Source organism: Magnolia sinica, chromosome 4 (genome assembly GCF_029962835.1).
Source record: "Magnolia sinica isolate HGM2019 chromosome 4, MsV1, whole genome shotgun sequence".
Taxonomy (NCBI): Eukaryota; Viridiplantae; Streptophyta; class Magnoliopsida; order Magnoliales; family Magnoliaceae; genus Magnolia; species Magnolia sinica.
The window spans coordinates 14,074,453-14,218,631 of NC_080576.1; the positions used below are offsets into that span (position 1 = coordinate 14,074,453).

The 144,179-nt window shown below is 39.7% G+C and overlaps 5 protein-coding genes across 10 annotated transcripts; 4 read left to right on the forward strand and 1 right to left on the reverse strand.

Moving 5' to 3' along the window:
- The first annotated feature begins 22,258 nt into the window (after nucleotides 1-22,258).
- On the forward strand, nucleotides 22,259-22,958 carry LOC131242515 (uncharacterized). Its single transcript, XM_058241208.1, has one exon. It carries the CDS (start codon nucleotides 22,290-22,292, stop codon nucleotides 22,737-22,739), a length of 450 nt encoding a protein of 149 aa, XP_058097191.1. The 5' UTR covers nucleotides 22,259-22,289; the 3' UTR covers nucleotides 22,740-22,958.
- A 6,310-nt stretch (nucleotides 22,959-29,268) lies between these two features.
- Nucleotides 29,269-49,756, forward strand: LOC131242520 (gamma-glutamylcyclotransferase 2-3). Its single transcript, XM_058241213.1, has 8 exons — nucleotides 29,269-29,473; nucleotides 30,433-30,509; nucleotides 32,532-32,585; nucleotides 48,163-48,219; nucleotides 48,306-48,346; nucleotides 48,421-48,492; nucleotides 48,585-48,664; nucleotides 49,449-49,756. The coding sequence occupies exons 1-8, from the start codon at nucleotides 29,365-29,367 to the stop codon at nucleotides 49,523-49,525; spliced, it is 567 nt and encodes a 188-aa protein (XP_058097196.1). The 5' UTR covers nucleotides 29,269-29,364; the 3' UTR covers nucleotides 49,526-49,756.
- A 2,135-nt stretch (nucleotides 49,757-51,891) lies between these two features.
- Nucleotides 51,892-58,561, forward strand: LOC131242519 (uncharacterized). 2 transcript variants are annotated; one of them, XM_058241211.1, is made up of 6 exons: nucleotides 51,892-52,288; nucleotides 54,707-54,824; nucleotides 54,930-55,135; nucleotides 55,216-55,243; nucleotides 56,866-56,974; nucleotides 58,360-58,561. In XM_058241211.1, exons 1-6 carry the CDS (start codon nucleotides 52,013-52,015, stop codon nucleotides 58,439-58,441), a joined length of 819 nt encoding a protein of 272 aa, XP_058097194.1. In that variant the 5' UTR covers nucleotides 51,892-52,012; the 3' UTR covers nucleotides 58,442-58,561. The 2 variants fall into 2 exon arrangements, with proteins under 2 accessions (XP_058097194.1, XP_058097193.1); XM_058241210.1 differs by having other exon boundaries at nucleotides 51,893-52,288; nucleotides 54,924-55,135.
- Nucleotides 58,562-61,608: 3,047 nt separating this feature from the next.
- Nucleotides 61,609-81,065, reverse strand: LOC131242518 (uncharacterized). The gene is made up of 9 exons (XM_058241209.1): nucleotides 80,827-81,065; nucleotides 80,534-80,639; nucleotides 71,419-71,723; nucleotides 71,051-71,156; nucleotides 70,555-70,959; nucleotides 70,376-70,455; nucleotides 70,154-70,278; nucleotides 63,194-63,427; nucleotides 61,609-62,009 (listed from the first exon to the last, which is right to left on the reverse strand). The coding sequence occupies exons 1-9, from the start codon at nucleotides 80,907-80,909 to the stop codon at nucleotides 61,987-61,989; spliced, it is 1,467 nt and encodes a 488-aa protein (XP_058097192.1). The 5' UTR covers nucleotides 80,910-81,065; the 3' UTR covers nucleotides 61,609-61,986.
- A 30,738-nt stretch (nucleotides 81,066-111,803) lies between these two features.
- Nucleotides 111,804-119,072, forward strand: LOC131242521 (pentatricopeptide repeat-containing protein At1g18900-like). 5 transcript variants are annotated; one of them, XM_058241215.1, is made up of 3 exons: nucleotides 111,804-111,942; nucleotides 115,020-115,267; nucleotides 116,345-119,072. In XM_058241215.1, the coding sequence occupies exon 3, from the start codon at nucleotides 116,348-116,350 to the stop codon at nucleotides 119,060-119,062; it is 2,715 nt and encodes a 904-aa protein (XP_058097198.1). In that variant the 5' UTR covers nucleotides 111,804-111,942; nucleotides 115,020-115,267; nucleotides 116,345-116,347; the 3' UTR covers nucleotides 119,063-119,072. The 5 variants fall into 5 exon arrangements, with proteins under 5 accessions (XP_058097198.1, XP_058097197.1, XP_058097201.1 ...); XM_058241214.1 differs by having other exon boundaries at nucleotides 115,020-115,082; XM_058241217.1 differs by lacking the exon at nucleotides 111,804-111,942 and adding an exon at nucleotides 113,225-113,377.
- Nucleotides 119,073-144,179: the final 25,107 nt, after the last annotated feature.

Sequence of the window (144,179 nt, forward strand, 5' to 3'; positions counted from 1 at the left end):
TTTTATAAAAATAAACTTATTAATATACGATTTAGATTTTGAATCACCTCGATTGGAGTTGTACTTAATTAGTTATGAATTTTTGAAGTCAGTCAAATCACCTGATCTTGCTCCATGGGACCTAAAACCAATCCCACTTCCCAATTTTCTCTCTCCTCTCCGTCTTCTCCTTAACACAACTACAAACCCAAACCCATCTTTGGCCATCAACCCACCATTAGCTCCAGCATCAGACTTCAACCGAAAATAATGCCGACTCTTCTTCACACTTGACGAGAGATGTGCGACATCTGTAAGCTTCCAACCACAATACCCACTAACCAAGTTTATTGAAGCTTCAAAATCTACCTTCCTTCAGCCCCGTGGGATCCATCTAAGCCATCTAGAACAAAGGGCACGTTGAGATCTATCTTATACAAGAATCCGCCATTGAAGATCACACATCTCCTTTATCAAGTAGCCACCACATGATCTATATGAAGCACTATTTCAGATTCAAATCAGAAGTCATTTGGGCCGAATGGACCGCATTTGTATCGATCTTAGATCTTATCACCTAATCCAGCCATACATGGGATATGTCACACTAAATCAGGTAGGTGATCTTCCCTATTGGAAATTTTAAGTGAATATATAGATTGATTTAATTATTTGTTGTGTTCAATTTATTTGATTATTATCATTAGTTGTAGATTATTGTATTTGATTCTTAATTATATAGTATAAATGTAATTTATTTGAGTTATTAATTGATTTCAATTAATTATCGTTATGTGCTCAAATTACAATTAATTTCTTATTATTACATGATGAATAATGTATTTGAATTTATGGGTGCTCTGCCCTAAAAGGATCATTATTTTTTATGGGTGCTCTGCCCAGGGTCATTCCCGAAAGGATCAGCCTGGTACGGATGCTCTGCCCAGCGTCATACTCGAAAGGATCAACATGCGTGCTCTGCCCGGGGCGATTCCCTAAAACGATCAACACACACGGGTGATCTGCCCTTGGTATTTATCCCAAAAGTTTATTCACCAGGTGCTTTGTCGAGGGTCATTCCCTAAAAGGATCAACACCGGTGCTTTGCCGAGGGTCATTCCCTAAGAGGATCAACACACAGGGGTGATTTGCCTTGGATTGAACCAAAAAGGATTTTAGATGACTGTATTATCTTATTTTGTTATTATGAAATACAAATTGTTATTATTATCATGTAAAATGCCGATTTAATACTCATAATTGATCCTAATTATTTTATTGAGTTGTATTGGTCTTAACATAGAGTTTTTAATTTTGAGAAGGATGTGACCCTACAAGCCGTCGTACTCATACCCGTATAGATTATTTTGGAGGATTTGTATATGAAGAATCAGTTGGACAACATTGAAGACTTTTATCCTTATTAATTAAAATTCAATGCATGTTGTTATTATTTTTTTTATGTCAATGTAATTAAAGATTCAAGGATTAATTAGTAGACAATATTTAATGACAATGATTAGTATCATTTTAGTTGCTCTGATTGCCTTGAAAATGCATGAACAATGTGGGTTGCGATGTATATTTATTTAAATAATACAACTCACAGTCCTGAAATTCGAGTTCGGGCCTGGCCAACTCGGGTTCCGATTTTCGGGGCATGACACCATGCGTCCCATGCTCTTCTTATATGTTTTATACAAACCATCCATATATTATGAAAGATCATTTTAAGTCTCTCTACCAAAAATAAGGTAGATGAAAGGATATAGTGAACCACTACACTGGAGGCAGTGGGGAATTGAATTTCTACTATTTAAAACTTCATAGGCCCCATTCATATGTTTTTCTAGTCATCCAATGTAACACCCCGAACTTTTTAATACCCGAGTATTGAAAGTCCTCAAGTGTTACCATAAATTTAGCCTATTATGTACATGTGTACGGTACCAATCTAGTCAACCTAACCCTACATCCATCCTCCAATATGAATCTGACCGATTATGAATGGTATTCATCCATAAATCAAGTCATCCGACCATTGATCATGTGGTCTGATACATGTGCCTTCCCTTAACTAAATCGGTGAATAACTCTTTAACCATAATGATTTAGATGCAAGTTCTTTTGTAAGATTTTTTTAGAAATGGACATAAAAAGAAGTAGAGTCATTAGATTTCACAAAACTCTTAGATCAGTTATAATTACGAAAATGCCACTAACCTAGACCCCTGAATCCTATATCATATGGTTCCCATTATCCGTTTAGTGTAAAAATTTGTACCATACATAAGTATCATAAATTAACCATACACATTGAATTTTAGCCCTTAGATCATTGTAAAGGTGACCTAATCGATAGATCAGCCCCTTAACCATTGATTTTGGTAGCCATCGAGTGAAGAAACCTCGTGGGTAGTAGTAGTAGGATATTTTCCTTTATATGAACGACTTAGATTGTCTATCATATGGACCAAGTATGAAATATAAAGATCTCACCTTGGTAGACTTTTTCTTAGTCGAGAAGTTATCCTTTCGAGCTTATCAACTCCTTATAAATCTAGATCTTCAGATCTAGCCACTTCCTGCCATCCATCGTAATTCAAACTTAGACCACACCTTGGCCTCACATGATTACCATGTTATACAAAGTTTAGACCCCGATCTATAATCCTATACCATTGAATGCTGAAGTTAGTTCCTTTCTTTTGACGCAAAAGGTGATATTTCAGATCTAGCCTTTTCCCACCATTGATCAACCACCAAGTTTCGTCCAACAATTCACTTATCTTGACTACACATTTTTCCCAAAATTGGGCCCCGATCATTGAACATGGACTATCAATTAAGATCAAGTGCATATTGGTGTCCGTTAGGAGAACTTTCAAGATGAGCTTCCGATCATCTCTATATTCGCAACTATGCCCTAACGTGACCCTATATGAAACCGATGGAGGAAATGGATTTCCCAATAGCTCATCACATACAGTAAGTCACAATTCTCCAAGCTAGCAACCCTTCGGTAATAAGTCCGTGTTCAAATTCAAAACAAACTACCTCCGTTTATTCCTCCTAAAACAAGCACGGCCCAACTAGGATTAGCATCTACAGATCTCACCACTCATATGGGATGATCCCTACCATCAGTGGACCCCGTTAACTCAAGAACCGATTTGGAAAAGAAACTCTCTCGCATGCTATAGCAATGCCCGTGAAAACCATAAGTGTAACGATCATTATTTTAGATTTGGGGTGTACCCCATTAGCATGGGCCACTTGAGTTTTGATCTTACACCACCCATAGTCAGATAGCCTAAATAGGTCCCATAAAGCATGACAGATGATATAGATCTCACTAATCCTCACCGAAGGCCCCACACTTGTGGTGTGTGTACTCCCACAACCCACCGGAACAACATAATACTCAAAGCGGGCGTATCCTGATACAATTCAGGAAAAAAAAAACCAGGAAGTCTCCTTCCTTTCTTTAACTCTCCCATCCGACGAAGTTTAAAGGGGCAGATTCGCTTAAGACGTGTGGCGGCCCACCATAGCCATCCATTTGAACAATCACGACCGTCCAACATGTGTGGACCCCACCTCTGACCAAAACCACATAGGTTTCACCACCAATCAAAACCCGATGAACGACGGATAGAGAATCACACAAAGATCAACTAGATGGGTCGTCCAAAACTCGGGCCTGCCTCATGTTTGAGCTTTGGAGCCAACATCCTAAAATGAATTTGATTAAGGGACTCGATCCTTTAGACACCCATGGTAGTGGACCCCACTTGATCACCGAGTGAAGGGTTGAAAAATGAATTCTGTTGCGCTATAGCAGCGGACGAGAAAACCGGATCGCAAATAAGAGGGGAATCTCCACCGCAATCTATCCACCGATTTACACCATCCAAATTTCGAAAGAATGGATTCTATCCCTCTCAAGATGTTTGGGATGGAAGGAAGGAAGGATAGAAGGTTTTGTATATCCGCCGTTTTCCACGGACAAGGACAGTAACTTGTGGAAGGACTTCTCCTCGCTGTGGGTTCATGAATCTCACCTTCATCACGGATCGGGTGGCTAGGAAGATTCAGACAGCCAATCCGATCCAACCGGAGGTGTCCAAACGGGGCATTAGTGCACCGGGATTAATCTACCATTGAAACTGGCACCAACCAGCCATCCACACAGAGCTGTCCGATCAAGAAATTCAACGAGGATCTATTGAGGGTCATCGGACGATCAGTGGCTGGGCAAGATGGAAAAAAAGGAAGATGAGAAGAGGTCGGGATTCCGACCAGTCCTTGTTACACGCTACGCATCTAGAATTTCACAAGAAGCTTCCAGATCCAGGCTGCGTAGGAAATCTTGGGATCAGACCGCTATAAAAAGCCTTGTCCCTGCCACCAAAAAGAAAAGTAAGAAATACGGAGAGAAAGAAGAGAGAGAGAGAGAGAGCTCCCTGCAAAATATTAAATATTTTCAATTAATAACATATATATTTATTATAATTATAATCTTTAATTTTATTTCATTTATCATTATTACAAATTATTCTATAATTTTAATACTTTTATATTATTTAATTTGTTGTAATTTTTAAATCATATTATTAAATATTTGAATATATAATATTACTACTTTTTAGAAATCATATATAAATTAATATCATTAAGTAATAACACACATATATATAAATAATAAAATATTAATTTTTATTATATTTGAATAATATATATTAATTTTCTATTGTTATAATAATTCATATATGTAATATAATATTAATATTAAATTATAATATTGATAATTTAATAATATATAATTAATTATTATATCTTTATATACTAACATATTATTTGTATATCATATAATATTATTCATGATTACTCCACTTTTAATTATATGTATTTATATTACTTTTATTTAAATTTATTTATATGACATTAATAATAATGGGCCACCCTTTGGACCACCTGCCTGGGCCGAACCAAGCCCAGTTGGGGCCTCGAATGTTGGGCCAATTCAGGCCTAAATTTGGAGCAAAATCCTAGGCCCAATCTGGAACATTTGAGGAATAAAAATCTGGTAGGCTCAGTTGTTCTAAAGTAAGCCCAACTGATTCTATTCATGGGCCTTTCAAACATTCAATATGTTTAGAAGTTATTATCTAATGCAAACTAATCCTTTAGAAACCTACTTACGTAACTTGGGGCAGGGATTCAGATCAAGTGCAGGACTACGACGACTCAGGTGATGACTTTCCCCTTGGTTTTTTCCATTTCTAAGTTAACCAAATATAGTACACATCAAATTGCTACTACTAGTTTAAGGTCCTAATACTTGAATTTCTAAGTTCTATTAACTGCCTTATCTCAAATTCATGATTAATGTATTATGTTCATATTATATTTTAGGCTCATATGCTAGTTAATGAGTACCATTCATGAATAATGATCATTGTTCTTATGTTTAGTATTGTATCGATTGATAGTTGGTACTATAGTCTCATGATGACACATTAAAATTTTTACCTTCAATATATAATTCTATACACCTTCATATAAGAACTTATGGTCATGAGTCGCCTTAATAACTAACTTACAATACTATGCGTAGAGAACTCCACTATTGTATATGAGCCACCCTTGGGGTGTAACTAGATAGATTTTATGTGGAAAATAGGACCCTTAACCTAGTGTTATTTTGATTAAAGGGTTTTATTTAACATCCCAAGGTGGAAAACCTCATGAGCCGGGGATGGTGGTCATGGGACATTATGTCCGACCTGTCGGCCTACACTAGGTGACGAGCCCCCCGTAATGACAATTGTGTTACTTAAGATGGCTGATTATAATTGGAATAATAACAGTTTGACTGATCATGCAGCCATAGCATATTGACGATGACAGTGGCTAATTCTGGATGTTGTAGCATGTGCCCTTAGGAGGTATTATTTTGCTAGCTCTCAAATCACCGACTATCGACCTATTTGTCCGACTGGAAGAGCATTTTCAAGTCGATGATTGCATGAGTGACGAGCCCAAGTCCTACTGGATGAGTATCCACAAGTTAATGTGCATTCATACACCCATGTATTTTAATAAGACTGCATCTTGCCTGTTTTAGATTATTTTCTTATTTTTCTTTAAACTATGTCTGCTAAGGCGGCGGTGCATAATCTTAAGGGGAATTTATACTGAGTTGCTCATTCATTCATCGAATATCCAACCGTACCAGTTGATGCAGGTGTAGAGCGAGTCGATGCTGTTCACTGGATTGCTAGAGCAGATTAGGTGGCTGAGGAGCTAGACGGGGGCCCTTCGGCTCATATTGAGCTTCGCCACTAGTTGATACATTCATGTTTTTGCTTATATGAACTATGTTATTTGGGATTGTATAAGTCTTATATGAGCGCTACATTTAGATTTTATTTATGATGTTTGAAGTGCTTTTATACAATGCATGGTTTTTTCTAACTTCGTTGCTATTAACTCTGATTAATAATAAGCGGTTTAAATTTACACTAAATTTTATAGGCTAACACTCGGGTTTTTGGAGGATGAGTCATATACTCGGGTTCCCAAAACCAGGGCGTTACATCCAAACCATTCATAAGTTCATGTAGACCTGGATGAGTGGACAAACATGAATATAGTATTGATCCAAAAATTTAGTGGTCGCCTAAGAGGTTATGGAAGTCAACTGTTCAAGTCACTTTGCTTTTTTTTTTTTTTGGGCATGATCCATTTCACCCAAACATAAAACAAAATTATATATCCACCTCATTAAAATCTATTTCAAGATGGTTGAATGGCGTGGATTAAATATGTGCATGACGGTGGGCCCCACAACTCATCACTGGATTGTCCTTCCGCTATAATGTCCATGTGGAGGGAGTACACATTATGTGCTTGCATGTGACTAACTACCAAGGTTCAAGATCCAAAGGTGTTGTTTCAGTTACACTTTGCAAACAAACAACAAGAAATGGGAATGATTCCCATTTATTGTTATTGGAGTAAAACATTCTCACACAGAGTGCAGTTCATGGCATGAATTGCTTTATCACTTGTGTAAATAATCATTGCTATTTACCAGTCAATACATATGTAATTTAAAAAACAAACACCCCCTTAGTGAAATTGAATAAGGTCAACTTATTGATAATTCATCTACACAAACTTATGGCCTTGCTTAACTAACAATTATGTACTTGAGACTATAGACTGTATAAATTATAAATTATGGTTTGTTAATATATATTATTTTAAAGCCTTACCAATATCTCATCTGCACACCTACTATTAACTAAAATGAAATGAAATCATTTTTAAGTAGCAATTAAACAGGGCCTTGATAAATGATAAAGGCACTTTTATTTATAGGTTTTGCTTCTCATATATATATATAGAAGATTTTGTTGATTATCTTCTACTTTCTTCTCATGCCATTGACAATTAAGTGGTTTGATAACTTTTTGGGCATCTTCATATCCAATAAGTGTGTCAACTTGGCAAATGTCTCAAACATATGAGAAATGAATAAGGTAGCCCATCACATCATGGGTATGTTTTTGCATAAGAATTGAACTAGTCTACTCGTAGGCAACACGTCTATACTGAAAGCCAATTTGGAATGCTCATAGCATGAGAAAGTAATAAACTAATTTATTGTGGTCTAATATGTTATATGTTAAAAGACAATGTTTGGAACACTTGTTAAATTTATAATCTTAAAAGGTCCATCCAGGGTTGAATATATGGCTGTACATGAACTGAGTTAGCTCGATTAGTTTGCTCAACTCAACTCAAAAAAGCTCGATTTAACTTGGTTCAAAACTGAGTTTGAGCTAATTTTTTGAGCTCGAAAATTTTCGAACCGAGTTCAAGTTTGCCCGAGCTCGACTTGACTCGGATCGAATCCAACTCGAATTGAACTTGGATTGAACCAGTTCAGTGACTCGGTTACTTTGATATTGATGTTGCTCACCAAGTGTTTAAATAAATGACTCAACGAAGCGTCGGCGGGTGGCAAGGAAGGTATGTTTCATCAAACAAATACCATTTTTTCTTGATTTTGATGTTGGCTACAAGGTGTTTGATGAAATACCTATAAAACCGATACTGGTGTTTTACATATAGTGAGAATTTGAAGGTGTAGTCCATGTGTTTGTGAAAAAGTTGCACAAGTGAACTCGACTCGAACTCGCCTGAGCTGCTGACCGAACCGAGCTGAGTTGGCCAGTCAGGGTTGAGGACCGAGCCGAGCCGAGTTCGAGCTAAGGTCAGCTGGTGGCCAAGCCGAGCCGAGTTCGAGCTAAGGTCAGCTGGTGGCTAAGCCGAGTCGAACTATGCCAAGCTCGACTCGGATCGACTCATGTCCACCTCTAGTTGAATACCAACGTCATCATTTCTCATCACCTCAAGTTAATTTCTGTTAGGTCTTCCTTTTAGCTATGTTAGAGTAGAGGATACTTATGTAAGCTATATAGATAATTGTACCCATAGATATCTATCCTAAGTGCCTCTCAAACTCAAGATAATCCAAGAGCACATCTTAAGTTTGAGAGACATTGACAACATTTATTTAAGAATATAATACTTCTTAGGATCTATTTGGATTGCTATTTACCATGGAATATAAAGAAGAAGAAGAAAAAAAAAATTGTTACAATTTTACAACGTTTGTACAATTTTATAATGTTTGTTTAAACGCATAAATTAACACATAATTTAGTAGTCAATTGCAAATTTAAGGGCCTGTTGGCCGGACTGGTCCCACGGTATTAGGAGGGATGGGATCACGATATCCCGGGATATGCATGACGAGCCAAACAGACCCGGTGAACTTGTCCCGGGATATAAGCAATCCCATGGATCCTAAAACAATCCACTGACATCACCATCATTACCTTAAAATTGATCCCATCCCTGGGTTGGACGGATTGGAAGGTAAAATCCCGGGATATATCCCGGGATATGCATGACATGCCAAACAGACCACTGAACTTGCCGCGGGATATAACAATCCCATGGATTTTAAACCAATCCACTGACACCACCATCATTACCTTAAAATCCATCCCATCCCTCCTAATCCCATGGGATTTCCCCTGCCAAACAGGCCCTAAAAGGGGAGATGTAAAGAAATGAGCAATCATTACAACTTTTATATAGTATGTCATTAGAAATTTCCCATTCAAATAGGAGAATCAATGTATTTTTTGAATTAATATAACATTTCAGTAATATAAAAGTATAATCATTATGCTTGTATTATTCACATCCATACACGGGAAGAGTCGGTCAAAATCCCATCCAAACACGCCATTAGCAATAAGTTTGTGCAGTGATGAGTCACAACGAGTAGCGTAAGTGACAAGTAGGGATAGTTGCAGCATGGGCCCTTTGGATAAATGGTCAAAGACAATGATGACAAGTTTGAGCACGGGAAGTGATGTAGCATCAAAAGACAAAAGCTAGCAATAATACCTTTTGATAGGCAACAACAACAAATGTCACGATTAAGAACCCATAAGCGGGTGATGTACAACCATAAATAGAAAATCTAACATAGAGACAAATGATTAAGCGCAAATTCAGATGCTAGGAACTAGCAATTCATTGTGCTGAAATAGATTTACATATAGCAGTTCGCAACTGCTCCGTATGCACAAGTTTGCAAGTGCATAATGATTTCAACAAATCCGTCCTAATGATGACGGATGAGAAATGGATCCAGCCTAACGATAACCATATATCAAATCCAGTCAGAATTGGATGACAACAAAGAAACATGAGATCAAAACTCAAGAACTATTAATAAAAATATGAAGAACAAGTCTAGACAACAACGAGTTAATATTGTATACAGATCCTAGTATAATAGAAGCCATGTCAAGATAGAAAAGGCATGACATGAAAAAACAGGTCTGATCAGAAGGCTTGACACAATAACAAGTCTAGCAAAAAAGACTCAAAGCAAAAACAAGTTTGGTTAGGAAGATCTAGCAAAAGAAAGAACAAGCAGAAGATAACAAAGAGTTGAAAACAAAGAACAGATGTTGGTGATATCAAAGAATCTAGAGATTTGCTTAAAGTACACTGAATTGGATGCACCGGTGAAGTAAAAACCCATAAAAATGGTAAGATGGGGAGTTGGGTGCTATGATCTTGGCCTTAGTTTGTAGATGTAAGGATGTTAGGGACAATGATGGTGAGTTTGGAACGTTGGAAATAAAAAAGATAGGATCTGCATGTCACATGCACCACGTTATGAAGAGGCTAGATTGTTGTTGGAGATTTGGGTGGTCTACCATGTAACAAGAAGATTCAACAAATGATGAAAGCTCAATCTACCAATAAGCGATACTTGAAGATATTGCATCCAAATATGTTATGTATGACGGGAGTGGTGGCACATGATGATTGTAATTGGCTTCTTTATATATATTTCAAGCTGGGCATAATTAATATTTATGCTCCAATTTGAAAGGAAATGTTAGAATATTAAGTACATATGTACTGTTATATATCCATATGCAACTTGCATATTATAAATAACTATATAAATAGATTCATGTATATTTGTTAAGATCAACAACAAATTTGAACCCTATTCTAACGAGGCCTTAGTGTAAATCAAAGTCCTCTGCCTAGTTAAATTGTTTCCAGCTTCATGCTATGTGGACAATCCGCTACAATCAGCTTTAATTTCATCATTTTATCTCCTATTAAAATTATTAATTATTATGACTATCAAATGAGTGGTTAAATTAGGCAAAATACATCGTAATCCAAATATGGAATTAGATTGTAATTGTCATCTTCTCAGTGTAATTCTTGGCTTATTGTAATTGTCATCTTCTCAGTGTAATTCTTGGCTTATTGTCCATACATAGTTGGCTGAGCCATTTAGATGGTACAACTATGCTACATATATTGAGATGAAATGTCATGTGTTTAGCCATGTAAATGATATATATTATTAGCCTACTTGGGTCCCACATAACCACCAACTTCTGACAAAAATAAAAGAGGGCACTTGCGATAGACGAATTAATGACACATGATTTTACTCTTTGATAAATCTTAAATTCACGAAGAACCTTGGATCCATAGGGCAAAAGAAAATCTCTAAGATAAAAAATATTAATTTAATTAATAAATAAAGTCTGCTAACAAAGCCTTTTTATATAATTTAAGCCTTAAACCCTTAATTAGTATAATATTCTCAAAATAATAAACTTTTCAAAAACAATAAATCTTATATAAAAAAAATAGTAAATAATTTCTTGACTTCAAATTCTTTTCTATAAATCTAAATAAAGACTTCAAATCATTCAACAACTCCTTGAACTTTAAAATATTCGTAAATAATAAAAATCAAAACTTACTAAAAATAATAAATTTGAATTTCTAATTCAAAATTAATTCCTAAAATAATCTAATTTTGTTAAACCATTCAAGGGCCAAGTGCCTTTGGCCAACACAATCCACGAAAAACCTTGGATTCATAGGGCAAAAAAATCTGTAAAATAAAAAATATTATTTTAATTAATAAATAAAGTTGGCTAACAAAGCCCTTTCATATAACTTAAGCCTAACCTTTTAGGAATAGTGAACTTTTCAAAAATAATAAATCTTATAAAAATAGTAAATAATTTCTTGATTTATTCAAAAACTTTTCTATAATTCTAAATAAAAACTTCAAATCATTTAACAATTCCACGAATGCTAAAATATTCTCAAATAGTAAAAATCAAAATTTACCAAAAAAAAAAGAAGTAAATTTAAATTTAATAATTCAAAATTAATTCCTAAAATAATTCAATTTTGTAAAACCATTCTGGGGCCAAGTGCCTTTGACATTGACCAACATAGTGTGCTTGCCAAAAGTTACAATGCACGCAGAATTAGATCTTTCCAAGGTTACAATGCGCTGACATTAAGTTGAACTTTCTATCTTTCAGTTCTAACAGTCCACGTGATTGTTCCTGACTTTATCTTACATCAACATCGCCGAGATGCTTCGAGCCAAAATAATTTTGGTCCAGTAATAATGAGGCACGTCAAGCTTTTATGACATAAGTACTGTAAGAAAAATGTCGTGTTCATGTGCTGGAACAATAGCACCACTGATGTTTTGTACATGGTGTATTAGTAGTTTAGCCCACCTTGAAAGCGGATTAAGTGTGACCAGAATCCAGCCAGATGGGTGCAGACAGTGGGACCCACCTTGATGTATGTGATGTATATCCATGCCATTCATCAATTTTGCTAGTTTTTTAATTTAATTTTATTTTTTTACACACATTCAAACCCCACACACTCGCACACCTACTCACACTACATGGGCACTTGATCTCTGGTCTCAGTGTTGAAACTTAAGAGAGTCTACCAGTGAGCCATGGATGGAGACGCGGGGCACCCTACCACTGGTCTCAGTTTTACAGGTTCATTTTAGGACATGGTCTCATAAGTAAATAGTTATAAATCTCCGGTGGACTCATAGAGATTGAATTAAAGATTGAATTCCTGCTATTAAGAGCTTCTTATTGTCTATAGAGTTGATCAAGCTGCTATATGTGTTTTCCCTTTGTCCATGTTTTTGTGACCTTATCCTCATGCTAGGTAGCAAATTAACATTAGAGTAGACCCTAGAAAGTTTTAATGGTCCGTGTTCAACTACCTGATATTTTTGTATCTACTCTTTTTTTTTTTGGGACCATGTCATAAGTTGACAAAACGGATGGAATACGTGCATAAACACCACATACTTGAGATGGGTCCCACCGCGATGGCCAGAGCCAACTGGCTGGAACGACGTTGCACCCAACCCACTTTCCCCTACTTTATGCTACTGTGCAGGATCATTACCGTGGCATAAAAATCGGCCAGGTTTGCTTGTCAAGTGGGAAGCGGATTGGCTAGTGTACCACACACCAGTGATCCAGGTGGTATGTTGACGTTAACAAGTTCTGTGAATCCCATCACGAGATATGTGTTATATCCAAACTATCCATCCATTTTGTGAGATACTTATAAGACTTGAGCCGGAAATTAAAATAGATCTAAAGATTAAGTGACCACACTGCAAAAAGCAGTGGGGGATTGAATGTCTACCATTGAAATCCTTTTGTGTCATAGAAGTTTTGAATCAATATGATATTTGGTTTTCTTCTTCGTCTAATATTTTTGACCTTATGAATAAATTGGATGGAAAATAAATATTATGTGGGCTCTACGAATATTTTAACAGTGAAAATTATTGTCCGGATGTGTAACGTTGATCTCCTTTGAAACATTACTACAGTTTAAAGCTAAAGAGAGTCAGCGCTCGTCTTCCTGCGACACGTACCACAGCAGCTATATAGATGGTTTGGGCGCGGATTGGATACCGCCAAGGTCACTAGCCAAATCGGTACCGAAGTGAAGCTGGTTTGGGCGCGGATTGGCTCTGTGGACCTCACCATGATGCATGTGTTCCATGCATACCGTCCAACTATTTTTAGAGATCGTTTTATGGCATTACAAAGAAAATGAGATAGATCTAAAGTTCAAGTGGACCCCACCATGGAAAATCGTGGAGACAATAACATCCACCGTTCAAAACTTCTTAGTGGCCACAGTAGTGATGAAGCTGATATTTTTGTTTTCACTTCAATCTATCTCTATGTTAACTTATGAATAGGATGGATCTCAAAAATACATCACCATGGGCCCTATAAATGTTTCAAGACGGTGGGTCAACTTGAAATTTAGATCTATCTCATTCTCTTTGTAATGCCATAAAATGATCTCTAAAAATGGTTGAACGGCATGAATACAATACATGCATCATGGTGGGGTCCACAGAGCTTGTGACGTCACTTCAGTAGCAATTTGGCTACTAACTTTGTTAGTATCCAATCCGCTCCCCACTGCTTCGTGGTACACCAGCCAATCGGCTTCCGTCGGGTCAGCCTCATTGTTGGAGTTAGTGTATAACTGACAGTCAAACTAAGCAAACACGTATGGCCTACCTAATGAGATGATCATGTTGATTTTGAGAAATCTGATCTCTGTGGTGGGACTATCGTTTTCACGGCGCTGTAAGCGTCCGGTACATGGCAGGAAAGATATTACTCCATGTAAGTGTATGCATTGTAGGGCTGGTTGGTGATTCCAGTTGTAACCTATCTTTGACGGTTTCAGGTATATTAATTAATTTTATAATTGCACACAAAAACTGTTTACCTTGCAAAAGATTTTTAGAAATATTTAGAGTACTTTTTATAAAAGTGCATTTAGCACAGCCGAGAAGCTCAAAAGATAAAAAATAGTTGAGTAGAAAAATAAATAATTAAAGAAACACAAAAAAAACAAATGAGGAAATAGAAAACTGATGTGGTAATGATTCAGCTACTATAACCATTAAAATAAATAAGAAAAACACCTAGAAAAAAAATTGTAACAGAGATTTATAAATAGTAAGAAGTTCAACAAAATAAATCGTTTCATACCAATTTAACAAACAAATCAAATTATCGTTCCTTATCATATCTTAGTTCTATTCATGGAGTAACGGTAATCTTTAGTTATAATATGGTAATGGTAATCTTTACATGTAATCCAAGTCCATACTTTCACATTGGACTATTTTCGGTTTCAATATAATCACTTCATCTTCAAAAATGCATCTTGTTATTATTCCTTGTAATCGACTGTAACTATTTTCTTTTTATTCTATTGGTTCCATTTATAAAAATCATTTCATATGGAAGGTAAGGGCAACCCATCTTTGGAAGAAGAATCTCACCATCCGACAATCGCCTGATCATCTTACAACCATATTCCAAGTGGCTGAATAGGTGACCTATCTTCTCATGCCTGGATCATATACATCACGTTTGACATATCTGCCTATCTTAGCGCTTGGGGTCAAGTGTGTTCCGTTTGACATATCTGCCTCTCTTAGTTGCCATAAATATTCATTGTGCATTAGCTGTACAACAAAATTTGGGGCATATGAGTTTGAGTATATATACCAGTTCAGTAAGCCTGTGAAAGCATGAGCCGAAGAGGTACTCATAATGCTTATATAGTCAGTAAACCTACTGCACCAGATGAGGAAATGCAGGTGTAACCAACGCTTGAGTTGTTAAATCTATAGCCAAAGCCTAATCCGCCAAACCCATATAGGGTATCTTCATCTCGGATAAATCCTCTTAAAATCATGGTGGATGGGTTACACGATATGCAAATAGGGATTCAACATATCGCAGAGCACTCATGAATATAAGTTGAAACCTTCAATAGATGGATGGCTAGTCAGATTGAGAGCTTAAATCAGATGAGAGTGATTTTTGTTAAAAGAGTGCCCACCATGCCTCAAGAAACAATGTATTAGCAAATAATGTCCCAACAAATTATTAAGACTAGTTTTGTCATAAATCTGGCACTAGTATAGCCAGCATCGACAATACTTCTTTCACAAAAGAACACACATCTTGCTCCAGTTATGAGAAGTACCGGCGGACTTCAAACGATTCAAACGGGAAAATAAGAATTTCATTTTTGAGGTTTGAAATCAAGTAATGCCTGAGGACAGCCTTTCCCTGGGAATATCTCTCACAATGGGAAATAATATCTGGTAACTTCCGATCAACCTCTTATGGCCAAACCTCGCAATTTGGACCGCGACCAAGTTTTACAATTTTTCAAAGAGGATTGACGACAAGTTCTTAGTCAAACTAGCACTACCTAAGTCTATCATAAACCTTATTTGGGATGGATTGACGATAATCTCCATTCTCGCAGTCGAATTTGATGTTTTTCGATCAAGATGACTGACTTAGGTATTTTTCGACCAATATAGCCGAGTTCGACCAATATGACCGACATTGATATTTTTCGATCAAAATGGGCGAGTTCGTCCAAGATGGTTGACTTTGATGTTTTTCGACCAAGATGTTTGACCAATATAGTTGAATTTGATGTTTTTCGACTGAGATGGTTGAATCTGATGTTTTTACTCGACCGATTGTATTTATTGCAATGAACAACGAGCCATTGACGCTTTCACCTTTATGCCCAAAAGCGAAGCAACATGTGGGACAATGTTGTACACTATTTCTAAACATTTCTGAAACAACCAATTATAAAAGGATACATGTCATTACATGGGAAATGTATAGCGTAGAAAAGATTTTCTGAGATATTTGGAGCGCTTTTCATGGAAGTATAGTCGGTTCTGAGTTGGATGATACAAGTCAATTAATGACGGCACAATCGAAAAACTCAAGAGATAGAAAGCGATCGAGCAAAAAAGAATAGTTAGAGGAATACAAAAAGAATGATTTGTAAGACTCATATGCCAACGGTTCAACTGTCACAACCGTTGAAATAAAGAAGAAAAGCTACAAAAGAGATTTATAAATAACAAGAAGTTTAACAAATTAAATCGTCTCATACCAATCCAATAAATAAATTAAAATATCTTTCCTTATCATATCTTAGTTCTATCTTATAGTAGTAATAATCTTTAGTTATAATTAAATGACAGTAATATTTAGCTGTAACTTAGCCTATACTTTTGCATAGGACTATTGCTTATACCAATATAATTATTTTATCTTTTACAAAGGTATTTTGTTGTTGTTTTTTGTGATTGACCGTAAATGTTTTCCTTTTGCTTGTCTAGTTTCATTCATAAAATCCCTATGGTATGAAAGGCATAGCGAAACTCATTTTTAAAGGAAAAATTCCACTCTCCAATAATTACCATTGCAAGTGGCGAGTAGGTGACGAATCTTCTCAAGTTACGGTGAAGTTACGAGGTATGAATCCAGCCGCACAATGGACACATGTGATGGAACCAAACCGAATGCCAACAATACCTTCTCGGATGGAGAAGGGTGCATGAAGAGTCTACATCAGGCAAAAGCAGGGGTCCCGCAATTCCACTATTTTTAGATTCTCGGCCTGGGTATCCAAAGCTGCAGTTCAGAGGACGTGGCTTTGGTGGATAAAGTCGGTGTATCCCCTGAATGTGGGGCTCACATTGGCACATGTGTCTTATATCCATGCCGCTCGTATGTTTCTCCATATCATTTTATACTATGAGACCAAAATGAAGCAGATCCAAATCTCAGGTGGACCACACAACAGGAAACAATGTTGATTAACAATTAAAACTTCTCAGGGGTGTAAAAGTTTTGGATCAAGCTGATATTTGTGTGATCCATTCATCCAAGTCTCTGTGACCTTATCAACAGGTTAGATGCAAAATAAACATTCTCGTGTACACTAATTTTTTAATGGTGGCCTTTAAATTAACATTATTTCCCATCGTGTGGTTCACTTGAGATTTTGATCTGATGTATTTTGGGGCCTATACTCTAAATTGATTTGGAGAAATAGATGTACGGTGCAGATATAATACAGATTCATCATGGTGGGCCTCTCGGTAAGGAATATACTGACTTTGGTGGATCGACGGATCACCAAAGCAGCGCCGCAGAAAAAAGGCTTCAGCCGTATGCGGATTTCCTCGCTAAAGCCTTTTTCACGAAGTTGCGCTGGAAACCTACGCGTGGAAACAGGGATCACCAAAGCAGCGCCGCATGAAGAAGGCTTCAGCCGTATGCGGATTTTCCGCTAAAGCCTTTCCTACAAGGTTGCGCTGGAAACCAATGCGAGGCCAGTTTGATATTTGCAAGGAATTCACTCCCATCTCTCCGTTTTGTGAACTCATTTGGGGATAAAGGATGTTTTGTGAACTCATTTCAAGATAAAAGATGAAAAGTGAGCCGCATCAAGAAGTGAGACGTACTAAAGTAAGAGGTGGCAAGGAAAATTATTATATTTGAAACCTATTAGGGTTTACAGTGATGTTTAAATGACAATCATACCATTTATGAGGTCTTTATTATTGTGAGGTCTTTATTATTGGGATGAACTTAAAACACAAATATTAACATGATTCAAAACTTATGTGGCCCCACTAATATTTCAATTGTGGACATTCAATTCTCACGTTTTCAGCCCACTTGAGAATTGGATCCAGCTCATTTTTACCCTCAAGTAATAAAATGAACTCAAAAATTGGGTGAATTTGTCACAAACATAACAGTGGGCCCACCTTGGTTCTAGCACATGAACTTCTTGGGAAAGGCTTTGGCAGGAAATCCTCGTCCGCTTTACCCATATCAATGACATCTGATCCGCGCTGCTGCACCTATTTCAGTTTTGATAAGTGGGGTCCACCTTTGGTAATCCGGACCACTGGTCTGTCGAGACTCACTGAGATGTGTTTATCAGGTCTTGGTCAACTTGGTTCAGAAACCTGGCGCATTAAAGTAAACGGTCAGAAGCAGGCTTAAACTGGCCCGATCCTACCCGACCCGCCCTTACATAGAGGTAGGGTCGTGTGGATGGATGCAGTAGATCCAGATTAGTGTCCAATCCGAAGTTAACAGTCACAAACAGATGGTTAAAATCATTAGATTGATTTCAGGTTATTGTCAATCTCTAATGGGCCCAGAATTTTGGACAGCCTAAATTTGATATGCATGTATGTTCCAAGGGCGGTGGATCCAGGCCATTCTATAGGTGGGCACCGTCATCTATATGACATGATCCCAAAAGTCAGATCAGAGATGGTCATCCTCATCAAGGGAAAGATTACCGTGGCTAGGAGAAGTAGAAAGAAAAGTAAAGAAAAGACCAATGATCAGCATTTTCCGTACTCTTGTTAGCCACTAGGTACAGTAGTTACAACTTGATGAACGGACAGGAATCGGGAAGATGCGTAGGACCCACGTGCAGAGTTGGCCCAGCGATTGGAGCCGTCCATGTCCTGCGAGCTATATCGTACACGAGACAAAACAAGAAACCTATGATTAACGAATGCTTCTGATCATCAACTTGTAAGGATGAATGGGGCCCTATGAAATGAACATTTTCAATGTCTCTCAACTTCACCACCACGTTGGATGAGGATCGTCCTTTCATCCCTATCAGATCATTAAAAGTCAGTCTTAGAGGATGGACGGTTCGGATGATCAGATCACTTTTCGTGTGACCCATGTTGCTGTGGTCACATCAATTACCGGTAGCGGATTGTGTACTCAATAATCAGTGCCACTGATTTAAGGTGGGGATTATACTTGCAGGAAACAGTGCTACAATTGAACACTTCTTGAGGCCTATAAAAGTTTTGGATGAAAATTATATTTTTGTTTTCCATTCCTTAGTATTTTTTGACCTTATGAATATGTTGAATGAAAGGATGTTTTCAATGATGGATGGTGGATGTTGTTTCCTATGGTGTGGTCCACTTAAACTTTAGTTATGCTTGAATTTTAAGTTTATACCTTAAAATGATATGGAAAAATGGATGGACAGTGTGGATATGACACATACATCAACAGTGGGCCCTAAGCATACTGACTTACTCAGTAGGCAATCCGCTTCCTCTATAAACTCGCGCATCAATTCATTACCGTCCAAATCACCACGATTTTGGTGATGCGTGGTCCCACTAGCGTACGGATCATATGTTTGGCCTATGTCTCACCACCTGACTATCTAGATTGGACCAGATGGCAATTCCTGCCGACGAATAGTTTTTGCCTTTTGTCACGACTCCAGATTCCACTGTCTGCTTGTTGGTGTGGACTCTATGCTGAATCACCCACCTTAAATTATCTTACACAGGACGAATGATTGTGATCACGACTAACTGTAAATGAGTTTAGAACAATCAAATAACATTGCTTGTATTCAACTCAAAAAATTATAAGTTAGAATCATCACCCAAGCTTGGTTATTGCACGATTTTTTATTTTCTTTTTCTTTTTTTCTTTTTTTTTTTTGTTAGCTTGTTAGTACACTCATTGTCAGTTCACACTTCACTATTAGCCACCCCCAAGGGAATCGGTACCAAAACCTTAGTGTTGAAACAAGGTATCTTTCACTCAGCCTACCACTTGAGGATGGATCAAGGTGTGGTTATTGCACAATTGCTTACTTACGTAGCATAGATAACATAGATACGAGCCCAAATGATCAAGCTAAGTATGCATATAAGCCTTAATGGCCAATGACATATCAATGCAGGGATGAACGTGATGAGGTCAATCACCATCTTCCTCAAGGATAACCACTTCGAGTGATGAGGTCAATCACCGTCTTCCTCAAGGATAACTACTTCGAATCCACGGAACTTCCTTGGACTCCTTAGACAGACTTCTCGAATACACATGGAAAAAATCAAGAAAAATGGAAAAAAATTCTATAAAATTTATAATTTGATTAATGAATGAAATAAACGAGTTTGCAACCCTTTAAATAGGGATACTAAGCATTGAGAGAAATTTCAGAATCAAACTACAATTAAAACTCTTAGAATTCACAACTTATTATAAATAGTAAACTTATTATTTATAAACGATCTTGATGTCTACTAGTGTGCAAGGTTCTCAGCCAAAAATAATGAGTGTCCTATTTGGCTTCACCACACTGTTCTCCTAATTATTTTAAACACTTTTCACATTGGGTACAACTCCTAAAGCCCAATGATGAAGAGTTATGATCAAATTAAAACTTATTATTTACAATAAAAACGGAATTAAAATAGGGAAACGACTATCAATTTAATGGTATTTCACAAATTTGGCTTTTGCAACCCAACGTAGTAGGGTTAGGTGGCTAAAGTAGCTTGTCCTACTCCAAAATTATATTTTACATCCAATAACTCATTCTGGATTGTAAGATACACCCGATTTAAGGTCTGATGGTCCAAATTACTTATGTTGTTGACCGGGCCTTTTTTTATCTATCTTGGCCATGAAATTGTCCACGATCCACTCTACATCATATATTGCTGGATCTTAGGCGATATCTATCCTCTATACTTTGGTGCCCTCTGATAAACTGAAAATTAAGCTTTAAAAATTAAGTTAATTATGGAAAACTTAGTGGTAAACTATAGTTTTGAAGTAATTCTAAAAATATTTTAATCAAAATTGAAAAAAAAGAAAAAGAAAAAAAGATTTAATACACCACACTTTCAGCATTTCAGCCTTCAAGATTAAGTGAAGGAAAATAAACTGAAAAAAGACTCATATTTTCAATTAAAATTAATTTAAATATTTATAAGTTAAATTTACAAAATAATCTAAATTGTATAAGCATTGAAAATAAGTAATAAGTGCTTAACAAACAATCTGAATCATGTAAGTATTGAAAATAATTAATAAGTGCTAAAAATAAGTTTGTTATATTAGGTTGAAAGATAATAAGCTTTGATACTTTGATGGCTTGTTTGGTTTTTTTACTACAATACTTACTCTGATTTACTCTAATGATTGTGCTGTCACATTACTTACATTTGACTGTAACAATGATTTTACTACATTGTTTGAGGGCATACAAAGTTATCAATTACTGTGAAAATGATAAGTTTATAATATAAAAATATTATGATTATAATTTACATTATTTTTTTTATAAGTATATTTGACTTTTCATTTATATGTCATAAATCCTTGTTAAACAAAGACTTGAAAATAATACGCAAGCATAATAGGCCTATTCCTACAAACATGAGCAGATAATTACACTATGGTCCTGTTTCCACTAAGGAATGAAAGTTAATGATTATTCAACCCATCTAAGACTCCATGCAATAGTGGGTTCTGCAATTTAACATCCATTGCTTACTAAGTAAACTCTCTGGGCCCACAGAGACGTATACCTCTTATTCATTAGCTCCATTATTTTTATCAGCTTATTTTAAAACGTTAGTATCCATAACTCAAGTGACCAACCACATGAAACAGTGTGAACTGAATACCTACCATTAAAAACGTCTCAAGAGCTACAAAAGCTTTAGATCAAGGTAAGATTTGCATTTGCCCTTCATTCATTCATGTCTACGCAACCTTATGTCATGATAGGTTGGATGACAAATAAATATCACTGTAGGCCTACGAAGGTTTCTAGGGTGGACGTTATTATATCTACTGATTTCCTGAGGTGTGGTCTACTTTAGTATTGGATATTCTTCAATTTTGAAAGCATGAACTAAAATAATCTGGTAAAACAGATGGACGGCGTGGAGAAGACACATACATCCACGGTGGTCCCCACAGAGTACGCAATCCGTTCTCGAGCTGGCATGAGCAACTGTGTATGATTTATGAATGCCTGCATACCAAGCTACCTAAATTGCCCGAGTATCATCCAACTCCAAAAATGACATATATGCCCTTTCCTTTTAAAAGGGCCACAAACGATCCTGTTCATGTGAACCGCAGAAAATGGAAGCTCTACTCTCCCAGTTCTCCCTTCTGGCCAGGCAAGCATTGGAAGACAAGTCCTTCGACCCCACCAGGATCGAAGAGCTCATGGAGCTCTTCGAGAGTGAGGCCTACCAATCATGGGCCGCCATGGAAGCCGAGGGCCAGAAGGAGGTCCAAGAGGCGGAGATATCGATGAGAGAAGCCGAGGATTATCTCAATTCGCTGATGGACACTGCAATGGACGACTTCGAGAGGTTCAGCAAGGAACTCGACCGATCTTCCAAGGCCGAGCTGTCAGGCCTGACTCGGGCTGCAGACGCTGTGAAGAAATCCGGGGATCTGCTTGGGAATTCGATGACCGTTGCTTCGAAGAAGTACATGGACGCAGCGCTCCTAGCGGCCACTGCTTCGATGAAAACGGCGTGGAATGGATTCTCTAACACTTCTTCTAAGGTTCATCCTTCTTAGATTTCCTCCTTTCCATTTCATAAATAAGAGGATGTTGCTGTACATCACTGCTCATGTGCTGGACTATTTCCTTTTTCTCTCTTTCCTTGTTGTTTTTAGTTTATGTAATGCTAGCGTTTCGATCTCTATATGCAGTGAATTTTAAATCTTATGGGTGTGTTTGGCTCACTGCAATAAATGTATTTTGTGATTTGGGAAATGGAAATCTAGATTTAGAAATCCCCTTTTTCCAGGAACACCGTGAAAATGACAATTGACTTCAACAGATAAATAGGCGAAAGCATTGCATGTGTGGAAATCAATTTCATTTCAATGGTTTTCCAGAGGATTCCACCAATTACTCTAGTAGAATTTTCTGGAAATACTCATGTGTACATGAAAGAGCTTCTGATAATTCAACTGAAAAAATCACAATATATTTTCTCTCACTTCGGAATGAGTACAAGCAGTACACAGCTCAAGAGTTCGTTTGGCAGCATGGATTTTGGGCTACTAGGAATTGAAATCGAAGATTTTCAATCGAAATCATGTTTGGCACTCCCAAATATCTTGAATTGAAAATCCTCTTTGAAAAAAAAAATTTAATAAATTAAAAAAAAATTTAAATAGTCCTTTTAAAATTCAAGACAAAAGGTAAAGTGCCAAATACTGTTTTCAACTCCCCTCTTTTTAAGGTCCAAAAGGCGCCGAATATAACTTTTGGACTCCCATGGAATTAAAAATCTAAACTGCCAAACACAACAAAGAATGCAAAATTCAGGAGTGCCAAACAACCCCCAAGTGCATTTTATTTTTCATTCTCTGGAAGGTGAAGATTAACTATTGAGGAAATCATGCTTATCAAAGAAGGAAGATCACACTGCAGCGACCCTAGAAGGGTCCTGTAGAGTGATCTCCTCACTGTACAAGTGGCAGGGAAACGTATTGGTTGGACCGTCCATCTAATGGGTTGTAGCCTGGATGACTCATGTTTCAAAATAATGGCTCCAATTAGATAATCATGTCCACCAAATGTCTCGAATTTCCTCGATGAGTGTTTGGCCATTGACTATTTTCATCTATACGACCATGGACATCTAATTATCAATTGTTGAGTTTTAATTGCTAATTTACATTTGATTTCCACCCAGGGAATGGTTAGTGTTGATGCTCAGATCTAGTTGTCCCTGCTAGCCTGCCTTGTACCTGCAAAACCAATTGACAATGGGGTCCTGATTGTAGTCGAGGACCTTCCGATGCTTAAGTTAGAATAGGCACATAATGGGTTTAGTCGAGTTAGGATAATATTGCATACATATTTTCGTAGTTTGGATCCTTATTTATAATCCTTTGCTATCTCTTATGTGTATGGCAATGCATCTTTTAAGCAAATGCATATCATAGAATGGATCTTCTTCCAGATATGTCATGCTAATTTTGGCGAGGTTTTCGATGAAGATCTCAGGGAGGTAATCCTTTCCGCATATGAATGAAATATCTCCTAGTGGTCAGCATCCGAGGAGATCGATGTTGATAGCCGAGGCCGACCTTTAAGTCGTTGGCCGAGGTCTTACTGATTGAGGCTGATAACTGAAGTCAATGACCGAGGTCGGAATTGAGTCTTGAGGTCTGGACCCCCTTGGTGGTCATCTCTTGAGGTCGACTTCTATAGCTGCCATTTGGTTGAAACGATGTGGTGTCAGCTAGACGACCGAGATTACCACCCATGGTTGATGCTTGAATTAGTCGTGGGGGTTGTGCTTGGTATCGGAAGCCGAGCTCATTCACGACTTCTCATCCGGGCTGTTGTCCTTGTGTTGCTTCCATCTTATTCCGGTGGTCAATTGAGTTTTAGCCATAACGATTAGGATAATCTAGAATACGATTGCTAGGGCATGTGCCACTGGCAATTGGGCCACACTCCTTGAATAGTTTGGATTAATGTACATGCATTCGGTGGATGATCACAACTATTTAAGAAATGGGGGAGAAGCACATAGTATATAATCTAGCCCAAGAAAACATAAGGGTAAAATGGGAATGTTATTTATAACTCAATTATTGAGTTCGTGAATATGTACTAAAAGAGTCAAAAGGAAATGCACCTTCTGTATGCACTTTTTATATAAAGGAAATGATTCGATGCAAAACACCCATAATAAAAGCTCGCTATCTGATCAATGTGGACCACTTTATATTCTTGGGGAGTTATTGGATACTCTGGCGGAGTATGATACTTGATACTCAGGTACTCGGAAATGGTACACTAAGAACCCACTCTGCCTAAGTCACAGTCCCAAAATCAGATGGATTGACCAATCCTTACCTCTGATTAGTGGACAATTGTTTGCTGAAAAATGACCATTGGATATTGTTCATTTTTAACCGTCCAATATATGTCTACAATCCGACTATCAGATGATCCAATAAATATGATTTTAGGTTGTTGATACTTCTAAACTGGATCCCGTAATTTTGATGGTTTAATTTCAATGATCCCAGGATTCCTGATACTATAGGGTAATGGGTTCTGGGTTGGGTTGGATCAGCTCTGCTGGACCTTGACCTGACTCGAACCCAACCCATTGCCACCCCTATATTGAATTGGTTGTGGTTTTGTTCGGCTAGGAAATGAATCCCAATTGGTATGGTTCGGGCCAAGCTAATATAGGTCAGGGCTTTTGTTTAACCCGCCCTAATCGGGCACATATAGCTTATCAGTGGGTTGGGTTATATGACCTGGCCAGGCTGGGCTAAGTTGTGCATAGCCCTAGTGTTATGTTTCATTCTTAAACTTGAGTTAGATGATGACAGGTATTAGGTGTATCAACAAACTTATGAGTCATTTTAAAGAGCTAAAATGTTGGTTAGTTTTTTATCCTTTTGTGGTTTTCTTTGGTCCCATATTAAATGGAACGTGAAAAGAAACAAAGTTTATATATCTTTGCTCAACATAAATTCTTGTCAAGTGTGTTGAACTATGCTCAAATATGTACGCGCATGCAGAAAGGGGTGCAACTGGTGGGAATTTTGGTCCATAAGCCTTTAATCGGAGGTGTGCGCAGATGCATACCTACATATACTCATGCACAATGAGAGGATGCAATCGGACCCTGGGTAGGGAGGGGGGTACAATTGGACCCTGGGTGGCTTCCTTGATTAGAGTGTCGCCCAATTTTGTTGGCCCACTTTATAAGGCAGAATAAGGCAAAACGTGCATCCGTGGCAAAACGGGCATCCATTATTTGGACATGTAAAATGTCGCAGCCGTTTCTCTCTTAACGTGGTTTTGAAGTTTTAAAAAATGGATTAGGATTAAGCTTTTTGTATCGCCAAAATGCAAGAACTCTCATTTTTCCAAGATATCTTGGGAGAAAGCAACCATCCTCCTTTCTCCAAGATATCTTGGGAGAAAGCAGCGTTGGTGGTCTTTTGCACCGAGGGCCGCGAGTATCTCAAAGATAGCGACATGTACGCACCTCGACCCAGCGCTAATCCGATCGTGCTACCTACAAAGATATGCAAATCAGGTGTCGGATTCTTAAGCATAAACTCATTTCCATTGAATATTTTAAGTTTACATTGGCAGTACTCCTAACAACAAGCTGGATCCACTCAAAGGGTAATGGATCGGGTCAAGTTCGGGTAAGAATTATTAGCCGCCTATGTGCGCTGACACTAACCCCGCCCGGACCCAACCACGCATACTCAGAACTCTTTAAGCAGTACAAACGGGACCTTTAATCAAACAAGGGGGTTCATCCAAATGGGGTGGTCTGGTTTTTTAATTCTAGGCCCCTGGACTTGGATCCGACCAGGACACAAACCCATTGCCATCCCTTTTCCCTACTGGGTGAGATGGTGGTGATAGACCCTTCAGTGGTAGTTTTGCTAACCTGAGTCGATCACTCTTTGCACGTGCTAATATTGCACACACGCGACAAGGCATCCACATGTGCCAAACAGGTCATCCACAGTTCGTTTATAACGTGGGGGCCTTATGGTGAATTTCCGTAGCCGCAAAAATCAGATGGTCCAGTCATCAAACAGGTCACACGGGTACGAAAATGGACAGTTAGGCAAAGGCTACTCAACGGTCTACATTCAAAATACATGTACAGCTCACCTGACGAGCGGGATTGCATGATCTCTAGCCTAGGACAAAATATCCATGTGGACCACCAGTCAACGTCTTGCATGAGCTTCTGTTTGGCACGTGCGAATCCTTAGGATCACAACATGTCTTTACCCGTGGGATGTAGATACTCAGATGTCTGGATAATCAGAGCAGTCCATCATATGGGGAGGGCACTATTTGAAACTGGATATGGTCCAATAATTACACGAAAGATGACCAGGACCATTGATTTGTAAAGTTGAATGTTGTGAGTCATTAAAACTCTCCTTTCTAATGGTCCACATTCACTCTACATATCTATGGTCAATCGTCCCTTCAGCGTAACTTTCTTACGGACTGGGTTTCGGTATTGACCCCTACAACACTTTCGGTGCTGGAAAAAGCTTTGTGGGTCCTACCATATGCCCAATTTGACTTCCTTTTGGATTCACAGAGCAAAAATGTTGGGCCACTTGCTTAACGGTTCCATTATTGGACAGAACCCAGAACAGGGGGTGACTCGTACAAGTCGCTCCAAACTCGGCCGAGTTGAGCCCAAATCAGGCATATTTCCATCGACCTGACTCGACCGAGTTCAAATCGACTCCGAGAAATCACGTTGGACATGGACGATTTGTCAATCCATGATCCACGGTCGGACTCAACAAACTATATGGTTTGGATTACCAAACCGTGTCCTCTATTTTTCACAACTCGTGTATATTGAGTTCACTGTGCTAGTGAACACTGGCTCCACAGGTGGTAAACTCCGACATGTTTTATGCGATTTGAGTCGCTCATTAGGCAAATTCTGCGCAGGTTGATAAGTTTTTAAAAACCAGGATATTTGATTTGTCAGGTGAGCTACTAGTGTACGTTGAATCTGAAAAGTTGTGTGAGACTGGCCAATTTCTCGTAAGGGATCATTTGAATGGTCCTGAATGGTTAAACATATAAATGGTTTATATCTTGTAATTATATGTTCACGCCTAAGGTAGTTTAAAGAAATAATTCATTAAAAAATATTCAAATAATGTACAAAAGTGGATTTTAAAGTGGATCATTGGATTAAGCCCATCTTAATAAGGTTTAGGATTAATCCTCACATAAAATCAAGCAGTAGATGAGTTATATAAGTGGGCCCACTACTTCAAATGGTCTTTTATAAGATTAATAGCTAGATATTCCGCTGTGAGGGAGTTGAAAAAGGTGATAAATCATTTATAACCAATAAATGATTTACAAATATTTTAAGGTATGCACCTGCATGTTTTTTTTTCCTTTTTTGGAAAGATATATTTTAATTAAAGGAGGACCAGAAAACAACAAAAAAACGAAAGAAATCAACAACAATAAAAATATATAAAAATACAAAAGAATTCTTCCACCTTACATCATTTCCATCCTTATATTGTTAAATTATTTGCCACTAAAAATGGACCGTTGTCTTTTCTCCTTTATAGCACGCCCATCCAATTAACCATTTAGATCATCAAACTAACAGTCCTCGTGTAGTCTGCTGATGTGTGCCACCCTATAGTTCCTATCTCTTGAGAAATGACACCAACAAAGTAAGGCCCATCCGATAAACGGCTTGGATCATATGGCTATGATGCTGCCATACATGCAAGGGCGGGTGCCACTTCTCTAGAAAACAATGGTGATTGAACGTTCCCCCGTTAAAAACTTCCTATGAACCATCGTAGTGTTTTCGTAATGTTTATTTTCCCTCAAATAAACGTGAATGAAGAAAAGAAAAAATCGTCTTGATTCAAAACTTTTGCGGCCCATCAATGATCAATCACCACTTTTTCCTACATCAACTGAGAATTGGATCTACTTTACTCCCGAGATTATGCCCTAAAATAATCTGAAAAATGGATGGACGGTGTGAATGTAGAATACTTACATCAAGGTAGGCCTTACGGTAGGGGCCTAACTCTCTTGGTTGAGGCTGGGCCGCACCTAATCCGCTACCCTCGCGAAGCCAGGGACCACCATACGATCAATTAGGACCCTACCAGATGAGGAGTTATTTGATACTATGGTAGAGAGTGATACTCCATACATGTGCACACAGAAAGTGTCCATGTACTGTAAATATAACTCAAATCCGAACGATCCAATCAGTGGAACCCAGTGTTGATGGAGAGCATCCCAAAGGTCAGATTGATCAGACCTCAGATCAATGGAAATGTGTTTGCTGAATTCGAACTATATGTTATTTGTTGTTTTACCTGTTCATTAGACGTATGCCAATCAAGAAGGTAAGTTCATAGGTTCAGATCAAGTTTTGGGTTACTCTACATATATTGTGGGGCCCACTATTTTGAGGGCTCAATTTAAGCTCGATTTATGCCTTGTGTAAAATTTGTGCGCACGCGAGTATGGAGCATCGCAATCTGCCGGAGCATTTATTTAGCTATTCCTTCTTCCAAGAGCCTCTCTTCCTTTCTCTCGTTGGCAGTGTGCGGCGAGGGTCTCTCTCATTGGCAGAGAGAGAGAGAGAAAGAGAGAGAGAGGAAGAAGATGGTATTGTGGGTATTCGGGTATGGATCTCTCATTTGGAAAGCAGGCTTTCGCTACGACGAGCGACTTGTTGGATTCATCAACGGATTTCGCCGTGTCTTCTACCAGGGCCTCTCTCTCTCTCTCTCCCCTCCTCCTCCTCCTCTCTTTGAATTTCTTGCATGCCACGTGTATAATGCTTAATGCTCATCATCACACTCTGTCTGAGTATCAAAGTGTTCCTCATATATCTATCCCAGTGATCGGATACACTTTCAGCGGACGGGAAAGTTACTGTCCACCTTGTACAAACAGCTAAGGTGTGAGGTCTATATACGATATCCGAACCGTCGGATATGTTGGCCGCACGTTGAATATCAATTGGTAGCAAAATCAGGCCGACCCAATCATCAAGTGAGCCACTCGTGTGTATTGAGTGAATTGAGTGGCTGGCTGTCCATTGTTTTCTATGGCGTGGCCCCCTTGATTAATGATCAAGGTGGGGGCCGGCCTTTTTGACGCCTTGGATGTCGTTCACATGTTAGGTGGACGGTAATTTTACCCTCCGGTGAGGTGAATGTGATAATTCCTCATATCTGTGTAAGTTACAGTGCTCCTAGTTGCATTGGGACACTTTGACAGTTGATCAATTGATCTGGACAGACCATTGGGTTCACCCCAAATTTCACGGGCTACTATGTGAAGATCACCCCGATCGGACTACTGTAAAATCCGATCAATGGTGTATACAATTAACAGTCAGGATCAGTTATAACAAAATAGGTCCAATCAACAATTCAAGCCATCTATTTGTTGGGGCCCATCATGAGTTGCTTATGGTTCTAAAGAATTGCTTCTATCAGACAATCTGATCCATCTTATCCATTGTTCAGAAGGTGGATGGCCAACTTATGGATGGATAGGATGATCCAATCGGTGTGATTTTTGAGTGGTAGCCCATGAACTCTGTTGCTGGATTGAGTCTACGGTTGGGATCGATCGATTGGACCTTCCAAGTGCCTGTGTACAACTTGGAGAACTCAATCATTTATCCTGTGTAAATGTGTATGTTTTCATTCCTTTCTACAGGTAGCACTGATCACAGGGGCACTCCTGCTTATCCAGGCAGAACAGTCACCTTGGAGGCTTCTCCCGGGGATGTCTGTGTAAGTCCTCTCAATCTTTTTTTCTTGAGATAGTGGTTGGTGATTCATGTAGAAATGTGTTTGGATGTACTGTCAAATTGAATTGAAACTACCCAATTGTGATTATCAGCCTACCTCTGCATTCATATCAGAAAATTCAAACTGAAAGAAATGTAACTGCAATTTGAGGGCTACTTGTGAATCTTTGCTCAATTCACTTGCACATCCAAATACAAACGTAAGAGTTAGAAATAATCAGATGATATCTTCACCTTGTCGAATGTTGCGAGAAGATAACCTACCACACTTTACCGCATGATGGAAATCTTCCCACAAAAAAACACCCATGAAATCCCAGCTGTTCATTCTTATGAATTATGATGCATATCAAACAATGTGCTAGAATGACGTGACTTTATTCTGTACCAATTTCAATGTGTCCATGCATCACAGAGTAATATTGGGTTTAGGTCCATTAGATGTAGAAAAAAAAATGGTACTTTTTGTCTTATATGACCAACAAACACATTACATTTGTTAAAAAAGGGGGCTGTTACATGACTTGTATGATTAAAAGATAAATATTATTGGCAACAATGTCACTTGAGAGTCTAAAGTTCTAAACAAAGATTCACGTGAGTCCATTCCCATTTTCCACCAATGCATGTTTTTACTGAAGTAATGTTGTGTGGATCTATTAAAAAACTTCTTTTTGGATATTATGCTTAGTCATCATCAATTCATCATAGCCTGTCCCGGGTATTTGCAGATGGATTGGATACTTATTGAAAGAGGGTCAATTAAAGAGCTGGCTTTATAGTTTACCATGTAACAAGTATGCTTCATTTTCAAATGCTGAGTCTGCCACACATGTTGGATACACATCGAAACTCCTAGTAGGAAAAGCCTTAATTTATCTTTTCTTCATGTATTTTGGAAATGTATATATGCTTCTTTTGTAATTCTTGGTGTGTGTTTTTTAGATGGACTTTTCTAATCTTATGCATACATGAAGTAATATTTGATAAGAATGCATTTTTCAAATCATCATTATCTATGCCTTATCCCAACTAGTTGGGCTCAGCAAGAATGCATTTTCCAAATATCATTATGTATATATGTATGGACATGCGAGTTTGTCAGGTTTTCCAGGGTCCCAAGTCCAACACATTTGCATCCATGAGTACCTATTCTATACTGACACACTTGGCCACATCCAAGTTACATAGTTTAGAAATATGTTGATGTGGAAAGTACTTTGCAATTTGACCATGATCCTAGTCCAGTGGGTTATGGGATGTAGTTCATAACATCAGGTTTGCGGATCTGACAGATTATAAGATGAAGCTCTAGATTCTATTATAAGTTTTGGATGCACCTCATTGGTTGGTTCTTCTTAATATATTTTTGGAGATTCTTGACTGTTTCATTGAGATCTCAATCTTTCTTACCTGCTAGCCGCTAGGAATCCAAATAGTCAACATTGTTGCAGAGTAATGGCAAGGGGTTCAAGTGGCCGTTAAGAACTTTAGGCCTTCTTTTCCTTCTATTCCAGAACCAGACATAGATATACATTTCTGCCTTGTAGGAAAACAGTAAAATTTTATGACAAAAAGAAGAAGAAGAAGCACACTGTTAGTGCCACTTGAGGACCAGGTTGCTGATGTCCCGGGTCAAGCAATGCAGCTCGAGGATGAGGATTACAAGAATTCTGGATGTAATTTTTTTACCTGATGAACCTAAATAGCGCCTTTCTGTTCTTGATGTTAGGGAGGAGAGCAAAGATAAATAGTCTTTATTGTCGCTTTGAAGCTTGAGAATAGGATTACGGAATAGGTAGAATGGAGTTGGCTTATGGGATCAGGAGAGCCTGTTTTGTCATGAACTCAGTGCCCATATTGTAAATTTATTGCACTTCGCAAGTTTTTCCTTTCAGTTGGTCCTTATTCACTAGACCATTGGATTTGGGCTCTATATTATATTTTAAATCTGTCATGAGAACTGGATTATAAAAGATAACTCTTTTATTTTGCAAGGTTACAGTGGGGAGTTGCGTATAAAGTTTCGGGAGAGGAGGATGAACAAATTGCATTATCAGTAAGACAGCTAATGCTCTATTTTATTTTTATATAATTATTCTATATATGCAGTAATATTGTGTGTTTCCACATTTTGTTCTGTTATTTAAAATGGATTAGGCTGCTTAAGACTGTGACTCTCCTTAGGTAGCAATGCTTCTACTTTTACGTCTCAGACATTTTGCTTCTGATTGTGATAGGAATCGATTTTCATCTACTTAAGGAAGTAATTCCCATAGCTATTTTGCTATGAATTTCCATCTTTTATTTATTTTTTGACTGAAAGGCAAGGACTGGTTGGCTCAGGGAAGCATAGTGACAAATCTCATTCTTAGCAATTTCTCGGGAGATTTTCAGATTTTGACCTTTTTCTCACAATAACATGGGGAAAATCTCACTGAAAATGAAATATTAAAATATATTTATTATAATTTTGGGGTAAAAATGAATTTATTTAAAGTTTTGGATTTATTTCATAAAAATTGTGGTAATTTGGTGATAAAATCGTGAGAAATTTAAAACTGCTGAGATTTTGAAAATCTTACAATATTCTCGCAATAATATCATTTAATGAATTTCCCACGAGAATATTGTGAGATTCTCAAAATTTTGTTGATGTTTGTCCCATGCAGGGGAGAGCAAACTTTAAGAGTTGTTTAGTGCATGGTATTAGATGGGATTGGGTGGTATGGAATTCTATTTGTTCCCATGCAAATTCCATCCGATGTTTGGAAACAACAGGAATGATCGGATTAATCCCGGTATTATATATTCCAGAGCCAGTGGTGGATATTGCAGGATTTCGAAATCCACTACATATGTGGGCCCCACGTTGATGCTTGTGTTTTATCCACACCATCCATCCATGTGCGCCATTTACATGTGACATTCAAGTTGCATATGCATACAGGTGACCAGCATTAGTTGTGAAATGTGGTCTATTGATTACAAATCTATGGTCCACCAAATGTAGGCTTCACTAAATACAATGTATTTCCCAGGAGAAGAATTTGATCCAAAACGTGGGATTGGAAGGTGAAAATACCATGTTATTTCTAGACATGTAATCATTGTGCAATAATGTTTTTAATTCCTTCTAATGCAATTCCATACCATTTAATACTGCTGTCCAAACAGGCCGTGGGATTAAATGGTATGGAATTGCATTAGATAGAATTTGAGGTGTACACGAGTCGAACCGAGTCGAGCTTGGCACAACTCGACTCGGCTCAGCCACTTGCTAACCCCAGCTCGAACTCGACTCGGCTCAGTCCTCGAGCCTGACTAGCTAGCTTGACTCGGTTTAGTCAGCAGATTGGCCAGTTCGGGCTGAGTTCGAGCCGAGTTCACCTATGCAGTAATTTCACAAACACATGGACTGCACCTTCAAAATCTCACTGTATGTAAAACAACAGCAGTGGTTTTACAGGTATTTCATCAAACACCTTGTAATCAACATAAAAATTAAGAAAAAAAAGGGTATTTGTTTCATATACATACCTTCCTTGCCACCAGCCACACTTCGTATAGTCATTTCATCAAACACTTGGTGAGCAACATCAATATCAAAGTAACCGAGTCACCAAACTGGTTCGATCCGAGTTCGATTCAAGTTGGGTTCGATCTGAGTCGAGTCGAGCTCGGGCAAGCTCAAACTCGGTTCGAAATTTTTTCGAGCTCAAAAAATCAGCTCGACTTGGCTTGAACTCAGTTTCGAACCGAGTTGAATCGAGCTTTTTCGAGTCGAGTCGAGCGAGCTAACCAAGCTAACTCAATTCGTGTACAACCCCAGATAAAATTAACACCATTATTCCACAATGATTGCATGTCTGGAAATACCATGGTATTTTGACCATCCAATCCCCACGTTTAGTATAAATTCTTCCTCTGGGAAAAACACTATTAAGTGAAACCCGTGTTTGGTGGACCATGGAATTGTAATCAAATGGACTAGTTTCACAATTGATGTTGGTCACTTGCACACGCATGCAACTTGAATGTCACTTGTAAAGGGCACATATGGATGGACGGCATGGATAAAACAGATGCATCAATGCAACTCAAATGTCACTTGTAAAGGGCGCATATGGATGGACGGCATGGATAAAATGCATGCATCAATGTGGGGCCCACAGATGCAATGGATTTCCCCACCAGAAATCTTGCATGTGACCAAATGTAATTCCATCGCACCTAATCCTAATCCGTCCCATCGTCTCCAAACGGCAGATGGAATTTGCACATCACCAAATGCAATTCCATCCCACCTAATCCCCCCCAAGCCCACGTACCAAACAGGCCCATCTTTAGATAGTGGCTTCTGTTTCGCCTTCAGCCTTCAAGAATTCCATTTTCATGAATAAAGGACTGATAGAAAAGTAATATGCTAGATGCAAAATTTTGGGTCTATTTTATGCATTTTGACATATAGGATTCTAGTAAGTTCTTTGATTGCATGAAAAAATTTGCGCCTTTTGTATATGGTTAGTCTAACGTGTCCTAGATGTATACCTTAAAACTAAAAAAGATAAGTGCTTATTGTTCGTAAGAATTTTCTTATAATTATACCGACTGATTTGGTAAAGTTCTTACAGTCTTACAATGCGGCCATTTCACCTTAATACAGTTTCATACATATCTTTTAGACCAGGCATAGTTCATTTTTTTGCATGTCCACTTTTGAGGGCTTGTTTGCGTGAGAAAACCCTAATGAACTGATGACATAGAGTGTGGATCTACCACATCTTTCTTTATGTTTTGCAGCAAAGAAGCCCCAGAAATTAGATGTATTTTGTTTTTTATCAGGGGAGCTTAGAAATAATTCATCTCATCTGTGAGATTTTTTCACAAAAAAATGACAAAGGAACAAGAAGTGTCGGGTACCAAAATGAACTGGCATTCATTTGGGTTTCTAGTTGGTTTCTTGGGTGCAAACAAACACTAAACAAAATGAAATAACAAATCGAAAGCTCTTTCTTTGGCTTTAGACATGGCAGGTGACTGAACAAGGGTTGGGATCAAAGTGGCCTAACTCACCAACCCTGTGATCTGGATTATGGGTCAGTTGTGATCCAGATCTCTATTCCTACAGATCTGAAATTATGGTCCTATTCTCCTAGTGCATATTAAATTGTAATGTAAATCTATATTAAAAAAAGAAAAGAAAAGTAAATCTATATTCAAAACGCAATGATTTTTACTATGATTTATACAACATCATGAAGATATTAGTATTATGCATGAGGGACCCCTATAAAAATAATATTCATCATCTGATATATGCATGGCAATATTATTTTTATATAAAATTATACTGTATTATAATATTCATCATCTCATATATACATAGTGATATCATTTTGTTTATAAAACTATACTGTATATACCTAGTGTGATAATTCGATTGACCACATGATCCTACCTCTAGCATACCATACTCAAAAGTAGCATACTGTGTAGCTGGTCTTATACCACGTATCAGATGGATCCATGATCCAGGTGACCTTGGTTGTGATTAAAGTGGCTATACCTATGATTTTTTTAAAGGCAATCATTTATTAATCTGTTGAAAACGTATACAAAGATTTACAAAGCAGGTCAGAGATCTGAAAAGGAAAAAGTCAGATCTACAACATTTACAGAGATAGCCCACCACTGAACTAACTGCTTAGCCCTATTGAAACAAACCGAAGCCCGACTACTTCAATTTCTGAAGCAATGCTTGTTCCTTTCCTCCCAAAGTGACCAGATTCCTGCGAGTAAAACCAGCCTCCAAAAGGCTCTACCTTTTTTGCTTATCCCTCCCCCGTGCCAAGCTAGGAGGAAGAGCTTCATTGACCTGGGAACCACCCATGATACGTTGAATAGGGAGAGAAAGCTGCCCCACAACTCTTTTGCGAATGAGCAGTGAATAGATGATCCACTGTTTCCTCGGCTTGCATACACATGATCATTTGTAAGTGGCAAGTTCCTTCGAGTGGCTTTCATACACATGATGCAGACATTTGTAAGTGGTTACACCTATGATGGACTCCCAGATGAGACAATGTGCTGAGACTGATTGGTAGAGGCTACTTCCAAAATGAGAAGAAACAGTAAAGAAGAGATTGCACACTGGAGGCTGCATCACAAACTAATTCATCCATGCATCTCTATATTATCTTCCTCTGCTGATAAAAATGTAGGGTTTTACCTGAGGTTGGAGGTCATGGAATGGACTTGGAGGTTTCTTTGACCATCTCTAATCTTTCATTATGCATTTCCCTTCTACCTGTGTAGTGGCTAACGCTGATGGGGGGAGAATGAATCAGTTGCAGACACGAGACTAATGTATCTGTAGTTTTAGGGCCTGTTTGGGTGGTGCCAAGAACTCAGCCCTGCTCATTTCTGCACAAATGGCTGACAATGTCTGGATTTGGAAAAGAAATTACCCTTTCCGAAAGCGAGTTCCCGGGAGAATAGCCATTTCCCTTTTTGTGTGTAAATGAGTTGGTGAGGCAGGGTTTATCCATCAACCTGCACATGTGCTGCCATTAGAGGTGGATTGTAACCATATCTTGGCTAAAAATCAGGCCAGTCTGCTCTTCAGGTGGGACACAAAAGTACAAAAAATCTGAACCATTCAGCAATTGTTACTGTGAAGTAGTAAAATGTCCAGACAGACGCTGATATGCCCTTGGTTATTGTTGTTATAATTCTCTAGAATGAGTTGGGATGAGTTTTGGGCATCCTCCAAATGAGGGCTTAGGTGTGGAGACTGAATTGCAACACTAGTTAACAGGGCTGAAAGTCGGGCGGGTCGGGTCGGGTCGGGTCGGTGCTCAACACTAACCCAACCCAACCCAACCCAACCTCGGGTTGGGAGTTCTCAATCCAAGCAGGCTCGGTCGGGTGGATACATGCTAATATTTTCGTTATTACATTAGTCTATTATATTTCAATACACATCTTATTTTTTGTACCTATGATTTGATTAATTATATATATAGTTATTTATCGTAAAGAGCTTCACTTTTTCGAAACAAACAAGCTAAAATATAGGACAATTACGCATTTAACACTCAAGCATATCAAATTTGAAGCATTATCAAATATCAATAGCATATCAATTTTCAAATAATATCATATATAAGAAACAAAACACGGTAGAAACTAGAAAGACAAGAACATACCTCAAGTCTTCTGTGTTTTTGTCATAGTGTTAAAGAAGAACATATCTTTAATTGTTGCTCCTACTTCTTTCCAAAAAAATGCATATTCAAAGCCTTAATAACCTGCATAGTAGATACATAAATTACACTTTTATATTCAAAATCAAATACTACTTAAGAATAGCATTACTCAACTTCCTTCAAATTTGTTTTGTTATGTTATCTCTTTAAGTCATTTAAAGGAATGAACTTCTATATAAAATCAATCCAAACTATATGACTATTAATAAATAAAGTACTAGATGTCATAAAAAAAGAAACAAGAGTTGCATCCAACAAAGTTACATCTAATAGCCTATAAACGTAATTACTATTCTGATACAAAAAACTTAGTCAAGTGCCATCCTAAATTTCATAATTTTAAAAGTCACTCATTGCTCTTCAAACTTCCATGTATTCCATATTCCTCAACCTATGAAATCAAGTAAGAGTCTAGATTAATCATAACAGTAGGTTTAATTTATATATATATATATATATATATATAACAATTTGAAGACTCAATTTATTAATTAGTTACTCCAAAAAATACAAGATTCAAGTTGCACATATATGATTACTTTTGGGATGCAACAGTGGATGACTCATAAGATACTGAAACATAATAAATAAATATTATATTAAGTCATCAACAAAGATACAAAAATTATACAAATATCACTAAAGTGAAAGTTTAGTTAGTAGTTACTTGATTCATCATCTTCTAACTCTTCCAATTTTTCTTCATTATTGATTGGAATTGATGAAACCTGTAACCAATATTGTGTACATATCAAACACTCCACAATATTGGGTATCAATGAACTTTGAAACTAATCAAGAATTCGACCCTAGATACTAAAAGCTGACTCTTAAGCAATGGTTGATATAGGAGTCATAAGTATGTCACGAGCCATGTGTGAGAGTACGTGATACTTTAAAGAACTTGCCTTTCACTAATCTAAAATGTTGAAAGTGGACAAATTTACTTCAACATCTTCTTCAAGATATCAATCAATCTTAGATTTAGTTGCAAACTTGTTTTTCCGGCAGAAATCTGAGATACTCTTGCTAACATCTACAATATGCTCAACAATTCCATCAGAAAGAGTATCCATGCTCTTTTAGGTTAATGCATTATCTTCGGTTGAATCTAGAGTTGCTGCAAAAGAATGATATTGCTCAAAGAAACGATTCATAGTATCCCCGACTTTCTCAATCATCTCCTTAACGTTTTCCATTAAATACAACTTGGAATAACAAAACTTCACATACTTGTAATAAGGATCTAAAACAACAACAATCACTAACAATATATTAACACAATCAAAGTTCCCCTCATACTTTGCAAACTTCATCTTCATTTTTAATCCCATGTCACGAAAGCTCAAATCTTCGCTTATAAACCACGAAATTTAGAGTCTTTCAATTGCATAAATCTCATGAAAGTATGCATTTGCAGTAACATACTTCAAACTAGATAGATGTGTGGTGACATTATAAAAAGTTTCTAGAAACTTGCATAATACACTTGCTTTGACCCAATCTGCATTTATAGGCATCAACTCACCAATGCCTTTTTGATATTGCTAGTCATTTTCTTCCATTCACTCAAAAGCCTTTTGGAAAACTAAAGCGGATTCCAAAAAAAAAAAGCAGAGTTCCATCTAGTGGTAACATCTAAGCAAACAACTTTTCTACTGGTTATTCCTTCTACCACATAACATTTGAAATCTTGAAGTCAAGAAGGTGGACTTCTAACATACCGCACACAATGACGGATACGAATGATTGCTTCTTTAGTTTCGTTGATACCATCTCTTATAATCAAGTTCAGAACATGAGCAAAACAACGCATATTAAGGAACTAATTGTCTAACAACAACTCATTCCGTTTAGCTAGTTTTATTTTCAATGAACAAACCGCCAAATCATTTGAACTTGCATTGTCTACTATGATAATTTGTATCTTCTATAAGCCCCTTGTTATCAAACAAAGCTCAACTACATTAGCGATGTATTCACCATTATGAAGCGTTGGAAACACGCAAAAGTTAATAATTTTTTTTTTTGTAACTTCCAATCCATATATACAATGTGCAGTGAGGCACATATATCTAAGATTTTGGATGGATGTCCACGTATCAATGGTTAGATAAACTATTTCAACCGACTTCTCAAATTCACCTTTCAACTTAACCCTCTCGCACTTTTATCTTAAGGTGATGTGTAACAAAATCTAAAACTTGGACTGCATTACTTGACAAAAGTTTTTAAAACCCTGATGCTTGACAAAATTGAACGGCAACTCATCAACTATTATCATGCGTGCAAGGGCTTTTCTACAAGCTTCTGGATTAAAACTCTAATTTACAACCCCATGGCTCTCACCATCTTTCCCTACTAAGACTTTCAATTTCCGTTGTTTTAGATATTTATTATTCGGATATTTCTTGCATTTATCCAGATGTATCCAAAGTAGTGTCTTGCTTACTATTAGCTTAATATTCTTGATTATAATAATAGCAAAATGCTCTCTTTTCTTTTGTTTCTTGCTTCTCAACTTTTTTAAAGTGTTCCCATACTCCTAAGACATTACTGCGTGTCGTTGTCGTCTTCTTTTTCTTTTTTAATGTCACTTGTTCACTAACTATATAAGTACCTGTAACATCAACATGAGTATTACTATCACCCATTTCAGACATCCACTTATATATCCTGACATCAAAAGAATAAATAAAAACTCTATGCATAAGAGACATGTTGAAAATAAGTTATCAATAAGATTGTTTTAAATATTTAAAATTTCAATAAGGATCTATGAAGACATCTATGATCCAACAATGGAAATAATTTTCCATAGAAATTCAAAGTTTAAAGCATCTAACATGTCCAGAAGCATCTACCGGGTATGAAAGCGGGACACTTACAAAATCAGGTCGATCCAACCATGAGATGGGCTAGTTATTTTCCTCGTTGGATCATAAATGTATTCATAGATCGCTATTGAAATTTTAAATATTTAAAACACCCTTATTGATGACCTATTTTCAACATATCTTTTATGTATAAAGTTTTTATTATTATTTTAAATTCTTTTGATGTCAGGATATATAAGTGGATGTCCGAAATGGGTGATAGTAATGCTCATGTTAATGTTACAGGTACTTATATAGTTAGTGAACAAGTGACATTAAAAAAGAAAATAAATATGATAATGACGCACAATAATGTCTTAGGAGTATAGGAACACTTTAAAAAAGTTGAGAAGCCAGAAACAAAAGAGAAGAGAGCCTTTTGCAATTAATATAATCAAGAATATCAAGCTAATAATAAGGAAGACATTACTGCACTTTAGAGACATTTGGATAAATGCAAGAAATATCCAAAAAATAAGGATCCAAAACAACGAATATTGGCAGTCTTAGTAGGGAAAGATGGTGAGAGCAGTGGGGTTGTAAATTGGAGTTTTAATCAAGAAGATTGTAGAAAAGCCCTTGCACACATGATAATAATTAATGAGTTGTAGTTCAATTTTATCAAGCATGAGGGTTTCAGGAACTTTTGTCAAGTAATGCAGCCCAATTTTCAAATTTTGTTACACATCACCTTAAAGAAATATTGTCGCGAGTTATACAAGTACGAGGGGGTTAAAGATGAAGGGTGAGTTTGATAAGTCAGTTGAAAAAGTTTGTATAACCACTAATATGTGGACATCCATCCAAAATCTTGAATATATGTGTCTCACTGCACATTATACAGATCATGATTGGAAGTTACAGAAAAAAATTATTCACTTTTGCATGTTTTCAATGCCTCACAGTGGTGAATACATCGCTAATGTAGTTGATCTTTGTTTGATAACATAGGGCTTACAGAAGACAAACTATCACAGTGAACAATGCAAGTTCAAATGATGTGGCGGCTCATTCATTGAAAAGAAAACTAGCTAAACGGAATGGGTTGTTGTTAGGTGGTGAGTTCCTTAATATGCGTTCTTGTGCTCATGTGCTAAACTTAATTGTAAGAGATGGTGTCGACGAAGCTAAAGAAGCAATCTTTCGTATCCGTCATTGTGTACGGTATGTTAGAAGTCCACCTTCTCGACTTCAAGATTTCAAACGTTATGTGGCAGAAGAAGAAATAACCAATAGAAAGGTTTTTTCTTGGATGTTACCAATAGATGGAACTCCACTTTTTTATATTGGAATCCGCTTTAGTGTTCTAAAAGGCTTTTGAGTGAATGAAAGAAAATGACTAGCAATATAAAAAAAGACATTGGTGAGTGGATGCCTACAAATGCAGATTGAGTCATAGCAAATGTATTATGCAAGTTTGTAGAAACTTTTTATAATGTCACCAGACGTCTATCTAGTTCGAAGTATGTTACTGCAAATGCATACCTTCATGAGATGTATGCGATTGAAAGACTCTTTACTTTCGTGGTCTATAAGCGAATATTTGAACTTTCGTGACATGAGATTAAAAATGAAAATAAAGTTTGCAGAGTATGGGGGGAACTTTAATTGTGTTAATATATTGTCAATGATCATTGTTGTTTTGGATCCTTATTACAAGTTAAAGTATGTGAAGTTCTGTTATTCCAAGTTGTATACAATGGAAAAGGTTAAGGAGATGATTGTGAAAGTCATGAATACTATGAATCGTTTCTTTGAGCAATACCATTCTTTTACGGCAACTTTAGATTCAGCTAAAGATAATGCATTAACTTAAAAGAGCATGGATACTCCTTCTAATGAAGTTGGGCATATTGTAGATATTAGGCAAGAGTATCTCGGATTTCTACTTGAAGAACAAGTTTGCCACTAAATCTGAGATTGATCGATATCTTGAAGAAGACGTTGAAGTAAATTTGTCCACTTTCAACATTTTAGATTGGTGGAAGGTAAGTTCTTCAAAGTATCATGTACTCTCACACATGGCTCATAACATACTTGTGATTTCGATATCCACAGTTGCTTAAGGGGTTGTTTGGCACCATAGATTTTGGGGGATTTCAAATCCCCTAATTGTTTGGCACCAAAAACTACCTGGGGGTTTCAAATCCCCTCAAAGAAGGGGTTTGAAATCCATGGTGAAAGCATAGATTACATCTAAAATCCTTCCAAGAGTTGCATGTGTAACATGTGTGTCACTAGACTATTAATCTATTGGACACATGGCCCACTAATGATATCCCAAAATAATTAGATTATCAATTGCATCACTATAATTACTTTAATATGATGATCAGCGCTGTCCAAACATTGTCCATGTAAGTCAACGATTAAAAATCGTTGGTTAGTCAGTTAGACGTGATCTTGTGCTCATGGCCCATCCGAGACTTGGAATTTCATCATTTTCCGATAAAGTATGTATTTCAGTGGGCTTATTACAACCATTGTGTCAAAAATTGCATACGTTCACTAATTAGAGATATTAAAGTTGATTTGGTAATTAAATTCAAACTCATGTAAATATATTATGCATAGCTACTTTTGGATTGAAGTTGATATTGAATCTAGGGTGCCAAACACAATAAGAGGGTTTCAAATCCAAGGGGTTTCAAATCCACTCCCAAACAGGCCCTAAGAGTTAGCTTTTAGTACTGGGGGTCGAATTCTTGATCAGTTTTGGAGTTAATTAACACATGATATTGTAGAGTCTTTGATATGTACACAAGATTGTTTACTTGTTTCATCAACTCCAATCGATATTGAAGAAAAATTGGAAGAGTTAGAAGTTGATGATTCAAGTAACTACTAACTAAACTTTTACTTTAGTGGTATTTCTATAATTTTTTATCTTTGTTGATGACTTAATATAATATTTATTTATTATGTTTCAGTCTCTTGTGAGCCATCCACTGTTGGATCCCAAAAGTAATCATATATGTGCAACTTGAATCTTCTATTTTTTGGAGTAACTAATTAATAAATTGAGTCTTCAAATTGTTATATTTTATATATATATATATATATATATATGATTAATTAAACCTATTGCTATGATTGATCTAGACTCCTACTTGATTTCATAGGTTGAGGAATATGGAGTACATGGAAGTTCAAAGAGCAACGAGTGACTTTTAGAATTATGAAATTTGGGATGACACTTGAATAAGTTTTATATATATATTAGAATAGTAATTATGTTTACAAGCTATTGGATGTAACTTTGTTGGATGCAACTCTTGTTTCTTTCTTTATGACGTATAATACTTTATTTATTAATGGTCATATAGTTTGGATTGATTTTATATAGAATTTCATTCCTTTAAATGACTTGAAGAGATGACATAACAAAACAAAATTGAAGTTGAGGAGTAATGCTACTCTTAAGTAGTATTTGATTTTGAATATAAAAGTGTAATTTATGTATGTACTATGCAGGTTATTAAAGCTTTTAATACGCATTTTTTGGAAAGAAGTAGAGCTAATTATGAAAGAGATGTTCTTCTTTAACACTTTGACAAAAATATAGAAGACTCGAGGTATGTTCTTGTCTTTCTAGTTTTTACTGTGTTTTCTTTCTTATATATGATATTATTTGAAAATTGATATGCTATTGATATTTGATAATGCTTGAAATTTAATATGTTTGAATGTTAAAGGAGTAGTTATCCTACCATTTAGCGTTTTTGTTTAGAAAAAGTGAAGTTCTTTATGATAAATAACTGCATATATAATTAATAAAATCATAGGTACAAAAAATAAGACGTGTATTAAAATATAATAGACTAATGTAATAACGAAAATATTAGCATGTATCCACCCGACCGAGCCCGCTTGGGTTGAGAATTCCCAACCCGAGGTTGGGTTGGATTGAGTTAGGGTTGAGGTATAGGAACCTTCGGTTGGGTTAGGGTTGAGCACCAACCCACCCGACTTTTAGCCCCATTGCTTACTATCAGCTTGATGTTCTTGATTACAATAATTGCAAAAGGCTCTCTTCTCTTTTGTTTCTGTCTCAACTTTTTTTAAGTGTTCCCATATTCCTGAGACATTATTGTGCCGCACTGCCATCTTACTTTCTTCTTCTTCTTTTTTTCACTTGTCCACTAACTATAAAAGCACTTGTAACATCAACAAGTGCATTACTTTCACCCATTTCAGACATTCACTCATATATCCTGACATCAACAAGAGCATTACTATCACCCATTTTAGACATCCACTTATATATCCTGTCATCAACAAGAACATTACTATCACCCATTTCAGACATCCACTTATATATCTTGACATCAAAAGAATTTAATAATAATAAAAAATAAAAATAAAAATAAAAATAAACTCTTTGCATAAGAGACATGCTAAAAATAGGTAATCAATAAGAGTGTTTTAAATATTTAAAAATTCAATAAAGATCTATGAAGACATCGATGATCCAACAACGAAAATAATTTTCAATAGAAATTCAAAGTTTAAAGCATCTAACCCGTCTGGAAGCATCTCCCAGGTATAAAAGCGGGATACTTACAAAATCAGGTCAATTCAACCATTGAATAGGCTAGTAATTGAATTTAGAGGTTTTATACACTGTTTTTGTCTATGATTGCCCACCTGATGATTGGATGGACATGATCGTTGAACCATCCCATCATCATCGGAGGAAAAATTGATTAGACATTGGATGTGATACACGAAAGATGGTGGGCCCTAGAAAACAATGGACAATAGATGTCCACTGTGAATACTACTAATGTGCATTTCATATTTCATGATATGCTTACCAAAAAATATAAATCTTTACATGTGTTGTGCACATATGATGATCATGACCATGAAATTTGTGTCCACCGAGTAGATGGGCCATATCCAGAACTCAATGGGATTGGATCATTGGACTGCAGTAACCACCCTATCAATGCTAGAAAAGTGGGTGGTAGTAGTCCACATTTAACAGGCAAAGCTCATACAAAATGGATGGCCACACTTGTTCAATTCATAACCCATCTACAAAGTAGTCCACCAGATCAACAATCCCGACAACGAAATGAATGGGCTGTTCGGACCAAACTGCCCACCCTTCCACCTGATATGATACTGAAAATAATCAGAAATGCTGGGGAAAAAATGGAAACGATGAGAGAGAGAGAGAGAGAGAGAGAGAGAGAGAGAGAGAGCATCTAGGGTGAGGCCCTGCATGTCAATGGTTTGGGCTTAGGAACATTGAAACATGACCCCGCTTGGACAACTGAAAACCCAAAAAGTTGGACCATTGAAGCCATCAAACCAACCTTTGTATGATGCAGAGGGAGAAAGAGAGAATAATAAATTGATGGTGATACCCTCCTGAGATGCTCTCTCTCTCTCTCTCTCTCTCTCTCTCTCTCTCTCTCTCTCTCTCTCTCTCTCTCTCTCCAAGCGCGAACGAGGGCTCTCCGACTCCCTCTATCACTCGGACGCAAATTAGCTACTGACTTGAAGTGACGTCACCAAGTTCTGTGGGGCCCACCATGATGTATGTGTTGTATCCACACTCTCCATCCATTTGGAGAGATCATTTTAGGGCGTCAGCCAAAGAATGAGTCAGATCCAAAGCTCAAGTGGACCCCACCATAGAAAGCAGTGGGGACAGTACCATTGAAACCTTCCCAAGCCCACCATGATGTTTATTTGAGAACCAACCTGTTCAGTTAACACAGACATGGAAGAAAGGAAAAAAACAAATATCAGCTTGATCGAAAACTTTTGTGGCCCCTAAGAAGTTTTTAATGGTAGGAGTTCAATCCCTATTGTTTTCTGTGGTGGGGTCTACTTGAGCTTTGGATCTGCCTCATTCTTTGGCTCATGCTCTAAAATGATCTCTCCAAACAGATGGACAATGCGGATACAACACATACATCAAGGTGGGGCCCACAGAACTTGGTGACGTCACTTCGTAGGAGTAAGTTTTATATAACGTTCTCTCTGGAAGCAGAATTGATAGACGACTGGATGCAGATTTCCTGCAAAAAATTAAGCAAATCCAAGCAGGTTTGGTGGGCCCACCTTGATAAATGTGTTTCATATCCACAATGCCCATTTGTTTTTTTCAGATCATTTAATGACGTTATCCCAAAAATTAAGTAGATCCAAATCTCTGGTGTACCAGAACTAAAGTATACTAAAATTATAATTTACAAGTAACTTATATATTGATCCGGTTCGGGTTGGGTTGGGCAACCCGAGCCCGACCTAAATTTTATCATGTTGGTGTTTGTATAGCCCAAGCCCGACACACAACCGAAACATTCTGCCCGAGCCCAACCCACTGTCGGGTTGAACCCGCCCGACTTTCAGCCCTACTAGTGAAATGATATAAACCATTCCTCTACCTTTTGGACAATGATGTTTGGACTCTAAAGCTTCTCGTGAATTTCTTTGTGTGTGCGCGTGCGGGCACACATGCCTGTGAAAAGGTGACAATTTTATTGAAGAAAAAGAAGCTGAACAATACAAAAGTTGACAGGTCGAGTGACCCTATCGTCACTCAACCCCAACTGGACAAGAAATCAACAAAACTAACAAGGCTAAAAATACTGAAAACAACACCAACCCCTCTTTACAATGGATCAAAACAGTAACGTAGTATACAAATGCCTTGCTGATATGAATGAAGTGGAGTGGAGCACTGGAGCTACTGTTTGAATGGAATAAGACAAACATTCAACTCAACATGAGCCATTGGTTATAGAATATCATGCAGTGACTTTCCATGCTAACAACTTGGGTATGCTTGAGTTGGGTTTGGATTGCGTGTACAGTGGTATTTACTAAGATGAATAGAATCTTGCCAAAGCATTATTCCAAGAATCAAAAGGCTGAATGGTATTTATCTGTGCCTCTTTTTCAGCAACTCAGGCACAATTATTAAATTATAGATCAGAGATGGTGGTACTCTTTTCAATCAACAACTAATCTATCATGACAGATGTGGGTCAGATCATGATCTAGTTACAAACTTACAATATTGGAGTGAGGAGAGGTTCCCAGATGGACCTTGTGCATTCACCGTTGTTTTTATTTATATTTTAACTGGATTTTTTTTCCATATAGTTCTGCATCAAATTCAGATCACACATTATTTCTATATCGCAATTGACTTATGTGCCCTCTACTCAAGTGGGCTTGATATCCAGCTCTATAATGGTCATCATAGTCATCAATTGGAGGTCCATGTTTATGCTCCACTTTAAGCATAGATCTCACCCATCATTCCATGACCTTTATGCAATGTGCATTTATCTGTTCTTCAACTGACAGGAGCCTATGTCCATTTCCAGCAGAAATCTAACTAGCTGGAACCTTCACATTCATCGTCATCTTTCTGTTGTGGTGTCCATTCATACCGTCACTATATTGGCCAAAATATATATCTGATCGCAGTCATGTAACATCTTTTATGTGGTTTGCATTGCAGTATCTGGAAGTAAGGGAGAAGCAGTATGATGAGAAGGCTTATCTTGATTTTTTTACTGTAAGTTCCTAATAATCTCCATTAGAATGTAAGATGTAGGATCATTGTAACAGAACTCACTGAGTGCCTATGTAAAATGATTTCAGGACCCGATGTCTACGACTCCAGCAGTCTCTGGAGTCCTGGTGTAAGTGGCAGAATGACTGAATTTTGCATCGTTACTTTTAATATCGTTGATATTCATAACACTTGTGCATTTAGATACATAGCTTCACCGGACAAGAACCTCAATAGGAATTACTTGGGCCCCGCATCACTTGAAGAAATGGCAAAGTATGTTTCTCATTTCCATTTTTTTAAACTATATTCTCCAGTTTAAGATCATCTTATGCATTTTTTCTCATGCTTTATTTCTTGGTGGACAGTCAAATTGTCAATGCCGAAGGCCCGTCAGGACCCAACAGGGACTACCTTTTCCAGCTTGAAAAAGCTCTTCTTCATTTGGGTAATTTTCTTTCAGGCCTTTCAGATTTCATGCTCAAAATTCCTGATATGAGAATTATTAGGAGGCCCTGCATTCTTCCACACTTTCTGGTCGTCTTGGTCATTCATATTGCAGGTCTCGCTATGGATGGCCTAAATAGCCAAATCCACCGATTAGCAATCTTTTCTAACTCACCTTTGTATGAATGGTGATAATCTTTGAGAAGTGGCATCTTTTCTTTGTGGCCCATCAATTGCGGGACCTTCAAAATGAACAATCTGGCCTGTCACATGTTGGGGTAGGAGGAGCAAGCCGAGCCTCATGTGTGAGCACATTAGTATTAGTTGTGGCAATGGGCCGGGTGGTTCCACCCTGTAAGGCCCAGGCCGCTAAAGTTGGTCCGAGGGTTGGGCCCAGGCCAATAATGAGTGGCCCCGCCTGACCCATTGGCCTGGTCCAAGTGGTCTACCATTATATAGAAAGAATGGACGGTTTAAAGACAGTGGTTCCCATTCACACTATATGTTTAGTTTGAAGACAATCGGGTTTAAAGACAGTTCCTATATGTATCTCTTAAAGACAATTGTTGTTTCTGGCACCATCTTTCAATATCCAAACTGTATATATGTAGGATTTATTGTGGATGGAGGATACTGGACAAAATTTTGTTAATTGGACTTATTTCCAATCTTCAATCACTTTTCCTTGCAGAGCCAGCCTCGGCCCAGCCCTACCGCTGCCATTGTCACCCCTAGTTAATCTCTCTGTTCTAATATAGATTCTTTTGTTGTTTTGATTCATGTAGGATGTGAAGACAAGCATGTCATGGATTTAGCCAATGCTGTCAGGAGCATCATTGCAGAGATGAACATGAGTTTGTGATAATGGGCACTAGTACACTCTTGTGAAAGCAGCAATTTTTCAAGAACGATGTTGTAACAATATCATTCTTACCATAGAACAAGTGACTACTTGTTAGCTTCAGGAAGGTAAAAACCTAAATGCCTCATTCTTCATTTCACATTCCTCATCATGAATAAATGTAGGAAAGTGAGAAGACTACTGGAAATAGCAATCCCCAAACATGATTTCTCTATAAACTTGCTGTTTGCTTCCTTGCCGTATGTGAGTTTGCTTCCCTACGTACAAGAAATCGGGGAAACTCCAGTGCGTCAAACATTTACAGAATTGGTGTTGGTTCTACAGCAGTCGTGGAAAACAGAAATTTCACCAGTTGGAATTCCGATTTTGACTCTGTTCTGAAATTGCAGTTGGATAAAAATGGGATGCTTGTGATTTTGGGCAACGCAGCCCATCTTTCCAAATCAAGCTCTTTTTCTTTCTAGGAACCACTCCCTGGAAAGGGATTCATTGCGACCAAACTAATGAAGATGGGTGTGTATATCAGTTTCTTTCTTGCTTGTTTAGTGCCAGCTACATTTATTGCATGACTTGATTTTGAAGTTTGTCCAAACAGTATTGGTGGAATCATGATCGCCTATTTCCCTTTTAGGTCTTCATTAATTTGCAACCAAAGTTGTGTCAGCAATGGGCTGTTTAGGTCATTCTGTCTTAAATAGGCTATCCATGTCATGTTGTCTTGGATGTGTTATTTTATTTGTTGTCATTCAAGCACCCTAGAACAGGAGGAAAGATGGACCGTGGCACATCTGGTGAGCTTAATGTAGATGGGGGCATAGCATGTGTACACATTGACATATGTGCCACTTGTTGGACCCTTAAGATGGATGGTGTCATATGCATACAAGTGGGGTGCTTGAACTTAGTTGCATGTGTGACCTGCACTGAACTAGGGATAAGCCTTTCCCATGGTTCAAACTCTTTTTTTAAAACATTGCAGACTTGTCAACTGTTATGTTTTGAAAATTCATTATTTTTATTTATGTGAGTTGTGTATAAATGAGTTTGACAAATTACAAATGAGTCTGTCATGGGTAACTTATTCCGAATGATCTTTTGCTTGAATCGAAACATCAAAGAGATCAAAATAAAAGAGTAATCATTGATTTCTTTCACTCTAAATGATCAATTCAATCAAGTATGTAATATTGTTCTCATGGATTCCAAAATGGCTGATGTTGTGACGGCTAGTCCCACGTTACCAAATTAGACAGTCATTTGATGGTTGTCTTATCATCATGCTCTTAAAGATCATTGCTTTTCATTTCCAATAAACAATTGGAAATCCCACTAGAAAAGGGGCCATGTGGAGATGTGGGGTCCTTCAGCCGGTGGTCCTGATTGGTGATCTGGTCCCTTGGTGGGATAAATCAAGTTATCCGAATCTCCAAGATCTGCAGATCCTGGCTATCCAACCGTTGATCTTTTCCATAAAACGTGAACAGTTGCTGTTTCTTTTCCTTCATTCTGCTTGTAGGCCATTGATCAACGGTCAATTTTCTCCACACTGAGAGACAGTTTGTATATGGTGCATCCATGGTGGGCCATGGATAATCATGAATCAAATAATTCCTTTTATACTATAAACTTACCTAGATTTGCTTTGATCCTACTGGAAATTAGTGCAACACATGGTTCCACCAAACCACCGTAGAATAACTACAAGCATGATAAACATGTTCGGTGCCACAAGTGTCAATCTGTTAGATCCAAGCCACTCATCAGGTGAGACCCACCATTAATCTAGCTAGGAATCCCCAGCAGTTGGCTCATCTAGACAGCCACGTCTGTCCAAGAAAATGGACAGCTTTAGGAAATTGACAAACAGTCCAGAATCCACATTAGGAATATTTTGTGTGGCCAAAGGATACATTTTAGCCTAGAAGATCCACATGCTAAGGCCCAGCTGATGACTGACTTGGATCTCGTACACGTGTGCCCGCGAGTGCACGTTGCATTTCTTGAAAAGGTTCTTCATGCAGCTACACGTGTCAACCTGGAACGTTAGTATGACATCCGATCCTTGTATAAAGTGGGCCTCATCTTGTAGATCATCTGGAACAAAAATTCACCCAGATCAACTATCAGCTGAGCCACACGTGGATAAAACAAAAGAAAGAAAAGAGAGATTGCAAGTTGTTTTCTGGAACGTTCATTGCATTCGTTCATACACGGTCTAACTGATATTTGGCCTCCTACGGGCTTGTCAGATGATCTAACGGCTCGGATGTCGTACACGAGTTCCAGGTTGCTATGCATAGCCACGTGTAAAGTTCGCTTGGATGACTTACGTATGTGTCGTCTTAAGAAATTTTCCGACGATAACGCCTGTTATAACGAGCCGTCTGAAAGGTGAGAAATTCCTTCGTATACGCCTCTCTGTCTTTGTCGCCCAGACAGGAGATTCAGGGCCTAGGGTTTCTCCCTCAAATTCCCAGAGAAAGAGAGATGGTGGGCCACGTTCATGGCATCGGCCATTCCCTGGAGATGGTAGAGACGGTGCTGGAAGTCGCTGACGTTGCGTGGAATGCTATCGAGCACCATCGCCACGCCGCTAAGGACCATCGCCAAGCCGCTAAGGAGCACCAGTGCACATCCTTAGACGAAGAGATCGATGCCCTCCAATCCGAGAACCAACGGCTCCGATCGCAATTGAGGGAGAATATCAACCTTCTCAAAAATCTCACCCAAACCCCAGCCCTATCCAAAGACTGCCCTCCCGACGTATGTATCCACTTCTGCTTTCTCTGAATTCTCTTTTGATGCAACCAATTGGCCACAAAAGCTGGTTGATCTAAAGATCTAATCAATCTTACCATTCAGATTGTCTCAATTGATGATCTGGACCAAATCAATGGCTTGATGATCAATTAGATGGGACCAACGGTCAACTTAAATTTTGGGGCTCATGATATCAATCATATGGTCATTACTGCAATTGCCCCACCTGCCACATGTGCATGCTCCACACGTATGCACAAGAATCCTTGTTTAGCCCGTCTATAATTTCCTTTTCTTTTGGGTCTCTATATTAGGAAATTAGTAATCTTAGGGGTCGTTTGGATGGTGGTAAATGGTTTGCGTTGTAGTAAATCACTTAGGCCTGTTTGGTTTTCGAATTACAACTGTAAATGACTGTAAATGGATAATGATTATTTACTCCTGAAATTGTATGGTGACATCACTTATATTTAACTGCAATGATTATTTTGCTACATTGTTTGTTTCACTCAAAAAGCACAGTAAAAATGATAGTTTTATTATAACATGAAATTGTAATTATTACAATTTACTTTACATAGTTTACTATTTGATTATCGATTTACTGGTCATAATTCTTCTTTAAACAAACACCCGGAAATGATAATGATGGTTCATTTACTTTGTATTGCATAGGAATTGGGAAAACCAAACTGACCCCTGTAAATGATTTACAGCCTGTTTGTTTAGCTTTAAGTTGTAAATGATTTACTAGTAAATCATTTACATTGTTTGGATAGCCTGTAAATGGTAAATGAAATCTCCTTTATAGGCTTTCATTCAAAAAAATAGAGCCGTTGCCATGTCCTCATTTACTAGTAAATGAAAACTCACTTTTTTGCTGGTAAATGAGAACAGGGCTTTGTTACTTAATCATTTACAAGTAGTAAATGATTTAGAAGCAAATCAGAGCATCCAAACACTAGTAAATCATTTGCTAGTAAATCATTTACCACTTGCCCCATTTACCACCGTTCAAACGAACCCTTAGATTTTTCTTTGTTAAGTGCATTCTATTATAGACACTCCATGTTGGGAAATTTTGGAGATCTTAGCTAGCTAGGAATCCTATTTTTAGATTCTATAGATGATGTTAAATGTTGTAAGCACCCTTAACGAATAAAGCTTAGGCCTATAGAATAAGACAGTTGAATGTTATTCTCTTTGAGCGAGATCTCTTTTTTCTCTACGGTAGTTGTTGAAGGGGAGGGGGTTGAGTGATTTGTAGTATAATTCTAGAGGGGAGGGGGGTGAGTGATTTCTAGTATAAGTCTAGAGGGTTGTTGATCTTGCTCACAATCATTGCATTCTTTCTCTCTCGTGATTCAAACTTCAATCCGGTACCTTATTGCACGTATTAGATTGAAGTTCAAATGACAAAATAAAAAAAGAATGCAATGTTTGTGCGCAAGCTCAAACAGCTCTCTAGTTCCCAACAACTACTGTAGAGAAACAAGAGATTTTGCTCAAAGAGAAATAACATTCAACTATCTTGTTCCATAAGCTTAACCCTTATAATGAGTACTTACAATCTTCAACATGATCTATGAAATCTAAAAATGAGATTCCTAGCTAGCTAAGATCTCCAAATTAGAATTAATAATACTTATTTCCTGACATACAATCTATAAAATAAGAAAGTACTTAAGTGAGAAAAATCTATGATAACTTATTTCGTAATATAGAGAAATGAAAGAAAAAGAAATTATAGATAGGCTAAAAAATGAAAGTAGACACACGTGTGGGATATGGGACGATTGCATTGATGACCATATGATTGATCCCATAGGCTTCACAATTTAAGTTGATCGTCGGTCCCATTTAATTGATCATCAAACCACCAATTTGGTCTAGATCATCAAACAAGACAATCTCAACGGTGAAATTGATCATATCTTTAGATCAACCAGCTTTTGTAGCCATTTGGTCACATCTTTGGTTATTGATCCCCGCTACGTAATTTGAGTTCTCTTCCCCCCTTTTTTCTTGAATTTCACATCTTCGCTCTCATTTTGAATGCAAATCCGATTGATCTTATTGAAAATTAGAATGGCAAAGATTGGAATTTTTTTTTCCCTTCAGATGCCTACTGATCTCTTGAATAGCAGACTTGTCCCTTTTGACATAATGAATTCAATATATTAAACAGTATCAACATCGCTTGTTTTGTGCTGATGGACCGAGCATGGGATGATGGTCCATTCCATCAATGGTAGTAGTTATTGAGCTTCATAGTAGCTTTTGTTGAGAACCTAACCAATATGCCAAAAGCCCCAGAACTGATCCCTCAAGCCATGCAATCACACCCATATATTTTCCACTCGTGAATTGAATTGAAGATTTTGGTTGAACTCCATCCAATCAGCTGTTGTAATTTTGCAGCTGTATTCACGTCTCGTAGCTACTGTGGATTCTTCAAACTTCTTGACCCAACTTGAATCACTCCAAAAGGCATCCACGGTCATGCCAGGCCATGATTTTCCTTTCAAAGAAGCCACAGGTTCTCTCAATTATTCTGAAAAATTGCAGCTGATAAAGCCAAATTTTCAATTTGCTAGTGTTAATGTTTCTTTCTCTTGGTCTTTTGTTGTTGGAATAGGAGCAGATTTGCATTCAGTGGAAACTTTGGTCAATGTTGATATTGAAGAACCCAGTTGGTGGGTATGGGTCACACATGACATGGTTCCTAGTAATACAGAAGAGCGTAGTGGAATTGATGATGAGAGTTATGTGATTATTACCGAGGAGCTTGTGGTTGATGGGGTTGCCAACTTCATGGCTAGGTGTATTCTTGCAAACCCAAAATCTAAGGTATGGGAATTCTAGATTCTTTTATTTTATCTTTTATTTGTTTGAGTATCTATCATTAATTGGTTATCATTAAATTGCAGAGCTTAACACCAGAGGAACTGCAGAAAAGTAAGTCTACACATACATCTCTTGTTGTAACCATTCCAACGTCCCTTCTGATGAGATGGACGGTAACATATGGTCCAACCATTCGCAATTGAGACGTTCTCTTATTTTTATATATCCTTAAAAAAAGACGTATAAATAACATTATTATTCCAAGTTGTCACAAAAAAAAAAAAAAAAAAAGCCTAAAGTGCCGCAAATGTGGATCTAAATCTCTACCTTTCTTTGTTTTTCTTATGCTTATCTGTTCTTATGTGATATATCCTATTAAAAATCCCCCAAGGCACGGATCTCCCAAAATAGAAGACTACTAATGACTTGCACATGACTAATTGCAGCATATCTTGTCAAAAAGCTTTTGTGACCAATCATTTACGGGATTAATATCGGGAATCCTAGGCATTTAATGGTAGGTAATATAGATTAATATAGGCTTGACGACCAATGGTTTAACTGAGGATATGCTCCTTGATAGAGTGAAATGGCGTGAACGGGATTCATGTAGTAGACCCCAGTTTGTCGGGATAAGGCTTAAGATGATGAAGATGATTATGCTGATAGATTATGTTGGAGATTTTGTTTGAGTTTCAGTACATTTGAGGATGGGAAAGTTTCAAGTTCTTATATCGGTAGTTCCACATATTGTATATCAGTTGGGTTAGTTTAAAACAAAGAGACATGGTGATAACCCTCCTGCCTATGAGTTGATAGTTTTGGAACTCAAAAGAGTTGTATGCATTTGGGTTCTAGTTAAAATTGCCAAGGCCACAGTACAATTATCAGTCACCTTTGTTTCATGAACCTAGTCTCCAACATGCTTTACATGCGTCAACTCGCAGATACATCTTGATTTTTAAGTTGGTATTGCAAAGGGTGAGCTAATGCAATACTACGGGTTCCAAATACCTTAACTAAAGTTCTTTAAAAAAAAAAAAAAAAAAAAACCCTAGTTTGAGTTCCTGATAAAATTACAATGGTCAGGCTAAAATGGTCAATCCACCTTACTCTTATGAACCAACTCTCCTACATGTGTGACATTTGTCAACCTACAAGTGCATTTTGATTCTCAAGTTAGGTCCTGAGGCTGAGAAGGAGACAATGTTGTGGCTATCACATGCCTTTAACCATTTGTGTGTCAATGATCGGATTCTTATATATTCATGCGATGGATTTATGTGGATTATGTATTTTTTGGCCTCTCATTTGGTTTTTCTTTAAAAGAATCTGTTTTTTCCTTATGCTTAGTATTTGTTTTGTGCCATAAATTTTCCATGGTAAGGTTTGGCATTTAACATACATGAAAAGTAGACACATATTTGCAATCATGCTCGAAGATGGGGATTTCTTTAATATTTTGATTTTTTATCAATTTTATTTTGGTGGATATAGCTGGAACTTTTCTCACATGGTCATGATTACCTTGTTCCACTTAATTTTGTGTGTGGTATGCCTTCCGTAATTGAACCAACAGTCATCAGTTTGGCTAGTTTATCTGACTATCATAATTGTTTGAGACTCCTAGCTTTATCCAGTGGAGAGGAATTTGGATTGTGGTTATGTTCAAAGTTTGGTTTATGTGTTTATAAGATTGGCAGTAATGGTTTTTAAACTTTGAGAACTTGCAGCTGTGACAAAAGCCTTGGGCGACATGAGCAACTGGAGTAAAATGAGGAAAGTATGGCATGCCAGCCAGCTCATTTATGCCCTCGCAACGTGGGGAATTACTTTGGCAGCGTGAGATTCTACTGCTTTTCTTACCAATCATTTTTTTTTTTTTGGAAAAAATTTAAAAATAATGCTAATATGTATTCTTCTCCCTTGGTTTCTCCAAAACGCACACAAATATGATATGTGCCCCGTAGAGGTATGATGCCAACAGCAATCAGTGAACATGCATGCTTATCAATCAATTGATCCAGTCCTGCTAGCAATCAGCGAACATGCATGCGCATCAATCAATTGACCCCCCCCCTCTTTTTGTGAGGATCCCCCTCATGCACCTGATGACTTCTTTTACTTTTATATAAGCGACTTCAGCTTATTAAAAATTGAACGGTGGTTCATATGGACTTTGAGGAAAACTAACAGTAATTTAATAAAAAAACAGGACTTTTTGAAAGGGGGAAAAAAAAAAAAAAAAAATCTTGGTTGTCCTTGAGTCAACCAGCACTAGGGGTGCACATCGAACCGGTAGAACCGTGGAACCGGACCGGAACCAACCAAACGGTCCGGTTTGGTCTAGTTCTAGAGTGCACCGGTTCCGGTTCCAAAAATCAAAGAACTGATTGCATTGGTTCGGTTCTCGGTTTGGGGGTACGTAGAACCGAACCGAACAGTGAACCGATCCGTAGAACTGAACCGTGGATCCAAACCGCGGAACCGAGCCATGGAACCGAATCAAGAACCCTTTGATTGTTTCTATATTTGGCCCATGATTTATGGTTTACAATACACCATTTGATTGTTTTCATATATGTATTTTTGCACACTTTATACAATATCTAAACCATTCATTAAATGGATCACAATACGAATGGACATGGGCTAAATTATAAAATAAAACATGCAATTGAGCTGGATTATAAAAAGCCCAGAATTATGGAACCGAACCCGTTTTAACGGTCCGGTTCCAGTTCGGTTCTAGGGTGTTAACGGTCCGGTTCCGGTTCCGAATATCCTAGAACCATTAGGAACGGTTCGTTTCCGGTTTCATCCTAGAACCGGACCGAACCGACCTGTGTGCACCCCTAACTAGCACACATTCATCTCCAAGCTTCATTCATTCTGGACTAAATTCAAATGAAGGAGAAACAATGGTATTAAATCAACTCTATAGTTAATACAGAGATCAGTCTTGTATTTGCTTTTTTAAATAGAAATATGATTGCTAGGAGTAGAAAAGAGAATTTGGTTTTAAAGATGTATTTGGGAGGCAGACGGTCATGTGAACAGACTTTCAGCGGGTGACTGGATTGGAGCTAGTCATCTCCGATGCAATGCCTTAGTCTGTGTATCTGAACCCCTGTCAGCCCTCTCTGTATTTATGTTTCTCTTTTCTTTAAAATAAAATCATCACTGATGTTTGGGAGAATGTCCCTTCATCTGCTATTGGAATGCAGGTTGTATAGGCACCCAACTATTGTGAAAGCCGCAGTTAAGGGGATTGGAGCATCCGGCAAAGTTATCATGAAGGCTATCTGATTGTTTCCAGGGTATAAAAATTGTAAATACTATTGTTTCCGTGTGCAATCATCATGTACAGCAAACCATATTCTCAGTGTGTCTATACGCCCCAAGGATTTATCCGTTTGTTATTCTTCATCCTCCATTGCCAGTGCTAATTCCACGTTTTCCAAATGCATGGGAGCATGGGTGAGTAGGGGTGTACACGAACCAAGTTAGCTCAATTAGTTCGCTCAACTCGACTCGTAAAAGCTCTATTTGACTCGGTTCGAAGCTGAGTTCGAGCTGCTTTTTTGAGCTCGAAAAAATTTCAAAGCGAGTTCAAGCTTGACTTGACTCGGATTGAACCCCAAGTTGAATCGAACTTGGATCGAACTAGTTCGGTGACTCGGTTACTTTGATATTGATGTTGCTCACCAAGTGTTTGATGAAATGACTCAGCGAAGTGTCGGCTAGTGGCAAGGAAGGCATGTATATGAAGCAAATATCATTTTTTCTTGATTTTGATGTTGCCTATAAGGTGTTTGATAAAATACTTGTAAACAGCTACTGCTGTTTTAGAAAATGCGGCAGAGGCTCGATTTTGGCTTGAACTTGGCCCGAACTGGCCAGTCAGGCTCGAGGACGTGGCTGAGCTGAGTCGAGCTGAGGCCAGCTCAACTCGGTGTACAGCCCTATGGGTGAGAATGTGTGGTCATGATTAATATTAGTGTCATCCATCTGCTCCTACCAACCATGGGTGTTCCTCACCGAATCATTCATACCTGCTGAGAAGGGCTGTTTGGCAGCCGCAAAAGTTCAGCCTCTCAACTGGCCAGGATGTCAATGGTTTGTGAACTCCAACTTGTCTTCTCACAACTCAAAAGACCTTGGTGGTCTTTTTGTGTTACTGAAAAGACCTTTAGACCGTGTTTCCTCACAATACGTGAGACTATTTTTTCTTGTGGTGCACATGGCACTAGTGGCACCTTACATCTTCAAGCCTTGCAAATGTGCCACGTTAAACTTTTCCCTTTATGCATCTTATCTGCCAGAGAAGCCAAGTTGTACACGTAAAACATGTATTGCACTGTGCATAATCACCCCACATGTGGCACTGTGCATCTTCAAGCATTCCACGTGCCACATGCCACCACATGTTTCGAAGCACCACAAATATGCGCTACATGTACCTAAATAATCTCTGGTCTAGGTGCTAGGTGCTTGACAAATAACATGGAAGTAATTAGTTCATGACCTGGATAGAATAAACTAAAATTGACTGATAACCTTTTAGATAACCATCTCATACGTCTTTTACAATGCTTCTTATGAATCATAAAATAAGGGAATATGACATGACACTACAACTATGAATCAGATAATCAAAAGGCTTTGACCTTCCATGATTAACTTCTTTATTGAGCTTTTAGGAATTGCATCATTAGTTTTTAAGTATTCATGCATTAATTGACTGGCCTGGTTGTTTGCTGCTAGGCATCAAGGAGAGTTGGAATGTGTGGGACTATAGCATCCACCATTGGCCCTCATTGCATGGCATGCATCCCATCTACCCTTTCATGAGAAAAATATTCAAGGTTTGAAGAAAATAAATAGCCTGACTTGTTATCTTGATGGATCAATAAAATCACTGAATGTGCATATTCAATAGACACGCTGGGCAATGCTAAGCGTGACCTACCCATGAACAGTCCGGATCCAACGTGTCATGGAATGTGCTGTGAAGCCCAATCTCCTCCCATCTGCCACGGCACGTCCAACCACAATGTGGTCAAGACAGTACATGCCCATCAAACTTCCAGTCAGACATCTGAGCATATGAGTCGGCCATTTCTGCCAGACCCAATATGATTTCACTGGGTTTTCAAATCTGGATGCAGCACACGGTCTGGCTCTTGCACTGTTCAGGAGGGCCCTGTCAGTTACACCAAGCAGCACCATCAGGTCATGTCACAAAACAGGCCAGATTGCACCTTACACAGGATCGCATTGCTTTTTTATGTTCCATCAATGCATCCGTTCAATCAACCTCTGTCAGTCTAGAGAGCGTGATAAAATTGGAGTGCCACGACTCCAATTGGCAGAAATAACGAGACCCCACCAAATCTTTTCAGTAGGATACAAAAGCAGGTAGGCCTCACTATGATAATAGAACCAAAGCGACATAGCAGATTTTGTTGTCCATGGGCCACCAAACTTGATTCCAAACCATCCCCAGCCCTCTGTATTTGTGACTCTTTAAATCACCCTTGATTTTCACTTTTGGATGTTCCAAGAACAGTCGGGCGAGGCAGATGGTTTTCAAAACAAATCTGAAGCAGCATCATTTCAATTCCAACCTGAAACTATCCTGCTTTCAGCACAAAGAATTCCCAATCAAGGTCCTTCCTGATCGGAGTGTGGCCAAAAACATCCTAGGCCCTGTTTGGTTGCCACTTGAAAAACATCTCATTTTAGTTAACAATAATTGTGTTATAGATTTGGGTAAGGATTAAAAATATTCTTCATAGCCCAATATTTATATAAACTATGATCGCTAATACATTATTATGAGCCTTGATAAGCGCACGCATGAGCAATAAGGCTCATGTACATGCCACAAATGCCACCATGGCAAGGTAGGTCCAAGATCCAATCCATCTATCAGAACGGCATCAATGTGTTGATGCCCTATCCCAATAATCATGTTGGTCCACCATTCAGGTGGGCCACAGTTTGCAAACAAATGTACAGCTCTGAAAAATTGGCTGAAGTTTTCCAATCCATCCACCTGTTTCCGAATTGGGAAGGACTTGCTGAGTGGACGAGAATTCTGAAAAGTACGAAGTTGGACCAAGCTGATGTATGGACTGAATTTCACACCTGTGTGCCATGCTAGCAAATGTGTCACATGTACATGAAATTTATTGCACAAGTGTCTGCACTTAGCAAAGCTTCATAATTATTACTAACTAAAATTAGATGAAAATCATTTTTAAGTGGCAACTAAACAGGCTTAGGTTTCAGTACAATACCCAAGCCAGTCAGGATTTTGCAGGCATGGGTCCTCTAAGCTTATGCTCAAAGTCACTCGCGGCCAGAGTCTGTGCCTGCACAACTAATAACATTTTCCACCCTTAGTACAAACCCTGATTAACGTTATCATATTGTTCAACTATGCAGAGGCCATCGACAGGTAACAGATCTCCTAAAACACTGCATGGAATGCCTGCACACCCACATATTCCATACATAAATGGCCATACAAAAACAACCCTAACATGATCTTTTACATTTTGATAATCAAGTCATATCACCTAAAATGTATACTAATCTAAGCGACCACTGTCATTTGAGTAACATTCAGCTTAGAAAGATTAAACATTTGGGAGTTGTTATAACATGAATTGCACCTTGGTGTGTGCTTTCTGTACATACTCCAGATCAGCCGGTCAAATAGTTACTTCTTGGCCTACTAGTTACTTCTTACCAAATAAGACAGTACCTCCACAGATCGACGGTTAAGATGGAGGGCTGGTCAAAGTAGTGGTCCTGCTGCCTTGTCGACTCCAGTAGTGTGTGACTCAGTCGCTTTCATCTTCAGCATCTGCTTTGAGGAAAACAAGACAGAATACGATCGATCAACACGCTATCATTACAAGCATTGAGAATCTCGTAAGGGATCTTCCAAATCTCCATTCAAACAAAACACTGTGACTTGGCAACCATGCGGCTTGAGAATCTTCCAAGGCAAAAGATGAAAACAGCAAGCAGCAGAAGTATCATGTGACAAAACTAAAAGAGGTGTGGACAAACACATCTTTGCCTTGACATAATGAGAAAAATAAGAGATCAAGACATGTCAAGTGAATGAGCAAAATCAGGAATTCGTTTGCCCAATATAACATGGCAATGGATGAGTAGTAAAAACCCTAATATCAGATCCATAGCTAAAGCACGCATCTTGAGAAGAACCACTTCCAAAGTGACAGTAACTTCACACTCAATGATTTTGAGAAAATGAGGCTACATATCCTCATTTGATTGATGCTACGTCAATAGGTGTCAATATGGCCAAGAGCCAAAACCAACAAACGACAGGGTCCATGTTCAGATCAACTCCAATAATGCGCAGGATGCTCTGAAACCATTTGGATATTCATTATAGACGACAAATATTGAGAAGTGCCAAAGTGTCCCTTTTTTTGCAAGTGACCAAAATACCCTTGAGTGCGTAAAATACCTCAAATGCATTTACCGATGACAAAATCCTAAGCTATTGATTTAGAATGGTGAACAAACCAGCTCATACTAACAGGGGGTGTTGTAAACTTAAACAACCATGTAACGATTTTAAAAAATGTGAATGGTAGTATGCCATCTAAACACAGCAAACAGAAGATGGGACATTTTTTATTTTTTTTGATCCACAAATAAATTTTATTAAGGACAGCCATTTTTATCATATTGTGGTGTTTCTAGAGCTCTTAAGGATGGCAATTACCAAATTTACGTGTCCCATCACTATATTGCAACTGAATACCACGTGAAGACATCACCACAATCATTACAGATGTGGAGGATTACATAAGATTATAAGATCCAATTTGTTGAGAATTCTTTGGAATTAAGACTCCCAAGTGCCCATGAAATACTCGAGGAAGCGGATTGATTTGACATCGTCAACACACAAGCTTAAGAAGGAAAAATAATAATGGAAAGGACCGACAAATGTATCATTACTCGTGAAAACAAATAATAAAAGCAACCTTACAAACCCGATAAAGTTACCTTCACTAGCGCCTTCGCTTTCACTCTCTTCATCATCAGTATCTTCCTCATCATCATCATCATCACCACCACCACCACCACCATCATTTTTTTCAACTGCCAACTTGGGCTTTGGGGGAGGAGGAATAATGAAATTGGATGAGGACCTTCGACGAGAACTTGAGACAATGTTACTCATGTCAATGCCCTCTAGCTCTTTTGCTCTTTCCTTCAGCTTCTTGACCTCTTTGATTTCTGAAGATGGAAAACACAAGGCATCGATTTATATCACATTAATGTGAAAAAATAAATAAATCTACGCTAGCTTCATTACTAATGCTTAATGTTGAGAGCCAAGCCCACATCAAATTATCATCATCATCATCTAAGCCTTGTCCCAATTAATTGCGGTCGGCTACATGAATCATGTTCCCCCATTCCACTATCAAGGGCCAGACCTTCAGTTAGACCATAGGTCATCAAGTATTTTCTTACTACCTCCATCCACGTTCTTTGGGCCTTCTTCTCACCCTTTTTAGAGCCTTCAACTTGTACCAAACCACTCCTCCTAACTGGCACAGTTCTTGGTATCCATTGCACTTGTCGATTGTAATCAACCTCAGTACTAGACTATCAGATAGTACTTGATTGTAATCAACTTAGGTAACAGTCTATCACACCACACCTGTGAGAATTGTGTGCTCTCATTGCCGGTCCCAATCCCGGATAAAGGAGGGTTGCATTAGGTTGGCAGCCGGCATCAAACTTATGCCATAACTTCCTTCATGAATCCAAACCCACATCAAAATATGACAAAATGGACCAAAACGAATGGAAAAAATTGGAATCAGGTGTCATTGAAGTTTGATGAACAAGTTTTCAACTGAAACATTTAAAAGCAAGAACAGCTAAACTATGTCTGTTCTGAAAACCCAATTTGCTTGCTTAGACTAGCAGCATCTAACTATCATTAGTTATCAGTCAACAATATCAAGCCAAAAAATGTGTTGTTCATCACATATAAATTTAACAATTGAAGCTTCCATGATATGGTCTCCAACACGCAGTATTTACCATGGAAACAGCAAAAATCATTCAAATGGACTTCCATAGTCCAGAATAATTAGTCACTTACTAGGTGCCACTAGATGCAAGAAACATATCCAGCACAAAATGCAGAACTCGATGAATAAAACCACAAGCTATTGTAGAAAGAAACCAGTTCTATGCTCCCAAACATGGTTTGCATAATCAGGAAGAGCAATCAACTAGGGGAAAAAAGGTTGACAGATTGAAGCAAGTAATTGAATGGTTCAATGATGTGGGATTGGTAGATTAAACAATGCAACATAATTAAAAATGTTCTTAAATTACAGAAAATTGAAAAACAAGGAAAAGTAGGTAGTAGGAAAAAGAAAGACATTTTCTTTTTTATTTTTTTTATTTTTTTTAAAGGAAAAGGAGAGACAATGAAAGAAGGGTAGTGAGACAGCACACCTGTGTAAAGAGCATTATCCTTATGTCAGAATTACGGGTATGCAAATTACAAAACCCTGGAATGGTGGAGATGGTCAGCCCCCCATTTTCTCACTTTCCCCTTCAGCTAGGGGCACCCAGATTCCCCATATCCATAAGTTTCCAATAGCAACAAACCATACCTACAGAGTTTCACTTTCAGTAAACAGCTTTGGGACTCCCATGAAATAACAGATCCATAAACATCGGGTCACCCTTTTTCCTTCTAGATATTTTTCTTCAGTCAGGGATAACCAGAATCCCAGATTCTATACATTTGCAACTGCAAGACACCATGCTTAACAGTGGCTCTTTTTTAGAAATCTGCAGAAGTAATGTGGCTGGAGGTGGAAGGCTTTTCGGACTTGATTAAAGACTACTATGCTTGGAGTAGTGGGGGTCCTTTGAGGTAGAGGAATTTGTGGGCTTCATATTAAGCCAGAAATTGAAGTGTCTGAAAAGTAAAATCTTAGCTTGGAGGAGGGAAGTGTTTGGGAGGAGACATGGAAAATGAAAATATCCTAGCAAGATTTAGGAGCTCGACATCATGGCAGAAGAGAGAGAGGGTGGTCAGAAAAAGAAAAATCAACTCCCTAGAAGCTAGGGCAAGATTACTCAAGATGCCCGAGCGAGGAAGAGAACAAGTGGAAGCAACACACATGGGGCACGTGGTTCAAGGAAAGTAATAAAAACACAAGCTTCAGCCACAAATTAGAAAGTGGATCGGCTAGATGCAATGAGATTTCCAGCATTACAGTTGAGGGTGAGAGGATCGAAGAAAAAGATAAGTGTAGCATAGTGGTCCAGTTCTACAAAAAGTTACTGATCGAAGAAGGTTGGACAAGGCCAAAACTAGAGAATCTGACCTTTAGCAGCCTTTCTGGGGAAGAAGCAGGGCTGCTTGAGAAGCTGTTCTCAGAAGAAGAAGCCAAAAAGTCTATGGATTCATTGGGGAGGGATAGAGTTCCTGGTCCGGACGGTTTCCCCTTGGCTTTTTTTCCAGGGGTTCTGGGAAGTCATGAAATGGGATGTAATGAACTTCATGAATGAATTTCTTGAGCAGGGGCGGACATCAAAGTAGTTTGGCGCATCATTTATAGCTATAATCCAGAACGTAACCAGTGTGGAGAGTTTGAGAGACCATAGGGCACAATCAGACTCATCAATAGCCCGTATAAGATTCTGGCTAAAGTGTTGGCATCCAAGTTCCGGGGTTTTCTAACCGGGGTGGTATCTAAATTCTAATGAGCTTTTGTTGAGGATCGTCAAATATTGGATAGCGCTCTTATAACTCATGTGTATTGATTCAAGATATAATGAGCGTATGAAAGGCGTTGCTTATAAGCTGGACATTAAAAAAGCATACGACCATGTGGACTAGGGCCTTCTGGATTGCATGCTAGGCCATATCGGATGTGGGAAAAAATGGAGAGGGTGGGTTAAGGAATGCATTACTTCAGCCTAGTTTTCGGTTTCTGATTATCTCAACGGTTAACGGAAACACCAAGATGACGACCATAAACCCTAAACCACTTCTCTTTATGGTGGTAGCCAAAGCATTAGGCAAAATGCATGGTGTGCTGTAGAGATCGTTACGTAAACATAACGGTGGCAACCATTACACGTTACAAGGTCATAAATGCCATAACAGCCGTTGCGGAAAAAAAGCCTTGTAAAGGCCATTATAGCCCCCCGTAATGGCCTGTTACACCCCCCGTAACGGCTGCGTAACGGTCCATTACGGGCCTGATAAAGGTTTTTGGGTTTTTTCTTCAATTAAAAGAAAAGGCCATAACAACTGTTATGGCCCCCTTGGCGACTATCACACCCTGTATCGTAAAGGTAATGGTGGTGGCCGTTATGGCCACCATTACCATTACAAAATACCTTGGCATAATGGTGGAGTGTGGGCAGGCGGTTGGGTTGCTTCATGGCCTTTTTGTTGAGAGGGCGAATCTACCAATATCACACCTTTAGTTTGCTGATGATCCGCCACTTTTTTGTGATACTGAGGGATCCATGGTGGAAAGATAAGGATGATGACTATAAGCTTCGAAGCTATGTCAGGGTTGAAGAGAAATATTTGAAAGAGTGTGATGTTAGGAGTTGTCTTGTCTAGAGAGGAGACCGAGCATTTGACCGACATCTTTGGGTGTAAGGAGTACTCTTTCACTTCCACCAACCTCGGGTTGCCTCTTTGTATTGGGAAGACAACTAAATATCTATGGGATGTTGTCATAGAAAGATTTAAAAGAAGTTAGCTAGGTGGAAGTGTTGATACCTTTCTTTTGGAGACCAAATAACTCTCATAGAAATAGCTTTATCAAATTTGCCACTATATTTCATGTCTCTTTTTGGGTGCTCGAAGTCAATGTTGGCTAGATTGGAAATATTGAGGAGAATTTTTTTATGGCAGGGTTAGGAAGAGAAAATGTTACATTCACTAAGTTGAGGGGAAGTACACGAGACTAATGAAGAGGGAGAGTAGGCATTAGAGATTTGGGTTTGATGAAGTCCTTTGTTGGGTAAGTGGCTACGGAGGTTCAGAATGGAGGAGGGTGCCTTGTGGAGAGAAACTATTGCTAACAAGTATGGGTGTTCTGAGGGAGGATGGTGTACTAAGGAATATTCCATGTATATAAAGCTTCGACGATTTGGAAAGGGATTGCCTTAGTGAAATTGAAATCTTTTAAGGGATTGGTTTTGCCCTTGGAAATGGGGAGAAGATTCACTCTTGGGAGGACGCCAAGTTGATGAAGCGTCATTGCAATCTACATTTCCAAGAATGGCCCAACTATCCACAGCTCGTAATATTCCAGTGATGCGATGCTTCTCCATTTGTGGAGATATCGTCATGTGGTCTCCCCCATGACACAATTTCATGAGTGAAGAATAGATTGAGTTAGCGCGGTTGCTTGATCACATCCATTTGTGTTACCTAGTGATTGGGGAATAGGATCGGATGGTATGGCATAGGGAGCAATCAGGGTTCTTTTTTGTCCAATCCTTCTACCATGTGCTCCTGGAGCAAGAGAGGGGTGGCATGTCCAAGCAAACACAATATGTGTGGTCCCATGGGGCCCCTCCGAAGATCGCGGCTTCCGGGTGGCTAGTAAGGAGGGAAACGGTCTTGACCATGGATTATCTTCAGAAACAAGCTATGATGATTCCCAATATTTACCTTAAGTGTATGGCAAATGCCGACTCAGTCGACCATCTTTTTGTTCATTACCTGCTTGCACATCAGGTATGAAGTAGATTTCTAAGGAGCTTTAACATTTCCTAGGCTATCCCAAAGCCAGCCAATAGTCTTCTTTTGGCTTAGCATGGCACATAGGAATTGGGAAGCAAGACAAGGCTATATGAAGGCTTGCATATTGGCAGTCCTATGGGTGATATAGGAATAAGGGAATGGGAGGTGTTTCAGAAATGCAGGCAATCGTGTGGAGCGGGTCATGTTGAGGGCAATGGATCTTGCTGTTGAATGGGCTTCGAGCATTGAAAGGCTTAAAGATTGCTCTTTTCCTTTTTAGCTTGTAAATAATAATTCGGGGAACTTAATACAGGTCACAAAATAATAATAATTATTCAAGGAACAAGACATTTTCCATTTGCGAGCCTTGCTGCTGAAAATATACCAGTGGGGATTTTCTAGCAGCTCCTACTTGAAACCTGAGGAAACAACACAAGAGTAACATTAATGCAGGGGCATTTTTACACTGGGCTCGAGTGGGGTAGCCTGTGGGATGCGGGGGCACACTCGAGGTGGGCGGCCCATGTGAGACGGGTGGCTTGTGTGAGGCGGTACCCATGTGATTTGGGGCCCACGAGGGGGATTCAGCCAAGGTCCTAACACATGAGATGTGGGGCCTGGGCTATGAGATAAAGGGATTAATTTGCCATGCTCTATCAATTCGAGCTTTTAGAGCAAGTGATTAATTGTCCTGCATCAAACATACAATTGTTAGAATGTGGAAACAATATTGTTTAATTCCTCTGGAACTTCAAATTTGTTAGATTATTTGGTTAACAAAAATTAGCCATTGTAGACCTAAAAGACAAAATTCCAAACACCAAGATATATGGAGATAAATAAGAATATCATCATTGTCATTTCAGCCTTGTCCTAAAAAATTCCAGACACCAAGATGTATGGAGATAAATAAGAATATCATCATCGTCATTTCAGCCTTGTCCCAACTAATTGGGGTCGACTACGTGAATTCTATTTCATCATTCCACTCTATCAAGGACAAATAAATAAGAAAATATCTTCAACATTATGAACTTAGAAAACCCAATATGCAAAAAGATCAACAATCTAAATACATCACATTGTACCAAACAAGGGAAAACAGAAACTGAATTGGTTAAAATACCTCTCTAGACAAGTACACGAGAGAAAAGGAAACTGTGACAGTGAAGGTGGAAAACTTCCTAAATCACATAGACAAAACCCTTCTTTTTACATTTGGGGTACTTCCATCAGTTATAGGAGATCATCCAGGCAACGGTTATCAACTAAGATCAACTGGGGAAAAAAAAAAGATTCACAAACAACTAAATGCTTGTACTTCCTTTGATAAAATCATCAGGGGAACCAGAGGGATGTATTCGAAGATAACCTCCTCTCAATCAACTGCTCTCCAATAAGGATACAGTACTCTAGGCCAACTATTGAAAGAAACCAATTCCTGGTGCTAATTTACTGAAGCTTGCTACCAACCCCGTCCACAAGACCTCTACAACCCCTGACAGTAGTCCGCAGGAAACATCCAACGAACGAGTCCCCAAACAATTCATGTGTTGTATCCTTCATGGCCCTTTGTAGAATAAAAACAATGAAACTTGGTAAGTTTCATGCCACACCTATTTCCCAACTCTCTTGAAAGAACACCTTTGGAAGTGGAGACTGCATTCATTTGAAAGGAAAGAAAAGGGGGTAACCATACGCGCAACAATTAGCATAGGGAGGAGGTCCAAGGTTGCCACTATCCAAAATAGATTAAGAGAACAGGGTGAGGCCAACCCCATCCAATGACAAGGACAAATAGCTGAATGACACAGGAGTTTCCCTCGCCCAGCTCTAGGGTTTGGAAATGTGTCATTTCAACCGATTACATGAATTTTATAGCATTTTTAACTAAAGGATAAAGACAATAAATGCTGTGAAAGTAGGGTTATAAACTATCCCACTGACGATATTTCCACACCAAAGATAATCTGGAAAACACCTTCGTTAGAAGTCCAAACACTGAAACTTCTTAGCAGTTACATCATCTGCAATGCTTTCACACACCACCTATTTTTTTGTGAATCAAAATAATCAAATTGGATATTGCTCAAACCATTATTCAGAGAGTTTATGACTACACAAACAACTATCAATATAGCACAGAACAGAGCATGTTCTCAATCTTTAAAATATTAAACCATGGTAATTGAGGTTTTTTGTTCAATGTTCACCTTTTTCGGAAGGATTTGAAGACAACCCCTCCTTCCCAAGAATCTCCTCCAACTCCTTTATCAAATGTGCCTCACGTTTATTCTCAGGAGCCTGCTTGGCCCTCTTGTAAACTGATGGGGGGATACTTCGATACATAGGGAACAAATAAGCTAAAATTTCATGACCATTAAAATTAAGTATTTTCAATATCATAAATAGAAGGTTGCAGGAGGATGGAGTACCTCATTCCGCAGGCTTTGATTATTGACTTTAGGTGTTCTACACGTTTTCCATAAACCTGAGTGGAAGTTTCTCTCTTCTTCTGCAATTAAACAAGATGATTACATGATGAACTTACATTTAGTCCAGGTTCACAGTGAGGCTCCTGAGAGAAAATAATCAGAAAAAGGTATGGTGTGACCTTGACAGGCTCTTCAGCAGATGATTGAGATTTACCATCTTCAGAGGAATTTCCACCTTCATCAGTATCGCTGCCTTTCTCTGATGCCAACTTCACTGGCTTGTTCTTCTCATTGGTAGATGGCTTTCTTTCTTCTGTAGACCTTTTGCGCTTTTTCTGTCCTTCAGGTTTCCTTGCTGCTACTTTTTTCACAGCATGCTTTTTTGGTCTGACCTGCTGTTTCTCAACATCCTCCTCACCACTGGAACTTACATTAGAATGTGAGGAATCTGAACTGCCGTCTCCTCTACTGACTTTTCTAGAGCCCTTGCTACTTCCACCTCTAATTTTGCTATCAGAGGCTCTCTTTGGAACTTTTTTCTTAAACCCATTAGTAGATTCAACAACCTCGGGAGATTGCAGTACCTGAAGAATGGCAAAATGAGTGCCAAGAAAATTAGATTCTGCGCGCTTGATCAAGAATTGAACACATAAGTGCTGGAGAATATGCACTTACCTCATCAAGCTGCTTGCTTATGAAACTTTTATAGGCATCAAGAGCATTTTTCTCAAGCTTGAGATCTTCCTCCAACAGTCGACGAGCTCCTGACAAAGTAATTGTCCTGAAATTTTGGAGTGTTACAAAATAGTTACACAATGAAACCTATGAAATTGCCAAAAAGTGCATAAAAGGATATTTTAAAAAAGAAAAACGAAGAGGCATCAAACGGTGTACGACAAAAGGGCATTTCTGATTCTTTTCTCTATCATGATTCTAGAGGAGTTTCTATCCTATTGAAAAATGAGTCGAGCAGTAATAGTTGGTGACACACAAGATTGATACACGAAACACTAATTTCAAAAGTATCTAAAGATGAAACATACTCAGAATTATCTCTAAAATAAGAAGCTCTCTTATTAATAGCCTTCTTAATTATGTCTTCACTTAGAATTTTTCCAGATTTGTCCCCTTCAGTTTCCTCTGTTTCATGTTCAGTCATTTCACTCCCCGACGGAACTGGGGATCCTTCCTTCTTCTCTTCATCTTCAGAGCCAGGTTCTGTGGCTTCTGAATGTGGGCAAAGCTCTTTGTCTGGATTTGTTGTTTCTTCTTTTTCTGAATGAATGACTTGCTCTGAATTCTTCCCCATGCTCTTCAAGACATTCTCATCATCAAGTTCACTGAAGCACTGATGTTCAATTGAAAAACATGAAAAATAATCAGATCTTTATAACCTAATAAGACCATTTCTTATCTGCACAAAAAGGAGGAATTTGCTAGGACACCAATATATTTGAATGAGAAAACAAATAGTAAGTTTCCAGTTCATCAAATAATAAAACAAAAAAGAGGAAAATTATACATACATGCCTCCAATGAAGCAATCAAGTAAAAAGTGTCAGTGAAAAATAAAAGAAAAAACAAAGCAATAACAATAGCAAATATAAAATAATATCAAATTTTTGATACATGATATGCCAACTATAAAATGACTTACTTTAATTGTTAAAAAAATAAAATAAAATAAACCTCCATGGTGTTAGTGAAAAAAGAAAGGAGTACCAGACTTATAGGACTGTTTATGAACAAAGTAATGAATGTTTCATAGAATGAACAACCACTAGATTTTGCATTATTCACTAACACATTAGGCCTAGACTAAAATTTGATTAAAAAATTGTACATACACTATTGAGTAGAAGATCAAGTTTCAGCATTTCTTAGAAGTTTTAGTTCAACTCTTGGTGATCAAAGTGACAACTTGCTGCACTTGGTGATCCCATGTGCTCATAAGACATAGCCAAATCAAAAAAGGAAATCTGAATTTAGCTCCTTGCCTTTTTTGCGAAGATCAAATCAACAAAAAACCTCCCTTCGAGATTGATAATGGAGCCCAAAACAAAGATAACGTAACGCATACAATAAAAACCCTGCAACTAATGCAATAGGAAGAGCAACACATACTCGAGAGAGAAGCAACTCGCTATCAACCAAGAAAACTTTTATTCAAATATCATTCCTAATATATTTTCATATGAATGGCCTGCATGTCTATTTATAGGCCTAAGTACATAGAAATCCCTATAGATATAGAAAAGACTTGAGATCTGTGGTCTAAGTACACAATCCTCGGTAGAGTGGAATGGGGGAACAAGATTCATGTAGCCAGCCCCTACTGAGTGGGTTAAGGCTTGGATGATGATGATGACAACGCAACTTAGAAATCCCTATGGAGCATAAACCAATTCCTATTTGTTCAAACATAATCAATCCTAATTTCATTCCACTGCTAATTAGAGAACATAACACCTTCGATAACTTGCACAACAAACCAAACCATCTAGGACACTTATCTAATTACGGAACTTCCTAACCAAACTTAGGTTACGAATAGTGTTACTTTAGCATGCTACTGTAAATGTGAGGAATTATCCCTGTAGGAGCTGATTCCACCACCATGTCAATAGCCTAACTTGTTTTTCTTCAAATATATTAAGCTCAGTCAAAAAAATCAAGTGTCCTGATGTAAATCGCTTAGAGGTTCGATGTCAATAAAGATCTTGATATTCTTCTTCTTCTTGGAAAGGTAACGGCCATTTTATTAAAGAAACCGCCAAGATAGTGCAAAGGCTGAGAACACAAAAGCAAACTGAAACCGTATTCTCATCTCTTCCATCTGCCACAGAACCGTCGTGCGTGGGAGCTAGGCGGGAAAGAACGTTGGATTTCCACATGCGGGTCCTAGTTCCCCGTGTGTATAAGGATCCATTTTCAATGCATGAACAATATGGTTGAACATAAGAAGAGCCGTCACTACTACAGATAAAGACTAGGACCCAGCACGCAACAGCTTCAAAGCCATTGTGTGCGTTGGCGCTCATACATTTTGAAGCTGACAAACATATGCGTGCACTAGCACGTTTTACCTTAGTAATAAGCTTTGAAGCCAGCTGAAGAACGTATGAGTACGCTAAACCCTGAATTTATAGTTGTTTTGAAGCTTCAAAATGTATGAGCGTGCTAGTGCACCTTACTTTATAGTCGTTTTGAAACAGCCATTTTATTAAAGAAAGCGCCAAATAGCGCAAAAGCTACAAACACAAAAGCAAATTACATGCCAAGAATAAAAGCAAAATAACAATTTTCCGTTGTCATAACAGATGTTGAGTTGGAAGAATTTACTCTTTTATTAAATCACCTCGAAGGAGTGATGCCAAGCCCGGAGAATCAGGATGCTATCCGGTGGTTACACGATAAAAGAGTATGCACGGTGAAGTCCATTCACAATCTTGTTCGTCGGAGATCCCCCAACAGGAGATTTAATTTTTGTAGCAAGTTCGATTTTTCCCCATTCAATCTTGTTCTCCCAAACCTAGTGAGCAAACTCTAAAGTAAGCCCTAGAGCTTCACAAAATCCTCACGTGAAAGGTTCCTTTTACATGCTACTCAAACAACAACTAGAACTCATAATGCCCTTCATTGCCACCACACCGCTTGAATTTAGGTTTGATAGCTTTGACAATCATTTGTCGCTTTTGCAAGGCATGTCATGTGTGAGGTCCCAAGACGAACTCCCTTGGAGACCACACTCATTATAAAAATTGATACCAATAAGTAGTGTTCAAAGTACCGTTATTGTTAAATGTATTGGTGACTGGGGATACTAAAACATGTATCGATATTTGTTAGCGTTGTGCCCTACAAAACCAATGCTTATGTTATGGACCTCGTTATTGTTAAATGTATTGATGACTAGGGATACTAAAACATGTATCGATATATGTGTTTTTTTTTTTTAAGGCAACGATATATTATATTAAAGAAAAGAAAAGATAATACAAAGGAGAAGAATCTGCTGAGAGGGCAGAAATCTCCTAAAAACAAGGACCATTACATGCCAATAAAACACAAATCCTGACCCTTTAGCCTATCTGATTGGGGCGCCCATTCCACCAGCAAGCGCTTCGCTCTAGAGATAACAACATGAGCTGAGCTAGATTCATCAGAGAAACATCTCAGGTTTCTTTCCTCCCATACTGCCCACCAGACCGCGAGGATGCCCATCCTCCATAGGATGGTTCTGAGATTACCGAAGCTAACCCCATACCATGCTTGAAAAAATTGCGCTGCCGATTTGGGAGCACACCAGCTGACGTTAAAACTGCGGCACAACACTAACATATATGTATTGATATATGTTATTGTTGTGCCCTGCGAAACCAATGCTTATGTTCTGGACGTTCTTTTCATCTTACCATGAATCATTCATTCGCCTCATCAATATGTGTGGAACTTGATCTAATATGATATCTCGATTGGTTAAAGAGAGGGATTCTTATGGTTGTCCTTAGCAACTCGAGATTAGACACAAAGGCCACTGGCCAAGGGAGAGTTGTGGGCCATGGATCTCAATGCTCTGTTTGACTATGAATTTATGATTGAACCGAAGATTATTAATTGCACCACCTAGCAAGTTGTAGGATAAATTTGTGGTTATTCATAATTGATGTGGGTCATCTTGTGAGGGGACTAATGACAGGTCGGGATGGAAGTTCTCCACCATCAAGCATGAAAACGAGTTGGTGTGCCATTGCCATACCCGACATAGAAGTGTGAGCGTGCTATGGGAATAGGCTTCTCGCATTGGACCTATGGTATTAAAAAACAGTCACGTAACGACCGGTATGTAACAACATCAGTTTGGACCCATTACGCAATATGGTTGTGACAGCTATTCGGGGGGGGGGGATGATAGAGTTTCTTCCTTTAAACAAATTTCAAGTCTCTAGACTAGGACACACATCATGCCTAGACTAGATTAACTTGTACTAGCTTTGACAAATCTAATCGAGGACCTATGAGTTCAAGGTTCAGGTGATATGTGTTGTGCTCATTTTACAATGTGACATTGGTGACCGACATGTGGGTGGTGTTGGGTGCATGGATTAGGGTCCGATTAAGACTCATGTGATTCTACATAGGATCCACTTTTCCCGGGACATATTTATGGACCAACCTTGTGGTTTGGACCGTCTACCAAATGTTTTTATAGCTGACCATCGCATCTAACGTTTTCTAAGGGTTAACTGAGGTTTTCCAACCATTGAAATTCAATTTTAACCATTGACTTGTTTTAAGTTAATTTTGATGGACATCAAATCGTTAAGAGTTGTTGATCCATCATTTAGACTTGCATGGAATATTGGGCCAGGGGTGGTGGCCATGAGTGGAGGAATTAGGTCAATATGAGTACATGAATAGACCATATTTGAGGCTTTAAATATAGCAGGTCATATCAAAGTCTATAGGGTGGACGAGCACCATACTCGGTGTCTCTCCCTAAAACCCTTACTCATCTTTATATATCGATCCTATCCCAAAAGAAGTAAGACAGCCTCGAATGTCCCTACCCCTCGAGCATCACCACCTTCAAGAAGAGAGAGATAGAGAAGAGAAGAGAAAAGGAGAACCCATCTCCTCACTCCTTCCCTTCCATCTAAACGTCCACACGTGTAGGGTCCACCCAATGGATGACTCCCATCGTATGCCCCTATAGGGGTGTGTGAAAGGTGTTCTTCACTTCTCATCAATGATAGATCAAGGAGAGACTTCCTAATTGGAAGTCGGCATTAAGCAATAATATCTTCTTCTTCTTTGCATCATTGATCACCGTTGTGTGGACATGATTGTTTATGTTGTTGGATTTAATTATATCTAGATGGGGATCCATTATTCTAAATAAAATATAAGTTTTAAAAAGTTTTTTAAACATTAAGTTTTGAAAAGTTTATGCTTTCGTTGTCTTTCTAAAATCCTAACAATATCATAGATAACGGGAATTTATCACCTATTAGGAAATATTAGAGAAACAATAGAAAATAGTAGAATTTTTAGTGAAATTTCAGAAGATGTTGAAAAAAGCACATATGATTACACACTTACAACTCAAAATATTAGGAAAAATAAAAAATAAATTAAACATAATAAGTTTATGTTGTACAAGGGCCCAAATTATGCATTGTCATACAAAATATTTAGATAATAAACATGATGCTAATGCACGAATTTTTAATAAATAATGCAGTAATTCAACACATATAATGCGCTAATTTAAACCACCTCTAGGAAAGATTCCCTCCAATAAAATTATTAAAAAAATTGGTTTTTTGGGTATTTAATTTTCTAGAATAATGTAGGTATTAATGGTAGTATCATCAATAATATTGATGCTATTGCATGATATCTTCGATGTAGTGTTGTTCAAAGGGATGTTGTCAATATATTGTGATATCGTCTATACATGCGATAATATCAAAAATATTGTCAATATTATCATGGTATCTTGCAAATTTTATTTTATCCCCATAAAATATGTATCATTGACCTAGGAAACAATAATTTTAAAAAATAAAAATAAAAAATTAAGATAGGGGTAATATCGGCCAATATCATTGATAATATCGGCAATACCAAGAACATTGCCCGTTACCAGTGTTTTAAATATCAACGATATCAGCCGATATATCTTGTATCCCACCTGTGCGATACGAAACGCACAGGTAGTGCCGATATATCCCACCTATTCGATTCAGTGAACATTTTCAATTTTTGAGTTATGTTGTTGTTGTAAATCACGTTAAACCAGTGTCAAATGGTTACAAATATATGATTCTTCGTGTTTTCCATGAAAAATCATGGATTTGGAACTTCAATTTCGAGATTTAGGGGAAATGGGTCAAGTTGCGAAAAATTAAGAAAATCAAAATTTCTCAATTTCTTGCAAATTAGTTGCAATCTTTGTATCCAAACACAAAATTAAACATGCATGTAACTTGATCTAGTGATTCTTCTTTTGCTTTTGAATGTATTTCTTGTGTTTCCATATATGTTTTCTTACGTTTATAAATTATATGAATATACTTGCATCAGTTCAGTTGGAAAGCGCATATATTAGGACACCATATGAAGGAAACCTCTATTATGTGCACATTTTTCTGTAATGTTTAGATTTCTAAGTGTGTATTAATGTCTTTTTCAACAATCCCTGAAGTTTCATTGAAAAATTCAACCAATTTCTCAATGTTCCCACGTTTCCCAACAACATTAATACATTACATGATCCCATGTGATAACCAATATGTATCCGTATCCCAAGGGTGCAATACATTACGCGATAACGATATTAAAAACATTGCCCGTTACTAAGGAATTATCAAGCATTGGAACATAGAAGTGGATTTGTAGATTAAGGTTGCATTTGAATGAAGGATTGAATTGCACCGTGATAATTAGCCCAATAAAGAGAAGATGACCAAAGAACATTTACATTATTAGGCTCCAAACCAAGGTGTTCTCTAACAGTAATGGTGGCCGTAACAGCCACCACCGTTACCTTTACAATACGGGTCGTAACGGTTGTAACGGCCGTTACGGTCTCTTTTTTTTATTGAAAAAAATCTTGAAAAACCTGTATTTGTCCCGTAATGTTGATTAAAAAGTATGGAAAACCTATATCTACCTCATAACAGACAATTACGGGACTGTTATGACCTTTATAGAGGACGTAACATGCCGTTAATGGCAATTACGGGTCATTTTTTTCCATAACGGCTGTTACGGCCATTACGACCCTGTAACGCGTAACGGTTGTCATCGTTACCTTTACGTAACGGCCTTTACGGCCGCATAACGGCCTTTACGACACACCATGCTCCAAACTGAATTATGTTACTTTCCAGTTGGAAATGAAAAGAGTTTAATGTTACAGTTCAATGGCTACTTCTTCATTATGAAAACCAAAAAAGGTAAGTGCAACTTGATCATTTCCTCTATCAATTTCATTATTGCAAATTAAGTTTAAATAGTGCATCCAAACCCGATAAGAGACCAAATGAAGAGTTGCAGATCGAGATGGTACTGTCAAGCGCAGCAAAGGCTGCAGATGGCTCCAACAAAGAAGAGAACATAAGCATTGATTAGGGTGGAAGGTCCAAAAGGGAGGATGAGATAAAAGGCCCAAACAAACTTCGATCGAGGTAGTGTAAACAAACACAAAAGCTTGTTCACTCATTAAGGATTGGGCATTTAAAAGGAATGATTGTCAAAACATGGTTGGTGAAGCTGACCCCGAATAGCTGGGACAAGGCTATGATGATGATGATGTTAGGCTATGATGATACTCCAAAAACTTATACACACAGGCATGCGCGCACAAAGTGTGTGTGTGTGTTTGTGTTTCATTTATGTATATATACAAATATACATGTATACATGCAATATAAATATATAGCAGAGTACCAAACAAGCAAAAAATTGCAATCAGGTTAAATAGTGTATCCAAACACAAAACGAGACAAATTGAAGACAAGTTGAACGAGATGGTCCTGTCAAGTGCAACAACTGAAGATGCCTTATCAGTCCTGCCTGATATCTGATGAATATCAGTTTGTGCAGAATTGCATCCTAGCATTCCAGGGGCATTCCAGGGGCACCCCAGTCACTCAGATTTTCTTTGAAAAAGAAAACTACACTTCTATTTGGATTTTGAATGCAGTAAGTTTGAAGGATTAGGGGGAAGCTGGATTCCTCCTTGTCATTGCAATCTGTCAGGGTCTGAGTTTGATGAATTGCTCTTGCTCCTCTCCCATTTGGAGGGCCTCTCTCCTTCCCCAGGTTCAGCTGATTCTTAGGTGTGGCTGATTGATAAGTCTGGGCTCTTTTCAGTGAAATCATTATTCCACCTTTCGACGTAACTTGCCTTCCCAGCTGCCAGCTCCCATACGGGACCGATTTGGTCATATTGTGCTCCTCCAAAAGTGGCTCCTTTCGCCTGGCTTTCAGGTAGGTATCACATCCTCACTGTTGACAATTTGCGCAAAAGGGCCTTGGTTCTTCCGAACATTTGCATTATGTGCCTTGGGAATGAGGAAATGGTGGATCACCTTTTTACCCACTATCCTTTTTCGATGTCTTGAGTGATGACTAGCTCGATAGAAAGCCTCTTCCGTTCTTGGCATGCAGCTAGGATTGAGAGGAGGAAAGCGCCGCTTTGGAAGCTTGCTCTGCTTGCTATTCTTTGGGCAATTTGGGGTGAAACATATAGCCTTTGTTCTCGTAAAAGTAAAGGCTTGATCCGTGGGGTTGTTTATCGGGTTCAGCTTTATGTTGGGGATTGGGACCCTAAACGGGTGCCTCTATAATTTTTCCTTTTCTCTTCTCGGTTGTCTTGTTGTTTCTTTCTTTTCTTGTTGCCCTGGTAGCTTTTAATAATTGCAGTATCTTTCCAAAAAAAAAAAAAAGAACATAACTACACCTGACTACATAGCTAAAAGACCAAACCATAATTATTTTCATGTAAACATGTCCAATTCGCAGATGAATTACTTGATTAACTGGCGAGTAGGATAGCTCATGCACATGCACACTGTCACTGAAAACATGGTATGCATGTGCCACAATCCAATCCATCCAAATCAAAGGGGCCCAAGGAGATGGGCCATACCCCTAAATTCAGATTGATTGGACGATCGAAAACTCTTGCAAGTGGATATTCTTCTGTTGATTTTAGACAGTTAAATATCTCTCATTTTAACAATGTGAATACCAGACCCCAATCAGACGGTTGCAATATTCTCTAGTGTGAATTTTGGGTTATGACCCATCTACAGTGGGCCCCACAATTTGAACAGCTTGGATTGGGAACACATAGCCGACCTGTAGTGTTGTCTAGCTGTGTATGGACCCTCATACACTGCAAGAGTATCAAGCTCTTTTCTTGTAACTCAGAGCCCAGCTTATGCAAACAATTGGCTACAATCATGCTTGGAAATGTTCAGTAAAACCCATCTACATGCGGGCGCACGTGTTGGCCCAAAAAACATCAAAGCCTGCTGCTAGGCGGGCCGCACCGTGCAGAAGCCCTGGCCTGAGACTTGAGAAAAAATCGAAGTTTCTAGCAGAGTAATATAAACTAAGGAGTTGCGGGATTCTTAGGGTTACCTCATGCAAGCATTGCTTGATGAATTTCTTATGGGCATCCAATGCAAATGTCTTCAATCCCATGTCCTTTTCTAATGACCTTCTAATCCCTTCAAGAGTCAATGAACTGCAACAACAACAGAAAACATGAAGGCGGGATCTGTAGCATATGAAACCCTAACCCTAGTTGCAGGAGACATTTACAAATAAACCCTTTTGCAAATGATCTTTTACAGCGTTTTACGAAATTTATGCAATAGAAGAAGGGCGAGATGAAGGGAGAGGGATGAGATGAGGGAAGTGGGTGTACTTACTCGGCCTGGTCCTTGAAATCTTTGATGCGTGCGCGCATGGCGCAAGATATCGTGGTTTCCATATCCTGCGCATCTTCTTCCATATCTCTCTCTCCCGCAACGCACTGCACTGGAGCTTTGAGGGTTTAGAACTCTGGTTTCACTATTTGCAGCTTCCCCATCGACGTTAAAATTACCAAACTACCCTTTTGCGAAGACGCGCCCCGCTCTCGTTCGAGGGGGAGCGGATTAGGAGTTAAACGGGTAACACGTAAGCGGGCGTTGCCACATGAATTGCGTGGTGTACGACACAACGCCGATGGGAAGCGGATTGGCTGGTGTGCCACATTCCATCGCCCTGGCTGTTGTGAATACGCGCCGCGCAAGTCGAGCGCGGACGTTCCTCGAGCTCTGAGTTGCACGAACGATTCAAAAGGATCAAAGTTACATGGCCCCAAAATAATGTATTTATTATATCTACACCGTTCACCCATTTTGCAAGATCATTTTAGAGCTTGAACCCAAAAATGAATCATATACAAAGCTTAAGTAGATCACACCCCATATAGCAATGTGACGATGATTCTCACCCTTAAAGCATTCATAGAGCCACCAATTTAGAGCTGTACAGAGTTAGCTCGGTTAACTTGCTCGACTTGACTCCAAAAAACCCGATTCAACTTGGTTCCAAATTGAGTTCGAGCCGAGTTGAGTTGATTTTTAGAGCTCGAAAAAATTCCAATCCGTGTTCAAGCTTGTCCGGGCTCGAATCGACTCGGATTGAACCAATTCGAGACTCGATTATTTTGATATTAATGTTGCTCACCAAGTATTTGATGAAATGACTCAATGAAGTGTTATTTCGGGTGCATACATTCTCTGCGAGATTGGCTGGTGGCAAGGAAGATATGAATATGAAAAAAATTACTTTAAAAAAAAAAACATTATATAATAAAAATACCATTTATCTTGATTTTGATGCTGCATACCGAGTGTTTAATGATATTTTTGTAAATTGTTGATGTTGTTTTGCATAATGTGAGAAATTGAAAGTGCACTCCATGTGTTTGAGAAAATGCTTCATGGGCTTGAACTCGGCTAGAACTGGCCCGAGGTGCTAACTAAACCGAACCAAACTGGCCAGTTAGGCTCGAGGACCAAACCGAGCTGAGTTCGAGCTAGGGTTAGCTAGCGGCCAAGCATAACATTTACTTTTCATTGAATCTATTCATAAGGTCAAGACTAAAAATAGATATTATATTGATCTAAAACTTATGTAACGCCCTGAAAATTATGGGTCGTGTATGCACTCGACTCTCAAGTTCTCGGATATCACTTATAACCAATTTTATTGTTTTGTATTTAATCCAGTTTAATGAGCAGTATGGAATTACTTGGAACATGAATCAGAATCACATCTAGTCTATTGAAATGGAAGCGGAATGTATATAAGTCCATAAAATATATCAATGGGTCGCACAAGGCATCGCCCAAAAAAATACAAAAAAAATGATATGTCAAAAAGAATAGTGCAATGAGTCCACTACTTAGCAATCCCAATCCACCCGCGAAATCTACGGCAAACCGCCCATCAGCTGGAAGTAGGACAGCTCATCCTCCTCATCAATGCTCACACCGCACGGCTCATCGAACTCAGCATCTCCTGCAGCTATTGAAGAGTCTAGTTGGTGTTTTAAAACATTGTCCCAGAGTGGGAGTGAGTGATCAACTCAGTGGGTACTATTTCCCTTAAGTTACAACAAATATCAATTGTATGATGAATTTAATGAAAGGCATACAATCACAGATCCCTAACTAGTCTTGTTAATGCATATGCATGTATTATGATATGATGCATGACCTCGCAACAACACTCCCTCGAGCGACTTCGTCTAACGATCGCACATGACCAACACTCCCTCATTGCGACCTCAACTATCAAGTCGTCAATTTAACTAGTGTGATACGATCATGATCGTGTTTGCTGAGTTTTTAATTAATTCCGTTCATCCAGCAGATTGGGAAAACTGGTACACCCCACGGTATCAATGCCCTCAACTAGTTGCGAGGCCAAGGCTCATCAACTAGTTGAGGGTTGTGCTACGCCAGGACCTCGCGATCCTTGATCCTATCGAGTTCTCCATCCCCGATTTCAAGCACATGGGGAGTGCTAAGAAGTGGGATTGCTCGCAGTCACTACGGGGAGGCTCGTCACCCCAGCGTATTCTGACAGCATGGTCACAGTGTCCCATTCCACCATGCCCGGCTCTCGAGACAGTGGATCGATTTCAAATGGTTATTAATAGGCTTCAGTGGGTGAGGGGTGTCCCAGGTTCCATACAGGCGTGAGTAGGCATGGTTAACAAACATGGTTGGCCAGTAAGTGGACTAGAGCGTGCGAGTTCAGGCAAGTATGTGACGGACGACATTGGATATAAGTAACCCATGTAGTCCAACTACTGTTGCTTATTCGCATTCGCCCAAATCCTCTAGTTTAGCCGCAGGATGGTCCTACCAACAGGACCACCTTCTCCCACCTCAGTTCCCTAACCAACCTAAGGATTTGCTGGTATTCAATAATACTTCAATAATTAAGGTCCGTCTTCTAACACAAGTAAAGTCATGCACTCATACATCAAACGTAAAAATACAGTTTTTTTTTTATAAATAGAACTACTAATAGTAATACGAAATTAATGTGTGTGTGTTGTGTGGGGTTACCGAAGAGACTAAGAACTATATATCTGTAACGTCTTGGAAAAATCCGTACAAAAACCCGAGTACCACCTCAGGCAGAAATCACTAAGGACCGAATCCTTTAGGAATTAGACGATAATTAATTAAGTACTAAACTGAATTATTCGGTAGATTAGCTTGAACTACTTTCTATACAAACTATAAGACCCAAAACTAGTAGAATCGCTAACTCTACATTACCTAGAAACCTATGATCAATCTCAAAACCCAATTGCTCATGGGAACATATTGAAACTCCGTATCGGACCTGGACCGCACATCAAAAGTTCTATTAATGCGAAACTATACGGTTATGACCGCCTACTGGGCTTGACAGCCATCTCGGGAATCAAGTCCAAATAGTATCCAAAAATGCACAACTTGAGTCCAGAGCGAAGTATGCGAGAAATGCGAATATCTTTAGAAAATGAACTCAAACTTAAGTGATTTGGGCCGTTCGCTTGCAGGCCAAATTTAAGGGTTCGGACCGTCAGATTCTGACCCAACTACACCCTCGGATCAGAAAAATTTTCCTACACATGTCGGTGTACTTGTGGCCCTGATCGAGAGACGTCGACCGTTGAACTTAAATAAGTCCACCGCGGTCGATCCATAAATTCGATCGGACCGAAATCTTAGCCTGGCATAGATCCATCGTTAGGAAACTTTCTCTAGACCGTATGTAGGTAATGGGCATCCAGATGAGCTCCGTTGGCCCGAAACGGACGACTTTTAGCTATAACCTAAGTATACCATGGCCTTAAGGTCATTGACTTCACTTCTGGGCCTATATAAGACCCTAAACCCACCCCTCTCTTATTCCATACGAATTTCCAAACCCTATGAGAGAGGAGAGAAAAGAGAAGGAGAAAGTGAGGAGAAGTGAGAGTGAGCTGTCGTTTGTTGCTGAGATTCAATCCTGCCACTCCACGTGCTGAATCCCCTCTTCTGTGTCGTTATACCGGCGATTTCAACTCCATTCTTGGGTAAAGAATCCTAACCCTAATCTGTTTTACATATCCAAATAGGTAAGATGGTGAAATAGTTAACCTATTTCAATGTTTAAGTAGCCGTTGTGTCGTAAACAAAGGCATAATGTACGAACTAAGTTTGTAATCGGCATACCAACAAAAGGTGCTGATTATAAATGTTTAGGTTATGGTTTTCAAGGCTTTCAACGTCAGTTAATGATTTATGACTGACTTGATTGATGTCACATGTATTTGGATACGATGTTTTCCGTGTATTATACATATATATGAACTATGTTGAATATAATGTATTTCATGTGTTTGTTGAAATATTTGAATGAATATGGAAATGATATTTTGTGCTTGCCATGATTACTAATTGAGGATTCATGATTGTTGTATATGTGACAACTCCTTAGTGAAAGGATTTGACATATTATATGTTATAACTAATTTCTTACATGTATATTGAAGTGTAGCCTAAGTGTTTGATAAAATGTCTGAATGAGTAATTGGTTAATGAAATGCATTTATTAAAGGTGTTGAGATGAGATTCTCAATTACCTTATCTACACAAATAGATTCATTCATGTAAGTTACATTTGGCTACGTGATTCATGTATAAAATGTCTATGTATGTTAAACATGTACACTATGTGTTTGTTAAAATGCTCGAATGAGATTTCTATTTAAATTGGTTGTCACATGCTGTCTTGACTATCACATATGAATACCAGTTGTATTTGAGTATGATTAGGACTAATACACAGTCCAGGTAATCGATAACAATTTACTATTAGTGACGGAACTAGTTTCTCCATAACGGATACGTTCGATGAACCTCCATGTCGATTAATTCAACGTACGCTCATACCAGTCGAGCTTGTCAAGTAACCCGATTGGCCTAGTGTATGTTCACCATGTATAGACGCTACTGTTTGAATCTAAGATACCACTTACCATTGAAAAGTCCGTTTAACCTTGGTACCACGATCTGCTAAGACTCATGAGTCAGACATGGTGGTATGGGACACCATGGTCGAGCTGTCGGCCTACGCTTGGGTGACGAGCCTCCCCGTAGTGTCTAGTGAGCAAACCAAACTCGTAAGCCGAATACAGTGGTATAAGACACTGTATTCGAGCTGTCGGCCCACGCTAAGGTAACGAGCCTTTCCTGTAGTGACCTTGAGTATAAAATAGGCCTACGATCGGGTGACGAGCCCCTCGTAGTGACCTCGAGTATGAATTAAGCCTACGCTGAGGTAACGAGCCTCCCATAGCAACCTATAGTGTAAACTCGTGAACTTGCCTATCGTATGTGATTAACTAGGATTGACGACCCTAGATAGATCATTGTTTGGATAAATGATATAAAAAGAGATACTTTAGCTTTCTGAATCTACTGTATGAATAGGTTTAATTAAGAACTTGGCTAACACGACCATGCACCGCATTGCATATGCCTATGGCGTGGGTGTCAGAGGGAGTGCAGGCGAGAGCATACATCGTTAATACATACCATTTTTGCATTAACAAGAGTACTTAGGACATGATTGTTGTATTGCTTTATCATTACTGCTTGACTGAATTGATAACATGTTAACATTTGCCTTATAGCTCCACTGAGTTGATCACTCATTCCCACTTTGAGACGATATTTTAAAACATTAACCAGACCCTATTTTAGTTTCAGATGATGGTGAGGCTTATGAGTTGGAGCCTGTCTCCTACGATGACGAGGAGGAGTTCTCTTACATGCAACTCTCTAACGGATCCATATAGACCTGGAGTTGCGTCGCCGAGGTTACGGGAATACAAACTAGTTGAACATCACACTTTATCATTTTGTAAATTTTGGAGTTATACATGTAATTATTTAACCTGGTGACGTTCATACTCTGGGGACCTACAATCACTTATATGCTCTATATATTTATCACAGTCTTCCGCTCGCGTAATTTAATTATCTCTTGAGTATGATATGCTGATTTGGTATAATCTCACTCATGTTTAATGCACTAATACAGACAACATTTAATCATCATTATCTATGTTGCATAAGTAATGCGTTGGAACTTGGGAGTTGAGCTTCTGCTCGACTCCCAATTTCTAGAGTGTTACAAGTTGGTATCAGAGAATAATTTGGATTAAACTGTACATGGGTTATGGTAACACAACGCACACTGACGTACTTTAATTTAGGAGGGAGTAGTGAAATGTAGAAACAGTCATACGATTCCCAAATTCGTCGACAGGCGAAACTGACCGTTGAAATCGAACCCGTAGGCATCTGTGATTATGCGAGATGATCCTAATTCTTTTTCAGACCGTCAATCGGCGAGTTTAGACGATAATTCGGCGTATTCCACGCTTAAGTAACCCGAAAAGTGTGAATACACGTAAGATAGGACCCGAAACATTATCAAATGGGCGTGGGGGCACAAACCGCATAAAACAGTGGGACTCGGGGTGAGTCCTGCACATTTTTAGCATCCCGGGAGGGGATGTCATCGCCCGGAGGTCCAACCATTTTTAGCATATGTTGGACCGCGATGGCATAGCCCCTACCGCGATGCATCGCGGTCCGTTTCGCCCGGGCCTATTAGGCTGTAGCGAGCCGGTTGGGCCGACCATTGTACACGTGAGTGGGGCCCACGAAATTGTGTGGGGACCCCTTTTTCCTCCCTATTTGCTCCATTTCCTTCATTTTCACCCCTTCAAGCTTTCTAAACTTCCAAAATTTTCATTTTTTTCTCTCAAATCCTCCCTCATTTCTCAACTGTCCTTCTTCTTCATCACTACATACCCACCTCCCACCACTCCTTTCAAACTCATCTCATATCTCACTCATTTCTTCTCATTTGAGCACACAAACCCTCCTTTGTGTCTCAAAAATCTCAAAGTCCACCAATCCACCCTATCCCTCCATCTTGTTTCACTTCCATGGCTCTTTTTGAGCTTGTGGCTGCAATATTCTCTCTCTCCATACTTCTTTTCCTCATAGGAAAGAAGAGGGCCTCCATGGATGAAGCCGGGCCTATCTGCCCTACCCGTTCAAGGAGGCAGAAAGGCGCTGGAGCTAGCACAAGCGTCGATCAAGAGATAAGGACGAAGCGAGATCTCGATCCCTAGATTCCTTTCGAAAGAACTCTACTGGCAGATATGACACATGAAAGGTTTCAAGGTCGTAGGGTTTTCTTTAAAGTACATGTGGACAAGAAACTATTTAGGCTTTATTCGGCGATGGATCTCTTGTTGGACACCGATTGGGGTCCCATATTTGAGGGCAAGTCTCGTGCGAATGAGAGCACTGTTCGAGCCTTCTACGGCCATATACGAGAGCCACTGCTGGAGCCTTTACAGTTCTCTATCCCCGTGAAAAGGCTGGAAGCCATTGTCAATTTGGACTTGATAGCCCGAATCATAGGGATGTCGCACGGTGAGGTTCATGCTATCGAGAAGAACCTCAGGATTGTACGTGAAAGAGATCGCGGCACACGATTTCTTTGCGGCCAACTGATCCAATGGAGTCTAAGCAACTGCCTCCCAGCGACGAAGATGACTCCTGACTTCCACCTATTCCATCTCTAAGTTTTGTATCGCCTGCACAGCCTCCTTACAGGCCACCTGCACTTAGATTTAGGCCGCCTCAGCGACCTATGGCACCGTAGCCAAACCGTTCCCAACAAGCTCGTGTGTACTCACTCGCAGCTGAGGCATCTGAGACAGCAGTTACAGCGCTGATGGCTTTCGAAGTCACAACACATATTCAAGGTACACCAGTCTTCTTATTAGTGGACACCGGGTCCACTATCTTTATAATATCATGCACAGCAGTCAAGTGACTGGGGTTGAAAACTAGTCTCATGGTTGGGTTGAGACTCCTTACTGCCACAGGGACTTTCTCATATACTACCAAGATGTGTAAGGGTTGTTCGATAGACTTGGGGAGCAGAACAGTACTCGTCGACCTGATTATTGCCCTACTATGTCATTACGATGTGATCCTTGGTATGGATTGACTCACCGAGATGAATGCAGTGATCGATTGTGATACTAGGGTGGTGACAACACATGGACCTGAGGGCACGACCTTTACATTGTACTATCGCATTAGTTGTTATGCTACCTTGCTAGAGAATGTTAGTGGTCTGACACTCGGAAACACGCCAGTAGTTTATGATTTTACGGACGTGTTCAGGAAGATACTTGGATTATCTCCTCAGTGCGAGATCGATTTTACCATTAATCTAGAGCCTGGTGCGACACCCATATCTCTACCGACGTATTGCATGCCTCCATGTGAGATGGAGGAACTGGGGAAACAGATCGATGATATGTTGGATGCAGGCTTCATACAACCGAGTGTATCTCCTTGGGGAGCACCTGTGTTGTTCGTGAAGAAGAAGGATGGATCACTGCGATTGTGTATTGATTATCGCAAGTTGAACCAAGTGACAGTAAAGAATAAGTATCATTTGCCCAGGATAGATGATTTGTTTGATCAGTTGAAATGGGCGCAGTATTTTACTAAGATTGACTTACAGTCAGGGTATCACCAATTGCGCGTTAAGGATGAGGACGTGCAGAAGACAGCGTTTGGAAACAGCTTTGGGCACTGCGAGTTCCTTGTGATGTCGTTTGGACTCACAAACGCACCCGCTGTGTTCATGGACCTGATGAACCGGGTGTTTCAGCCGTATCTGTACCGATTCGTCATCATATTTATAGATGACATCCTGATATACTCTAAGAGTCGGGCAGATCACGAGGAGCACCTGCGAGCAGTTTTTGATATCTCAGGAAGAACCAGTTGCTTGCTCAGTACAAGAAGTGTGACTTTTGAAAAGAAGAAGTCAAGTTCTTGGGACATGTGGTGTCTAAGGAAGGAATAGCAGTAGACCTTGCTAAGGTAGCCGCAGTTTAGGATTAGGAGCAGTCTGGTTCGGTTACTAAAGTGAGGAGTTTTCTTGGCCTGGCAGGTTACTACCGTCGATTCATTAGGGACTTTTCCAAGATATCTAAGCCGTTGTCTCAGCTCACTCGGAAAGACCTTAAGTTTGCCTGGAATGAGAAGACAGAAGCTGCTTTTCAAAAAGTTGACGTTCGCCCCTGTGCTAGTATTGACAGAGCAAGGGGTCAAGTATACCATATACACTGACGCTTCTCGTGTTGGTTTGGGTTATGTTTTGATACAGAATGACAGTGTTATTGCCTATGCATCGCGATGGTTGAGGAAGCACGAGGAAAACTACCCCACGCATGACCTAGAGTTAGCGACCGTCATCTTTGCATTAAAGCTCTAGTAACATTACCTCTATGGAGAGAAGTTCGAGCTCTTTTGCGACCACAAGAGCCTCAAGTACATATTCAAGCAGAGAGACTTGAATATGAGGCAGCAACGGTGAATGGAAACCTTGAAGGACTTCAAGTTCGAGGTCTCCTACCATCCTGGTAAGGCCAACCTTGTGGCAAACGCGTTAAGCCGCAAGAAGACGATAGCATTTGCAGCTCCGCTGATGATACAGGAATGGAATATGGTCGAGTTTGTGCGAGACTTCGAGCATAAGCTTACGGTAGAAGAGCCATTCGAGAGCATCACACACGTTTGTGTGCAGCCTCTCATTGATGACATGATTATTGCGGCTCAGAAAGACGATGAACTATTGGCAAAGATGAGAGAGCAGGTGAGCGACAGTGAAAACTCAAAATGAAGAGTTGGTACAGATGGGGGTTTACGTTATCATGGCCGCCTATATGTCCCAAACATTCATGACTTGAGAAGGGAAGTTCTCGAAGCTGCTCACAGTTCGATACATCCTGGTAGTACGGAGATGTATTGAGACATGAAGCGCTCGTACTGGTGGGACAACATGAAGGCTCATATAACAGACTATGTATCCCGTTGTCTCACGTGCCAGCAGGTCAAGGCTGAACACCGCCGACCTCCTGGACTGCTTCATCCCATGCCCATAGTAGAATGGAAATGAGATTTCATTTCTATGGATTTCATCTCAGGGTTACCAAAGACGAGGAAGGGACATGACTTCATTTGGGTGATCGTGGACCGGTTGACGAAATCGGCTCATTTCCTCCCGATTAGAGTCTCAAACTCCGCAGATGAGTTGGTTAGACTGTACATCAAGGAGATAATACGTCTGCATGGAGTGCCTATGGAGATCGTGTCGGATCGAGACACGTGATTTACATCTATATTCTGGACTCGTATCCAAGAAGCAATGAGTGTGAAACTGAAGTTCAGTACCGCGTTCCACCCATGGACGGATGGGTAGACAGAACGGGTGAATTAGGTGTTGAAAGATATACTGCGAGCTTGTGTGCTTGATTTCATGGACAGTTGAGATGACTGTCTTCCCTATGTTGAGTTCGCTTATAACAACAGCTTTCAGGTGAGTATTAGCATTGCCCACTACGAAGCACTGTATATGCGTTCGTGTAGAGCATCGTATTGCTGGGCAGAGGTTAGCGAGAAGAGTTTGATTGACCCAGAGTTAGTGCAGGCGACCTCAGAGAAGATCAACATTATTAGGCGTCGACTCCTGCCAGCACAGAGCAGACAGAAGAGTTACGCTGATACGAGGTGGCGACCGCTAGAGTTTAAGGTTGGAGACCATGTGTTTCTTAAGGTTTTCCTAATGAAGGGAGTCCTTCGGTTTGGCAAAAAGGGAAAACTCACGCTGAGATTCATTGACCCATTCCAGATACTAGATTGAGTGGGTGTGGTAGCATACCGCCTTGCTTTGCCCACACCACTTGCAGGCGTGCACAACATATTTCATGTATCGATGCTGAAGAAATACGTTACCGATCCTTCCCACATTATCAGATGAGAGCAGGTACAGTTGAGTGAAGATGTTACTTATGTACTGCAACCGACGCGGATTATAGATAGGAAGGAGTAGGTGCTGCGCAGTAAGGTTATCCCACTTGTGAAGGTACTGTGGACACACCACACAGAAGAAAAGGTTACTTGGGAAACAGAAGCCGAGGTCCATAAGAACTACCCTCAGATTCTCGAAGAGTATGAAAATGTACTAATTTCGAGGATGAAATTTTTCTTTAAGGGGGGTAATTGTAACGTCTCGAAAAAATTCGTACAAAAACCCGAGTATCACTTCAGACAGAAATCACTAAGGACCGAATCCTTTACGAATTAGACAAAAATTAATTAAGTATTAAACTGAATTAATCTGTAAATTAGCGTGAACTACTTTCTATACGAACTGTAAGACCCAAAACCAGTAAAATTGCTAACTTTACATTACGTAGAAACCTAAGATCAATTTCAAAACCCAATTGCTTATGGGAGCACATTGAAACTCCGTATCGGACTTAGACCACGCGTCGAAAGTTTGATTAATGCGAAACTATATGGTTATGACCGCCTTACTGGGCTTGACAACCATCTCGGGAATCAAGTCCAAATAGTATCCAGAAATGCACAACTTGAGCCCGGAGCGAAGTCTGAGAAACGCGAATATCTTTAGAAAATAAACTCAAACTTAAGTGATTTGGGCTGTTCGCTTGCGGGCTAAATTTAAGAGTTCAGACCGTCAGATTCTGACCCAACTACACCCTCAGATCAGGAAAATTTTTCTACACATGTCAGTGTACTTGTGGCCCTGATCGAGAGATGTCGGCCGTTGAATTAAAACGGGTCCACCACGATCGATCCATAAATTCGATCGGATCGAAATCTTAGCCTGGTATAGATCCTTCGTCAGGAAACTTTCTCCAGACCGTATGCAGGTAATGAGCCTCCAGATGAGCTCCGTTGGCCCGAAACGGACGACTTTTGGCCATAACCTAAGTATACCATGGCCCTGGGCCCATTGACTTCACTTCTGGGCCTATATAAGACCCTAAACACACCCCTCTCTCATTTCATACGAATTTTCAAACCCTATGAGAGAAAAGAGAAGGAGAAAGTGAGGAGAAGTGAGAGTGAGTTGTGGTTTGTTGCTGGGATTCAATCCCGCCACTCCACGTGCTAAATCCTCTATTCTGTGTCGCTATACCGACGATTTCAACTCCATTCTTGGGTAAGGAATCCTAACCCTAACCTGTTTTAGGTATCCAAATAAGTAAAATGGTGAAATAGCTAACCTATTTCAATGTTTAGGTAGTCGTTGTGCCGTAAACAAAGGCATAGTGTACAAACCGAGTTCGTAATCGGCATACCGACGAAAGGTGCTGACTATAAACGTTTAGGTTATGATTTTCAAGGCTTTCAATGTCAATTAATGATTTATAACTGATTTGATTGCTATCACATGTATTTGGATACGATGTTTTCCATGTATTACACATATATATGAACTATGTTAAATATGATGCATTCCATGTGTTTGTTTAAATGTTTGAATGAATATGGAAATGATGTTTTGTGCTTGCCATGATTACTAATTGAGGATTTATGATTGTTGTATATGTGACAACTCCCTAGTGAAAGGATTTGCCATATTATATGTTATAACTAATTTCTTACATGTATATTGAATGTGTAGCCTAAGTGTTTGATAAAATGTCTGAATGAGTAATTGGTTGATGAAATGCATGTATTAAAGGTGTTGAGATGAGATTCTCAATTACCTTATCTACACGAATAGATTCCTTCATGTAAGTTACATTCGGCTACGTGATTCATTTATGAAATGCCCATGTATGTTAAACATGTGCATTATGTGTTTGTTAGAATGCTCGAATAAAATTTCTATTTAAATTTGTTGTCACATGCTGTCTTGACTATCACATATGAATACCAGTTGTATTTGAGTATGATTGGGACTAATACATAGTTCAGGCAATCGGTAACGATTTACTATCAGTAGCCGAATTAGTTTCGCCACAACGGATATGTTCGATGAATCCGAGTCGCACAGTGGTTATCAACAGTGGTTAGGCCACAAGGAGTGCGTATGCGCTCCATGTCGATTAAGTCAATGTACGTTCACACCAGTCGAGCTTATCAAGTAATCCGATTGGCCTAATGTATGTTCACCATGTATGGATGCTAATGTTTGAATCTAAGGTACCACTTACCATTGAAAAGCCCGTTTAACTTTGATACCACGATCCGCTAAGACTCATGAGCCGGGCATGGTGGTATGGGATACCGTGGTCGAGCTGTCGGCCTACGCTGGGGTGAAGAGCCTCCCCGTAGTGTCCAGTGAGCAAACCAAACTCGTGAGCCGAATAAGGTGGTATGAGACACTGTATTTGAGCTGTCGGTCTACGCTAAGATAACGAGCCTTTCCCGTAGTGACCTCAAGTATAAAATAGGTCTACGATCGGATGAAAAACCCCTTGTAGTGACATCGAGTGTGAATTAAGCCTACGCTGAGGTGACGAGCCTTCCGTAGCAACCTATAATGTAAACTCGCGAACTTGTCTATCGTATGTGATTAACTAGGATTGACGACCCTAGATGGATCATTGTTTGGGTAAATGATATAAAAAGAGGTACCTTAGCTTCTAAAATCTATTGTACGAATATGTTTAATTAAGAACTTGGCTAACACGACCATGCACCGCATTGCATGTGCCTTTGGCGTGGGTGTTGAGCACTGTGGGAGTTTAGCATGTGCGACCGTGAGATGATGTCGCAGAGGGAGTGCAGGCGAGGGTATGCATCATTAATACATACTATTCTTGTATTAATAAGAGTACTTAGGACATGATTGTTGTATTGTTTTATCATCACTGCTTGACTGAATTGATAACATGTTAACCTTTACCTTATAGCTCCACTGAATTGATCACTCACTCCCACTCTAAGACGATGTTTTAAAATACCACCCAGACCCTGTTTTAGTTTCAGATGATGGCGAGGCTTACGAGTTGGAGCTTGTCTTCTACGATGATGAGGAGTTCTCTTACATGTAACTCTCTGGCGGGTCCATGTAGACCTGGAGTTGCGTCGCCGGGGTTACAAGAATACAGACTAGTTGAACATCACATTTTATCATTTTGTAAATTTTGGAGTTATACATGTAATTATTTAACCTGGTGACGTTCATACTCTAGGGACCTACAATCACTTATATACTTTATATATTTATCACTGTCTTCCGCTTGCATAATTTAACTGTCTCTGGAGTATGATATACTGATTTGGTATAATCTTTCTCATGTTTAATGCACTAATACGGACAACATTTAATCATCATTATCTATGTTGCATAAGTGATGTGTTGGAACTCGGGAGTTGAGCTTTTATTCGACCCCCGATTTATAGGGCATTACAATATCACTCATAGCACAAGAATACAACAAGGGTTAATGTATCATAAATGCTACAAGGAAACATTGTACAAGAATCAAGTATGAGATGAACATGCAACACCAATTTCATGCCCAATCATGTTGAGGAACAAACAAACAATACTTAATCATTTCATATAATTTTGAAGGACCTATTATGAAGGGTCTTGGCAAGGTTCTCTCTAGATTACTCAAGCACATCACCCTAACATTCATAATCATTAAATTCATACTAAAATTGGTGCTAGGCCACCTTATAATAATAGTCTGCACCTATAGATCGTTGAGAGCTTCATGAAACAACCTAGAAGTGTCGAATTCGGGGGTCGATTGGCCGAAATCCTGAGTCAAATGCATTTGCATGTTAGGATTTCATGCAAATCCTAGCTCAACGCAAGAGATTTTTAAAAAGATGAGTGATTACCTGTAACGCCCCGACTTTTCAGGACCCGAGTACATAACCCGTTTCCTAAAAACCCGAGTGTTAACCTTAAAAGATGGTCAAATTCGAGTATATATATTTTTTCTTTCATCAGAGTAAGCAAATGAGCGTAGTGTGGACAAATCGACATAAAGAAAAATTTCATTATCATTCAAATTTATAAGAAGCTGCCCATAATGACTTATACAAACCAATGTCTCCAAAATTTACAAATACAAGAATTACATGATCTGATATATGAGAAAATAATAGAAAGCATATAAATATAAGCCGCAAAATCACACATCTCCTCCAAGCATACAGTCAAGCATTCCTGGTGATCGTACCCTGCTCCTTATCAAGTTTGAACATGCATATCACTTAAGCCACCTGTACTACCTGTACGGTTTTATATTTGATGGATGAGTGGCCAACTCAGTGTGAATTCCCCTCAAGATTACACACCGCCGCATTAGGTAAGAAATAGTATAAAACATACAGACAACCAAAACAGAGTAAATGTAGTCTTGTTAGATGCATGGATGCATGAATGTAATGATCGACCCGGGTAAAACATCCAGACGGTCTGTGCCCCGGGTAAAACATCCAGACAGGCAATGTCCCGGGAAAAACATCCGGACGGACATTGGAGTCGTCACCCAGGGATAAGACTGGTCATCAGCGCAACATTCAGCGTAATCGCAGGGCATGATAATCCGAGTCAATATCATCATCGAATGACTGGTCATAAGCGCAACATTCAGCGTAATCACAGGGCAAAGTGATCCAAGTCAATATCGTCATCGAATGACTGGTCATAAGCGCAACATTCAGCGTAATCGCAGGGCAAAGTGATCCAAGTCATCGAAATATGCCATGTATGCATGATTAGCCAAGTCATTATTAATCCATTTACAACCAGCCAATTTAGGTAAGCTCAAAGGTTACTACGGGGAGCACATGGCCCAGCATAGGTCGACGGCTCGGGCATAATGTCTCATTGCCACCATCCCCGGCCCATGAGACTACCACCTTAGGATGTTTAATGGAACCCCATCGACTAGTGACCAATCACATTACAATATATGGGGCTTACCATCACATGGTTGCACAGAATAAAACATCAAACCCATATAGGGAAATACTAGAACAAAGCCATATAGGGCGATATCAAAGTAGGCCATATAGGGCCGATATCAAAACCATACGATAAAGACCATCCTTAAAAACCATTAGGCACAACAACTCTGGATGGTAGGCCCACATCAATGGTCCATCTAGACCACTGCTCAATAACCACCAAGTCGAAGGTCCATTGCGATCACAACTTGTCAAGTTACATCCCAAGTATGGGTGTACATTCATATGTGGGAATTTCCCACTAATATACCAGTTTAAGTTCCATAAGCAATCCACAAGCATGAACAGTTATACAGGATAATCATAAAGCTTATAATACAACAATTCAATTTTCACCAGCTAACACATGTGATTATAAAGAGAGATATCAATTATGAATTTAAATAACAACTATAACTTAAGCTAATGAGAAGATGGAAAGCTCAAAGGGAAGAATCATCACCAGATAAGTTGTAGGGCATCCTTTGGTGTGAGCCCTCTCGAGAAGCTAGCGTCTCTGCGTCACTTGAACAGATTCCTAGAGAAATCCCTTGCATTAGCTAATAAGTTCTAAGATTCTAGGACGCCCTGGTTGGTTGAATGGCCCAAATCATGATGGTTTGGTGTTTATTTGAGAGGGTACAAGCCTAATAATACTTGTCCCAATAAGTGGGCACAAGATACAGTTACCTAGTTAGTGGGGTCCATTTCAAGACGGGCAGATAAGCATTTATATCATGGAGGGGCCCCCCCATATGTGGCCCACTGCCATATAGATGAGCTTGCCCACTATATACATCCCATAGTATATCTGTGTATACATTATGTACAATATATTTGCATCATGCGGTATACATGTATACATTACATACGTAGCACATAGCATATATATATATATATATATATATATATATATACATATATATATGTATATATACATATATATATGCATACCCTATATATCCGAGGTATGTATCCATGGCATATAATGTATACACCACATACATAACATCTCACGTGGTATACATGTACACACTGTATACAGTATATATGCATCACACAATGTATCCCTATATCCGTTATGTATATGATATTGCAACCTATAGTACGTACGTACATATATATGTGTATTATACATGTATCACACGAGTTCTGTGTGGACGGTGTGGATGTGTGTCCAGGCACACCACATTCAGACCCTGGGACGGTCTGTATCCAATGTGCACAAAAGTGGGTCCCACACATGTAGGACTCACCATGCAAATATGGATATACGTGTGTTCTTTCACACTTGTGACATGGGTTCTGAATCTGAACGGTCCATAAGATGTGGAATCCCAAGAAACCCTGGGAGGTAAATTTTCATCCTGATCTAAGATTCTAGTGGGCCATAGCAAAGATAAATGCACTTTCAAGGGAAGAAACTATTTGCATTAACCATGGCCCACCTAAGTTTCGGTTCAACGTAAAAATGGGAACCAGGGGGTTTTATGAGGTTCTGCTCCAAGTGGACCATTCAGATTTTCCAGATTAATCAGCCATGAGGAGATCTCAAAATTTTACAGTGGCTTACGTGAACTCACATATCTTCACTCCCTGGCGCATGCATGCACAGCCAATTCACTTCACGTGTGGGTACTGCGTAAACATGGGTGTCAAATCTGAACGGTCCATAAGATGTAGAATACCAAGAAAACTTAGGGCGTGAGTTTTCACCATGATCCAAGATTCTGGTGGGCCATAGAAAGAATAATTTCAATTTTAAAGGAAGAAACTGTTTACATTCCTTGTGGCCCACCGAAGTTTCGGTTTAAAGTAAAATTTGAAACCAAGGGGTTTTATGAGGTGCTGCTTCATGTGGACCATTCGGAATTCCTAGACTCATCATAGCTGATGAGATCTTCACTTTTTGCAAATCAGTTTACGCGAACTGATTGGCAGAGGAGCGTTCGGCGTCCTCTGCTTCCACGTTCTGGTGCAAGCACACCACTTATGCACTTCACAGGTGGGCTTTTTGAGGGACGTCCAGCCCAGGGATCTTTGCAATGCCCTTAATGGACGGTTGGGGTGGATCCTGACCTCAGGGTGGGTTTATGACCAGTGCATGCCATCAGTACATTGGTGGGGCCTACAGTCAGCATAGGGCCCCTGGTTGGTGCAGCCCACTGTCATTTTGGGTGCGGCCCACCTGCAATTTGCAGGGCCCAACGCCAGACAGCCCAACAGCCTTCAGACGTGGAAACCGTCTTCCACCTGCATGTTGTTGGAGTGGTTCCTAGCCCTGATTTTCAGCATGAACGTGGTCCGATCTTGACCGTTATTCAATCCCAAGCTGGGACCATTTGGGTCGTGGATCGGCCTCAAGCAGGGCCTGATGAAAACCTTATCTGGAGTCCAACTCGGCAGCAGCTGAAAGAGCTGGTTTCAGTCCATCTTCACCACCATTGACGAGCCATGATTGCTCAATTGGGAAGACAACCATTGCTTGGCTTGTCTTCACACAACCAGGGCTTTTGCTAGGCTTCATTCTCCACTGCCATCAAGGCCCGTAGTCTGTCTGAAACCCAACCATTGCTTGGCCGTTTCCAGCTCCCGAACAGGGTCGCCATGAGGCCTGTCTTCAGCCCAAAGCAGAGACCAATCATATTGTTTTTCTTAACTGATTCACAACCATTGATTGGCTGGTCTCCAACCCGAACCCGAGCTAGTTTCGAAGCTCTACAGAGAGCTCAAAATAAAGCTCCAAATGGACCTGTTTGAAGCACGCTTCCTGTTCCAAAACAGAGCTCTGCATGACTACATTTGGTCCTGGTTTTAGCTCAAAACCAAGGCCATTGATTGGCCTAGTTCCTGCTTGAAACAGGGTTTCAGTTGGGTTGGATTTCAGCCCGGAACAAGGCCGTGGGTTGGCTCAGTTTCTAGTTCAAAACAGAGACCCAACATCACTATTCCCTCAGACCGTTCCACAGCCATTGATTGGCTTGATCAGGGTTTGAGACTAGGTTGTCTTCTAGCCTATCTCTTGGTCTGATTTCAGCCATTACTTGGCTAATCTCTGACCCGAGTTACAGCCATCGTTCGGTTCTAGGTGTGCATCACCACTAGCTAATGCTACAAAGGAGAAAAAAAAATGAGAAACAACCTAAGGAAAAGCTATCAGGAAATGAGAAATGGACAAGACAAAAATGTTTTCCCCCCGGAATGGTTGTAGCCTATCTCACCTTCTCACACTCTCAGCTCCCAACTCCCTGTTTCTCCTACAGTCTCTTTCTCTTTCTCTTGGCGTAGATTTTAAGGGCTATAGTGCCCTCCTTTTATAGCCAGTGAGAGAGGGACGGACGGTTGTGATCGTCCTCACCGTGGACGGCCGAGCTTTGCCCTTCCCTAAGAGGAAGTCGGCTTCTCTCTCCCTCTTTTCACAGGCCCTCGGTCGGACTGTTTTTGGCATGGATTGGACGGTGGCGTTCAATCTCCTTCGTCCGTTTACAAATGATCAAACGGCTATACCGTTTTGATCGTGTGGGTCCCATGAAAGATTTGAACGGTTTATAATGCTCGGAAAACGGTTGTGGTGGCCCACTTACAGGCTTGAAGTGGGTCGGTTTGAAACAGAGAGCGAAAGATATTTGCAAAATGCTCGGTCATAGCTAGTTTGACCGAGCATTGGGTTTAGTACACCTCGTGCCCAAGCACCCTTTGTGTACATGCATTGTGTAGGGGTCCACTGAAATGTGATTACCATGATCTACTCCGTTCATTTGCATTGGGGGACAGTACCTAGGGATCTTGGTTCACTTTGGGTTGATAGTGAGTCCTGGGTGGCCCGTTACATACATCCTTGGGCCATCATTGGCCCATAGGTCGTGATCCATTGATCAGGTGGGCCTGATAGACTTTTTCAACGGTTAATATAGGATATTAGTTATGATGAAGGCTTCGTTTGTAGCTAACGAATTCTAAAGTGTTAGTGACAAGTGTGTTGCACCAGAATTAACTAGCATAATGGCTTCAACTTTGAGAGTTTCAAGTGGTCTCACCTTCCTGATTGTCGTAGAGAGTATTCTTGCTCCTGGAGGCCCTGATGGATGACTCTAATGTCGATGGGAATCCCCATCCTGCGTATGTCGAGTTCACATTTTGGTTAACCCAAATAATTTTTAGTTTAGTGTGGGTTTAAAAGGTAACACCCGAGTACTGAAAGTACGGGGTATTACATTACCTCCCCAATTGATTAGAAGTTGTGCTTGGAGTTGTGGATGTGGGGAAAAGAAGGAGATTTGCTAAGGTTCCAAGTTTCCTTGGCCCCCCCTCTAACAACACTCTCCTTCACTCTCTTCTTCCTTTCTTCTTTCTTCTTTCTCTCTTCTCTCATTTGTTGCTGGAATTTGGTATGAGAGTGGGTGAGAGAGAGGGTTTGAGGGTTTTATTTCCTAAGTTTGAGCCAAATGACCTTAAGTTCTAACACTCTCCTTACAATGGCCCTCTAGGACCCCTCTTTAGCTTTGGGGCTGCCTTGTCACCCCTCTGGCTACCAAATTTGGAGTGTAGGTGTCCCATGGCCTAATGAGAGGCTGTGTAAAATTTGAAGGCAAACGGACGAGGGGTTTTATCGTATGGTTCCGATCTTTAAATGACCTTGTGGGGTCCATTCTGACTGTCGGGGCGGCTCTGATGGCCCCATGGCCATGAAATTTATAAGATAGGTGCTTCATGGCCCGATGAAGGGCCGTGCAAAATTTAAGGGCAAACAGACGCGGTGTTTTATCATATGGGTCCGATTTGCGATCAATGGTCACCGTTCCACGATCGGGGTTCAGATTTTGTGGACAGGCGTAAAAAAATATTTTTGGCCTTTCCCGTAAATTTAGTAGAGATCCGACGACCAAAATGCCTAATATCTCAGTTTCATTTAAAAGGGCCATTGATTTAAAATGTCCAATTTGCGATCAACGATCACCGTTTCACGATCGGGGTTCAGATTTTGTGAACGGGTGTAGAAAAATATTTTCGACATTCCCTGTAAATTTAGAAGAAATCCGACAGCTGAAATGCGTAATATCTCAGTTTCATTTAAAAGGGCTAGTGATTTAAAATTTTAGCCTTTGAGCCAAGGCTGGGGTAGGTTGCGCTTGACAAGTGCTATCAGGACTGCGCGGATAATTAATTTCTAGGCGTCTGCTTAGTCCGTGGTCTGTGATGGACCACAAGCCCAGTGAGGTCTATAGTTTCTTCAATTTTTAGATTTTTCCGACCCTCCTTAGCCATTGCACAGGCTGTTGTCAAGTACAAAAAGGCTATTTGGCTTAACAGTTTGTACTTGGTTTGAACACAACCAGACTTGTCCATCTTAATGAGATAATCTGAGTTAATTTGTTTGTGGTACCCCTCACACGAGCGGTTTAATCAAGCGGTCCTGCGGCAAATCTCACATGAACGCCTCAGGACACTGTTCAAGTTGAACCGGGTGTCACAACCTATGTGACTCCCAAAAGGGTTTCAATGGTAGACATTTAATCCCCTGCTACTTTTTAAAGTGTGGTCCACTTGATCTTTGAACTTATTTTATTTTTCTTCTTAAGCCTTATGACAAGCTCGCCAAATGGAAGGACAGTTTGGAAATAGCACATACCTCATGACGAGACCCACATAATTTGATGACGTCAAAACACCAGTTAGGTCGGTGGTGTGTGGTACACCAACCAATCCGCACCCCCACCTATGTAGGTACCGTGTATATGTGGCAATTTTGTGTCCTTACTCTGATGTATGCGTTTTACCACTTACTCATTTTATCGGAATATTTTAGGGCATCAGCCCAAAAATAGGGAAATCCAAAACTTGAGCGGACCACGCTGCAAGAATTAGTAAGGATTTAAAGCCTACCATCCAAAATTTATTAGAAGCCACCGAAGTTTTGGATGAAACTAGTAACCATTTAGATGAAATCCCACGGTCGTGTGTGCGAGAGAGTGTTAAAAAATAATAAAAGTAAATAAATAAAGCCTGTATTTGTGTTTTCCCTTTGTCCCCCTCCGCGTGACCTTACAAATTGGTTGGATGGAAAACAAACATTACAGTGGATTATAGTAAGGTCTCTACAGTTAGTATCATTATCCTCAATGCTTTCAGTGGTGTGGTCCACTTGAGTTTGCATCCGCCTCATTTTTGGATGCGTGCCTTGAAATGATCTTAAAATTTGAATTGACAACCTGGACAAAACACATACATCATGGTGGGGCTTACATAATTTTGCCACTTATACAATAGGTCGGTCCTTGTGCTCTAGACTATGCAATCCCAGTTTATATTATTCGACATCCCTTAGAAAATGTTCCTTTTCGTGTTAATTTAGGACGACCATGCCACGCAGGTTGGACTGTGAATAATCTGACATCGGCGAGTCTTTCGATATTCCCTAAAGTGCTAGGAATCCTACATGTCACGCGCATGTTGATCATATACCATGTGAGTGATGTCTGCCCTTTTATGACGTATCCGTGCAACTCTGAGCAGGTTTCCTTCAGCTAGCTACATGTCATTAAGAATTAAGCGCAATATTCTTTCTTAGTGCGAGTGCATCTTTTCTCCTGCTGTTCATACAAGTGTACCGACACATGACAGCTTTTCACGGAGCAGCATGGACTGCATGTAAATAGGAGCCACTAAAGTTTTGGGTTAAGTTAATATTTTTTTATTTCCCTTCATCTAATTCCATGTTACTTTGTGAATATGCTAGTGTTAGTGGTAGATATTATTATTGCCTTGATTGTAGGCTCGGATATGATCTTTCTTTGGCTAGTGTATATATGGTTAGACTATATTTAGGATATCCAACTGTATATTTAGATTATATTTAGGATATGTGACTATATATTTTATTCTTGGGTTTTGCTATTCTTGGCATTGTATTCTTTATAAATGAGTAATTACTCTTAATAAAAATTCAGTCTTTGTCAAACTTTATCATGGTATCAAAGCCTTATCCTTTTTTGTACTTTACAAAAAAAAAAAGAGAAGTGATTTCATAGATCCTTCTTTGAAACACCATCACAATCAAAGCCTCTCCACTAGCCATTTATACAGCCGGATATCTCATTATCCCAAGCTTTTGCCATGGTGTTGTTTACTTGAGATTTGCACCTGCTTCATTTTTTGAATCATGCCCTAAAATAAGCTAGTAAAATGGATGGGCAGCACGGATGTAAATAACTAAATATATAAATCATATGGGTCCTACTACGCCTATCACCACGGAATCCACTTCCCGAAACTATTATCTTTGTACTTGATCACCACGCTGAGATGATTGCTTGACTGTGAATGGGAGAAGCCCGAAAGATATTTCAATCTGGAAGACCATGTCCATCCACACGTTGCTTTGCATCAAGTGGGCTACACTTTCTTAAAAAATTAACCATTTAACACGTTAAAGTAAACCACAGCATACAAACAATTGGATAGTTAGGAAAAAATATATTTTTAAATCTTCCAATAAAATGTTTACTTTTTCTTTTCTTTTTTTTTTCTTTTTTTTTTTTTTATAAATATCTTCATGAGCCTGTGAGTTTCATTGTAAATTAGAGCTCACTAGCCATAACTGATTTTTAATGCATGAGATTTAAGTATTCTCTCTAGCCAACGGAAGGCTTATATCCTGCACATGTATAATATGTTGGCATATTCAACGATGTGGATTGTTGTGAAAATATTGATTAAAAAATATGTGTATATAAAAGTGTTTGTTTATAAAACTTGAGTTTTTTGTGTTTTAGGAATAGTTCCACCGTAGATAACAAAATATTGTGTTTATATATAAGGTGTGGAGTACCTTATTATATATGGGGCCTACCTTGGACGTGGGCCATTCATCATTATGGCCACACCTTTAATGCGTAGCATTCACTGTGTAGGGCCCACCTTTAATATCCACTGCCCATCACGTGTAGCCCACCTTGGATATAGCCACTTGCCATTAGGGCTAACCTTTGATGTGGACCGTTCATCATGTGGGGCCTATCTTGATGAGGATCATCCATCATGTGGGGCCCATCTTGATGTGGATCATTCATTGTGTGTGGCCCACCATTTATAAATTGCTAATCACGCTAAGCTCTTTCTTGATGTGGATTGCCCATCATGTGGGCCCCACATTCAATGTGAGTTACCCATCATGCAGGTCTCGCCTCAAATGTAGGTGATTCATTGTTAGGGGTGACCTTTGACATGGATTGTCCATCATGTGGGGCTACTTCAATACGGGCCATCCATCATGTAGGGCCCAACTTCAATGTCCACTACCCATCATGTGAAGCCCACTTTTAATGTAGATCATTCATCGTTTAGGCCCCACCTTTTAAAGTGGGTTGTTCATCATACTAGCCCGCTTTAATTTGAGCTTTTTATCATTATGAGCTGACCTTTGATGTGGACCCACATTAATATGGGTTCATCTATCATCTGGGGCCCACCTTTTATGTGGGCTGTGTATCATGTGATTTCCACCTCCAATGTGGACAATCCACCATGTGGGGCCTCATTTGATATGGGCCATGGGAGAGAGCCTCCTTTGACATGAACTATGAGAGAGATAGAAAAGTCATATGTTAGAAAGCTATAAGCAATTATTTATTAAGATAACACTTAACATCATGCTTACCAAACTAAATTAAGTAAAAAATAATAATTAATTACTTAATATAAGGATAAAAATAACTTATTTGGTGGTGGTATTGGAACGGGCCTTAAACACTGCCTTAAAGAAAAATTGTGAGGGGAACAAATGAACCCACTTAAACGTTGCTTTTTACCCAATGATTCTAAGATAGAATAGCTATCACTGGGGCACACCTTGATGCATGTATTCTATATTTATGTTTAGAGGTGAGCAAAATGGACCGATTCGGCGGATCCGACCCGATCTGAACAGAACCGATGGCCTGGATCGGTCAAGTTCGAGTAGGACCGGGCAGATTCGAACGATAATCAGATCGGATTCTGGTAAACATCAGATTCGACCGAACCGAACCAAAATCCGATTCGGGCCGAACCGGGTGTAAATTACAAGTTTTCCCCTCCCCTGTACATACCTTATAATGAAGTGGAAAAATGGTTAGGCGGCATGGATATAGAACAGATACATTTAGGTGGGCCTTGTGGTCAGGCCTCGCCCACAAAGCTGTTTCTCCTGCCTCACCTAATCCGCGTTCATCTACGTTGAATAGTATGAGGTGCAACCAGCCAGTTCCTAGCTCCGAACGGGCAGTTCTGTGGGTGGGCCCACTGTGATGTATCTGTACATCCAAACCGTCCATCCCTTTTCTCAGATTATTTTACGGCACGAACACAAAAATGAGGCATATCCAACGCTCAAGTGGACCACACAAAATAATAATCTTAATCTTGGTTGCATTAAAATGCACAAAGCATTGAATGTCAATTGAATTAAATGCAAGAGTCATCTTTGGTGTGGTCCATTTGATCGTTGGATCTGCCTCATTTTTTATTTTGATGCCTTAAAATAATACGAGAAAAGGGATAGACGGTTTGGATGTACAGATACATCATGGTGGGTCCGCCCACAAAACTACCTGTTTGGAGCTAGGGACGGGCGGGGGTAATATGCAATCCGCGTCCCTAAGCCTACAGTTATAGACACGTGTCTTGCAAAGACGAGCACTGACGCTCCTCTGAGTTGTACGAATGGTTCAAGGGAGATGAAAGTTATATGGGCCCCACAGTGATGTATTTATTATATTTACACCGTTCATATAGTTTTAGAGATAATTATAGAGTATTATCCAAAAAATAAATCATATCCAAAGATCATATGGATCACACCATAAATAGCAGCGGAGAATGCTTTGTCAAGCCTTAAAATGGATTGATGGTTTGGATATAACAAATATCCCACTGAACATACAGAACATGCTAACGTGAAAGCTTGCATTTCACGTTACAGCTACTATGATTGTGACATTCATGGCTGTAACGCCTCGAGTTGCGAGTTGTACGAATGGCTCAAATGATATCAATGTTACATGGCCCCACAATGATGTATTTATTTTTATATCCATACCGTTTATCCATTTTTCGTGATCATTTTAGATCATTTGAAAAAAAAATGAATTATGTCTAAAGCTCAAATGGACCACACAAAAAACAATAACGAGGGTAATGATTTTCACCGTTAAAAACAGTTGATCCGAGTTGCACCCAATTCGATCCGACTCGTTTTCCCTGGCCAAGTCGGACTCGGTTTGGGTCAGTCCAACAAGGTGTCGGATCGGATCGGATCGTATGTCCCGGACCCGGCCTTGGATCGGATCGGGTTCAGGTCAGTGCATCTAGATTTTGGACCGGATCGGGTTATGCCCAATCCGATCTGACTCGGTCCGATGCCCACCTCTATTTATGTCATCCATCCTTAGTGCATGAGCTCAAAACTAAAGAAAATTCAATTCTATAGTAGACCATATCATAAGAAACAATGGTGATTAGTACAATTAATAAACCACAATGTTTTGGATCAAGTTGATATTTATTTTTTTGTTTCATCCAAGTTTACGTAATCTTATCAATAAGTTGGATGTCAAATAAACATTATAGAAACATTACAGTGGGCCATAGGAAGTTTTTAATGGCAAGGTGTTCGATGACCTCTGTTTCTTATAGCATGACCCACTTGAGATTTGGATACCATTCGTCTTTGTGTCTATCTTAAAATGATCTTGTAAAATAGACGAACGTCGTGTATATAGAATGCATACATCGAGGTGAGCCTCACCGGAGGGGCGAGCCCCGCAGCAGGGCATTCATTCCGGTATCTGTCTCTTTTATTCGGAAAAAACAGGATTTCCATACAAGGGAGGGGTATGACAAGGTGATCCAGACTGCTGAACTGATGGCCCCAGTGTGGACGGCGGAGATGGATTATAAGCTACCATGGGACACACACACAGTGTTCTCAGCTCATAGTACAAGTGGGGCCCGGGTCCAGTGACCAGGACTATTGGTCTCTTGTCCCTACTGTAGATGGACCATTGCCAGCTCACCTACCCATGGCGAAGACAAGGAAAACTAAGCAACGGTACACATTAATTAAAAAAAACAGAAGAAAAAGAAGCCCAGCACTGATGGATAGGAACTTCCAGTTGAAATATTTCCTGGCCACTGCCCATCTATTGTGAGGCCCAACTTGATGACTGGGGTCGGATCATCGCACATGCACTGACATATCACGTCTCAGATAGGTGGATCACGCAAGCATTTCTGCAGCCGTTATCTTTCTATCCGAATCCTCTCCACCACTTGAGTTCCATGGGTCCATCGGGCTGTCTGTGTGACATCCACTCCATCCATCATTGCACTCTTCAACGGTATGCCCTGGGCCAAAATCAGCCAGTTAGACATCTCCTGCGCTACAAGCAACAATGGCCATGGGACACCTACTATAAGTTCGTGGGTGAGGCCACCCTGGAATTTATCTTTCATCAGATCCATTCATCAAGTCTTATAAACCATGAAGAAGTGAAGCTAAAAAAATCAGCTTGATCCAAAACTCAAGCGGGCCATATCACATAAACTCAGACATTTTAGACACAATTTTACATCCCCTAAGATCTGGATCTGCTTCATTTGTGTACCATGCCCTAAAAGTCGGAAACGGATTGGCTACTCCCCCTGACACCAGCCCCGTGGCTGATGGTCGGTGCTCTGTGAGCCTCACCATAATGTATGTGTTCCATCCATTCCGTTCATCCATTTTTACAGATGAGTTTATGGCTTGATCCCAAAAATGAGAGGTATATAAATCTTAGGTGGACCACACCACATGAAAACAATAGTGGTTGGATATCCATCATTAAAATCCTCCTAATGCCCACCGTACTGTTTATTTGACATCCAATATGTTAATTAGGTCATACAGGCCCAGATGAAGGGAAAAAACAAAAATCAGCTTGATCCAAAACTTTTATGGCCCCAAAATGTTTTTTAATGGTCGACACTCATTCAACACTGTTTCCTGTAATGTGGTCCACTTAAGATTGGGATATATCTCATTTTTGGTCTCATATAGTAAAATGATCTGTAAAAATAGATGGACGGCATGGATGAAACATATACATCATGGTGGAGCCCACGGAGCACCGACCACCAGCCATTGGCTGGTGTCAGGGGGAGTAGCCAATCCATTTCCCTAAAAGTCATGACCCAGCCACCCCGGTGGATCCGGGGACCCACCTAAGCCGTGCCGATCGAGACCGGGGCACACCAGAGTTTTTTCTCAGGAATATTTTTCATGGTTCTCTTCATCCCAAGGGGAATCACCTGATTAACGGCTTCGATGGCTTATAATCAACATGATGTGATGGCCCCAGGAAGGTTTCTATGGTTGTCATCCCCTTCCCCACTGTTTCATGTGGCGTGGCCACGTGACTTTTGCATACGTCCTATTCGTCTGGTTTCAGTCGGAGTATGAGATGCAACAACTGATGGGCTGAGTGGATTTGACACAAAAATCACGGTGGTCCCGCAGAGCTAGTGTGTTTCCCGCTCTCCCTGCAACGGGTTGATAGGTGTGCAGGGGGGATTCCGGTCCGCATATAACGGGCACAGCGGCCGTGACATCGCCTGCTAAGTGCTAATAACAGATTCGGCTCGTAGACGTTGTGACCCGTCAAAACGTGAGTTTAAACTCTGCACGGACGGTTCTGATCATCCAGCCCAGCAGCCATGTCCATCCCTCCAAACAATCAATGGTCCAGGAACGTCAAAAACTATCGATCCACGCAAATAAGATTGTATTAACCAAGCCCGACGTCCTTGGGTGCCTCAAGTGCATGCATCTGGTGTGGACACCTGCTCTATTCTTTTACAACCGCCCGTTATCCGGACGCGGATTGCCTGTGCCCCGGCCTAATGAATTTCCTGTGGTCGGAGCTATCTGGGGCCCACAGAGATGCCCCTGATAAATCCACTCCGTTCATTTGCTTCTCAACCTTACAATAGAATAAAAGTCCAAAAATCAAGTATATCAAAAACTCATGAAGGCCACACAAAAGGAAACCGCATGGATTGAACGCCTACCATTGGAACATTTGTGGGCCACAGAAGTTTTGAATCAGGATGATATTTATGCCTGCCGTTTGTCCCAGTGTGTATAACATTATTAGCGGTTTGGATGGCATATAGGTATCATGTTTGGCTCCAAGAAGTTTTCCACGGTTGACATTTCCATCCTCACTGTTTCCTGGCCTGTGGCCCACATGAGTTTTGAATCTGCCTGTTTTTTAGAATCCTATCCTACTGTGAGGTTGAGAAACAAATGGACGGAGCGGATTTCTCTCGGGAACCCCGTTATCGACAGACGTGTGGCCCAGCTGATGACTGGATGACCATGATTTGGAGGTCATGTCAATGATGTCGTTCACAGAACCCACCACATTAATGACTGGATCTTGGTCAATTGCATGGTATCCAGCTTTCCGGTGGGGCGACTGCCACGTGCGAATTCATGAAAACGAAGAGCGAAGTGGTGAATCAGATACACGTGCCAACGGGGCATCCTTCTGGAAGATCTTGGCCAACCATTTGATCGAACCGACCGTTAAAATGGCATGTTCTATAAATCAGGCCAATTTACTTATCAGTCAGGTTACATACAGATGAAGATGATGAACGGACAGAAAGTAGTCAGCGTCATCCATATGCATGTGTAGACCCTGATATCAATTTCTAAAATAAATTACAACATAGAGATAAATACATGGATCAGATCACTTACATGTGTTTTAACCTGTCACGTGTTACTCGATTCACCTTTTCATTCTCTACGCGCGAGAATCTCTTTTGTATTTTCTGGGTCCAGTAAACGCGCAATCGGGAACAGTAAAAAGTGTCTTGAGCAACAAGAAACGCGTGATACTTGGTGATTCGCGCGAGCAAAAGAGAGAGTTAGGTGCAATTCGCGTCACACGTGTCGAATTGTCAATACGAGAGAAATGGGCCACTCATCAAGTGGGCCCCGTTATTAATTTCCCATTCCCAAAATACAACCGGTCCACTCATCATCCGGGCCCAACAAGAGCCCCGACCATCCGTCATCATTTCTCTAACTGTTCATTTACGTCATTGACACGTGGCCCACCTGATAATTAAACCGCCTGATATTTAAATCACTTCATGACACGCTAGAAATCACCCCACCGCAACGTCTTACTCGGTTTTGCTGCCACGCAGACCCAAGTTCTACCTTACGTTCAAAAGAGTTCGTTTTGCCTCTGTCGCGAGACAGGCTCCAGCGTCTGTCGCTGCTCACTGGGGCCCACGTCATGAGTGTTCCGGTGATCGGAACCGTCCATTAAAAAAAAATATTCTATATGGCTAATATAAACAAATTACACTGTATTGATGATATCTGGTCTATGTTATCTATACATGAATTTAGAACAGTGAAAAACTTTCAATGATTCTCATTCAACTCTAAAAATTGAAGGTTAGTATCATCAATGAAACGTGATTATGAAATAGTTACTAATGGTATTAGAGATAATAAGGCCCGTTGAAATCATCGGACTATCTGAGAATGTGGATCCTAGGGGCTGGCGACACACGCTGTGTCCTCAGTCGCGACAAAGGCGAAACAGACTCCGCCGGCTGAAACGCGATTACATAAAAAAAAGAAATGTTCACCTACAGCGTCGTTTGTTAAGTTTTAGCAAACACCTTTAAAAAATTAAAAAAATGCCAAAATATCAGGTGTGTAGAGAATCCTATCCGTGAAAAAGGTGGGCCAACTATAAAATATCATTTTCAAGAAAAATTGGAACAATTCATTCGTTAGATATGCCAATTCGTGTATTGTGTCACTCGATTGGCTGTAAATTCATTCAAGAGGTGCCGTTCACCTAATAAATGGACCTTCGTTACTTTTTTTTTTTAAAATTTTTTATTTTATTTAACAGCCATGGTGATTCCCACATCATAAATGGATCAGATTTTATACACATCAGACACATTTCCGGGAAAGAAAGTTTTGTGTTGAAGTTGATATTTAAGTGTTCGTTAAAAAAGAGAAGGTATCAAGTACAACCAGTTGGACTACAAGTTATTGTTCAACTGCTAGATAACTTCAACCCTCAATGTTTTTCTAAAATCCAATCCATCCAATGAGTTGGAAAGAAGCTGTTTTTTTTTTTAGTTTTTTTGGTTTTTAAATTTAAAATTTAGCCTCATCCACTAATTTAATGGACTGCACATGTGTCAGTAGAAAGGCATTTGTTTATATGATCTGACCCAGATGACGATTAGATGTGGATGATTTTTTACTAGATTGATTATAATAGTGGGGAAAACCAATTGAAAGGTTTGGATTTCTCATTCACTCAATAGATTAGAATTTAATCTCTGGATGGACTACAACTTGTGGTCCAACCGGTTGGATTTGAGACCTCAAAAAAAAAAAAAGAAAAAATTTAGGGTTTTAAAAGCCTCGATATGACTCGCACACCCCAACTTGCTTGGAAGCTAACGTAGGAGGCAGAGAAGACTCAGTCGCCTCTGTTCTTCTCCATTCCGTTCTCTTTCTGTCCGCCTCATTCTGTACAGGTGATTCCTCTCTCTCTCTCTCTCTCAATCTTCCATTTTGACTAGAGTTGTTGATCTACTGTAAATTTCAACACATGGCATATAATTTTAGTCCGGTAATTAGCACCGAAATCTTGCATTTTCTTTTGAATATTGCCAAACTAAAGTAGGAACACCATCAGAAATCGGGAAAATTGTGTTTGGATGACAGAATTAGTTGTTGTGTTGATTTTGGGCTATGTTTGGATGCACTATTGAATTGAATTGCAATAGTTTAGTTCAATTACTTTGAAAGGGTTAGACCAGTCTGATAGTTCACAAGCATCTGTTTTTTTTTTTTTTTTTTTAGTAGAACGGTGGGTACTCTTAGCTGTACATGCACGAGTATCCGGAGCTCGGATGGCCCGAATTGTGGGCCCCTTTGTGGATGGAGCATCTCCCGGAAATCACACCCATCGAACAGTTTTAACTTTTAATCATCTGAGAGTTCACCTATTGAAATTGGGCTTCAGCTGTTCTTTTGGTAGCCACTAACTTTGATGGCTATGATCGTTTGGTCGAGATTTAGCGAGCCCTACAATTTGGGGGGTCAGGGATCTATGTGCATGTATGGAACGTGTATGGTGGAATTGGATGAGTCACCCCTGTCTAGAAAATGGTGGCAAACGATCTCTGTAGTATCGTCCTTGTGGAAATGACCAAATTGCAGGCACCTTAATAATCATGTTGAAGAAAGAGGCTTTGATCTGCAATTACGTTCCTTTGAAATTGGTGTTGAAGGGAACATAACCTCAATTTGAGGGCCTCTTGCTAGTTATGAATGCCAGGATGCGTCCTAACATTTTTAGTCATTACCTTCTTGATTGTGCATGCAAACATAGCTTTGAGTTCAATATCTCTTGGGTCTTAGCCTCTTACAAGTTCCCAATGGAAAGAATGATTCACTGTTCATGAGATTATATCAGAGGCTGGTCTTGGGCCTGCCTATTTCCAAGTTATCCCATCATAGCATTGTCCCAACCTTTTTGGTCAGCTGTTTTCAGGTTACTCCATGAGCTTCAAAGTCTATAGCTGATAGCTTGGCCGAAGATGGTGTGTCGACTTCTCTTGTAGTTAGAGCTGTACACGAGCTGAGGTAGCTCGAAAAGCTGCTCAGCTCAACTTGGTTTAGCATAGATCGCCTCATCCTGAAAGGGGGATTCAGGACGGGTTGAGGCCTGTTTGACTCAGCTCGGAAAAATAACAAGTCTAGGTTTAGCAGCAGGTAGCTCGACTCAGCTCAGCTCGAAGCTCAACTCAGTCCTCAATTCGGCTTGTTAAAAACAATTGATGCACTTGTTTTTATAGAAGATTAATTGCGGCCAATCTGAGGCAATAGCACTTTTGACACTGAGGAGGAGGTAGAGGACAAGATCGAGAATCTAGGTGAGACTGCACCTCCATCTGTTTGAAGGAGGTTAATTATTCATATTCTGTTATTATTGGTAGTGTTGAATGGATTACACTTTTAAATTGTTGGTTTAACATTTGTTATATTGTGTTAAACATATGTTTTTAAAATATTAATGGTGTTGAATGGATTACACTTTTAGATTTACTGTTCTTTAAAATTTTAAATTACATGTATTGTTCATATCTTTTTTAAAAAAGGCTTTTAGCTGTTACTAAAGATAGCTTGGCTCGGCTTGGCTTGGCTCGACCAGCTTGCTTGACTTGGCACAAACCATCGGCCGAGGTGAGCTAGCATGTTGAGCTCGAAGCCTGAGCCAAGCCAAGCTGAGCTTGGCACAACTCGGCTCGATGTACAACTCTACTAGTAGTTGTAGCTAATTGGTAGCTGCTATCCACCCACTGCTTAGGGAATGCTTGGATGTCACCAATTCCAATGAAAATGGAAAAGGCTTTCCATTTACTTGATAGTTTGAGATGTTTTGATCGCAAAGAAAATGGAGAATTCCATCAAGCAATAATTGCACTCTTTCATAGTTTCAATTCTCTAGCACAAGAAACTAGATGACTGTTGTCTCACAAATATGTTATTTGCACTTGCTATCCAAATATGACCCCTAAAATTGGAATCAATGTTTCAAAAGTGGTTGGGGAAATAACTACTCATTATCTTTTCATTTCTTTCCCCTTGGAATGCATGTATCCAAACACGGGCTTAGTGGATGGCTAATTTTTATAGTTGTTTCTGGTCTCAAATTCCCAGAATAACAGATCATGGCACAAGCGCAATAACAGTTGTTCTTCCAACTCAACCATGTGAATGAAGAGGAACAGTGACTGTTTGTTAAGTAAGCAATAGTTGAATTGGGTGATGTATGTGGCATTTAAGAGGGGAAACTGATGGAAAGTGAGGAAGATGCAGCAGAATACATGGCATCATCTAATTCTCAGAATGAAATTCTCTAACTTCTTTGCTGAGGTTTGCTATTCCCTGTTAGAGCACCCAAAATCTTTTTACCATCTGCACCCTAAACATGATAATATGTTTTTTCCTTGTAGGGTGCAAGTAACTCTGTAGAAAATGTGCCTGGTGGGAAGTACTTACAAAGGAAACTTAAAAAGGAAATTCCCTTGGAACAGAAAATTGGTGACAAAATATTTTTAAGATACAAGGGAGACTTGTGAAGCTAAACATTGGCATAAATACCCATTGGACAGTAACTTGTATGAAGTTCTCCCTGTAAAGCTCCTTTGGAATGATTGATTGAGCTCGATTCCCTAATCTGGATGGAAGGATGAAATGAGTGAGAAGAGCAGATGAGTGAATGAAGGAAATACCTACGTTCCCTGTATCCCCCTTGCACTGCTAGGTTCCTACTATTTGTTGATATTGTATCTATTTACCTAACACTTGGAAGTTGCACTGCGGAGAACTAAGTTTTTTCTCTTATAGAAAAATGATTAACTAAATTGCTTTCTTGATTTTGTTTAGCTGCCTTTAACAGAAAAATCCAGGCTATCTTGTTTGGCCTTGTTGGCATTGGTCTGTTTGGTTGGCATGTATTGTTCTGTTTTTTTTTTTTTTTTTAAATTGCTCTTTTTGAGATCCGTTCTTCTTGACTTGTGTATATTTCTATTCTTGGCTACAGGAAGCATCGGAACAGGATACATGTCAACCAGCATCATAGAAGTGCAGAACGTCCAAAGATAGAGTACACTACGAACCTTTCCACCATGAAGTCATTTAACTCCTTTAAGTCATTGATAATTCCTTCTGGTTTTCCATTCCCACCTTTTGCAACTAATGGAATGACTTGGCTCGAGTGAAATGGTTTCATATCAGGAGTGACTTTTAAGAAAAAAGAAAAAATTCTTTTTAAGGACCAACAATGTTTAGGTATATTATATGATGCTTGATTGAAAGAAACGACAATTTTTTGTTTGACCATACTATAGGTGATCACACCAATTTGGTAACACAAATTATTCATGTGATGGGTCTCATAATTTCATGGGCCACGGCACTCTATATTCACTATCAAATGATCCTATCCATCCTCATCTTAGGGGTTTTGCATCCACCATGGGGCCCACCGCATGAACAATTTGGATAGACAAATTCACAATAGAATATTATATATTTCCTCCTCATCATCTAAGCCTTATCCCAACTATTTGGGGTTGGGTACATGAATCTTTTTCCACTATTCCACTCTATCAAGGGTCATAACTTCAATTAAACCAGAGGCCATCAAGTCCTTACTACCTCCACTTACATCCTTTTGGGCCTTCCTCTTGCCCTTTTAGATCTTTCAACTTGTACCAACTCATTCCTAACCAGCATATTTCTTGGTCTCTGTTGCATGTCACCAAACCATCTAAGTGTTCGCTACATGATTTTTTTCCTCTATAACACTCTACCAAGGGCCATAACTTTAATTAGACCATAGGTCATCAAGTCCGCACTTCCTCCACTTACATCCTTTTGGGCTTTCCCCTTGCCCTTTTAGAGCTTTCAACTTGTACCATCTCATTCCTAACCAGCATATTTCCTGGTCCCTGTTGCATATCACCAAACCATCTAAGTGTTCTTTCCTTCGTCTTGTTTCCTATTGGTGCTTCTCCTAAATACCCTTGAATGCATTCATTTCTAATTCCATCTTTTCTTGTCTTGCCTCTCATCCATTTCAGCATCCACATTTCAGTCACACTTATCCTATGGACATGTTCCTTTTCCTTAACTGCCTAAAATTGTCCCATAAAGCATGGCTGGTCTTATAACCATCCTTTTAAAATTCCCTTTGAGTGGTACACAACGATCACAATAGTATATTTCCTTGGCGTTGTTTTTCATAGTAGCCCATACCCAATTGTTACTGTAGTTGATGACTTGATGTGGTTGTCAACTTGTCGTTACTTTATTTAGTGATGCCCTCTTTTGGAGAATTGTACTGAATAAATATACTCATTGCAGATAATGTTAAGAACAAAGCAGCTTGGAACTCTTTCTCAGTGTGCCAGATCCTTTTTCCTTAGTGGCTCACGAAGTGGTGCTGCAGATGGAGCTTCGTGCACATGCTCTGAAGATGAAACTTGCGTTTCCAAAAGACAGTCAACAAGTGCTGATATTCTGTTCACACAAAAAGCCCCCACCTTGGCATCTAAAACCACACCAGGAGCAGGAATACCTCTTTCTACTGATGCAAGAGGACCTTTCAGTTATTACAAAACTGAAAGCTGTGGCTACCCAGCTTCCACCACACATGTTCCGTCTGCTCCCAGCTCTTCTTTGAGGTCAGATGGTAGTTCTACAGATAACAATGTCCATGCTGCTCAGAAAGATTTGGGCCATTCATCTCTGCTGGTTACCGATCATTTAATTAAGGCTGGCATTGCGATGGTTGGTGTCTTATCCGATCTAGTGAACTACAGGATCCCAACATTAGATGGCAGTGGGCTACTTGTGCCCCAGAATTGCATGGTCGATTCTACTAGGCCCCTCAGCAACATCAGTTCATCAAATGGGAAGTCTAAAAAAGCAGCTGATTTCTCTGAAGTCCAATCAAATCTATCTGCTGACACAGCAACGGGGTCGAGATCCAGAGCTCAAAATCATGATCCCAAAGGTAAAGCCGGAAAGCCTGGTCCAGTGAAAGCTTTGCAACATGTTCCGAGTGAAATGATGGGGACTTCTGCAGGGACTCGTAGTTCAGCTTCCAATAAACAGAATCGGAGGCGGCCAGTACCTCGGAGAGCAAAATCTCGTTCATCTGGTGTCCTTCCAAATGTGAAGTCTGGTGGAAGGAAACCAGAAGAAGTTGCAGCGGCCATGTCTGAAACAATTGGATCTGTGGATAAGGTGCAGCAACCTATGAGATCTGCAAGAATGTCTGCAGGTCCGGCCATGAGGTCTGGGCACCCAGTGGATAAGGTGCAACAGCCTACGAGATCTATTAGAATGCACGCAGGAGCTGCTCCATTTGTTAGTCCATCTGTAAACACGGGCCGCATAGTTGATCATGTCTATCACATTTTGCGGCATCTAAAATGGGGACCTGCTGCGGAAGAGGCTCTGGGTAATCTTAGCTGTAAATTGGATGCTTACCAAGCAAACCAAATTCTGAAACTGCTTCAAGATCATTCCGTTGCTTTTGGCTTTTTCTACTGGCTGAAATGTCAGGATGGGTTCAAGCATGATGAGCATAGCTACACAACCATGGTTGGCATCCTTGGACGGGCCAGACTGTTTGGGTCCATAAGGAGGCTTCTCGATGAGATGATCAGGGATGGTTGCCAGCCAAATGTGGTAACTTATAACCGTTTGATTCACAGCTATGGCCGTGCAAATTATATGGATGAGGCAGTCAACGTTTTCTACCAAATGCAGGAAGTGGGGTGCAGACCTGATCGGGTTACTTACTGCACGCTCATTGACATCCATGCTAAAGCTGGGTATCTCGAAGTTGCAATGGATATTTACAGAAGGATGCAAGAAGCGGGCCTCTCTCCTGACACATTTACATACAGCGTGATCATCAATTGCCTTGGGAAAGCGGGCCATCTTTCTGCTGCTTATAAGCTATTCTGTGAGATGGTTGCACAGGGTTGTGTCCCTAACCTGGTCACTTACAACATCATGATTGCCTTGCAAGCAAAGGCAAGGAATTATCCTTGTGCGTTGAGGCTATACAGGGACATGCAAACTGCAGGTTTCCAGCCTGATAAGGTTACTTACAGCATTGTTATGGAGGTCCTTGGCCATTGCGGGTATCTCGATGAAGCGGAAGCTGTGTTTGCAGAGATGAAACGGGAGGATTGGGTTCCTGATGAGCATGTGTACGGTCTCCTGGTGGACTTGTGGGGGAAGGCTGGCGACGTTGACAAGGCCCGAGGATGGTATCAGTCAATGCTTGATGCAGGGCTGCGGCCAAACGTCCCCACTTGCAATTCGCTGCTCAGTGCATTCCTCCGGGCCAACCGGTTCTCTGATGCCCATGATGTGCTGCAGAGCATGTTGAGTTTGGGTTTGCATCCCTCGTTGCAGACATATACGCTCCTCCTTAGCTGCTGTACAGACACACGATCTCCAGGTGACATGGGTTTATGCTGTGAGCTCATGGCAATCACTGGCCACCCTGCACATGTATTCCTACTGACCATGCCAGCAGCAGAACCAGATGGGCAGAATGTTCGGGACCATGCAGCCCAGTTCTTGGATCTGATGCACACTGAGGATAGAGAGAGCAAGAGAGGATTGGTGGATGCTGTTATAGATTTCCTTCATAAATCGGGTCTCAAGGAGGAGGCGGGCTCTGTGTGGGAGGTGGCCGCACTGAGGAATCTCTACCCAGATGCAGTGAGAGAAAAGAGATCCTCATATTGGCTTATTAATCTCCATGTCATGTCTGATGGAACTGCTGTGACAGCACTCTCAAGGACACTGGCATGGTTCCGCCGCCAAATGCTTGCGTCGGGCATTGGACCCAACCGAATCGATATTGTGACAGGTTGGGGCAGGCGCAGCAGGGTCACGGGTTCTTCTATGGTTCGACAGTCTGTGCAGGAGCTGCTACATCTCTTTGGGTTTCCATTCTTCACTGAAAATGGCAACTCAGGGTGTTTCGTGGGATGTGGGGATTCTCTCAGCCGATGGTTACTCCAATCATATGTGGAGCGTATGCACTTGCTGTGAGTCTCTGTCTCTCCACGTATGCACTTGCTGTGAGTCTCTCTCTCTCTCTCTCTCTCTCTCTCTCTCTCTCTTCCATTGTATCATAATGCAGTTTTGTTGAGGGGATGTGAGCATGCCCTGCATTTTAGGATTTAAGATTTGATGAACCGTCCGATTAGAACAGTTGTATTAAATTAAACGGCTATGTTAGATTATTCTGAGTTGTGATGCCATGAAATTATGCCATTTATGATCCTCATGAAAATCACTATAATCAGACCGTTGATCACATATGTATTCCATTCCCATAAGCCATAGCCATTGGCAAACCTGATTCGTTGGATCCTAACTCATAAGACTAGAAGCTTCTAGGACCGCAAGCTTTCTTTTGAAGACCCTTTAGGACTACCCTTAATTCCATCTTCATGCGAAAGCATCCATGATTCCATGCCCACCACATTGCTCGTCTATTAAGATCGTTTTCACTTGGATAGTTACCAATAACTTGAAGTAGTAGTTTCACAAAGCGTGCGGCGCAAACGGCAGTATATTTGGGTCAGAAAGTTGGGAAATGGCTTTTTCAAAACGTTAAAGTGGCTGGGAATCTGGACCTTTGAGTACCAGTTGGAAGCGGGAGTGGCATCTGAGAGCTTGGATAAATGTCTTTTATATATATATATATATATATATATATAAATGTTAATAGTATAAATGACTAGAATTTGGAGTTTTGAGCATGAGTGTGAAGCCAGAGTGGCATGAGTAGTCCTGCAACTGAGGTCAAAATATGCGGTGGGCTGCGTTGACCAGTACCATGTCATTGAATGACATGCATCTCGAGCCAATTTTGCCAGAAAACAAAGTATTTTTTAAATGGACACATACTTTTCATGACCATTTTACCCTTCCTTTGATGCTTTTGGCGGTGACTTATCTACTGTGCTCAGATTGTTGAGTTCTTTTGTCCCCTAGCTATCAGTATAAGCTTTCCTCTTTTCATATAAGTGTTCTTTTTGTTTTTTTTTGTTTTGTCGTTTTTTTTTTTGGAATTTCCTCTGCTTGGTTTTCGTTCTTTGGCTTCATTGATCAGAAACTGCCAGAGCTTTAGGCTGTGTTTGGATGCATAAGAGAATTGAATTAGGAAATATTTAGTTTTATGAAGATGAGATGATAAGAAAAAGAAAAAAGTAACAATGTGTCATAGTATTCATAATGAGTACAGATCTCTGATGCACCTGGGCTGCATAAGCTGGCCGATCAAGATCAGTCCCATCTATGGTTCATGATCAAGGATTTGGACCATCCAACTGTCTAGATTAAAGATTTAAAGCACAATGAAGGTCAAGATTGATATGATAATATATCAACAGTCCTAATGTACATTGTAGACCACACCATCAGTCAGTTATCTGGTCGTTAGAGTTGGAGTTTGTTTAGCAAGTTTCCCTTGGTATTTTCATCACTTATTTCATGTGCTATTTTTTCCGGATATCAAACAATGTTTGTATGTCATGAAATTGATCTTTGTTTAAAAGTACACTGAGATATCTTTGAAAGGAGTTCAAGATTATGCAATTCTAATATCGTCAAAGAGAGTCATGGACGAGTTTGGGAAGGCAGGTATGATCATGCGGGATTGTGAGATATTTCGGTCATTTTAATGTTGTTATTGAAATAAATGTTTATGATTAAAAGCAATGGAGGATTAAAGTTTACATTATTGTTTGCTTTGCTTGCCCACACATGGGGCCATCCCAGAAGGGATCTGGGCTGATCTGAAGCGTGCCGACAGTAGATGACCTCCCTAAGCTCCAACTCCTTCATTGTGTAATCAAGCGTGGGAGACCTGGGATGGAGAGGTTGCAATTGGTGTCGATGTGGGCCACGAACAATGCTATTGGTGCAATCCGAATCCCAACAGGCAGGCGGCGGCGAGGTCCTCATCGCTTTGAAAGGAACTCCCCATAGCTGTTCTTGGTTGTTGTAGACATGGGGAACCATTTGATTTGGACCCAGTGCAGGCCTTGCAGCAAGTGTTACAAGCAACTTGTGCCCATCTTTAACCATTTGAATTCATTAACCTATTCTAAGCTGCCTTTCTTTAGCGCGCTCTCCTCATGACGTGTGACACCGACTGCAAATAGCTTTATGAGTATGACGATCAGTGGCGGACGCAATGTGTTCGGTTGAAATGTTAGCTGTGGGTGTTGGCAAATCGACTGGGAGGTGGGTTCAATCAAGGAGTAGGCTTGTGGGGCTCAGGCGAGTCCCGAGGTATTTCCTATTGCAACTGGGCCAAGGCAAGGTCTCCTATTACCAAAATCCAATAGGAGCCCAGTCCTCTCATGTTTGGGAGACTAGCCAACTTGAATGAGAGCTTCATCGGCCTCTCTAAAAGCACCACACTAGTAAAAAGCCCAGTTCAACAGACATTCAACTCTCTCTCCTTGGAAGGTATTACGGTTGGAAAGATGCTTTTGCCCATACGAAACTAAAACTTAACATTTACACGGAGAAAATGATGCGAACGGTGGCCTAGTTGTAGACTCAAACACCACCATAACTGGATATATAGGCCTTCGAGAAGGGCATTTGTGTCCGGTCAGGTTATAGACGGCCTTTGATCTATGCTTCTCCATGCTGCTGAATTCAATGGCAGTGATTGACATGCCCAACTTGTTATTCCATTTCAAAGAGGGCCAATTTGGATTCAACGGTCACTAATTACATGATACATGATTCGAATAGCAGCCTGATATGCTTGTTGATCATGAAGTCGATATTGCTGGACAGGGAGCTTGTGTGTGTGTGTGTGGAAATTGTCCAAATCAAGATGGTATGGCTCATTGATGTGGGCCATTAACTGGTGGGCCCCTTGAGTTGTTCATGGTTGCACATTTTTCGTCCACCAGCTGTGGCCCGTAGCAAATATATGGTGGCACGCATATGTATACTTGTTTATTTTTGGGCATAACTACCAGTTTGCAAGCTTTTCTTTGGATGGTTAAGATTGCCTGATTGGAGCAATTTTTCAACCATTGCCATGGACAATACTGGGTGATTGTTTGTTGAATATTCGTTTCCTTGGTGTGACCGCAAAAACCTTCTGTCCAAGTAAATGTGGACTTGGGTTTTGTCCAGCCTGAGAGTTGACCTACTAATTGAACGGTCCTGATGGCCTCCCATGCTTAAAACCCACACAGGGAACACTATCAAATCTCAAATATGGTAATAATGCGGTACAAATAAATGCATGTTCGGATGCTCCTGACCATCCATCTTGTCTTTGATTACTCTAAGCTCCCCAAACGCTATGGCACCAAGTGCATGTCATTTCACAAGTCCCCTCCATAGAACCTTCTAGAGAGGGGACCAAATCACACCCGGTAATTGCACAATCGGGACCGTTCCCGCAAGTAAAATCTTCATGTGGACCCTCTTGCATCTTACATCATGATTTATTGATTCGATTTTCATTTTGGACTATGAAAAAAAGAAGAAGAAAACAAAGAAGAAAAGAGCAGAAGAATATAGTCGAGATGACTGAATGATGTGAAATCGGATGGAAAAAAATCCAACCGTCCAAAGTCTCAAGTTGTAGTAGTTATACAAACCCCCACCCCTGAATAACTAGCGCCGTATACTCTGCTTCTCGGTTTGCAGAAGTCGGACCCACCGTGAATGATCGATGATACAATTCGTCTGTTGTTTTAAAACCCATCCTGATTTGTGGCCCGCAGATAGAAACTAATTAAGAGAGAAACAACGGACCGGTACTCATTGGATCGAAAGAAGGCCTGATTTCGACGGCTAGGATTATCCTAATCTGGAGATTTCTAGAGGTCAATAATCCATCAGCTGTTGGGCCCAACAGACCATCGGTCTAGATCGAACGGATCATACGCCAAACTTGTACGAACAGAGAACCCGAGTAACTTGTACAAATCCTCAGGCTGAGTACCAAATGAGAGGGACCAAAAGGTCGTTTGTGGAGAATCTGCACCAATCTCAAACTCCATTGCACCGTCCATCTCTTTCATGCTATAACTTTGTTACGATGTGTCGTGTCCACCATAGAATAGAATATGGGAAGCCAAGGAAGCATCTCCACCACTCAATAGGGGCCGGTGCACATGTATTGTCTTGAGAAGGACCCTCCGCACAATCCCTCTCCTAACGTATACCTGGACCCTCTCTTGAGTTTGTTCATGGACGACCCTTTGGAAGACACTACGACCATTCATTACCTGGGCCCCACTTCTCAGTGCCTTACACCGAAGAAGGTCAGTTCGTTCGTTAGGAGGGCCATTTTATGCACTGGTGAACCGGCAAGTGGCCCTGGAAAGGCATGCATAGTTGCATGAGTTCTTTATGCTTTGAGGACGTTCAAAGGCTCACCAGCGCGTGGGGGGCCTACACGTTGAGATGGTCGGATGATTGAGACCGTCCATCTTCGGTTGCTATTATGGATGAGCAGTTGTCAGGTAATTAATCAAACTGTAAGGATTATTCTTTTCAACAGCCGGCGTATAATTATACATATAAATGGTCGGAATCATCCATTCGGCGTGAAGTTTGGATTGTGGCCCATCACTGGCAGTTACCAGAAGATGGACGGTTCGGATCATCCGCTTTCTACATGTGTGGCCCAGATAAGTTTAGTGAAAGAAACTAGTTGCATTCCCTGAAAATGGTAGACTTGCAACAGGGAGGAACAATCCAATTTAAAGGAGCTGTACTAGATTACCATGCGTAGATGAGGGTGTGTCCCACCTTCGATCAAGGCTCATCAGCTTCTCTCTCCCCATACTAGACTAACCATCCCCACCATCATCGGACACTCCCAAGAATGAATTGCCAACTCGTCTGAGTTGACTCAGACAAGGTCGAGTCTGATCTAGTTTGGTACGAGTTACCTCTCCTGACTTGACCGGCTTAGCCTGACTCAGTGAGTGATGACTCGACTGGAGACTTTATAAGTTCAGCAAGTCTTGGAGTAAAAAAAAAAGCTCCCAAGTGTTATTTTTTGGACGTGTATAAAATGATGGTCAAATTCTCTCCAATGCGTTTAAAATGTTCATATTGTTTACACTCATAGAGATTTGTTGGTATATTTGCTTGAATCAAATATATTATTAAAAAAAAAAAAGAAAAAAAAGAAAAAAAAAATGAGATAAAAGACTAATAAAGTTGAGTCGAGGCGTGATGTGAGTCACGCGGCTTGAAATTGAATTTTCACCAATTGAATAGTGTTTCAATTGCAAGAGGTTTATAGAGCAATCAATCTTCATGATACAATGAATATGACTCAATTCTAGTGGTGCACTCATTGTATGGGGGATTGAATCACTTTTAGTTTAACCCGAATGTGCTGGGTTAACTTAGTAATGAACTCAGCAACCGAAAACTCATAAAACAGATAATGAACATAATTTTTCATAGGAGAGCAAATATGATTTTCATGTGTTTTTTTTTTTTACAATTATTTTATTTAAAGGGTATGAAAGTCATCATATAGATTCCTAAGTGATGCATTAAGCACTATTTCAAAAGGGTTTGATCCGTACACCTGCACACACGGCTTAGCCCGTCCTGTCACCCATGCGCACGAGCACACAAACTCAAGCTGGACATGACACAGTGTGCGCGTGTGGTCAATGCCCTGGACATATTCACATACGCTCAAGCCTCCAAGCAAAAAGCTTATCTTATATATATATATATAATTTTCTTTGAAAACTTTGATGTGAAACTAAATCCACAACACAAAAATAAGAAAAAATTTTAAATTTAGTAGAAAACTAAAATATTTGAAATTCCTCATTTAAAAAAAAAATTATTTCAAAACAAAATACAATAAAATTTGAGTTTTGTGCAAATAGAGCTTCATATGAGGCGCCACGGGTGAGGGCCGCCGAGACTCAGTCAATCATGACAAAATTGACCCACTTACTTTGAAATTCAAAATGCACAAGAGTCATTCTATCCAATCACATGCTTTTTCAATGTCGAAGTCATCTAGATGGGTTACTATCTCTCTAGAGTTGTAAGATGGTTTTCTTAATTCCATGGGCTTATCTCCTTGGTGTGTTCCCTTGAATGTCGATATCATTTTTGTGAAAGAGCTTTATATGATATAGAGATTAAGCTATATCTAACAATATCATTTTTGTGAAAGAGCTTTATATGATATAGAGATTAAGCTATATCTAATGAACGATACTAATAAAAATTAGAAGTTGAAAAAATAAATATTTATTAAAAGTAGAAAAAATAAAAATTGAAATATCCAATAATTGTTTGATTTTCATTGAGTATAAGGTCCTAAATTTATACATGAGGAATAATTCCAAATATGAAATAATACAATAATATAAAATCTAATATAAATGATTTAATTAAATCTAGATAAAAATGAATATATACAAAGTAATGAAGTAAAAATGGAGTTCTTGGTAATAGATATAATACAAAATAAACCTTAGTTACACCATCTCTTATTTAGAAATGTATACTAATTAAATTTCATTTATGTATGTGTATACATATGTATTCCTTTGTATATATTCTCCTGTTGGGGCTCCGAAATGCTCTTAACATTTTTCATCCTGTAACAAAAATGCTGCAACTTGTATGTCTTTACTCTTACTCTAGTGTTAGACTCTTATGAGTTTCAACACCTGGTTCAGGGTTCGAGTACCCATAGGTGGTGAAATCCCACTACCGTGTGAGTGTGTGCGTGTGTTTTAAACAAAAAAAAAAAAAACTGTCCTAATATGGTAGTAGGAATATCGGTGGTGCCGATACGGTTATACTGTTTACTTTTTAAGATTCTCGTTATAGGCACTGTAACTGATGCTGGTACGTTTGAATTCATGTGGCCCAGAGAGATCTATGTAATATTCCCACGACCTTTTTTTTTTGCAGAAAAAAGTGATTTTGTTGACTTTCTTCATACTTGAAGTAGATAGTGGACTCCTATGCTAGTTCGCCTTCTTACATGTGGCACTCATGTGCAATAATCCAGACCATCCAATTTGTGGGGCACATCGTGGATGGATCATATCTCTAAAATCTTGCTGATAAAGAATTCGTAACCATCCAAGTGATGGCTTTCAAATTGATGGTTAAAAATTAAATAGCAGTAAAGATCAGATGGTTTCAGTGTAGATACTGGGTTATGATCTATTCCCAATTGGGTCAGTGATTTGGACGGTCGAGATTGCTGTACAACTATTCGACGTGCACAGTTTAATAGTCAGCATCATTTTTACAATAGTGGTGGACTATCAGTAACATTTTTCGGAGGAACCCATGGTTAAGTCATCCAGACCGTTGATCTTGTGTTCCATCCTGTGGATGGTGTACTTCTAAAAAAATCCCAGATTTGGGGTTTCTTATCCTTTTATGGGTGGCCCAAAAACAGACGGTTGCGGAAGAAGTACAAAACGGTCCAGGAAAAAAGACAGATATTTGATGATTTGATCTTCGTATACGGAAGACTTTAGGTCCAGGCCTTATCTGCACTGAGTTTGGTAAGATCATCTGTTTTGAATAATGAATCATGGGACAAATATCAACATGGCACACTTAGGGAATCTTGACCATTCATCAGGCATGGGCCGCCACAATAAGGACCTGGCCGAAAAATCAGACTCGTCCACTCACCACGCGCAACACATGCATGGGAAAGATGGATGGTTAGACCAAATGAACACACAGGATCATCCGGTTGGTGTGATGCAGAGCACGGTCCATCCATCGTGGGGCCCACTAATTTTACTCTGGATGACCAATCATATGGCCACGATGTGGTGGGAGATGGTAGAATGGCCTGGTCTCGAGTCAAATGTATAGTGATCGTTTGCCTTTGACTAATGGAGTGTGTGGTTTAGTCAGAGGTATGGAGTGGGCGTTGACTGTTCTCCCATGTTGACCAAAAGGGATGTGGGTTTAATTATTAGAAGGTGGGAATGAAAAAGTGGGCCCACTTTTCATCACAACCACTGGATTTGTTGTCTGATAAGATTCACCCAGACTGAAGTTTTTATTACAGGTGTTTCAAACTGGGCCCTTCTCTTCAGAATAATAGCATTTTAAGCCAAACAAAAGAACTTGTAATGCTCCATCTTTATCATTCATGAATTTCGTGAGGATAATGAGAGAGAGAGAGAGAGAGAGAGAGACCCACCAATAGCTAAAAGGGGATGGATAGAGATGAAGGATCTTATAGAAAGGCATGTGTTTGATGTGTGAAGAAATCTGTCTAACAACTCCACCACCGAAAGGGAACCTTTCAAGTCAACAGCTTGGCATTAGCAAATAGGGGGGAATGTATGAATTATGATACAACTCTTTCTATAGTGTACACGTGGCATGGGAGCTTGCGAATGGGGACCGTTCATCTAGTCAGATCTACCATGGATGGCTCATGGTTCAATAACAACCACAGATTATCCTGGTGCTCTCATTTATGCATTTCTCCCTGCTGGTTCTTGGCTGTTACCCCAAAAGCTTAAACATAACGCGATGTGTGGGGTCCACCATGATGCATGCATAACATCCAGTACTTTCATCACATGTGTGCCCTCATATCTTCTCCTTCTTGCTCAAAAAACAAGCTGATCCAAGACTCAGGTGGCCCATACCACATGGAACAGGTACAGATGGTGGTTTCCATTATTAAAAACCTTCCAGGTTGTGTATGGGGCCCATATTGTTTTTCATATTCCATCCAATCCACTCAGAAGATCAGATCCATTATGATGAATGGACAACCCAAAAATAAGGCAATAAAACTCATGTGGACCACACCAAGTTCTTTTAGATACTTAGTCATGATTTTGTATGATTTGGCCCGCTTAATTTTTGATTTTTGGGTGGTAAGGAGAACATTTGGGGGCACACATGATAGACAGATTGGACTTCATCCATGCATCATAATAAATCCTGTTTCATTTATTTCACCATTTATGTTCTCTACCGTCCATTTCTTGATGCTATGAATCACCCGCTAAGATCATCCGATTGATGCAATGTATGAATTCTGTCATCTGAACCCTCTAAACGGTACACGTGTAAGTTATAACTTATTATAGACCATTCATTATGCGTCCATTGTGGATATCATTGACCCAAATCCAGCTCCATTCCCACAATCCTAGCCGTCTTATCAGTGATCCCTTTACAATATTTGCATGCAACAAATCAAATCATAGTAGATCTCTGATGCAAGAGTAACGTCAGCATAAGCGTAGGATTTCAGTTGGAAAAAAATGGGGCCCATGGCTCAATAATCTGCACTGTCGATCTGTTGCAATCCACTATGGATGATCCATGCTCCCAAGAACAGAAACACAGTAGCAGTCCACGTACAACTCAAAAGGGCTAGAGAATTAGGAGAATGGTTGATCAATGATAGAGATCTGCAGTCAGTAATATAGGATAATTGAATCATGGGCCCCACATGTACAAAACCAAATACCAGAGTAGACTGTGTAGGTTCTTGGGTGGACAGCATCATATGATTCCACCCATTGCTGTCATGTGCCGGGCAACCATGTTTTAAAAATGAGTTTTTAACATATATTAGCTATAATAATAAATAAACTCCTCCCTTTTGAGTATTATCAACAACTAATTCTCTTTTTCACACACAGATATAAATCACCTTAGTATTAATAATTTTGAAAATTTATCATTTATAGAATTATTAGCTGTTGATCCTATGAAATAATAATTTTATCACTTATTTTCTAGAGTAGAAGAAAATTTCCATTTAACCAGATGTAACAATAAAAAGATTATACATTTTGGGTAGTTGAGATCAAATGTCATCATGCCGTCGTGGGGCCCACATTACAAATGGTTAAGATCCTCACCTATAATATTTACATGGGATAGCATGGAAAATTCCTCCCCCCCCAGAAAATCAGGTATAAAATTGTTATTTCGTATGATCAATGATAAAATTTCTCTCTCAAAGATTGCATACCAAGGGCTTATTCAACAATACTGGAAAGATAAGGGGTTATTGGCATATACTAAAATGGAAGGGCGGTACATGTTTAAAACTCTTTTAAAATTTTAAAAGGACTTTCGTTGACCGTTTGATTTTCTATAGTTATGTTATTTGGGCTCACAGGACAGAACAGGTAGAAAGGGGCTGTATATATGGCATTTGCTTTGATTTTTTCTTTCTTTTTTCTAATGAGAGGTGGTGGAGTGTGCACTGCATTGAGGGAAGAGTGCGCACTACCAACCAATTGCAGGTAGACTCTTCCAAAAGATAGGACAGGCACCCTCTATCTTCATCCTTTGTTTCTACACTCTTGGGAATCTAAGAAGACACCCCACCATCTATTTAGCAGGCCCCACAATGATATTTTCTGACCTACTTGTCCCCCTCTCCAGATTAGATTAATAGGGTCCTTACTTTTGCCCCCGGTGGTAGACTTGTACGAGTTTCAACACTTGGGTCCATGGTTCAATAACCATATTGGTGATACTGTGGTATGAGTATATGAGTGGTTGTATGTAAAAAAATAAAAAATAAAATTTACTTGGTATGTTCTCATCATTTGTATGAGAAAAAGGGTACATTATAAAAACTAAAACCTTGATACTCACATGATAGCTTGTCGTGATGCGGTTCTATGGGACCCACCGTGATGTATCCAGGGTTCTATGGTACCCACACTGATGTATGAGTTTTATCCCTGCATTTCTCCATATCATTGAGGGTATGAGCTAAAAAATGAAGATATCCAAAGCTCAAGTGAACTGCAAAAGAGGATCCAGTGGTGATAATGACACTCACAATAGAAACGTTTTTAAAGTTTACCTTTATTTTTATTTGCTGTCCAACTTGTTCATAAGATCATATAGACTTCGACAAAGGGAAGAGACAAATAACACCTTGATCCATAACTTATTCAGCTCTCAAAAAAATTTTAATAGTTAGTATTCGATCTCCGCTATGTGGTCCATTTGAACCTTGGATCTACCTCATTTTCGGGTCGATGCCCTAAAATAATTTGGCAAAATAAAAGGATGGTGTAGATAAAACTTATACATCATGGTGGGCCCCACATCCCTGCATGGACAGTCTAGCAGGAGCAAGACGCAATCCGTTTCCCCGATGGATAACATGCAAGCGCTTTGAAATTGCATGCGTGAGATACAAGCAATTAAAACCCGAAATTAACGCTTTGATATAGGATTGGCGGACACTTATCCAACGGCTAAAGCTGAGTAATAGCCAACCGTCCTGTTTTAACAAACAAGTGTCCCAATCATAGACTTTAATTATTCCACAAATTTACTCTTTTTAGGATTAAGACAATTTAGTACATTTAATTTGAGTTAATATATGCTATATGTACTATTTCTGAGTGCCTGAGCATCAAGCATTGTGTTTTTCAGAGTATCAAATAACACGGAGGAATTTGCTAAAATCGTCAGAGGTATCTGACCGAAAAAGCCTGACAGATATCCGTTCATCGAATCAGACATGGTGGGTCCGACCTGTGGCTGTCAATGGGTGACCAGACACGTGGAGATGTGACCATTGGATCGGCATTTCACGTGATCAAATTACGCCAGGGTCCATTTTCTGGGCCCGATTAACAATTGGATCTAAACCCGATTCAGGATCCAAATAAACTTTTAAATAGAGAAGAATAATCCTATCACCGCTGGCTTACCAAAATCCTCTCGGATGATTCAGATACCTTTATTTGAACGGGACAGTATCCATATCCGATTGCTCTGTTTTAGTTTGGATACGAAGACATTGACATCCAAGCCGCTCATCAGGTGGGCCCCACTGAGTAGATACCGTGGTAAAATAGTAGTTGGTCAACTCATCTAACAGGCCATAAAATCCACGTCCAATAGACTTGTGGCCCACCACATCAACGGATCTGCCTGATTTTTGGCACGTGGAATTTCCGAGATGGGCCCAACCTGATGAGCGGCTTGGATATATCACATGCCAGCACGTGTGGCGGAAGTGCACTTCGCAATTCACATCTAAAACATTTTCCATAGGGTGGTGGGCCCCACTACATGATAAACGTTTTCGTTTTTCTGGATAGGGTCGTCTTTGCCTGTAACTCGGGTTTACAGGGCTACCTGTAACTCAATTCTCTGTGCGACCCACCACAATGTTTGTGCTATATCCAATCCGTCCATCCTTTTAGTCCGCTCATTTTAGGACATGGGCCCACACGGGAGAGAGTTTCAAAACTCAAGTGGGCCATATCACTGGAAACAGTGGGAATGGAGACACCAACGGTTAAAACCTCCCTGGGCCCACTGTGGTGTTTAGATGCCATCCAGCCCGTTCAAAAGGTGATTCCCACCTGGATGAAGGGAAAACGAAAATATAACCACGATCCAAAACTTCTGTGACCCCAACTACAGTTTCAATGGTGAGCGTTCAATCTTCAGTTGCGTGGCCCACTTGACTTTTGAATCTCTGTCGTGTTGGGACGAAACGGATGGACGGACTGGATATAATACGAACATCGTGGTGTGTTCCTCTGGGTTACAAACCTTGTCATCCATACATCACATTTCCAACGTCGAGACTGACGTGGAGCTCACCACGCTACAGCCTCGTGTGGATTCTCTGTCGGGCCATCGTGATGTATGTGTTATATCCACGCCGTCCGTCCATTTTCGAGCTCATTTCAGTGCATAAGCCCGAAATTGAAGCATATTCAAAGCTCAAGTGGGCCACACCCACACCAATGGTCCAAAACTTCCTATGCGCCACAAAACTTTTGGATCGAGCTGATATTTGTGTTTTCCCTTCATCTACGTCTGTGTAACCTTACGAACAGGTTAGATGGCCAATAATCATCTGGATGGGCCCTAGGAAGGTTTCAACCGTAGACGTTACTATCCACATTATTTTCTGTGATGTGGTCCATTTGAGATTAGAAATACTTCAGTTTTGGGCTCATGCCTCAAAATTATCTGAAAAAACGGATGGACGGCGTGGATAAAATACATACATCACAGTGGGCCCCACGGATAATCAACAACACACGATAGCGCGGTGAGCTCGTCACTACACAATCCCGCTGGGGCGGAAAATGGGAAGGGATGTGGAGAAAGTGAGACACGGGTCACTAAAGAAAAGAAAAAAATACTCCGGTGTGGGCCTGTCTGTACGGATCCAGTCAGGGGTGGATAAACGCGATGCAATTGGTGATAGTTCACCACTCTCCTTTACAAATCCCATACATATAAATCAATCCAGATCATACGAATCAAGAGCCTATTGAAGATGGAACATAGGCCAAAAACTGCACCCATCGAACATATCTAGCCATCCAAGTGATAGCTTTCAAATAGATGGTCAGAAAATAAAATTCTCTACATCTACAATCAACATACAGAATCAGACGGTTAAGATTTCCCAATTAGCTCGAGTTTTGGGCCATGCTCCATTCTCAGTGAGATGCACAGTTTAAACAGACAAGATTGGGTACACGTGTCACACATGTACGTGGAATGGCTCGCCAATAATTTATAAATGGTGAAAAACTATCACCATTGCCATCGCAACCAAAAAATAAAGAAGCCGGTTCCTCTACAGTGCGGGTAGATAGAGTAGCCTAATACATGAGCATTCTGTGTGGGACCCACATTAAAGTATATCTCTCATCTACTCTGTCCATCATGTGTATCCCTTCAATTTCACCTGTTTTACCAAAAATCATGGAAATTTAAAATACATGTGAGTTACAGCACATGTAACAATTGAAGGGTATACCCACCGTTAAAACTTTCCAGATAGTTTATAGGGCAATCGTATTTTAAATATACCATCCAATCCATTCATTAGATGAAATGTATCAGTATGAATAGACAAGCTAAAAATCAGATCTATCAAAACTCAGGTGGGCCATACCACATGATTTTAAAGTTTTAGGCATGATTTTTTAAATGACAGAAACAGATGAATTATTGATATACCTGATTTTCGGCAGGATGGGTGAACCTGAAGGGGCCCACCTGATAGATGGAGTGGATATCATACACATCACGGTGGGGCCTGCACACAAGTCTTGTAGAAAACCAACTCTACAAGGACCTGTAGAGAAACCAGCCTCTGGATATAAAATATAAAAATACATGAAGCAGTTTTACCTTTTGTAAAACAAAGATCCCACGGTCGACCATGATCGGAGAGTGGGCCCCACGACATATACGCTCGACCTGTCGTCCATCACGAATACGGACGCACAAAAAACCCCGATACCTTTTATTATTAAAACCGAAAAGAGGAAACGGGGAGAATCCGTTTTAAGTACGAATCGAACGGTTGTAGGCGAAATTACCAAAATACTCTCCCCCATCCCCACTTATAAAACAGCCCCTCCCCTCCCAAACCAACCACTCCTCCCAACTGAATTTCAAAAAAGAAAAAAAAAATGCAGGAAGAGAAGAGAATGAAAGTGAAGAAGGGGTGGTTGGCAGTGAGAGTTGGATTGGAAGATGAAGAAGGTGGCTTCCAGCGCTTCGTCATTCCGATCTCCTACCTCTACCATCCTCTCTTCAAAGGGCTACTCGAGAAGGCCCAGGAGATGTATGGTTACCATACGACGGGCCCACTTCGTCTTCCCTGCTCTGTCGATGACTTCCTCCATCTACGGTGGCTAATCGAGCGAGAATCCCAGCATCACCACCACTCCAATTCCTTCTCCTTCCACTCATGTTGAATTACTCTTTTTTCTACTCGTTTCACTCTCCCAAGACACGTCTTGTCTCGCTAACTTTTTGTAGATTTTCTTCTCTTCATAGTCAATTCCATACTCTTTTTTCCCCTTTACGGGTACATTAGTCGATGCCAACATTACTTTTATCGAACTTTTATTGAAATTCGATTGATGGCGTTCGAATACCGCAATTCAATTCCACACCCATTTCCATTTCTTTGAATTTTCGATACAATCAGATTATATGATTAAGAATCGCATTTCTAGTATGTGTCGTGGATAAGAGTGGGATTGAAAGAGTGAGATCTTTTTGCAAACTATAATAGATGTGGGTACAACACCGAAACGTTCTGCCAATGAAGAAATTAGAATATCCTGTTGGATTTTGATTGTATCCATATGTATTCATGTGTAACAACCATTACTTCTCTTCATGAAAACGCATTTCTCAAACCTGTTTCTCTTGAAACTCTACTTGGGTTCTGCTGAGTGTTCTAGTGCGGGGATTTTTTTTATTTTTTTATTTTTTCCTGGATTTTGCTGTGTAGTACGTGAATTGATGTTCACTGCAGATGAAATATCGAAACATTTTCTTGGTTGATGTGAAATTAAGGAATATTGGACTAAGAACATCTAATTAATGAGTTGAATCATAAATCTAGCCTGGGCTGATAATTACTTGAGTTTCAGCACTACATCTGCAATTTCAGCTGGCCTTTGGTGTCTGTAAGAATTACTAGAGATATTTTACAACCTTAGTAGCACACCCTCACTCAGGGACGTGTATGAGATCTGAGCCACTCATCATGAGGTCTATGCCATGGATGTTACCATATCCCAAATTCAAGCAAGTTGGATAAACCCAATTGCTTGATTTGAGGAAAAATTCATGGTTTTCTTATCTTGTGACATCCATGGTGAGTCTCTCCTCATGAGCTGCTCATATCTGCCACACGTAATCCCAATTGCTTGATTTGAGGAAAAATACAAAGTTTTCTTATCTGGTAACATGGTGAGTCTCTCCTCATGAGCTGCTCATATCTCTCACATGAGTGCCCTTTTCACATGTGTGGCATGAATCAGGTGTGACCATATGGGGGTGGCGAGTAGAGTCAGGGAACCTCTCATATATGAGAAAGATTCGTGGTTTTCAGTCTCGAAAGGAGACGGCAAAGTCTGTTTTGGGAAAGATAAGTCTGTTTTGGGAAAGATTCTCATCTGTTATCAGTATTCAAGAATAGCCCACCATTCAATGTTTCAGAACAGGCGAACCTACAGAGGCATAGAATCCAAAGAAAAATGAGGTTCCCACTTGTATATGAGAAAGATTCACGGTTTTCAGCTCAGTCTGTTTGAAAGGAGAAGGCAAATTCTATTTTGGTAAAGATTTCTTCTCTGTTATCAGTATTCAAGATTAGCCCACTGTCTCATGTTTCAGAACAGGTGAACCTACACAGGCATAGAATCCAAAGAGAGAGAGGTTGCCATTTCATCATGGTGATCCTAGTTGAAGTTGGAAGAGATTCATTTATGACTAATCGTCATTAGATTTGTACTTTTCAAACATTATCTACTATCCCGTCCCGACATTTCCTTATCCAGCTGTTTCGAACCACAGCCTCATCTAAATACTGCTGGATGACAAGAACCTCACATTGAACCACCTTTGTTGTCTAGACCACTTGTTTCTTCACTGCAATCCAGCGAGGAAAGTTTTGGAATTATTTCCTAAAGTTCTATGGCTTTCAAGGAGTGCTTCAAGCAGGTTGGCCATAGTTGTGGGAGTTGGATGAAGGGATCCATTTCTTTTGTGGGGAAGATTTCTTTGTCGAATGCCTACCTTTCACTATTCTGTGGGGAATATGGAAGGAGAAAACAGTAGGATCTTCAACAGTGGGACGGGATTTGTCAAGAGACTTAAAAGGATGGGATTAGAAACTGAATTATCTGATAGGCATTTGCATTATGGACCTGATTAGGAATTGAAATAGGGAAAGATATATTCTTCGGTAGAGAAGGAAACCGTCCCAACCAGTTAATTGAGAATTGAATTTTGATGGAAGTGAGTTGGGGAATCCATGTCCAACAAGGTGTAGTCTCTAGAGACATACACACAAAATAAATAAATAAATACATAAATCATGTAATCTTGGGCCAGTTGATTGGACGGACTCAAATGGGGTGGAAGCAAGATGGTATTTGAGGAGGCTTCTATATCTTCTCTTCTTGGTTTTTTAGTTTAGAATTAGGGATCGTTTGGCTCCCTCGAATCTTAAAAGGGACATTGACTCTGTTTTTGGGAACACATTCCTTGTGAAAAAAGTTATGTCTATGGTTTTTGGGTACTAGGAAAGCTATTCTCAAGAGTCCATGTGTTTGGACACTTCGAAAGAGTTGTTAAGAGAAGAGAGGCCTTTTTATTCTTTTAAAACTTATGACTGTTGGATGGGAATCCATATCCTAGAGTTTTGTAAGCTGTATTAAAGATGTTGATCATAAAATATGCATTTTAATGTAGGTGTATCTCCACACTAGGATGGAGTGGCCCATGAGGTGGGGTCTGTGAAATGCAGAATGACCATGGAGTGGGTCCTACTGTGGAACTTGTGAGATGCAGGTAGCCCACGGGAGGTCTCGGTCAGTGCCTGGGTGGATAAAAGGAATATTCTAGTGCTTCCTCAAGAACTCTGGAGCTTTTGGTGCGTTTGCAAGTACTCCTTGCATCAAGTGGGATTAGAGTAGGAGACCAATGTTCTAGTTTCTCTATCGGTGTGGGTGGATAATACAGGTGCATCTCCACATTGGGTGGTGTTCAAGCCTTCCCCAACGACTCTGGAGCTTTTGGTGCATTAGCCAATACTCCTTGCATCAGGTTTTGGGAATCCCTTTCTCTAAACCCAAATACATTCAATTCTTTGTTCAACATCAATAAGATCAACCCTTCATACTGGGGGATTCAGCCTGTCTTAATTGATATGGTCCTTTTCATAAGTTGTTGAAGAGAGGCATTCCGAGAGACGAAAGAGAGAAGAAGCTAATAAGTATGTTATTTGTCAAACATACTTATCTTCTTAATAAGTAGAAACTAAGATAAGCTACTTGTGGCGTAAGTAGCTTATATTAAGCAACTTATGATCCAAACACCCCCTAAATGGTGGTAGGTGTGTGTGAACACAACCTCTCATTATGCATTGTGCGCATTATGAGCAGTTTGGATGCCTGTAAATTTTGTTAGTGGAAAGTAATTTACAGGTGGTGTTTGGGACAAGAATTTCACTTTAAGTCACAGGCAAAACTACCTTAGGTGAGAAGTGACTTCCATGTAAGTGCCCATTTGGTTACCACCAAATAAGTTACTTTTTCTACTTACAGAAGTAGAAAAAGTAACTTATTTGAGATAAGTTTGGTTTAAGATCAATTACAAGTAACTTTTTCCCTTAAAGTTATTTAGTTTAACAAGTAGAAATCAAGATAAGCTACTTGAGGCATAAATAGCTCATCTTTAAGTAACATAAGATCCAAACGCCCCCTAAGTGACTTACCTCTTAAAGTCATTAGAGGTGAAAGTCAATTGCAACTTAAAAACTTAAGAGGCATCCAAACAACCCGAAGTTGCACTATAGTAGCAGTAACAAAATGCAGCACTTGAAAATTCAACATATCAGCACCTGAAAAAGAAATTTCATCCTACAATAAAGGTAATAATAACTTGAAGAATAGCTTGGGAAACAGATGCAGAAAGCTAGGAGAAAACCCATTCGCCAAAAACGACACGGCAGAAAGAGCAAGAACGAGATTAAAATCTACCAAATGTAAACCAGACGATAGCAAAAACCAACCATCAACTAAGCACATACAATTTCAATCATAATCCTAATCGTGGCCCATTTCTAATTATCTGCAGCCATCTTCATGGATGGAGTTTGGCAGGGCTGTCCATTTGTAGGGATGGCCTGTTGGGCTTTTGGGCCAGCTTGGGCTGTAGTGCTGGACCCAAACCTAAAATCTAAGCCCGTTTATAATTGGGCAGGGCTCAAGCTATGTTTAAGTTAAAAAAAGAAAAAACTCAAAACTCAAAGAGTCTTTTTAAAAAAAAAAAAATTTAAGATAAAAGATTAAAAAAGGCAGTGAAGACACTAATAAATTGTATACCTAGCATACATTATTTCAAATCTAACCAATTAAATTATCAAACCCAGTGTCACAAGGTCACAGTACCAAAATATCAGATGACCCTTATTTAATGAAATAGGATCATTGGATTTTTTATTTTTAACTGTCCAATAAATGTCTACCAATCCCATAGTCAGATAATCGACTAGGCCGATTTTTTAGTTCAAGATATAGATAAAATGGGAACTATAATTTAGGCAGTTTAGTTTGACTGACTTGTATGCAAGTGTGCAATTTCTAAGTGCCTGTGTATCGTTCATAACACCCTGTAAGAGCATCCAAGATAAAGGGACACGGTTTGGCTGGTGACCCAACACCAGCCAGCTAGTTGGTGTCAGAGATCTGTGGGCCTCACCATGATGTGTGTGTTTTATTGATGCCATCCATCCATATTTCCAGCTCATTTTAGGGCATGATCCAAAAAATGAGACGGATCCAAGTTCAACTGGACTACACCACAGGAAACAATGGGGATTGAAGGCTTACTGTTGAACACTTCGTGCAAGCACACCGCAAGGTTTATTTGCCATCCAACCTGTTCATAAAGTCACGTAACCTTGGATCAAGGGAAAATACAATATCAGCTTGATCCAAAACTTCTGTGGCCCAAGAAGTTTTCAATAATAAGCATTCAATCTTCATTGTTTCATGTGGTGTGGTTCACTTGAGCTTTGGGTCTGCCTCATTTTGAGCTCATGCCTTAAAACGAGCTGGAAAAATGGATGAATGGCATTGATAAAATACATACATCATGATGGGCCCCACAGAGCTTTGACATCAGCTAACTGTTTGGTGTCACGTCTTGGATTGGATAAAAGAAAAGCCCAACTTTGTTACTTCAATGGGCAGCATTGTTTCCTGTAGCCCACACAAACCGGATGGACTGAACTGGAGCCCAGTTTTTAAGGGTCTTGGATTCGGTAGGGGCCCCTCCAGTACATGATGCGGTACTGGTTGGTGTTGGAAAAAGCTCTATTAGCCCCGCTATGATATATGTGTTTTATCCATGAAGTTCATCCATTTTAGCCTGATCATTTTATGGCATGAGCCCAAAAATAATTTAGACCATGGATCACATTATAGGAAACAGTGTAGTTTGAATGCCTACTGTTAAAACTTTCTTGGGAGTCAGCAAAAGCTTTCGTCCAAGTTGATATGTGTGTTTTTTTCTCAACCACGACTGTGTAACCTCATCAACAAGTTGGATGGCAAATAAACATTACAGTCGCTCACTATTGTTTACTCTGGTGTGGTCCACTTGAGATTTAGACCTGCTTCATTTTTAGGCTCATTGACACAGGGATGAACATGATGAGGTCGATCACTGTCTTCCTTAAGGATAACTACTCCGAATTCAGAGGGCTTCTCTAGACTCCTCACAGAGACTTCTTGAATCCACGAGGAAAGAAAGCAAGAAAATAGAAATAAATTCTAATAAATTCAAATTTTGATTAATTGATTGAAATAAATGAGTTCAAAACCTTTTAAATAAGGATACCAAGAAATATGAGAGAAATCGGAAACAAACTATAACTAAAACTCTCTAAAATTCGTAACTTAGTATAAATAATAAATTTACTTTTATAGTAAGTGTCCTATGTGGCTCACTTTTCATATTAGACACAACTCCTAAAGCCCAACAGATGAAAAGTTATAATCAAACTAAAATTACTATTTATAATAAAAAAAAACCTAAAAATGAAATTTGGCCGTCGATATGATAGAATCTCACAAATTCGGCATGGGCAGCCCTACGCCAAGGTGATTGGCTAAAGTAGCTAGTCCTACCCCAAAATCATGTATGGTAAGTCAAGTAACTCAGTCCAGTTGGGTCTTTACTCTTTCTCCAGTGGTGGACTCTCGGGAGTTTCAACACCTGGTCAAGGGTTTGAGTACCTATAGTTGGTGAAATTCCACTACGCGGTGAGTGTGTGAGGGCATGTGTGCGTGAATAAGAAAAAGAAAAAAAACTCATTCCAATTTGCGAAATACACCTGTTTTAAGGCTGCAATGGTCTTGATGACTTTTGCTTTTGATGGGGCTTTCTTTGGTCCATCTTGGGCATGAAAGTGTCCGCACCGGCTCTATATCACTCATGCCCTAAATGAGATGAGATGGCAAAGTGGATGGAAAATACACATACATGGCAATGGGGCCCACAGAACTTTTCCATCACCGCGGAGGGGTAACTAACCGAGCCAATTTGGTCTATAATGAGTGGAGTCAATTGAGTAGACAGTTGTTGACCTGACCCACTTCATTAATGTGGAGGCGTAATCTACTTTATAATAATAGCAGCATTAAAGAGTTTTGCTAGAATATATCCCGCCGTATGGTAATGAGATTGTCCAGAATCTACCATTGGATTTATGATTTTTTTAACGATCCAGACCGGTTATTTATTAGGGCTCCTTTGAGCAGTAAATGCTCCAGAAAAAATTTCTCATCGTATACCTCATCCTTATATTATTCAACGACAGGTGACGGCTCATGTGCGAAACAAAAGAGCTAAGTTATCAAAGAATTGAAATAATATGATTGAAAGCTTTTATTTGTTTTCTTTTCACTCTGCAAACGGACAATGATTTGGATCCTTGGAAGGTGTTCTCGGTTCAAATGTTAGAGTGTTTATTAGATGCAGACATTTTCACACCGGGCTCGAGTAGGGTGGTCTATGGGATGTAGGGGTGCACTAGGGGTGGGTGGCCTGTAAAAACTGTGTATTTGAGGCACGTTTGAGGTGCATGGTTCATGTGAGGCTAAACCCATGGATTTGAGACTCACGAGGAGGGTTTGACTAAGTACCTAATACATGAATTTGAGACCTACGCTATAAGATAGAAGAATTAATTCGCCATGTTCTATCAATTCGAACTTTTATAGCAAGTGGTTAATTATCCTAAAAAACAATCCAATCTGAGGGGTAAATACAGAGGATAGCTAAAAGAGAGCTCGTGTATCAAGCTAAGGTATTTGAATGGGAGCAGATAAAGTACCGCCCCAGCCTGGCCCACGTTGATGTATGTATTTTATATCCATGCTGTCCATCAATTTTTTACCATTAAAAACTTCTCGTGGCCTACTAAAGTTTTCGATTAAGTTGATATTTGTTTTTGTCCCCTTCATCCAAGTTCACGTGACCTTATCAACAGGTTGGATGGCAAATAAACGGTACGGAAACATGATTGTGGTCCCTAGGAAGCTTTTAATGGCAAGGCATTCAATCACCGGTTTCCTATGGAATAATATAAGTTTTGTATCTGATTAATTTTTGTGCTCATGCCTTAAAATGGACAGTGTGGATATAGAATACATACATCAACGTGGGGCCGCACCAAATCAGCTACCATTTGAACAGATAATCTGAAACGCAATTTTACCAACGGGACATAAGAATTTTACGCACATCTGCATTTGGCCACGTATCCGATACAGGCAGGTGTCTCTTCTATAGATCCAATGGTTTATTTGGCTGGCTCATTCGTTGTCAGGTCTTGTCACACCGATACATTCTTGTCTGTCTAATAACTGTTAAACACACACACACACGGAAACGTTCACCTGCAAACCAGTTCGTACGTACTACATACAAACTTTTTGGAGAACCCATCATACGTGATGTGGATCCAAAATCTGAACCGTTCATGTGAAGTAGCACCTCGTGAAACCCCTCAGGACGAAGTTTTACTTTGATCTAAAACTTTGATGGGTCATGAAAAATGAAAACAGTTTCCTCCCTTAATTTGCATTTGTCTTTGCTATGGCCCACCAGAATTTTAGATCAGGGTGAAAATTTGTCACATGAGGTTTCATGGGATTCCGCATCACATGGACCGTTTAGATTAGACACCCATGACACGTGTGCAAAGGTGCACACGTGCAGGGGAGCATGACTCTATTATATATATATATATATATATATATATATATATATATAGGCATGCTCACCTATGCACCTACGCACGTGTGCAACTTTGCACATGTGTCATGGGTGTCGAATCCGAACGGTCCATAAGATGTGGAATCCCATGAAACCTCAAGGGGTGAATTTTCACCCTGGTCTAAGATTCTTGTGGGCCATAGTAAAGAGAAATTCAAATCAAGGGAAGAAATTGTTTGAATTTTTCATGGCCCACCGAAGTTTTGGTTCAAAGTAAAAATTGGTACCAGGGGGTTTCATGAGGTTCTGCTTCATGTGGACCGTTCAGATTTTCAAGACTCAACAGATATGATGAGTTCTCAAAAAAGTTCATATATAATCTGCACGAACTGGTTCACAGGTGAGTGTCGCTATATATATATTAGACACACACACACTACCCCCACACTCTCACGCTGGTGGAATTTCACCACCTATGAGTACTCAAATCCTTGACCGGGAGTTGAAACTTCCAAGAGTCTACCACCCGAGCAAGAGTATATATGTGTGTGTGTGTGTGAGAGAGAGAGAAATAAATTGAGTTTTGACACTTTTGGAATTTATATGTGAAGTATGGAATGCTTTTATATTTTTTTAATTGATACGTGAAAAATTGAGACACGCGTGAACACTAGGCTCGGGCTCGGTGCGAGTGCAGGGGCATGTAAGACAGTGTCGCTATAGTGACATTAGTGGTACACATGCAACATGAATTTAGACCACGTAGAAACTATTGAAAAAGGTCATCCTATGCTAAAAGTTGTATGCCTGAAGTCTTTATATTTTCGGTTTAATTATTTGGCAGAAATTATAAACTCTGTGATTTTCGATAACAATAGTTGCCCACCAGTGAATAACTAAGATAAATATATCTAGGGAGATCCCATCTGATGATTGAATCTAGTGCATGATCGCCACGTGCACTGCCAGAGATTGCCCATGAGTTCGAGCGAAGGAACGCCAATTTCCTGCAAAAGGCTTTGGTTGGCACATCATACGACGGGAAGAAAAGTAGGGCCCATCGTATTGTTCATGAAAAATCCACTCCTTCCATCCATTTTATCGGATCATATTAGAAAAGGTGCTAAAAAATGATGCAAATCTAAAACTCAAGTGAGCCACATGTCAGAATATTGAACATGCACCGTTGAAAGATGCATGAGGCCACGGAAATTTTGAATCAAGCTAATTTTTATGCTTTCAGTTCATCCTAGTAGGAATGACCTTATGAACGGTATGGATGGTATATAAACATTACGGTGGACCCCAGGGAAGTTCCAAGGGTAAGAATTTGCCTACACATGTTCTCCTGACCTACACCCGCTTAAGTTTTGGATTCAGATCAGTTTTTGGCTCATCCTTTAAGATGATCTTTCAAAACTGATGAACGTGGTGGATTTTCTACAAATATCACGGTGGGCCCCACTTAGCTTCCCGTCGCAGGAAGTTTATGCGAAAGCCGGAATCCCGTCAGGAGCGAAGGAAAGCGACAGACAATTTCGGTTTAGTTCAAACGATGATCGATGCAAATTGTGCCTGCAGCACTTAGCTCTGTGGGGCCCACCGTGATGCATGTGTTATATCCACTCCGTCCATCCGTTTCACCCTCTCATTTTAGGAGAGGATAGAGAATGGGGATAAAGACATTCAACCCATTCCTACGGTGACTCCTATCTGGATGAATGGAAACAGAAATAACAGCTTCATAACTTCCTGTTCTATTGCCCCAAAGAAGTTTTTAACAGTGGCCGTTCAATCGCCGCTGTTGCCTGTAGTGTGGTCCAGTTTAGCTTTGAATCTACCTCATGTTTGGGCTCAAATCTTAAAATGAACCGGCAAAAGGGATGAAAGGAGGGGATATAACGTATACACAATGGTAGGCCCACAGAGCTTAGGGGCGTGGGAAGAGGTGGTGCCCACCATTACCTTCGTGGGTCTATTCATTTTGTCAGAACATGTTGGGACATGGCCCAAAAATGATAGGATCCAAGTCTCAAGTGTGGCCATGATAGCAAAAGGTGGGTAGAAAAAGGGGTAGCGGATTATCAAAAGTGCACAGGTGGATGTGGGGCCCACCAAAATCATAAACATTGAGTGTAGGCCCATTCAAAATTATGTGAGGATCACGTGGGACCACCCAATTTTTTTAGTGCCGCCCGAACGTCTAGGGGTTGGGGCCATGGCTCTGGATAATGCTACGGTTATAATCCGTAGCCATAGGAAACCCAGCCTACGAACACCAAGCAATCCGCTCGAAGGAAAAAGTAGGGGCATTTTCGAACTTTGGCCTGTTGTCCGTACATCTGGGGCTTAT

Excerpts from the sequence above, each read along its gene's own strand:
- LOC131242520 (XM_058241213.1), top strand. The coding sequence starts at position 29,365 with ATGGTATTGTGGGTATTCGGGTATGGATCTCTCATTTGGAAAGCAGGC. Across the intron at positions 30,510-32,531 it reads CTTCTCCCGGGGATGTCTGT|TGGGGAGTTGCGTATAAAGT; the intron begins GTAAGTCCTCTC and ends GCAAGGTTACAG. Across the intron at positions 48,493-48,584 it reads TCACTTGAAGAAATGGCAAA|TCAAATTGTCAATGCCGAAG; the intron begins GTATGTTTCTCA and ends CTTGGTGGACAG.
- LOC131242521 (XM_058241215.1), top strand. The coding sequence starts at position 116,348 with ATGTTAAGAACAAAGCAGCTTGGAACTCTTTCTCAGTGTGCCAGATCC.
- LOC131242518 (XM_058241209.1), bottom strand. The coding sequence starts at position 80,909 with ATGGAAGAAGATGCGCAGGATATGGAAACCACGATATCTTGCGCCATG. Across the intron at positions 80,640-80,826 it reads GATTTCAAGGACCAGGCCGA|TTCATTGACTCTTGAAGGGA; the intron begins GTAAGTACACCC and ends TTGTTGTTGCAG. Across the intron at positions 70,456-70,554 it reads CTGCTGAAGAGCCTGTCAAG|AAGAAGAGAGAAACTTCCAC; the intron begins GTCACACCATAC and ends GTTTAATTGCAG.
- LOC131242515 (XM_058241208.1), top strand. The coding sequence starts at position 22,290 with ATGGAAGCTCTACTCTCCCAGTTCTCCCTTCTGGCCAGGCAAGCATTG.
- LOC131242519 (XM_058241210.1), top strand. The coding sequence starts at position 52,013 with ATGGTGGGCCACGTTCATGGCATCGGCCATTCCCTGGAGATGGTAGAG. Across the intron at positions 55,136-55,215 it reads TTGCAAACCCAAAATCTAAG|AGCTTAACACCAGAGGAACT; the intron begins GTATGGGAATTC and ends ATTAAATTGCAG. Across the intron at positions 56,975-58,359 it reads TGGGGAATTACTTTGGCAGC|GTTGTATAGGCACCCAACTA; the intron begins GTGAGATTCTAC and ends ATTGGAATGCAG.